Genomic DNA, 144,179 nt, shown 5'->3' on the forward strand with positions numbered 1-144,179 from the left:
ACATAACTCAGACCAAGCAGAGTGCTATACACAATGTGTTATGAAAATGGCAGTAGGTGATGAAAAATATGCTGCCGACAGTAAACTTTGTCCAGTGCCTTTAAGTACAGAAGGAACCGTTCCACCTATGATTAAAATAGAGAAAGGGATGATACACCCATTTTGTATAGCTAAAGGATTAGTAGCTTCACAGAATCTGCCTGCAGCAAGAGTCGGCCCGAGGACTCCACCATCATCTGAAGGACCCTTTGGACTCAGGAACACACCCCTTCCGCAGATGCCATGGAGACAGTCACATGTGCCAGTGGCAACGATACCCTCCAGGGGAGGCAGCCAAGGTCGGCCATATGCAGCAACCGCCCGAGTGCATCCTAGACCCAATTCACTGCTAGGACATGTCCCCAACTTTTCAACCCCCAAGGCAGGAGAGATATTCAGATCAGCCCAGTGCCTCTGGAGGAGGATCAGCAGGGGTGGACCTTAGCCGAACTCACCCACCAGGACAGAGGGGAGCTTTGTACAGGCTGCTAAATGCCCAGAGTGTCCCAACCACTTGCCCGTGCGACATCAACAATACTCCCCCCACACACGAGATGCCTTCCCCCTTGTACGTCCTGTCCCCTGGACTGCACAACCTTAATCTGGTCATGGTCACCCCACTGGACATGGCAATCTTAGCTCGAGAGCTTTGTCTTCCACAAGAGTCTGCTCCAAAAACCTTGGAGCAGCTCCTGCCCCTCACAAATCACATTCCCCATGGGCTATTTGAGGAAATCATGCCACAACTGAGTCAGACAGCTGCATACCTGTTAAGGATACACCGTGACAATGCCAACATCTCTTGTGCTCAGGAGGGCCTCCATACTCAACTGTGTGGTCTTCAGTCTAGTATGGACATGCTAGCCAGCATGATGGAGCATATGGAGAGGGAACACCTAGGGCTGGCCACCACCACCCTGAATGTGGGCAAGAATTCTCTGGGGGCCCTGTACAACCTGGCCAAGCAGCACAAGGAGCTGGAAAGATCCATCAGAGAACTGCGCGACTGTCTGAAAGCCAGAATTCCTGATCCTTCCCCCACTACCCCTGAAAGGCCAACCTCCCCATATTCCCCAACTTCTCCCAAAACTTCAGACGCTGAGTAAATGCTGAGGAGCGCGGACTGACATAATGGCACTGAAAACGGACGATGACCTTGGTTCTTGAGTTTGAATTGCGGACTGGTTTCAGAAATCTGAGTGTAAATAAAAACAAAGAAGGATATATGCTAGTAACGAAGGTCGGGTAAATGTCTGTCCTTACCATCATCTGCGTAACACAGATAAAGCTAAATGCATACACATAGATATCACATTGCAAAGTTATAAAAAGGGGACCCTTACACGGTGTGTTTGGAGATTTAGTAGTAAAGATGCACCATAGGGACCCCTTTTTCTTAAATTATAGCATCCCTCAAGAGACATGCATCGCCTAAATTTGGCGTCTGGCCAAAAAGGGCATTAGAAAACAAGCTGAAAAAGAAGAAAAACAAAGTGGAAAATGTTGAGAAATGGCCTATAATGAAAACCATTATATGATTGATTAAGGCAAATGACTTAAGGACGGACATGAAGGGAAACCATTTATTGTGTTTATCATTTAACTAGATATAGCTGCGCTAACCTTAGAATAGTTTCTTGATTGCTTGACTAAATAGTGGTAACGTAGGGGTTGTTTGATGCATTTAAGTAATAAATGTGTGACGCTTTAACAAAATAATATGTAGAACCAAGTATAATGGGTTGGAGCCTCTGGTTGAGTGAGACAATAGATGCCAGAAGATGATTGGTTGCACTGATGTCAATGTAATGCCTTTACTTTGCCATGATTAAGAGGTTGCAGTAACTTGTTTTATGTGGCCATTTTAAGTGCCTTGAATTACACCAGAACTCAATGTTTGAATGTCACCTTGCGTTGATATAATCCAGCTAATTGATCACCTTGTGCCCTAGTATGTAGATTCACCTGCACTTAAATATATTTACCGTGTGAAGTATCACTTATATTCATATCCGCACCAGAGTTATCAGTAATTCGAGTGATGTGTTTTTCTTTTTTATTGCAATACACAAATGAGGACGTCTTGTCAGTAAACAGCCCAAGAGTATAGTTGATGTAATGGGACTCTTTCGAGTCCCAGAGGAGGGCCTGTAGAAGAATTTGTAGGTCCTTATTTGAACTATGATGAACTATCAAGTGTCCTGATCTGAACTATATGTCCTCTGGCTGAACTAGCAGGTGTTCAACCCAAAAAAGGGCTCTATTAGTCATTCGGTCTGTCAGGGGCTTTCCAAGGCCTTTTAGGTACTTTCCCGCAGGCCAGGTGCAGTGGGCCTCAGGCCAGCTGCACCTGTGGCAGAAGGGTTTTTTTTTTAAAAAATCAGTTGTAAATCCTTCAAGTTTTAATGGGAGCGTTTGTCACATTGAAATAATGGCCTAACACCTGCTTAGGGTTCACTAGAGGACGCTTCCAATAGAAAACCATGTCTTGGGAATAAAATAAATAAAAAAGTCGAAGGAGGAGCGATGCCCGCGGGTCTCCAATAAATAGATGAGCGCGGTCGTCACATATTCAGTCTCTCTAGAGGACTCAGTTTGTATAAGCTCTGTGTCAAAGGCTTAAATAAACTTAAAAACTCTGTGCATTTTATCTTGCTTAAGGCTGAATTATTCCAAAGTGTTGTGTCCTTTTCTAGCTAATCACTTGCAATTAGTTTGTGTTATCTAACGAAGACATCCTGAGACGACCAAAAAGAGGACCACGACAAGCCCAAATAATAATTTTTTTTTTTTTTTTGTGTGTGTATTATTTTTCTTGACGCTTATATGACGGGGCAATATAGTGACTTCAGCTCGTCCGAGCTGCATGGACTCATCCGCAAGAGGAGCCAGAGGTCCCGTCGGAGGAGTCTCAGTGGGGCGAAGAAGAGGCAGCCCAGACCTGTGTCGGGGAAAGCCCCGAGACGAAAAAACCCGTTCTGATGGCCGCCCTCTCTCACGTCCACGCTCCTTTATCCGATCATCTAGACGAATCACCAAAGATATTAGCTCATCTAAATCGTTTGGTTCATCACGGACTACTAGCTCGTCTTTTAATGGATCATTTAAACCATCCACAAACACGCCGCTTAATGCTGCGGCATTCCAACCGGACTGAGCAGAAAACATTCGGAAATCCACAGAATAATCCGCCTCACTCCGCCTCCCCTGCCTGAGATTCAGCAACCGTTGGGCAACGGTATAAGCAAAAACCAGAAAACATTGCATCAAAAACGGAGCACAGGCTTCAACGTTTCCCGCATAAGGCTCCGGACGACAAATAATCAGTTCGGAAGCCGAATCTCTGGGTGACGGAATTATCTGCACCGGTATCGATGGTGCCGCAGCTGGAGCAGCAGGACGCGGAACGGCTTGCGCTGCAAGCTCTATAACGTGGGCATCTGTTTGTTTAATTTGGTTCGCGAGATGCTGTAATTGCTCCCATATTTTCTCCAAGTGTTCTTGAACTCTTTCGGCAAATGGAACCGCTTCTGCCGCTGGGTCCATTTTAGAATGGCCGGGAACTACTGTTATGTGTTGACGCGGGTTGAGGAGCGGACCTGCGTCTGACTGAACCCAGCGCTAAATAACCAGAAAGCGGTTCCAAAAACAAAACATTTATTCCCCTTTCGTGCAATAATTGTGTACAACATAAAAGTGCGTTTATCTGGCGGAGTGAAGGATGGCGCGCTCTTCAGCGCCAAGGGATCGAAGCCCGGCGCTTCTGGACTCACGTTCACTGCCAAACACCCCCCCAGGTGGACATGACAAACCGACTCTGTGAAGGATAGAAAAGGTGAGGTAAGTCAGCAGCTACAACCAATATCCTTCAAAGGCACACACTATCAGCAACACATTCAGGTCTGAATTCAAGCTTTATGTAAATGAGCAGCTTCTCACAACAGGTGGAGGATCATCAGTCCGCACACCACGGCAGTGAGAAGCAAACTGCACAACTCTTATCAATATTCACATATACTGCATAACAAAATACCAAATTACTGTTAACACATATTCAGGCAATTAATCACCTCTGATGTGTGCTGACAGCATGTGTCCCTCACCCGTCCTCCTTCACAGGCACGATGTGTCAAACCCAGGCGCGGTCCTCAGCGTCTCACAAACGAACATCACAAGGTCGAGTTCCCGGCAATTCTGCTTGAATCACACATGGCTTAAATGCAGAACGCCATCTCATTATCTGCTTCAGCTGAAAGTCTTTAAGGTTGCACGTGAGCACCATCCACAGGTGCTGCACATTACGTTGATGAGGGTGAAGGACTCTTCTGCCAGCACCTTCTCCACAGACAATAAATCAGTTTGCATACCACCTGGAGAGCAAAGAAAAGAAAAGAACACCCAAATGTCCAGCCAAACCCCCCAACATCCAACATGTACTTTAGTAATAATGTAATGACAAAATCTATGAAAACAATTCCATATGCCTTCCTATAGGATTCCAAAGAGACCCGGGAAATCCTATAGGCTATCCTATAGGATAGGATTCTATAGAAAGACATGGCAAACTGTATGGGTTGTCCTACAGGATTCTATAGACAGACCTGGAGAATAATATGGTCTGTCCTATAGTATTCTATAGAGGGCCAAATTCTGCTAACATGTAAAACATTCATGTGCAACCATCAATTCACAACTTAATCCCAGTAGAAATGAGAAGGCAGTGGGCACAGGTAAAATGAAACATCAGATTTCATATAAATACATTTTTGCAGGATGTCTCCTGGATATATACAAATATTTGGGTTATGTGCATGTTGGTCAATATTTTCAAGACAGTCAGATGAACAGCCTAGCCTTGCATCAACAAATGATGGTCTTTGTGTAATGCTGAATGGCTTTACTAGTATGATATTTTCTTTATCACACAAACAAAAACCATCATCACTCATGCAGTCTGGTCCCAACAGACTGCATATTTATACACACCATGAGTAATTGCAACATAGCAGTTGCAATGCCGAGCAGATCGAAAATAGTCACTGCTGGCTGGTGGTGAAAAATAAATCTCTTATATACAATGGCGGAAGTTTGCACTTGGTTCCCTGTCAGTCTGCTTGCAGCCAGTAACATTGATGGAGGCAGGATAACTTGCTCTCCTTTGCCAAGAGCATGCAAATTATTTGAAAGCACATTTGTGCATTTTGATTTAGTGTGTCTGCTGGCCAATAAGGTGTACAGGACAGACACATCAGTGTTCTCCTCCATGCAACTAACTGCTAACATTGTCATGTTCAACCAGTCAAAACGGCCATCACTCACCTCTTGAACACCGAAGGTAAACGCCTACTGAAGAAGAAGTGTGATACCACTGATTAAAGCCTTGCCCTAAAGTTAATGTTCAATATTTCATCCAATAAAAAGTTGAATTTTGTCACTTTTTGTGTATTGTTTATCGTGTATTTGTGAAATCAATTTTATACGAGGTCTGTCAATAAAGTAATGGTTTTTTATTTTTTCAAAAACTATATGGATTTCATTCATATGTTTTTACGTCAGACATGCTTGAACCCTCATGCGCATGCGTGAGTTTTTCTACGCCTGTCGGTGACGTCATTCGCCTGTGAGCACGCCTTAGGAAGGAGTGATCCCGCCCCCTCGTCGGATTTTCATTGTCTGGAAATGGCGGAATGAAAAGGACTTTTTTCCATCAGAATTTTTTCAGAAGCTGTTAGAGACTGGCACCTGGCAACCATTCGAAAAATGTATCTGGCTTTCGGTGAAAATTTTAAAGGCTTCACAGAGAATAAGGTCTGTTACTACAGCTTTAAGGACCCCTTTAAGGACGCTTGGCGCGCCGCGCTCCGAGCTGTGTAGACGCGGCACAAGCCACAGGACCATTTCTAAACGGATGGCTCTGTGGATACGAGACCATCGTGTGCTCTTTCTCTGGTTATCACAAGAGCTGGACATCAGCCATTTTCCGGCAGATTTCACTTTTAACAAGAGATTTTGTCATGGAAAGCCGCGCGGAGGCTTCACGCATAAAGACCGATTCGCTTTGGAAGCGAGACAAAGGAACACCTCCGTTTCGGCTTGTCAGAGGACAAGTTTGGACATGTCAAGCTCTCCAAAATTTCACTGACAATTTCACTGATACTTACTGGACTAAGCATTGAAAGCCGAGATAGACATGTCCAAACTTGTCCTCTGACACGCCGAAACAGAGGTGTTCCTTTGTCTCGCTTCCAAAGCGAATCGGTCATGACGCGCGAAGCCTCCGCGCGGCTTTCCAGGACAAAATCTCTTGTTAAAAGTGAAACGTTGTTCTATAGGTTCTATAGTAAAAATCCAACAGGTTATCGTATAAGTATAGATAACCTATGTACTCAGACCCTATAGATTGGCTTATAGCTCTCTATAGGCTATCCTATAGGTTCTACTAGAAAAGCTTTGTTGTCGCCTGTCAGTCCTTACAAAGACCCTATAGGCGTTGTATGGTTATCCTATAGAATCGCTTATGGAATCCTATAGGTGACACGTCCCAAATGCCTATAGTCGCTTATAGGTTTTGTTATGGGAGCCTATAGGTTGCTCTTCTGGCTTGTCTATGGAAATACCATAGACTAGCCTACAGCAATCTATAGGCCATGGCTATAGAATTGCCTGTAGGTTTTTTTGTAAGGGTGTGGTCAGCATAGTTACTCGTAGTTTTGGCACTACTGGCAGGTGCCAACTCCTCCTGGAAAAGTAAATCAGCATCTCTCCATAAAGCTTGTGAGAAGATGGAAATATGAAGTGCTCTAAAATCCCCTGGCAGATGGCAGCATTGAGTTTGGACTTGATAAAACACAGTGGACCAACACCAGCAGATGACATGGCACCTGAAAACCCATCACTGACTGTGGAAACTTCACACTGGACTTAAAGCAACTCGGATTCTATGCATCTCCACTTCTCTGCCAGAATATGGGTGGGACATTGATTTTCAAATTACTAGCAAAATTAATTTTCCATCTGAAAAGAGGACTTTGTACCACTGAGCAATGGTCCAGTTCTTTTTCTCCGTAGCTCAAGTAAGATGCCTCTGACATTGTCTCTGGTTCAGGAGTGGATTGACATGAGGAATGTGATGCTTGTGGCCCATTTCCTGGACACATCTGTGCATGGAGTCTTTAGATGCATTGACTCCAACATCACTCCACTCCTTGTAAAGCTCCCCAACATCTTGATCAGCTTTGCTTGACAGTCTTCTCAAGACTGCAGTCATCCCTGTTGCTTTTTAAGCCCTGGTCCCACCAAATAATGAAGGATGACTAATGAGCCATGCAGCATATTTTTTTTTTTGGTACGAGTCCAGTTATTCAACAATCGTGGGACAATAGTGACTCTGAGAGGCTCTTAGAGGCAGAATATTTGGTTAACGATGCTCATCTCTGAGCGTGGCGCTAATTTCAAGATGTTCAAAATTTAGCAACAACAGCATGGGGCAGTTTATGTACGAGGTACTACGAGGAACTACGAGGACTAACAATGATTTTATATGCATGTTTCTGGTGAGGACGAGGCTGTTAAAAGCCCATTATTCAAGCGCCTGGCATCTATGAGGACTCTTTTGCACAGGTGTAGCCCTCTTGCACACAATTCCACCTGTTTTGTGAGGTGGATGCTGTATATAAAATCATTATTTTGTAGTGAATTAATCATTTTCTGTTAGAGCTTGGATGTTGAAAACACCTCTAATCACTTCTGGAATCACAGAGGACTATTTCATCTGGACCCTTTTTTCACCCTCTCCTGCTCCATGAGGAATGTATTTTGGAACAAGTTAAAGGTAACTATTTATAATGTTTTAAAAGCTTGGTAAAACAGTTGCATGTTCATTCCTAGCTGTAAAGGTATGCTTATGATAGATTTAACATCTTGCTAATGGATCAGATGAGGCGCGCTCTGCCCGCACTGATGCAATGACTCACGCTCAAGAAGAGCATTTACACAAGACACCAGCTCACAAAAGAGTGATTTTGCAGTCAATAACAGATGAACACAATTTTCAAATTTGGATAACGGTGTCAAATGTGTGTTTAAAGCCACGGAAGAAATGAAGCCAGCGAGAAGGAGCACAGAGGGGACTGTCCAGGAATGCAGAACACGCACGCAAAAGAGTGGTTTTGCAGACATAATGGACGAACACAAAGTTAAAAGTTGGATCACGGTGTCAAAGTGGCTGTGTGTTTAAAGCCGCGGAAGAAAAGCCGCAAATGGAAAGGAAGCTAGCGAGAAGGAGCACAGAGCTGTCCAGGAATGCAGAACGAGAGCGCACAAAAGAGCGATTTTGCAGCCATAACACAAAGTTAAAAAGTTGGATCACGGTGACTGTAAGCCATGGAAAAATAATTTTTTTTTTTTTGGAAGTGATCCACAGTTGCGCCACTGGGTATATATAATTAAAGCAGCCACCTCATTGTGCTGTCTTTTTTTTTGGTCACAGAAAGCTGGGTGAACGCACAGAACTGCTGTATTTGACTTTGGAACACAGCAGCTTGGCGCACACCAGCCAGTGTTGTGCAAAAGTAGTTTTTAGAATTTGTATCCCCTGGTGTGGGAGTGTGCACTCACTCAGTGCAGGGTGTTCTTTTGGACTGCGATCAACATCTTGTCAACATCTTGAATGTATGCTGTGAATTGAAAACCCACACTTTAAAGGGACCAAGTGTGGGAGGGCTGGAGGTTTGGACCAAACCTATTCCTAAACATGCACCAACGTCACGTTAACATGGCGCTATATGGATCAAATGATGTGACATATGACGTGGATCATATGCGGTGACACGAGCCACTTGAGGCTGGATGGGGCTCAAATGACAGGTCAGTCATGGCTCACTAGAGGCTAATACCTGGCACGTGCGAGGTACAGAGAGGCACCTTAGTAGCGGATACCTGACGGCTTAAAACATGGATCATTCTTCAAATAATCACTGACACACCCATGCGTGGCTCATTATTCATGGCTTATTATTTGGAGGACCAAGGCTTAACAGTGTTTGAAAACATCCCCAAGAATCACTTCCAGGATGTGGTGCCTGCATGCAAACCACAGGATATCCCTTCCCAGATCCTCCTGAATTCTAATGCAGCTTCCAGTATTGAGACCTGTGTTCGAGGCAGTAGTGTCAAACACGATTCCTTGAATGCGCTCTTCCAGTCCAGCGTGGGATACTGCCTTGAGGACAGCCTCTGCTATGTGATGCCCAGTGCCTTGGAGGATCTTGGCTGCTTCCAAGAGGTAGTCCTTGTCCCCACCTGTGCCATGAATGGTGAGCCTCTCAACATGTTTACTGTAAGTCCCCCAGCAATGTCAGGCAGCTGCTTGGCATCCCAGGGAAGTAGCACAAGTCGTCTCTCTGGGAATTCAATCGTCTCTCCAGTGGCCACTTCCTTTCTGTTATTTCTCTGATGCCAGCAGATGAAGCTCATAGAGAGTTTGATGTTGTCAATGTTCTGACCTACTGCCTTGGCCACAGCTCCTACCACTGCCATCGCAGCTGGATCAGAGACCTTGAAGCGGTCTAGTTTGGTGGTCATCCTTTGACAGGATCATGGCAGACTTCTTTCTGGCTCTTCTCTTGGGGGGACATGGGCACTTGTACTCAACATCACTTCCATCCATTTCCCATCAGAGGATGAAGCTGATCAGGCTACCTGGCATGAAGGTACCACACTTGAGGCAATTTTTTTTTTCCAATTCCACAGCCTGCTTCTGCTTCTCCTTCTTTCTGCTTGTGCTTTTTCTCCAGTCATGAAGGAAGTCGATCCTCTCTTTGGCTGATAAGGAAGGCCCTGTCCTCCTCCTTTGCAAACCTCTCAAGTGCATCTCTGTGCATCACACAAATCATCAAGGACCCCTTGAAAGTAAAGTGCCTTGAGAGAGTGAAAATCCGCTGTGCATGTACGAAGCCGCAGTGGTGTTAGGTCGTCCACCATTCAGAAGATTCAGACGGCTTTCAGTGGCTTTTTAGTTGAGTGAGTATCCGAGAAATTGTGGAGAGCTGGGCATGTCACATGTCCCGTGAGACTTCCAACACTGACTTGCTTTTGTTCTCCACCATTGCGGCTTCGTCCCGACGCGTGAAGGCCTCTGCACGTCTTTCATTACAAAATCTCCTGTAACAGTGTACAAGAGTCAAGACAGAAGTCAGACCACCAGAGCAAGAATTTTAGCTGAGGAAGCTTCTGCGATTTGAAGCGAAACTTCCTCGCGTCAAGCAACCCAGTCCAGTCGACGATTCAAGCTTCTCTACTGTGGAAACCACCTGGACAAATGAGAGTCTACACAGAAACATGAGAAGACGAGTCAATCTGAAAAATATGTTTATAGATTTTCAAACAAATTTCAAAAGCTACAAGCACCCTGCACTTCTTGGAACCAAAGCTGTCTCAGCCAAACAGTGCCTAGTCACCCAAAACAATCCATCTTGTAATCTGCCAAAGTTTAAAATCAGTGTCTGAATTGGTCCTGTCAGACAGTTTGGACAAAACGTACCTGTCACATGCACTGGAATGAATGTGTCATCATCTACACAGTCTGTGAAAAGTCCTCATTCTGTTGGACTTTGGCATGTTTTTTGGTGAACTTGCTGTGATTTTCTTTGTGAGTTAAGAGGATGGAGAGAATTAGGATGAAGATATCAGAAGGACACGCAACGAATATTCAGGCCTCACACAGAGGCACCATAAATATGTAATGAAATTTCATGCCTCGCAATTAGGGACCATAAAAATGTTTCTGTGTAGGCTCTCAGTTGTCCAGGTGGTTCCACAGTAGAGAAGCTTGAATCTTCGACTGGACTGGGTTGCTTGATGTGAGGACGTTTCGCTTCAAATCACAGAAGCTTCCTCAGCTAAAATTCTTACTCTGGTAGTCTGACTTCTGTCTGACCCTTGTCGAGAAGAACAAACAGAAGCCACAAAAGCTGGAGTTTTAAACCTAACCAGACGCCTCCTAACGAGAGGCAGACTGCTATTGGCTAGTGACTAAACAATTGCTTTAATTAGCACCTATTGTGCTCTAGTTAGCACCCTCCAAATGACAGGGTAGCTGTCCCTCCTAATGATGGGACTAATGCCTCTCCTGATGACTCATTACTATGAACAAGACTGAAACCTAGAGGAGCTGCTACTTTCATATCTTCCTAGCTCTCCAGGACTACCAATTCTAGCTTTAATTACAGCTCAGTAACATGTGCTGGTCACTTCTCTGATCTATGGATACATTCACAGCTGCTGGTGGTACGTTTGGTCATTATTATGCAGTACTAGCAGAGTTGCCTGTTCCACGCACGGGTACAAGAGAAGAATTTTAGCCATGTCATTGTATATTTCATGTCACTTTAGTTAAGGTGTAGTAAGTTGGACTGCATGTTTGTTGTCATCATTAATCTACATAGAGCAATTTGTGAGAGAATGATGTTGAGTGAATGATGATAAAAGGTGATCACTGTAATTCTCTGGCATGCTGTACACAGCAGGTACATTTTATTTGAAAAATGCACGTGTTAACATGTTCGCGGTGCACGCTGGCCAGTTTGGATTGTAATTGAAGTGCGCCCTAGCCAGCTGCTACTACGTAGTAAAGTGTGATGCTTACTGCCTGACCTGAGTACCACACGAACTGTGAAAATAAGGGTGTGTGTGTGTGTGTTCATGCATGAATACTTTCAATCTAAGGGCCCCAGTGACCTCCCCCTTGGTGCCTCCAGTCACCATAGCAAGTTTGGTGTTTATTGCTTAATTACTCTGGCTGTGCATAGCAAACACACACACACGCGCGCTCAGGTTTACATATTAGATTGATGTATTTTGACTGTTGAAGGCTACATGTTGCATCTCATCAACACATGCAAGTTTGTATTATAAACCTCATTCTTTCTGTATTTTGTGAAAGTAACATATTTAAATTCTTCACTGTGAAGAGATTTTGATTTCAAATGTTCTTCCCTCTGCACTGATCCAGCACTAAATGGAATTTGTCATCTGCCAAAGGCCTTAATCCACAAGGTGTTCCCGGTGTGTAGTGAGCATCTTGCATGCCCAGCACCCTGACATCAATGGGTGAATGTGAGACATCACTGTAAAGTGCTTTGAGCTTCTGATATAGATGGAAAAGTGCTATTTGAATCCATCCATCCATTTTCTTCCGCTTTATCCGGAGTCGGGACGCGGGGGCAGCAGCTCAAGCAAAGCCACCCAGACCTCCCGATCCACACACACCTCCCCCAGCTCCTCCGGGGAACCCCAAAGCATTCCCAAGCCAGCCGAGAGATGTAGTCCCTCCAGCGTGTCCTGGGTCTTCCCCAGGGCCTCCTCCCAATGGGACGTGCCCGGAACACCTCTCCAGCGAGGCGTCCAGGGGGCATCTGGAAAAGATGCCTGAGCCACCTCAACTGACTCCTTTCGACATGGAGGAGCAGCGGCTCGACTCCAAGCTCCTCCCGAGTGACCGAGCTCCTCACCCTATCTCTAAGGGAGCGCCCAGCCACCCTGCGGAGGAAACTCATCTCGACCGCTTGTACTCGCGATCTCGTTCTTTCGGTCATGAGCCAAATCTCATGACCATAGGTGAGGATCAGAACGTAGATCGATCGGTAAATCGAGAGCTTTGCCCCCCTACTCAGCTCTCTCTTCACCACGACGGTCTGATACAGCGACCGCATCACTGCAGACGCTGCACCGATTCGTCTATCAATCTTACGCTCCATCTGTCCCTCACTCGTGAACAAGATCCCGAGATACTTAAACTCCTCCACTTGAGGCAAGGACACTCCACCGACCTGAAGAGGGCAAAGCACCTTTTTCCGGTCGAGAACCATGGCCTCGGATATGGAGGTGCTGATTTTCATACCGGACGCCTCACACTCGGCTGCAAACCGCCCCAGTGCATGCTGAAGGTCCTGATTTGATGAAGCTATGAGGGCTGTCAATAAAGTAACGGTCCTTTTTATTTTTTTCAAAAACTATAAGGATTTCATTCATATGTTTTTACGTCAGACATGCTTGAACCCTCTTGCGCATGCGTGAGTTTTTCCACGCCTGTCGGTGACGTCATTCACCTGTGAGCACTCCTTGTGGGAGGAGTCGTCCAGCCCCTCGTCGGAATTCCTTTGTCTGAGAAGTTGCTGAGAGACTGGCGCGTTGTTTGATCAAAATTTTTTCTAAACCTGTGAGACACATCGAAGTGGACACGGTTCTAAAAATTAAGCTGGTTTTCAGTGAAAATTTTAACGGCTGATGAGAGATTTTGAGATGATTCTGTCGCTTTAAGGACTTCCCACGGTGCGAGACGTCGCTCAGCACTCTCAGCCGCCGTCGTCAGCCTGTTCAAGCTGAAAACCTCCACATTTCAGGCTCTATTGATCCAGGACGTCGTGAGAGAACAGAGAAGTTTCAGAAGAAGTCGGTTTCAGCATTTTATCCGGATATTCCACTGTTAAAGGAGATTTTTTTAATGAAAGACGTGCGGACGGGTCCGCGTGTCGGCTCGCAGCCGACGCGACGCTCCGCCACAGGAAAAACACCTCTGTTGAAAGCCTTAAGGACAAGTTGGAACATGTCCTGCTGTTAAACAATTTCTCATATACTCACTCCACTGAAAGCCATCAAAAGCCGCCTGGATTTTACAAATGGTTATCAACACGGAGGTGTTTTTCCTGTGCCGCCGCACTGCGTCGGCTGCGTCCCGACGCGCGGACCCGTCCGCACGTCTTTCATTAAAAAAATCTCCTTTAACAGTGGAATATCCGGATAAAATGCTGAAACCGACTTCTTCTGAAACTTCTCTGTTCTCTCATGACGTCCTGGATCAATAGAGCCTGAAATGTGGAGGTTTTCAGCTTGAACAGGCTGACGACGGCGGCTGAGAGCGCTGAGCGATGTCTCGCACCGTGAAAAGTCCTTAAAGCGACAGAATCACCTCAAAATCTCTCATCAGCCGTTAAAATTTTCACTGAAAACCAGCTTAATTTTTAGAACCGTGTCCACTTCGATGTGTCTCACAGGTTTAGAAAAAATTTTGATCAAACAACGCGCCATTCTCTCAGCAACTTCTCAGACAAAGGAATTCCGACGAGGGGCTGGACGACTCCTCCCACAAGGAGTGCTCACAGGCGAATGACGTCACCGACAGGCGTGGAAAAACTCACACATGCGCACGAGGGTTCAAGCATGTCTGACGTAAAAACATATGAATGAAATCCATATAGTTTTTGAAAAAAATAAAAAGGACCGTTGCTTTATTGACAGACCTCGTATTTGAATCCAGTCCATTTATTTCATTCACAGCACATAATTAGTTATTTTCACCTCAGTTTTTCCTCTATAAAGTGGTTTCAGAGAGTTTGTTGTGATTGCTGTAATGTTAAATAAATAAATAATAATCTTTTTTGTTTTCCCTCTTGTTTTGCTTCCTTGCCTCAGTATGATTATTCAATATATATGGAGGAGAATTTAAAGCATGCTGTAAATCACATATTATACTAAGGGAGCAAATAAATAAATTAAATTTTCATCTTGTAAACAGAGTGACAATAAGTATCTTGGTATCAAATAAAGCCATAAAAATATAAAACAGTTTTTACAGTGATGACTGAGGAAAGTGGTTCCATCTCCACTGTTGTGTGAAACCAAACAGTTTCAGGTCAACGGACAGCTCTGGCTCATGTTCATGGTTTTCCTTCAGGTTCAAACACAAACCATCAGTTTGTTTGAAGGCAAGTTTTTTGTTTTGTTTTTTATGAAATTTGGTGTACAGATGTAGCTTCAGTCAGCCAGAGAAGATTTAATTAAATTTTGTTGGTCCAAACTGCCTTCATTGTTTTTGTCTTCTTTTTTTTGTTGTTGTTCTTTGTTTTTTCTTTTATGATATCAAAAAATGAAGAAATGCAACAGTTCTTTTAAAAAATAAAGAATTCATTTTATTTAATTTGGGAAGGTCAGAAACTCATGTGATCTGAGGTTGACTTAATTTGAGTGTCAAACTGTACGGCTAAAGTGGGCTAAAAAAAAAAAACGTTCACAAAGGAGTGAGGGACAGACTGATTTCAAACCGTATATAACACCATCAGCAGATGACACCACAGTGCATTACAAGTGTTGAAGTACTGATATATAGGCACATTCAAAAAATCTTAAAGGGACTGCATTTACATCACACTTTTCCATCTGCATCAGACGCTCAAAGTGCTTTACAATAATGTCTCACATTCACCCCGATGTCAGGGTCCTGCCATATAAGGCGCTCGCTACACACCGGGAGCAATAATGGATTAAAGACCTTGCCCAAGGGCCCTTAGTGATTTTCCAGTCAGGCTGGGATTTGAACCGAATGATCTTCTGGTCTCAAGCCCAACACCTTGACCACTAGACCATCACCCACCCCCCCACTTAAAAAAAACACAATCAACATAAAAACACAAGATGAGGTGTGTATCCACCATGAAGCCCGTCAACACGGTGAGCCAAGCCAGAACGTGTCTGCTTTAGTTGTATTGCTTTTTATGATGCTCTATTTCAAGAAATCCAGAGTTAAAATACTGAACAAAATATCGATCAAATGGTTCGGGACTACGGTGAAGTTAGATGGAGGTCACTGTCACTCAGTCTTGGCAGGAGACCACAGAGCAGTTGTCAGTTACTCTGAAACTCTTTTCCATTAACTTCCATGTGAGATACTCTAGAGACCCCAAATTAATGCAGAATGATTCTGCTGTGTGAGACTAATCACACACACCTCAACTTACTGGGGTTTTGCACCTTCTATTTTATATTAATATTTAAAGAAAATCTCTTGGGTTTCTACAGAAGTCTTATTTTCTTCTGTGTGAAGACAGAGATTACTGAAGTACCTCTGAGTCACGAGGTCAGGCGTATGACCTCTGTGCACCTGCAGCTGACTTTCTGGTGACATATCTTTGTGATTCATGTCATATGAATGTCATTCATGTGATTAGAAGTCTACCCCACCCCACCCCGCCCCCCAAACAAAATGAAACCTGTTTCAGTTGAATTTGCAGAATCTAGTTGTGATTGTGTAGTTCACACTGATGTCCACAAGGGGGAGGCGCTTCACAATAGTTATATTCTGGCAGTTGATCTTTTACATGAACTCAGATTTTACCTGTTGAGTCACACTGACTCGTTTGTAGACAGTGTCCACTGTGGGTCTGCCAAGGTAAAAAAAAAAAAAAAAAACAAACAAACACACACACACACACACACATATATATATATATATATATTCATTCTTGTGGACAGTTGAGGTCAGGGGTCATGGCTTCCAAGGTCATGGTAGAATAGATTTTTTTTTTTTTTAACAGTTACTGGTCCATTTCTGGGGCAGAATGACTGCAAAACATACACCTTTAGTTGACAGCATTATTTAAAGTTTGTGGATTCGTGAACAGCTATGCATCACAGTCTCTAAAATTTGCATAATGACATCTTATAGGTCAATCAATCAATCAATCAATTTTATTTATATAGTGCCAAATCACAATAAACAGTTGCCCCAAGGCACTTTATATTGTAAGGCAAGGCCATACAATAATTACATAAAAACCCCAACGGTCAAAACGACCCCCTGTGAGCAAGCACTTGGTGACAGTGGGAAGGAAAAACTCCCTTTTAACAGGAAGAAACCTCCAGCAGAACCAGGCTCAGGGAGGGGCAGTCTTCTGCTGGGACTGGTTGGGGCTGAGGGAGAGAACCAGGAAAAAGACATGCTGTGGAGGGGAGCAGAGATCAATCACTAATGATTAAATGCAGAGTGGTGCATACAGAGCAAAAAGAGAAAGAAACACACAGTGCATCATGGGAACCCCCCAGCAGTCTAAGTCTATAGCAGCATAACTAAGGGATGGTTCAGGGTCACCTGATCCAGCCCTAACTATAAGCTTTAGCAAAAAGGAAAGTTTTAAGCCTAATCTTAAAAGTAGAGAGGGTGTCTGTCTCCCTGATCTGAATTGGGAGCTGGTTCCACAGGAGAGGAGCCTGAAAGCTGAAGGCTCTGCCTCCCATTCTACTCTTACAAACCCTAGGAACTACAAGTAAGCCTGCAGTCTGAGAGCAAAGCGCTCTATTGGGGTGATATGGTACAATGAGGTCCCTAAGATAAGATGGGACCTGATTATTCAAAACCTTATAAGTAAGAAGAAGAATTTTAAATTCTATTCTAGAATTAACAAGAAGCCAATGAAGAGAGGCCAATATGGGTGAAATATGCTCTCTCCTTCTAGTCCCCATTAGGTCTCTAGCTGCAGCATTTTGAATTAACTGAAGGCTTTTCAGGGAATTTTTAGGACAACCTGATAATAATGAATTACAATAGTCCAGCCTAGAGGAAATAAATGCATGAATTAGTTTTTCAGCATCACTCTGAGACAAGACCTTTCTAATTTTAGAGATATTGCGTAAATGCAAAAAAGCAGTCCTACATATTTGTTTAATATGCGCATTGAATGACATATCCTGATCAAAAATGACTCCAAGATTTCTCATAGTATTACTAGAGGTCAGGGTAATGCCATCCAGAGTAAGGATCTGGTTAGACACCATGTTTCTAAGATTTGTGGGGCCAAGTACAATAACTTCAGTTTTATCTGAGTTTAAAAGCAGGATTCTGGCTTCATCGATAGATAAAGCTGGGTATCATCTGCGTAACAATGAAAATTTAAGCAATGCTGTCTAATAATACTGCCTAAGGGAAGCATGTATAAAGTGAATAAAATTGGTCCTAGCACAGAACCTTGTGGAACTCCATAATTAACCTTAGTCTGTGAAGAAGATTCCCCATTTACATGAACAAATTGTAATCTATTAGATAAATATGATTCAAACCACCGCAGCGCAGTGCCTTTAATACCTATGGCATGCTCTAATCTCTGTAATAAAATTTTATGGTCAACAGTATCAAAAGCAGCACTGAGGTCTAACAGAACAAGCACAGAGATGAGTCCACTGTCTGAGGCCATAAGAAGATCATTTGTAACCTTCACTAATGCTGTTTCTGTACTATGATGAATTCTAAAACCTGACTGAAACTCTTCAAATAGACCATTCCTCTGCAGATGATCAGTTAGCTGTTTTACAACTACCCTTTCAAGAATTTTTGAGAGAAAAGGAAGGTTGGAGATTGGCCTATAATTAGCTAAGATAGCTGGGTCAAGTGATGGCTTTTTAAGTAATGGTTTAATTACTGCCACCTTAAAAGCCCTTGGTACATAGCCAACTAATAAAGATAGATTGATCATATTTAAGATCGAAGCATTAAATAATGGTAGGGCTTCCTTGAGCAGCCTGGTAGGAATGGGATCTAATAGACATGTTGATGGTTTGGATGAAGTAACTAATGAAAATAACTCAGACAGAACAATCTGAGAGAAAGAGTCTAACCAAATACCGGCATCACTGAAAGCAGCCAAAGATAACGATACGTCTTTGGGATGGTTATGAGTAATTTTTTCTCTAATAGTTAAAATTTTATTAGCAAAGAAAGTCATGAAGTCATTACTAGTTAAAGTTAAAGGAATACTCGGCTCAATAGAGCTCTGACTCTTTGTCAGCCTGGCTACAGTGCTGAAAAGAAACCTGGGGTTGTTCTTATTTTCTTCAATTAGTGATGAGTAGTAAGATGTCCTAGCTTTACGGAGGGCTTTTTATAGAGCAACAGACTCTTTTTCCAGGCTAAGTGAAGATCTTCTAAATTAGTGAGACGCCATTTCCTCTCCAACTTACGGGTTATCTGCTTTAAGCTGCGAGTTTGTGACTTATACCACGGCGTCAGGCACTTCTGATTTAAAGCTCTCTTTTTCAGAGGAGCTACAGCATCCAAAGTTGTCTTCAATGAGGATGTAAAACTATTGACGAGATACTCTATCTCACTTAGAGTTTAGGTAGCTACTCTGCACTGTGTTGGTATATGGTATTAGAGAACATAAAGAAGGAATCATATCCTTAAACCTAGTTATAGCACTTTCTGAAAGACTTCTAGTGTAATGAAACTTATTTCCCACTGCTGGGTAGTCCATCAGAGTAAATGTTATTAAGAAATGATCAGACAGAAGGGAGTTTTCAGGGAATACTGTTAAGTCTTCAATTTCCATACCATAAGTCAGAACAAGATCTAAGATATGATTAAAGTGGTGGGTGGACTCATTTACATTTTGAGCAAAGCCAATTGAGTCTAATAATAGATTAAATGCAGTGTTGAGGCTGTCATTCTCAGCATCTGTGTGGATGTTAAAATCGCCCATTATAATTATCTTATCTGAGCTAAGCACTAAGTCAGACAAAAGGTCTGAAAATTCACAGAGAAACTCACAGTAACGACCAGGTGGACGATAGATAATAACAAATAAAACTGTTTTTTGGGACTTCGAATTTGGATGGACAAGACTAAGAGTCAAGCTTTCAAATGAATTAAAGCTCTGTCTGGGTTTTTGATTAATTAATAAGCTGGAATGGAAGATTGCTGCTAATCCTCCGCCTCGGCCCGTGCTACGAGCATTCTGGCAGTTAGTGTGACTCGGGGGTGTTGACTCATTTAAACTAACATATTCATCCTGCTGTAACCAGGTTTCTGTAAGGCAGAATAAATCAATATGTTGATCAATTATTATATCATTTACTAACAGGGACTTAGAAGAGAGAGACCTAATGTTTAATAGACCACATTTAACTGTTTTAGTCTGTGGTGCAGTTGAAGGTGCTATATTATTTTTTCTTTTTGAATTTTTATGCTTAAATAGTTTTTACTGGTTATTGGTGGTCTGGGAGTAGGCACCGTCTCTACGGGGATGGGGTAATGAGGGGATGGCAGGGGGAGAGAAGCTGCAGAGAGGTGTGTAAGACTACAACTCTGCTTCCTGGTCCCAACCCTGGATAGTCACGGTTTGGAGGATTTAAGAAAACTGGCCAGATTTCTAGAAATGAGAGCTGCTCCATCCAAAGTGGGATGGATGCCGTCTCTCCTAACAAGACCAGGTTTTCCCCAGAAGCTTTGCCAATTATCTACGAAGCCCACCTCATTTTTTGGACACCACTCAGACAGCCAGCAATTCAAGGAGAACATGCGGCTAAACATGTCACTCCCGGTCCGATTGGGGAGGGGCCCAGAGAAAACTACAGAGTCCGACATTGTTTTTGCAAAGTTACACACCGATTTAATGTTAATTTTAGTGACCTCCGATTGGCGTAACCGGGTGTCATTACTGCCGACGTGAATTACAATCTTACCAAATTTACGCTTAGCCTTAGCCAGCAGTTTCAAATTTCCTTCAATGTTGCCTGCTCTGGCCCCCGGAAGACAATTGACTATGGTTGCTGGTGTCGCTAACTTCACATTTCTCAAAACAGAGTCGCCAATAACCAGAGTTTGATCCTCGGCGGGTGTGTCGTCGAGTGGGGAAAAACGGTTAGAAATGTGAACGAGTTGGCGGTGCACACGGGGCTTCTGTTTAGAACTACGCTTCCTCCTCACAGTCACCCATTCGGCCTGCTTTCCCGGCTGCTCAGGATCTGCCAGAGGGAAACTAATGGCGGCTAAGCTACCTTGGTCCGCACCGACTACAGGGGCCTGGCTAGCTGTAGAATTTTCCACGGTGCGGAGCCGAGTCTCCAATTCGCCCAGCCTGGCCTCCAAAGCTATGAATAAGCTACACTTATTACAAGTACCATTACTGCTAAAGAAGACCGAGGAATAACAAACATTTCACACCCAGAGCAGAAAAGTGCGGGAGAGACAGGAGAAGCCACCATGCTAAACCAGCTAAGAGCTAGTAGCTGCGCTAAGCTAGCGGATTCCTAAAAACACACAAAGTGAATAATGTGTAAATAATTTAGAGGTGATTCAGCAGAGGGAGTGCTTTAGTTAAGGCACGTGAAGATTACACTGTGAAACAAATCGTTATCTAGGTAACTAGATCAATCTAACTGCGCAGATTAAACAGCTAACAGATACAGCAAAACACTGCTGTGCTCCGGAACAGGAAGTGATACAATACCGCAGTGAGAGCCAACCACCAGTAGAGGCAAGCAAGAGCTGTCAAAATAGGTGATGTATTTGTGAAAAAAGTCAGATGAGGATAGACCAAAAGCTTGGGACACAGATGAGGACGGTCGCATCTCCTCCACTCTCTATCTCTGCTTTAACCTTCAAGTCACTACTTCACACCAGACTGAATTCCTCAAATTGTTTTGGATACTGGTTCTATTGGCCTACTATTGGATTAACCATGGAACTGACCAGCTGGTCTCTGAATGCTATTGACACCATCGTTTCTACAAGAAGGTCAGGACAGGGAGATCCTACCTGCCCAGATGGAACGCATCCTGCGGGCTATGTGCTTGACTCCTGGGGGTCTTGGCGTATTGCATGCTTGGCACCTTGCTCCATTGAGGACGTCGAGGATTTATTCATATTTGGTCTTATGGTAGTAGGGCTGGTTCTTTCTGGCTTATGTGCTGCCCTGATCTATCGGAAAATTGGCAAGACGGCGGCATCAAGAACCACAGCCCCTCGCTTGTCCATCCTGATTAACAAGGTGGGCAAGGCATTGCATTCTCAGACTGTGATGACTCTTGAACTCAGACGCAAACTGGATGACATCTTGGAGCAGATGCGTGCCTTGCAGATGAAGTTGAAGATTTCGGAGGCCAGGGAATATTCTTAATTCATAATTGGGATTTGGTTGTTCAAGTGGAACTGTACAAAGTGTTTTTCACTGCTCAAACCACAACACGGCAGGCTTATCAAGCCAAATTGCCCGACTGTTTTCCTCCAGAGGAATGTCTTCAGGCCTTGGTGATTATTTGTCTCTTTTCTTATCTCAACCCACAAAGACAAACTGTTTTTCATAGGACTGAAGCATGCTCCACTCCCTCTCCCCACCCCCCTCCTAACCTCCATCACACACACCCCACTCCAGCTTCTGCTCACATCACCCCCTTCCCTTCTGCAGGGGCAGTGCGGTTTTAGCTGCTGCTGGTCCCTGTCCCCCCCCAAGCTGACGGTTGTGCAGCTCAGGGTAGCTGCGCGACCTTCACCCACTTGCCTGAATTCGGATAATGGACTTCTTCAAATTTAGTGCACATAAACAGTGTCAAATGTGTATGTGCTGTCCTTAATTCTGATGTGTTTCATTATTACGGTAAACAAGTAATAATTGTGGACTAATTGCTATCTGAGGTAACTGGAGTGTAAACGTAATTTCTCCATTGTGAGATCAATAAAGTAAGAGAGAAAACTGACCCACCTTTCGTCAAAAAAGTGACAGCTGCCAATCAGAATCAATTACGTCACTAAGCCCCGCCCCCTCTATGACGTCACAGCCAATCAGAATCAATGACGTCACTATGTCCCGCCCCTAAACTCCTCCCCTAGTCCCGCCTCCAAGCCCCGCCCCTTATGACGTCGCAGCCAATCATAATCGATGATGTCACTATGCTCCGCCCCTAAGCCCCACCCCTAGTCCCACCTCCGAGCCCCCGCCCCTTATGACGTCACATCCAATCAGAGTCGATAACGTCAGTATGTCCCGTCCCTAAGCCCCGCCCCCAGCTCCTCCCCTATTTCCGCCCCTAGCCCCACCCCCAAGCTCCTCCCCTAACCCCGGCCAAGCACCGCCTCCAAGCCATACCTCCCCTCCCACCCAGGGTCTAAAAATCTGTGCATTTGTTCAGAGCGTATAATTATAAATCTCATGTCGTTTTAACGTGGATAAAGATTTAAATGCGGTTGTTTTGCAGAAGTTCCACTGAAAACACACAGAAGCTGTAATTTTTACAATTCACACGCCGTATCTTTGATAGAAACAGTCGGTGGTCATTTATTGAGAAATCTAACTGGCGGAGGGTTTTACGCTTTAAACGCTTACTTGGTTGTGAAAAGCTCCACAAAAACATACTTTTCGAGCTGATGCTGTTTGCATAAATTTTTGGCTGAGTGGGGAAACGTCTGACATTATATAGCCAATATGTTTTTTTTCTTACTTTACGGACCTTTAAAAACTTTAGTCATATTACTAAATCATTGTTTTCTTTTTTTCTTACCTCATGAAGGCGACTCTCTCTCCGGCTCCCCGTGTCGTCTAATAACCCTCTGGGCTTCATTTGTCTTCTTCTTCTCGTTAAACCAGAATAAACTTTTTATGCATCGCAATTATTCTCTCTCAAAAACATTCATTAATACCAATCCAAAATATCCTCGAACCTCCGGGCATCTTGCAGGAGCGACGGTCACGTCTCGCCACAAACTGAAAGAAAAGATGCGACTTATTAAATATTTAGCCTACACTTAAAAAAAAAAACGTCATGATGTGATTTTTTTCTTCTTACTGTGTAACACGAGTCCGTCCCCGCGGCGCCCTGTTGACGGTTCGACAGACCTCCGTCGGTTATAACACACCAGCTCCGCGTTATTAACCTGTATTTTTAATATAAATGAGATTTCAGAGGGTTTACTATCTCTGCTGCTGTGTCTGGGGGAAAAAACTTGATTAAACAGCGTTAAATAAACTCCTAACAGAATATCCACAAACTGAAAGAAAAGATGCGACTTATTAAATATTTAGCCTACACTTAAAAAAAAAACGTCATGATGTGATTTTTTTCTTCTTACTGTGTAACACGAGTCCGTCCCCGCGGCGCCCTGTTGACGGTTCGACAGACCTCCGTCGGTTATAACACACCAGCTCCGCGTTATTAACCTGTATTTTTAATATAAATGAGATTTCAGAGGGTTTACTATCTCTGCTGCTGTGTCTGGGGAAAAAACTTGATTAAACAGCGTTAAATAAACTCCTAACAGAATATCCACAAACTGTAACACAGACCATACTTATTAATGAAATATTTACACTTTAAAAGTTTTGAGCTGATTTTCTTACGTCATAAAGGAGAGTCTGTCCCTGGTGCGTCGTGTCGTCTAAATGATCCTCTGGGGTTAATTTGTCAGGCCGAATTCTTCTGCTCCATCAGAATAAACTTTTCTCACCGTGGGGCTCTATATCTAACAAAAAACATCATTTAAAAATGTTTACCGCCGAGGATCTTTTTTAAAAAAAAAAAAAACAGAAGCATTTCTATCAAAAGATTACTTAATTCACTTGCCGTGAAAGACTTTCGCACTCTGAAGAAAAAGAAAACTTCATCCCGAGAGAATGAACGTCTGCTCCGGTCAGCGGCTGGAATGAAGGAAAAACACTGCAGCAGGAGGCGGGACAGAAAACTGGACCAGCCTCCAAAACAAGCTCATTACCCACAGGTATCAGGTTTTATGGTGGACCCAAAAAACACACGTAATCATCGATCAGGGGATTTAGCCTGACACCTCGGACCGAGGGACACAGCAGGACCTCATAAAAATATTGCTTCAAACGGGACCTGTGACGCTGGTCCGGTTTGTCAAAAGAGGTGCGACCTTTTGCGCTAAACACCCCAAATACACACACACTTTTAAGACGCAAATATCCCCAGACCCGCGCGTGTTGCCTGCTCTGGCCCCCGGAAGACAATTGACTATGGTTGCTGGTGTCGCTAACTTCACATTTCTCAAAACAGAGTCGCCAATAACCAGAGTTTGATCCTCGGCGGGTGTGTCGTCGAGTGGGGAAAAACGGTTAGAAATGTGAACGAGTTGGCGGTGCACACGGGGCTTCTGTTTAGAACTACGCTTCCTCCTCACAGTCACCCATTCGGCCTGCTTTCCCGGCTGCTCAGGATCTGCCAGAGGGAAACTAATGGCGGCTAAGCTACCTTGGTCCGCACCGACTACAGGGGCCTGGCTAGCTGTAGAATTTTCCACGGTGCGGAGCCGAGTCTCCAATTCGCCCAGCCTGGCCTCCAAAGCTATGAATAAGCTACACTTATTACAAGTACCATTACTGCTAAAGAAGACCGAGGAATAACAAACATTTCACACCCAGAGCAGAAAAGTGCGGGAGAGACAGGAGAAGCCACCATGCTAAACCAGCTAAGAGCTAGTAGCTGCGCTAAGCTAGCGGATTCCTAAAAACACACAAAGTGAATAATGTGTAAATAATTTAGAGGTGATTCAGCAGAGGGAGTGCTTTAGTTAAGGCACGTGAAGATTACACTGTGAAACAAATCGTTATCTAGGTAACTAGATCAATCTAACTGCGCAGATTAAACAGCTAACAGATACAGCAAAACACTGCTGTGCTCCGGAACAGGAAGTGATACAATACCGCAGTGAGAGCCAACCACCAGTAGAGGCAAGCAAGAGCTGTCAAAATAGGTGATGTATTTGTGAAAAAAGTCAGATGAGGATAGACCAAAAGCTTGGGACACAGATGAGGACGGTCGCATCTCCTCCACTCTCTATCTCTGCTTTAACCTTCAAGTCACTACTTCACACCAGACTGAATTCCTCAAATTGTTTTGGATACTGGTTCTATTGGCCTACTATTGGATTAACCATGGAACTGACCAGCTGGTCTCTGAATGCTATTGACACCATCGTTTCTACAAGAAGGTCAGGACAGGGAGATCCTACCTGCCCAGATGGAACGCATCCTGCGGGCTATGTGCTTGACTCCTGGGGGTCTTGGCGTATTGCATGCTTGGCACCTTGCTCCATTGAGGACGTCGAGGATTTATTCATATTTGGTCTTATGGTAGTAGGGCTGGTTCTTTCTGGCTTATGTGCTGCCCTGATCTATCGGAAAATTGGCAAGACGGCGGCATCAAGAACCACAGCCCCTCGCTTGTCCATCCTGATTAACAAGGTGGGCAAGGCATTGCATTCTCAGACTGTGATGACTCTTGAACTCAGACGCAAACTGGATGACATCTTGGAGCAGATGCGTGCCTTGCAGATGAAGTTGAAGATTTCGGAGGCCAGGGAATATTCTTAATTCATAATTGGGATTTGGTTGTTCAAGTGGAACTGTACAAAGTGTTTTTCACTGCTCAAACCACAACACGGCAGGCTTATCAAGCCAAATTGCCCGACTGTTTTCCTCCAGAGGAATGTCTTCAGGCCTTGGTGATTATTTGTCTCTTTTCTTATCTCAACCCACAAAGACAAACTGTTTTTCATAGGACTGAAGCATGCTCCACTCCCTCTCCCCACCCCCCTCCTAACCTCCATCACACACACCCCACTCCAGCTTCTGCTCACATCACCCCCTTCCCTTCTGCAGGGGCAGTGCGGTTTTAGCTGCTGCTGGTCCCTGTCCCCCCCCAAGCTGACGGTTGTGCAGCTCAGGGTAGCTGCGCGACCTTCACCCACTTGCCTGAATTCGGATAATGGACTTCTTCAAATTTAGTGCACATAAACAGTGTCAAATGTGTATGTGCTGTCCTTAATTCTGATGTGTTTCATTATTACGGTAAACAAGTAATAATTGTGGACTAATTGCTATCTGAGGTAACTGGAGTGTAAACGTAATTTCTCCATTGTGAGATCAATAAAGTAAGAGAGAAAACTGACCCACCTTTCGTCAAAAAAGTGACAGCTGCCAATCAGAATCAATTACGTCACTAAGCCCCGCCCCCTCTATGACGTCACAGCCAATCAGAATCAATGACGTCACTATGTCCCGCCCCTAAACTCCTCCCCTAGTCCCGCCTCCAAGCCCCGCCCCTTATGACGTCGCAGCCAATCATAATCGATGATGTCACTATGCTCCGCCCCTAAGCCCCACCCCTAGTCCCACCTCCGAGCCCCCGCCCCTTATGACGTCACATCCAATCAGAGTCGATAACGTCAGTATGTCCCGTCCCTAAGCCCCGCCCCCAGCTCCTCCCCTATTTCCGCCCCTAGCCCCACCCCCAAGCTCCTCCCCTAACCCCGGCCAAGCACCGCCTCCAAGCCATACCTCCCCTCCCACCCAGGGTCTAAAAATCTGTGCATTTGTTCAGAGCGTATAATTATAAATCTCATGTCGTTTTAACGTGGATAAAGATTTAAATGCGGTTGTTTTGCAGAAGTTCCACTGAAAACACACAGAAGCTGTAATTTTTACAATTCACACGCTGTATCTTTGATAGAAACAGTCGGTGGTCATTTATTGAGAAATCTAACTGGCGGAGGGTTTTACGCTTTAAACGCTTACTTGGTTGTGAAAAGCTCCACAAAAACATACTTTTCGAGCTGATGCTGTTTGCATAAATTTTTGGCTGAGTGGGGAAACGTCTGACATTATATAGCCAATATGTTTTTTTTCTTACTTTACGGACCTTTAAAAACTTTAGTCATATTACTAAATCATTGTTTTTCTTTTTTTCTTACCTCATGAAGGCGACTCTCTCTCTCTCCGGCTCCCCGTGTCGTCTAATAACCCTCTGGGCTTCATTTGTCTTCTTCTTCTCGTTAAACCAGAATAAACTTTTTATGCATCGCAATTATTCTCTCTCAAAAACATTCATTAATACCAGTCCAAAATATCCTCGAACCTCCGGGCATCTTGCAGGAGCGACGGTCACGTCTCGCCACAAACTGAAAGAAAAGATGCGACTTATTAAATATTTAGCCTACACTTAAAAAAAAAAACGTCATGATGTGATTTTTTTCTTCTTACTGTGTAACACGAGTCCGTCCCCGCGGCGCCCTGTTGACGGTTCGACAGACCTCCGTCGGTTAGAACACACCAGCTCCGCGTTATTAACCTGTATTTTTAATATAAATGAGATTTCAGAGGGTTTACTATCTCTGCTGCTGTGTCTGGGGAAAAAACTTGATTAAACAGCGTTAAATAAACTCCTAACAGAATATCCACAAACTGTAACACAGACCATACTTATTAATGAAATATTTACACTTTAAAAAGTTTTGAGCTGATTTTCTTACGTCATAAAGGAGAGTCTGTCCCTGGTGCGTCGTGTCGTCTAAATGATCCTCTGGGGTTAATTTGTCAGGCCGAATTCTTCTGCTCCATCAGAATAAACTTTTCTCACCGTGGGGCTCTATATCTAACAAAAAACATCATTTAAAAATGTTTACCGCCGAGGATCTTTTTTAAAAAAAAAAAAAACAGAAGCATTTCTATCAAAAGATTACTTAATTCACTTGCCGTGAAAGACTTTCGCACTCTGAAGAAAAAGAAAACTTCATCCCGAGAGAATGAACGTCTGCTCCTGTCAGCGGCTGGAATGAAGGAAAAACACTGCAGCAGGAGGCGGGACAGAAAACTGGACCAGCCTCCAAAACAAGCTCATTATCCACAGGTATCAGGTTTTATGGTGGACCCAAAAAACACACGTAATCATCGATCAGGGGATTTAGCCTGACACCTCGGACCGAGGGACACAGCAGGACCTCATAAAAATATTGCTTCAAACGGGACCTGTGACGCTGGTCCGGTTTGTCAAAAGAGGTGCGACCTTTTGCGCTAAACACCCCAAATACACACACACTTTTAAGACGCAAATATCCCCAGACCCGCGCGTGTAGTGGTCCCATACTATGAACAAAAGCGGATGGATAGCAAAGTCATGACGGATAATACAGAAATAGTGGACCTTTTAATAGTTGCACTAAAAGAATAAAACGCTACTCACAGGAGAATTAGTTTCCCAGCTTCAGCCTGTCTTATTCCAGACATGTCAGAAACCACATGAACAAAACATCTACATATCTGTAACACCAAAGAGATTTAAATATATTCGTACATACATATGTACATACTCATATTTTTTCCCATTTCTATTTCCATGTTTCCGTTTTGTGAATATTTACAAATAAAATAAAGGTCACTGCGTGTATTAAATATATATCAGCGCCACCGGGGCGTCGTACCAAGATGTGCTGTCTTTATACACAGAAAATACTATCGCAAACGATGATCTGGTTTCTGATTTTGTGAAAAGATATCGTAATTGCCTTAAGAAAAGGGGTAATACCTCCTGTATCCAGCTACAAGGACCTTCGCACACTTTTAAATGCTGTGACAGCTTGTGTTAACCTTTGATCCTAATTTTTTTTTTATGTTTTTTCACGTGAAAATGTAACCCCTGTCTTGGGACAACCTCCCGATCATACCTTTTAAAGTTTTATCACGTTTGCACGCTTTAAAACATTGTTATTAAGTACAGAAAGAAGTGTTAATCTTTGATCCTAAATTTTTTAAATGTTTTTTTTCACCTGAAAATGGGTTGGATGTGTGAGAGCGGCCTTCCGATCATACCTTTAAAGTTTTACCGCGTTTGGATAATTTAAAACGTCGTTATTAAGCGCAGAAAGAAGCGTTGACCTTTGACCTTGAATTTTTTATGCGCGTTTTTTTGTGAAAAAATGCTTCTGGTGTGTTGAGAACGCTCTCCCGATCATACCTTTAAAGTTTTACCGCGTTTGGACGTGTTTAAAAATTGTCACGGCTCGTGTTAATCTTTGATCCTAAAATTTTTTAATGTTTTTGTTGCCTGAAAACGGACCGGATGTGTTGAGAGCGGCCTCCCGATCATACCTTTAAAGTTTTATCGCGTATGCACGCGTTTAAATATTGTCCCTCACATAAAACATGTTCAAGCTAAAATATCTAAAAATATTTCTAGTACCCTCAACAAAGCAAAAATATTTATTGAATTACAAAGCTCTACATATTTTATATCATTCACTTGTTTCGCCATATCTGAATTACTGCGTGGACGTTTGAGGCAACATTTACAAATCCTCACTTCGACCATTACCTTTATGATACCTTGTCAGTATTCATGACAGCCGATTAAGCAGTGTCTTTACTATAACCTTGATTAGCAATTTTAATGCGTATTCTTTATTCTATACAACATATAGCCTATTGAAATGATGTAGTTAACTAAGGTGCAGCAATACAAATTCTATGGAAAAAAAGAGACTTACATGATTAATTATAACATTTATTAAAATAAGGGCTTACTTTCATCAATCAGCAACTCCGTCACTACATAAACGGAAAGTTCACCCCTTAAAAGTCAAAATTCAGCCAAAAGAGGGGCACCTATTCTCGTTTTGAGCTTCTCACAAACCTTCATGCGCTGCGTCTCCTGGAACTCACCGTGGAAGAATATGTAGAGCTATTGTGGAATACTTTCGAGCAAAACTGCTGACAAAGATGTTCAGATGGTTCTCGCAGGATGCTAAGGTGACACTCCATGTGGTCCGGCTGCTGATGGTCTATTTCAGAGAGCCCACGGACCTGTTGGAGTCTGATGGGGAGTGATGGCCACCAAGGTAGATCTTTTTTCTGACCATGGAGACCCCATTGCGACCAGCCTGCAACACTAGTGAGAGTGACAGCGAGCAGAGGCCGTATTTCAATCGCAACTGGGTCGTGGACTTTGTGTAAATGGGGTGTTAACAAATTCCCTCCCACACATAAATGCATGTGCAAACATTGGAAGTACATTCACCGATTCACAGGTGTAGCGTATTTTCAGAAAATAAACCACACCTTTTTATTTGTATTATCTGCTCTTTAATTTTTTTATTTTTTGTAAATTTTGTGCCCTGTACTTTTTGTCATCGGTATTTGTTCTTTCATTATTGGAGTTTTTGTATAGTGCCTCATATAAATAGTTCTTATAATAATTAATATTAGTAATAATAAATGCTTGATTTTTTGGGGGGGCAGCACAGTGGATTAGTGGTTAGCAGAACCTTGCCTCACAGCAAGAAGGTCACAGATTGAGTCCCACCTGTGGAGTGTGTATGTTCTCCCCGTGTTTGCATGGGTTCCCTCTGGGTGATCCGGCTTCCTCCCACATCCAGACATGTAGGTTACGTAGATTGGAAACTTTAAATTGTTCGTAGGTGTTCGTGCGAATGTTAATGTGTGTGTCTGTCTATATATGGCCCTGCGACAGACTGGCGTCCTATCCAGGGTGCCCGCTGCCGCACGCCCTGTTACTGCTGGTATAGGCTCCACCCCCCAACGATCCCATCTTGGAGCCCCTAATTGGAGTAAGCGGTTGAAGACAAGTGAGTGATTTTCTTTTTTTTTTTTTTCCTTTTTTTGGTATACGAGTAAAAGTCGCACTGGAGTATAGGTTGCAGGACCTCCCAAACTAGTTTAAAAAAAAAAAGAGACTTGTAATCTGGAAACTATGGAACAAGTTTGCAAAAAGCGAAGGTGCCCATTTAAATTTACAGGTGTGTGTGTGTGTGTCTGCAAGCAGACACACACACATACACCAATCTTCCGTCAGCTGATAGGAGTCTTTGAAGCCTCCACTTCCACAGCCTCTCCCACTCAAACCCCCACTGGCTTCCGATTGTGTTTCTCTCCTTCTGAAGCTCCAGCCCATTTTTCAGACATCTTGATTTCCTGTTGGCCTTTTGCTGTGATTGCAGTGTGTTGTGTAGGTGAAGTTGTCAGTGATGTGTGGGTGAGGCGGCACTAATGTGCTTGTGATGTGGGTGCGGTGGTTGGGGGGCCCTTGGAACCCTTCCTCAGTTTGGGTTTCTGTGAACCTCTTGCTGTCTAAAGTAAAGCCCAACATTTCCACAGCATTATTTGTATCAGTCCAGTAATAGGTACAATATGTAACACAATGCTGCTGGTCCGAGAAAATAATAATAGGGCTGCAATTAAGTTATGTTCGATGTAAAATCATCTTTTTTTGTAAAATGTATGAATTGCCAAGAAAGCACCAAAAAACATATCATCAGCTGTCACAAAATCAAACCAGTTCAGTTAAAAAATGTTGAATACAGATAAAAGGAAAGTAATTTTTGAGAAAGCATAGCAGTACAAAGTTGACAAATTTTCCTTAATAAATTAGCCACATCATTTTTTTTCTGTTTGTAGACAGTTAATTGCTGAATTGTTCCAGCTCTAAAGTCCATACTGCTTTATTTTCATGTTCTTTTATTTGCACTGCTGTTAAAACTCAGCCTTTCCTTCAGTCGTTTCGGAACAAAGCAATGAAAGTCCTCATCTTAACGTTCTATAAAGATTATTGCTGCATTAGTCTCACAAAGAGGTCGCCCAAAATTCAACCATTTGTTGCACAGACGTACATGAAGCACTAGCTAATAGTCTGACCCCATTGTGACTCACAGCCATGGTAAGGTTTGCTTTAGCCCACCAGGAAATGGTAAAATCCATTGTGCTCCACCTGAAACATGTAAATAATCAAAAGAAATCCTTTTAGGAAAGCAAACAGTTTATACCTACTGAACTGCTGGGAGGCTTAACCTGAAACAGATGGAGTGGTGAGTATGGAGTTTGCATTTACAGCAAAGAACAGCAGCAGCAAATTAGTTATGATTTCAGAGTAACCAGAGAACACACAAATGCATTTTGTTCAGTTTAAGTAGTGCAAAGTGTAGCTACTGAAATTATTTTAATTGTTTTGCAGGACACTTTTGGTTTCAAGCCGCAAAACTCCCATTGGTTATCTTTCCTCTACTAATCCTAATTTCTTCTTAATCCAAAAGGAAATAAAGAATACAAAATTTGCCTGACAGATGGAGGTTTTTCTGCATGTTTGTGTGTGTGCGTGAGTAGTTTAGGGAGTAGATAATGATAATGATGTTCTCTCTCTTTGCGCCACACATATGAACAGAACATAGTCCTCTCTGTTGCAGACCATTTGAAACTGAGAGATGAAACATTTTCTTCAAGTCAAAACTTTAAACAGTCAAATGAGATCATAAACGGAAAAGGGTGAAAGAGAGGGCTAAACCTTTTCTACCCAGGAGAGGAAAGTAAGACACTGTGCTTTTCAGAAAATTCATGTGAAAGTGAGAGATGAAGGGAGGTGGAGGGTGTGAAACTAGTGTATGCTGCGCTAGTTTCACTCTGTGTGTGGAAAGGCAGAGGACAAAGGTTAAAAATGTTGTTTATGCTATATTTTTCTTGTGAAAAAACACTGAATCTCTATCAGCAGATGCTGACTTGGTGTTCTTACCTCACTGACCATGAAGTCAACGAAGTAGTGCACCACATACAAGATCAATTAATTGTTGCTTGTGTATTTGCTCAGCGGGTGGGTAAGGTTTATGTCTTAGTTTGTGGTGTGTTGGAGCAGCCACTACATGTATTATTTTGATGTGGTGCTCTATACATGACTTGAATTGAATTCATTGTCGATGTCAACAGCTTCCCGGAGCTGTATTAGAGGCAACGTTCATTCAGCGATTGCATGATTAAGTCACACATCTTTGCACTGTTCATTGATTCATTTAAATAGTTCCAGTTAGTACACCTTTAAAAGTGCAAAAGTTAAAAGGCGTAATTATCAGCACTAGATAATGTTTCAAACCCCCCCCACACACACACACACATATACACATTTGTCGTCTGATCTGATTAATAATATACTGTTGCAAAGACATACACACACTCCTGTGCCTGCCTTGCAGCCCCATTCAGTTTCTCAGTTGGGCCGTGAAATTTCCCTAACTCTGTAAAAACTGCTGCATATTCAGTTCTGAAATTTTGGGTTCTGATAGATTCAGGCGAGGACCAGTCAACCTCCTATCTTTTACCATGTGGGCATGTTCCTACATGCACAATGACTGTAACATAAAATAAAGACATATAAACTTGACTTGTTGCTAATCGCAAGATCCTGGTGGCCTGGAAGATCACTGTTGATTGTGATATGTCATTTCTTTTTCCTGTGTTGCACAATCCAGTTGTAAACATCTATTAAAACCAAGATACAGTGATTTAACTATGTTGGACAGTTGAATAATATCAACATAAAAATGCAGTTTAAAATCAACACTGTAGTAATGACATCAGACATCAGTCTCTGGCCACATTCGCCAAGTGCCTTGAAGAATTATAGATCATTTATTAAAAAATACCAAGACTTTATTGATGTTCTGTTATAGAGAAATGATTGGCAGACATTTTGGTTTTGTTCCAGTGGAGCTTCTGTGCTGCCTCAGCTGCAACCTTGAAATGGCCAGATCTCAGTGGGTGGGTACACCTTTTCGTTTCTTCACCAACATGGTTAGCATACTGAGCCAGTGGCAGCTGCTGTGGCAGCCCAGTGTCTTCCTTCCAATGGTGTTCGATGTCACACCTGTCAGTGAGCATATTTTGAAGCTGAGGATTACACTCAAGCATTCTCTTTGTGTTATGTTAGTTGTCTCAGTCTGCATTCCGTGATGCCTCAATGAGCGAGACTTTTTATGTGCAGCGCATTGTGTGGCAGCACCCTGACATTGGGGTGAATGTGAGGCATTATTGTAAAGTGCTTTGAGCATCTGATGCAGATGGAAAAGCGCTATATAAATGCAGTCCATTAACCATTTCTCATGGAATAATTCTGGAGACTTCTGCAGAACTGTGGGGTCTACAGAAGTGCCCATTTTGTGAGTTCTAACTACAGATTTTGTGGTTTCCTTGAGGGTTCACTTGAAGTCTTGTAGACTCCTGTGTGCTCAGTGCTCAAGATTAAATATGCCAAGGATTCAAGATTCTCTCTCTCAAATCTACAAGGAATCTGGCTAGACCACTTGCAAACATGGACTGAAATAGGTGATGCCAATGAATTGTGGGAGTTTTTCCTTGTTCAGATAGTGAAAGTTGCTGAGGATTGTACTGCAGTTGCTAGTGTCCACAGGAGAAGGTGTTTCATATCTGAGGGCACTCTGAATGTCACTCTGAGGGGTCATGGAAGCTGTAAAACAGGCTATGATTGCCCTGAGAGTAGATAGGGAGACATTTGTCAGAGGAATCTTAGATCAGGAGACTCATCTGTGGGCTACTGACTCCCCAGTTTGCTTACAGAGGAATCAAAACACTTTATTCCTCCAAACAAACCTGTACCATGTCCAACTGCAGGAGTGGTAGATGGCGGCTTGGCCCTGATAGGTACCGCTTTTGTACTGTCTCATTGGACTGATTACTTGAAGCTTTTCTATAAAGCTGAACCTCCAATTTGAATGTTTATCATTTCAGGTGCCAGAGTTCTTGTGACTGATTCTCCAGTCAACTGTAAACCAACTGGTGTTTGAAATGTACATGCATGCAAGGATTTTCATAACAGGATTCACTTCCAGTTACTTGCCATTCAGCAACCACAGCAGTCTGGTTTCACACCTAAGAAGGCAACCATCGACCACATCCTGCATTAGTTTATTTCATGTTTTGCCCAAAATACTGAGTAATTGAGTGACTAAGTGCAACCCCCTTGTGCACTGTACCCTACTTTGGACTCAGATTTTCGTACTGTGTAAATAGGGTTACAGATTTGGACACTCCCCAAATATGCTGGTATAGTCCATATGCCATCGACAGACATAATAAGGCCCTCTATCTCCAAGGTGCTTAGGCCCAAACTGACCAACCCTAGCATGGTACAAACAAAACTACCTTAGAATATGATGAGCAATGATTTTGTACCTTTCTAAAATTAAATTGTCCACTGTTTTCACCTTAAGGTCCATTATGTACCTAATAGGGTACTTTTTGAAAAATACCTCTTGGGTGCATGAAATTGTACCCCTTTTTTACTGCCTGTAGTCCCAGTAAGAGGACTGATCACTATAGCAACAGTGACCTCATTTAGATGACCTTTTTGTTGAGGTCATGTGGTCCTCCAATGCAGACTTTTACCTGGAGCCTGACGAAGATTTTGCCATTCACAGCTTCTTGTTGAAAATGTTTTACTGTTATGCCTTTTAAACTGTCTTTATAACGTGTGTGTGTGTGTGTGTCTTAATCCAGATAAGTTTGACCAGTTCTGGGCTATGAACAGGAAATTGTATTTGGGGTGTTTAGCGCAAAAGGTCGCACCTCTTTTGACAAACCGGGCCAGCGTCACAGGTCCCGTTTGAAGCAATATTTTTATGAGGTCCTGCTGTGTCCCTCGGTCCGAGGTGTCAGGCTAAATCCCCTGATCGATGATTACGTGTGTTTTTTTGGGTCCACCATAAAACCTGATACCTGTGGATAATGAGCTTGTTTTGGAGGCTGGTCCAGTTTTCTGTCCCGCCTCCTGCTGCAGTGTTTTTCCTTCATTCCAGCCGCTGACCGGAGCAGACGTTCATTCTCTCGGGATGAAGTTTTCTTTTTCTTCAGAGTGCGAAAGTCTTTCACGGCAAGTGAATTAAGTAATCTTTTGATAGAAATGCTTCTGTTTTTTGTTTTTTTTTTTAAAAAAGATCCTCGGCGGTAAACATTTTTAAATGATGTTTTTTGTTAGATATAGAGCCCCACGGTGAGAAAAGTTTATTCTGATGGAGCAGAAGAATTCGGCCTGACAAATTAACCCCAGAGGATCATTTAGACGACACGACGCACCAGGGACAGACTCTCCTTTATGACGTAAGAAAATCAGCTCAAAACTTTTTAAAGTGTAAATATTTCATTAATAAGTATGGTCTGTGTTACAGTTTGTGGATATTCTGTTAGGAGTTTATTTAACGCTGTTTAATCAAGTTTTTTCCCCCAGACACAGCAGCAGAGATAGTAAACCCTCTGAAATCTCATTTATATTAAAAATACAGGTTAATAACGCGGAGCTGGTGTGTTATAACCGACGGAGGTCTGTCGAACCGTCAACAGGGCGCCGCGGGGACGGACTCGTGTTACACAGTAAGAAGAAAAAAATCACATCATGACGTTTTTTTTTTTAAGTGTAGGCTAAATATTTAATAAGTCGCATCTTTTCTTTCAGTTTGTGGCGAGACGTGACCGTCGCTCCTGCAAGATGCCCGGAGGTTCGAGGATATTTTGGACTGGTATTAATGAATGTTTTTGAGAGAGAATAATTGCGATGCATAAAAAGTTTATTCTGGTTTAACGAGAAGAAGAAGACAAATGAAGCCCAGAGGGTTATTAGACGACACGGGGAGCCGGAGAGAGAGTCGCCTTCATGAGGTAAGAAAAAAAGAAAAACAATGATTTAGTAATATGACTAAAGTTTTTAAAGGTCCGTAAAGTAAGAAAAAAAACATATTGGCTATATAATGTCAGACGTTTCCCCACTCAGCCAAAAATTTATGCAAACAGCATCAGCTCGAAAAGTCTAAGTTTTTGTGGAGCTTTTCACAACCAAATAAGCGTTTAAAGCGTAAAACCCTCCGCCAGTTAGATTTCTCAATAAATGACCACCGACTGTTTCTATCAAAGATACGGCGTGTGAATTGTAAAAATTACAGCTTCTGTGTGTTTTCAGTGGAACTTCTGCAAAACAACCGCATTTAAATCTTTATCCACGTTAAAACGACTTGAGATTTATAATTATACGCTCTGAACAAATGCACAGATTCTACATGACACACTTTCCTCTTGTCACACTGACAGCAGTGTGTCGGCTCACAGGCTGTTAATGTTTTTTGACAGAATTGGTCGGAAATGTGCAATTTTCAAGTGCCTGGTGCAGCTTTTTACAAATCATAAAACAGCGGAGTAACAACAGTGAGTTTTAACATTAGAACTCTTACCCTCCTGATGTTGGTCAACTCGTGTATTTCAGATTCATTTTAATAAATGTTCACCTTTCTGTAGCAGTTGTTAGCTAAACTAGTTTGTTCATAATTACAGTTGCTTTTTTCTTCAGGTAACTGGAACAAGTACTTTTTCTTAATGTTTTCCTTCATGTATGTTGTGTTTAATAAACATGAACAATTGCTTTTTTCTCTGTGTGTGACTTTAATGAATGTAATAAAGCACATATTCTAAACCTTATACAGTCTGTGTTCTTTCCTATAATATTGTTGAAAAGGGTAAATTGTTTTTCAAACGAGGTTTTTTGTGAAAAACACTTACTGGCACCTTTTGCTCTAAAAATACCATCTGGCCTGACACCCAGCCACCCTGCCGGGAGCGACGGAGAAGAAACTTTGTTTTTTTCCGCCTTCATCACCTCGGGGCGGCATCTCCGATCAGCGGGTGTCCCGCGCCCCATGATCGATCGGCTAATATCTTAAAAGAAAACATCATCTGGCGTGAGTGATAAGGAGCATTGTTTATTGTTCTTCGGGTTCATCACCTCGGGGCAGCATCTCCGCTCAGCGGGTGTCCCGCCACACACACACACACACACACACACACACACACACACACACACACACACACACACACACACACACACACACACACACAGACACAGCGTCTGCAACAGGTATTACAGCCGTGGGGTCATGTTTCTGCGAGCGGCTCTATGCGTGGGTATTTGACCGTCTTGCTGCAAAGACTTACAGCCGAGAGACGGCTATTTGTTTCCCTTCTTTAATTTACGAATTAAAAAACAGAAAAGGAAACGTAATAATTTAAGAATTAAAAATATTAAAGGGGCATTAAATAATAGACACTGATTTATGTTTAATTATTTCAGAATTAGTTAATTATTTAATAAATTAAAAAGATCTAGGTATTTTTAATCATTCTTTAATTCATGAAATAAAATGACATTAAAATATTAGACCCTGGGTGGGAGGGGAGGTATGGCTTGGAGGCGGTGCTTGGCCGGGGTTAGGGGAGGAGCTTGGGGGTGGGGCTAGGGGAGGAGCCAGGGGCGGAACTAGGGGAGGAGCCGGGGGCGGGGCTTAGGGACGGGACATACTGACGTCATTGACTCTGATTGGCTGTGATGTCATAAGGGGCGGGGCTCAGGAGGTGGGACTGGGGGCGGGGCTTATGGGCGGGGTATAGTGACATCATCGATTATGATTGGCTGTGACGTCATAAGGGGCGGGGCTTGGAGGCGGGATTAGGGGAGGGGTTTAGGGGGCGGGACATAGTGACGTCATCGATTCTGATTGACTGTGACGTCATAGAAGGGGCGGGGCTTAGTGACGTAATCGATTCTGATTGGCAGCTGTCACTTTTTTGACGAAAGGTGGGTCAGTTTTCTCTCTAAAGTATATCTCAAAATACTCAGATTTTCCCCCATTCTTTCAAAGAACTCATTGTTACATCTGCCAAGGACGATAAAATCATCAGCGTTTGACTTTTAGCAGGATTGTGTCAAAACTACTGCACAGATTTTTACAAAGGTTTCTCCACAGATAGACATTAGGCCATGGAACACCATTAAATTTTGGAGGTGATCCAGATGAAGATTTCACTTCATAGATTCTCACCAAATTTGCACCACAGATAGATATTAGGGCATGGAAGACCCCACTGAGTTTTAGGGGTGATCCAGATGTCAGAAGTCTCATTGCTCTCATCTCCAAATAAAGTGACAAAGTTAACTTGTTCCCCCCCCAGAGAGCATGTAAATTATTTTTGTGCCATTAAATGGACATCATTTCATCACACTCAGTGGCTGTCCATGGAAGTATTACAGTATGTTGTGTTCATAACCATTGGAGGTTTGGTGATTCTGACCTCTAGTTCAGGGAAAATGCCTTGAATGACACTGGGCTGAAGTGTTCACTTGAGAAAATTAAAAAAGAAAAATTGAGGAACCCAAAGTGCCAGAGTTAACTTCACAGCCTCAGTGGCCCCCTTTGTGACCGGTGAGACCAGAGTTAGTAATTTTCAAAATGCATCTTTAGAGTCTCACACTGCCTGTCTTTAACTTTCAGACAGGTAGTGACACCTATTGTGTTTGACATCAAGCCCTTTTAAAACAAGCAAATCATTACAGCTCAGGGTTCAGGTTACTCACATGGGACAAGCAGCAAGTTGTGCTTCTGTAAAGTGGCCACAGCTTTGAGCAAACCAGTGAGTGAGTAAACAATATTTCAGCCAAGTCTGGAAACACTCAGCAAAGCTTGTTTATTATTTGACCAAGTCTGAACAGGAGTGCAGATTTGTCAGTTGTGGAGGGCATGCAATGGGGGTTTGGCAGAGGGTTAGAGAGGAGTAGACCATTGTGTAGGACATGCTGAGAGTCTTTTGTGTTCACGTGCAGAGCATCCCTGATACTTTCTGGGCTGAGCTGGAAACAGCTCAGTCAGCAGACTTTATGAGAGCTGTTGTGCAGCACATGAACCCCTTCCAGTCTGGACCCCAGGCTGCAGAGACCACAGATGCTCTTTGGGGAGGTCAGAAGACAAAGCAGCTAGAGGAGGTCGACACCAAGGTCACTGTGGACTGTTGTAGACTGCAGGCTGAACAGCTTCCAGAACTGTCGTGTGAGGCACGCTTGCAGTTTCCCTGGGGCAACCTGATAGACTGCTCCTCATTGGGGTTGACTGTGAGCTTGTTGAGTCTTGTGTTGCACATTGACGCCTTCTGGCACCATGACCAGGTTGTGCTGAGCACACCAGATCCCTCGTGTGGTCTGAAGGCACGTCAGCTGCATGAAGGCTGTTGGGATCCATGTTGTCAATGAAGCTCCTTGATGCAGTGAGACTGTATGACGGTGGTTCACCATCATTAGCAGCATATGCTTGAGAGCTCAGTAATGTCTTCTGGTGTTGAGGAGCACATGCAGAGTATGTTCCAGCTCGATCACATACAGGGCATGCTTGATGCCGTTGAGGCAGCCTATCTCCAGGAACATCAAGGCGAACTGGGCTTTGAGGCTGTGCAGCACATGCTGGATGTTTCCCAGAACCATCACTAAAATGTGTGAGGCACACCAGGCACCTCATGGAGTTGTCATCCTGTGTACGAGGGCTCACCACTGACTGTTTAGTACACACAGAGTGTCCACCAGAGCATGTTTGACACCTCTGAAGGTCTGAAAACAAACCTTTGCTGGCTTGACATGCTGGCAGTTGTACAACACATGTTGAAGGTCTGTCAGAGAGCTCTGAAAAGAATTCATGCTCACTGGAAAGCTCTGCGGGAGGGCTCGACACGATTGCGTCTTCAGCTGTGGTGTAGTGCACGCTGAATGCCCCGCAGAAGCATCATATGCAGAAGAGATTTCATACATTCCAGCATGGTCTGGAGTGAGACCTTCTGGTTGTGGGGCAGCACATGGGAAGTGTCTGTGGGCATCATTGCCAAGCTGTTTGGAGCACACTCATTGCCTCCCTGGGAGCTGTGAAGACAGGTCATCTACTGCAACATCCTCAGTTGAGTCATCTGAAAGTCTTGACAGTGGCAGGCTCCTGGGGTGTTGTGTAGTGCACGCTTGATTCTTAGCATTACCAAAATATTTAGAACACACTTCAGGCCTGGCATCTTCTGCCAGCAGGTGTGACAGTTGAGCAGCACATGTTGGGTGCAGTCTCTGGCCTGGATGGTTGAAATTTGGATCTTTGTGAGGGCTTGATGAATTCACTTGTCTTTTGCTTGCCCCACAGTGGGGCCGTCACTTGTGTCCTCATGCCAACCACAGTCATCCCCATCAAACCAGTCATTGTCAAGACTGGTATTCTGTCCATCCCAATCATCTCTATGGTGGCTCTCCTCAGTTCTGCCCCTATGGTGATGATGATCCCTGCTATGGAGAAGCAGGTCAGTCATTGTCCCTTGGCTGACCCAATCAGTGCTTTGGCTTTCAATTTGTGTCACATTATACAGGTCAAAATTCATCTCCTGTAATTCCCACAGTTCTTTATCCTTCAAAGCCTGCTCAGGACTCTGCCTAGGGTGTGGTCTGACAGCAAGACAAGCAGCAAGCATCATCACAGTGTCACCTTCTGAATCCAAGTACACAAACTCCAAGATAGAATCCTGCAAAACAGATGTTCTCAGCATTCCACACAACAGCTGTGACAAGAATAATCATGTTGTGCACCCTTACCATGTCTGATGTGACAATGACAACAGCATCTTGGGTCTTGTTTTGGATGGTGTCATCTTCATGTAGTGTCCTTATTCTCTTCAGTGTAGTCTGAAGAGGCAGTTTCACTGTGACATTTGTTGTTCCACAAGTAAGCACAGGCAGTGGTTCTGGAATCTTACAGGATGCCAGAGCCGTCACGTTTGCCTTCAGTAGCTGGTTGAAGTAACGCACCTTCAGTGGCTGAACATGAACAGATGTCATATCAAATACAGGAAGACATTTGCAGAACCTTGGACCTGCAGTCACCAACTCTGTGGACAGGATCTTACTCAACTCATGTAAGAGGTTCTAAATTGATCGATTATAGAGCTAGTGGCATTTTACACAGCAGGTCTAAGCATAAACTGCAATTCCTCCTGCTTTCATCAGCAGCAGAATATACACAACCATTGAGATACTTTTACATGTTTTCAGCTACAGCAGTAAAGGCTTAACTAAGACCAGCACTGAAGAGTCAGTACTGGTGATGAAACCTGTTTAGGGAATACAGTGGTCAACCAATTGTGTTTTTGTAATGTTTAAAGAGTTCTTCATTGTGTGCAGCTGTCCAGTCAGTGATGACTCCTGTTGTGTCAGACTGGTTTCAAGTTAAAGACCAGACCAGTCATGTGATCGTTACTTGCTCCAGTGTTAAGTGAAGGCTTAGTCGAGTGTGCCACCGATACAGCAACTCAGAACAGTGTTCTCTGGCCTGGATGGTTGAAATTTGGATCCTTGTGAGGGCTTGATGAATTCACTTGTCTTTTGCTTGGATGACCCACAGTGGGGGCGTCACTTGTGTCCTCATGCCAACCATAGTCATCCCCATCACTGAGTGATGATCACTGTTGAGGCAGAAACAAATTCCATGTGAAACTTTGCAACTGCAGCAGTCCAACTCCTCCCATAATGACAAGTGGCCAGTTCACAATTTATTAATAGCCAAGTGGCCTCTGTGTGTGTGGTACAATCACAGAGAAATTAGGGAGAGCTGGCATTACAGTTTAGCATTCTTATGTACTTCGGGTCAAGGATGAACACCAAAACTGAATGTTGATAAGACTAATTTTTGGAGAAACTACAGATATTAGCAACTAACACTGAACAATGGACATTTACACTTACATTCGAGACATGCCATTCCAACAGTGGGCAGTAACTCTATACATTAAAGCAAAGTGGCATCCATGTGTATGCTGGTTGTGAGATTTTATTTAGCAAGTTCAATATAAGTATATAATATAATTGTAAATACATGGACAAGTGAAAACCCTTATTTCCATCGTGGTTTATTTAAAAGTGAAGTGAATAGAAACACTGATCAACATGATTTTTCAACAGATTTTGGGTAATTTGGGGGCACTGAATCTGAATGTGTTGTTGCCAATCGAAGCAAGAGCTGCAGTCAATCAGGTTTGACAGGCAAGATGGGCTGAACACATATGCAGGACGCAGGTACACAGCTCAGTGGAGTTAAAGTGTTTACGCCGTACACAGTAAGGCAGTCCAAAAAGAACAACTGTGACAAAAATCATCAGGCTTAGGCCTGGTCGAGGTACACAGGCAGGTAGTCAAAAACACAATGAGGCAAATGAAGCAAGGCAAGGAAATAAAAGATACTGAGATGGAAAGCAGCACAAGGCAAATCTGGCGAGGGAGTAAAGCAAAATGAGGATCTTAAATACACCCAGGTGTTAAGGTGCAGACTGAGAGCAGTGGCCAGAGAGACAGAAACACCCACCACCAAGAGCCAGCAGAGACAGATTACAGAAAGGGACAGATAGACCCAAACAGAATAAAACCCCAGCAATAGAATAAACAAAAAGTAACTGGGGAAAAAAAAAGAAAAAAAAAAAGAAAAAAAAGCAGACAAAACTCAAATCCTGACAGTCTCGCACACCTGCAGTGTCATAAGGGATATTACAGCTCTTGTTCACATTTTGCAAACCTGGTTTTAAAAAGAGCTTTTTCCCCACACGTTGTCTTTGTTTTTTTAAGCCATAAAATTACACTGAACAAGGATTGAGAATTTGTATTTACCACCTCCGAGTTGACCTACTTTACTGCTGCGATGGATATGACGTCATGCGAGTAAAAGGTATTGAAGCGAGGATCTGTTTACCAACACAGCAGACACGGACAGCGAAGACATAGTGACTGATAATGTGTTTCCCATATATACATATGCATGTAAACTGAACAGCCTGTTTTTTGTTCAGACTTCTGTTCATTAAAAGTAGATTAGATGTGATACAGTTTGATTATAGATGTTCTGTATGTGTATTTTAGACATGAAAGTCTCCATTTAGCATAAACATTTTTTCTACAATATTATGCCTGTTAAAATTTAACAGATAAAGTAAAATTCTTTTATTTAGAAAATCTTTTACCCATGCCATGTGGGTCTACAGCTTTTCAGATAAAGATTAGCAATCATTTGCTTTGAATAAAATGTGAAGAATTTGCATTCACAAGAAACCAACATAAATGATTAAATATATACAGATCTTTATTTTCAGTGATTTTAGAACAAACTCCTGAGTTCAAGCACGCTCTGCTGCTGAAATAATTTTTCATACACATAAAACACACCACAGTCCAGGTCCAAACTGATCAAAATGCAGGTGGCCCTGTCTATTATCCAGGAATAAATGATGATTTATAAGAAAAGGTGGTAAGTGAACAAACCATTCTGTGTATTGTAAGCAGCTTATATCCTCAACAGCGCCTTCGTTGTTGTTGTCATCCCCAGACACCTCCGCTTCATCCTCGTCTTCTGTTGTGTACGGCTCGAACATATTCGGTTGGAGCCCCTCATTATCTTCACTGTCGCTTCGTTCATCAGAAATCATCTTCAAAAACAATCTATATGTCACTTAAATCTTCTCTGTAATTGCTCACTATGTCTTCGCTGTCTGTGTCTGCCATGTTGGTAAACAGATCCTCGCTTTGATACCTTTACTCACATGTCATATCCATCACAGCAAAAAAGTAGGCCAAGTTCAGAGGCAGTAAATACAAATTCTCCTATGGGACAAGTGAGAAAAGACTGATCCAGTAGCCGATTAACCACACTGACCTGAAACAACTCATTCCAGTCATTATTGGATTGTAACTCTACAGTTTGAGTGACTTCCCATGGTGAAGAATGTTTACCCATAATTCAGTGTAGCAATCAGCATAGGGAAGCTTCAGGAGCCGCCATGACTTGGAGGAGTCAACAGAACAACAACCCCTGGCAAAAATTATGGAATCACCGGCCTGTTTAATTTTGTAGAAAAAAAGCAGATCACAGACATGACACAAAACTAAAGTCATTTCAAATGGCAACTTTCTGGCTTTAAGAAACACTAAGAAATCAGGAAAAAAAAAAATTGTGGCAGTCAGTAACGGTTACTTTTTTAGACCAAGCAAATATGGAATCACTCAATTCTGAGGAAAAAATTATGGAATCATGAAAAACAAAAGACCGCTCCAACACATCACTAGTATTTTGTTGCACCACCTCTGGCTTTTATAACAGCTTGCAGTCTCTGAGGCATGGACTTAATGAGTGACAAACAGTACTCTTCATCAATCTGGCTCCAACTTTCTCTGATTGCTGTTGCCAGACCAGCTTTGCAGGTTGGAGCCTTGTCATGGACCATTTTCTTCAACTTCCAAAGATTTTCAATTGGATTAAGATCCGGACTATTTGCAGGCCATGACATTGACCCTATGTGTCTTTTTGCAAGGAATGTTTTCACAGTTATTGCTCTATGGCAAGATGCATTATCATCTTGAAAAATGATTTTATCATCCCCAAACATCCTTTCAATTGATGGGATAAGAAAAGTGTCCAAAATATCAACGTAAACTTGTGCATTTATTGATGATGTAATGACAGCCATCTCCCCAGTGCCTTTACCTGACATGCAGCCCCATATCATCAATGACTGTGGAAATTTACATGTTCTCTTCAGGCAGTCATCTTTATAAATCTCATTGGAACGGCACCAAACAAAAGTTCCAGCATCATCACCTTGCCCAATGCAGATTCAAGATTCATCACTGAATATGACTTTCATCCAGTCATCCACAGTCCACGATTGCTTTTCCTTAGCCCATTGTAACCTTGTTTTTTTCTGTTTAGGTGTTAATGATGGCTTTCGTTTAGCTTTTCTGTATGTAAATCCCCTTTCCTTTAGGCAGTTTCTTACAGTTCCATCACAGACGTTGACTCCAGTTTCCTCCCATTCGTTCCTCATTTGTTTTGTTGTGCATTTTCGATTTTTGAGACATATTGCTTTAAGTTTTCTGTCTTGACGCTTTGATGTCTTCCTTGGTCTACCAGTGTGTGTTTGCCTTTAACAACCTTCCCATGTTGTTTGTATTTGGTCCAGAGTTTAGACACAGCTGACTGAACAACCAACATCTTTGGTAACGTGTGATGATTTACCCTCTTTTAAGAGTTTGATAATCCTCTCCTTTGTTTCAATTGACATCTCTCATGTTGGAGCCATGATTCATGTCAGTCCACTTGGTGCAACAGCTCTCCAAGGTGTGATCACTCCTTTTTAGATGCAGACTAACGAGCAGATCTGATTTGATGCAGGTGTTAGTTTTGGGGATGAAAATTTACAGGGTGATTCCATAATTTTTTCCTCAGAATTGAGTGAGTCCATATTTTTTTCCCTCTGCTTGGTCTAAAAAAGTAACCGTTACTGACTGCCACAATTATTTTTCCTGATTTCTTATAGTGTTTCTTAAAGCCAGAAAGTTGCCATTTGAAATGACTTTAGTTTTGTGTCATGTCTGTGATCTGCTTTTTTTATACAAAATTCAACAACTGAATGAACATCCTCCGAGGCCGGTGATTCCATAATTATTGCCAGGGGTTGTATTACAGCTATCGGGCTGTGACGTGCCTGTGGAGAGACCAAGAGACTGTTCACATAATGTTCCAGTGACAGATCATGTCAGGTTAAGTATTGACAGTCCTAGTTCAAATTAAGTATAAAGATTCTCATTATAATGATACATGCTTACTTTGAGATTTAAGGACAAATATTCTGTAACATTGAGGAATATCAGTTATGATTGTAGAATGTTCTGTTCATGGTCAGTTCTTACCCTCAAAATGCAGACCAATATGCTGGATGAGGGAGAAGCGAAGCAAGACAGCATCTTTACCACAGCGAACCTGTGGCTGACTAAAGACAGACTCACTGCTGTGGTCAAACACGGAACATATCCTAGTTCACAGCAGAGCTACTTTTCATTTACCTCAGGTATTAACATCAGCATAAATAACTAATTTATACATCAGCATAAATAAAGTAACTAATTTATAGTTTATTTGGACACATACTTAATTTCATTTATATTGGTGCCATTTTTAAAAGTTGAGATTTTAAAAATGCAAAGGTCCAGCCCCCCCTTTCAGTTCTTTCAGTTTCCCCTTTGGGTCACTACAGCAAGTCATGATATGCACACTCTTAAGGCTATGAAATTGGGCTATTAGTAAAAAAAGTAGAAAAGGGGGGTGTTCACAATAATAGTAGTGTGGCATTCAGTCAGTGAGTTCATCAATTTTGTGGAACAAACAGGTGCGAATCAGGTGTCCCCTATGTAAGGATGAAGCCAGCACCTGTTGAACATGCTTTTCTCTTTGAAACCCTGAGGAAAATGGGACGTCCAAGACATAGTTCAGAAGAACAGCGTAGTTTGATTAAAAAGATGATTGGAGAGGGGAAAACATACGCAGGTGCAAAAAATTATAGGCTGTTCATCTACACTGATCTCCAATGCTTTAAAATGGACAAAAAAAAAAAAAAAAAACAGATGCGTGGAAGAAAACGAAAAACAACCATCAAAATGGATAGAGGAATAGACAGAATGGCAAAGGCTCACCCATTGATCAGCTCCAGGATGATCAAAGACAGTCTGGAGTTACCTGTAAGTGCTGTGACAGTTAGAAGACGCCTGTCTGAAGCTAATTTATTTGCAAGAATCCCCCACAAAGTCCCTCTGTTAAATAAAAGACATGCAGAAGAGGTTACAATTTGCCAAAGAACACATCAACTGGCCTAAAGAGAAATGGAGGAATATTTTGTGGACTGATGAGAGTAAAATTGTTCTTTTTGGGTCCAAGGGCCATAGACAGTTTGTGAGACGACCCCAAACTCTGAACTCAAGACACAGTTCACAGTGAAGACAGTGAAGCATGGTGGTGCAAGCATCATGATATGGGCATGTTTCTCCTACTATGGTGTTGGGCCTATATATTGCATACTAGGTATCATGGATCAGTTTGGATATGTCAAAATACTTGAAGAGGTCATGTTGCCTTATGCTGAAGAGGACATGCCCTTGAAATGGGTGTTTCAAAAAGACAATGACCCCAAGCACACTGGTAAACAAGCAAAATCACTTTGTGTGTGATTGGACTCAGCATAATTTGGTTCTGTGTTGCACCTTGCATAATAAATAGTTATTTATTGGATATTCTATTGACCATTCATTTTACGCCCCCCTAACGTGGGTCCATTCATTGACTTTCCTAACAGATTTATTTCATTAATTTAAAGCCTGATTTATGCTTCTGCAACTCTGTCATGACACGGACGTGTGTGAAAGTTTAAAGGTTCTGTTGCTGGATTATGCTTTATTCTGGATTCATTTGACCCTCAAGCTTTTCTTTATACAATCATCTCCAAATAAAAAAAAAAAACACTGGAAAAAACACTGGTCCCACATGCAAGGACATTTTATCTGATGTGAGGAAAAAATCCGTTATATACAGTGTTTATTACATGGAAAGCAAACATTAGGACTTTTGTCCAGTGACTGAATATCTGGTTTGTACGATGATGGTTTAGGAGAGTTTTACTGAAGTCGCTTCCATCCCACACAGCTATTTTCCCAAATTTTTCTTCTGTTTGATCTCATGGGAATCTGTACATATTGAAGCCCTTGTTTTGTCTATTTGTGCCTCCAAATGCACAACAACCTGGCATTTTCAGCAAAGAAATAAATGAAATAGCTGGATTTACATCCAAACAGATCAACAGCTAACGCTTTTTTGGCCCCAAGTTGGCACCACTAGTCACGTGACTTTTGGCTCTTCATGTTGTTCCTCTCTGAAATAACGGGCTCTAGGTTTCAGAGCTGAAGCCGAGCAGTTTCTTCCGCACTGCAGCCGAGGGTTTTAAGCCATGGGTAGTGGCAAATTTCCACCCGGCTCTCTGGTCCAAATTGTCTGTGCTGATCAGCACAGATTATCTGAAAAATTAACTGAATTGTTAAAGAAAAATCAGCTGCTTCAATGTTCCAAGGCTGTGAAATGCTATGAAACAGCAGCTCAAAGTGTAGGAGCAGAACAGAGATTCAGTCCACTGAATCAATCAATCAATCAATTTTTTTTATATAGCACCAAATCACAACAAACAGTTGCCCCAAGGCGCTTTATATTGTAAGGCAAGGCCATACAATAATTATGTAAAACCCCAACGGTCAAAACGACCCCCTGTGAGCAAGCACTTGGCTACAGTGGGAAGGAAAAAACTCCCTTTTAACAGGAAGAAACCTCCAGCAGAACCAGGCTCAGGGAGGGGCAGTCTTCTGCTGGGACTGGTTGGGGCTGAGGGAGAGAACCAGGAAAAATACATGCTGTGGAGGGGAGCAGAGATCGATCACTAATGATTAAATGCAGAGTGGTGCATACAGAGCAAAAAGAGAAAGAAACAGTGCATCATGGGAACCCCCCAGCAGTCTACGTCTATAGCAGCATAACTAAGGGATGGTTCAGGGTCACCTGATCCAGCCCTAACTATAAGCTTTAGCAAAAAAGAAAGTTTTAAGCCTAATCTTAAAAGTAGAGAGGGTGTCCCTGATCTGAATTGGGAGCTGGTTCCACAGGAGAGGAGCCTGAAAGCTGAAGGCTCTGCCTCCCATTCTACTCTTACAAACCCTAGGAACTACAAGTAAGCCTGCAGTCTATTGGGGTGATATGGTACTACGAGGTCCCTAAGATAAGATGGGACCTGATTATTCAAAACCTTATAAGTAAGAAGAAGAAGAATTTTAAATTCTATTCTAGAATTAACAGGAAGCCAATGAAGAGAGGCCAATATGGGTGAGATATGCTCTCTCCTTCTAGTCCCCGTCAGTACTCTAGCTGCAGCATTTTGAATTAACTGAAGGCTTTTTAGGGAACTTTTAGGACAACCTGATAATAATGAATTACAATAGTCCAGCCTAGAGGAAATAAATGCATGAATTAGTTTTTCAGCATCACTCTGAGACAAGACCTTTCTGATTTTAGAGATATTGCGTAAATGCAAAAAAAGCAGTCCTACATATTTGTTTAATATGCGCTTTGAATGACATATCCTGATCAAAAATGACTCCAAGATTTCTCACAGTATTACTAGAGGTCAGGGTAATGCCATCCAGAGTAAGGATCTGGTTAGACACCATGTTTCTAAGATTTGTGGGGCCAAGTACAATAACTTCAGTTTTATCTGAGTTTAAAAGCAGGAAATTAGAGGTCATCCATGTCTTTATGTCTGTAAGACAATCCTGCAGTTTAGCTAATTGGTGTGTGTCCTCTGGCTTCATGGATAGATAAAGCTGGGTATCATCTGCGTAACAATGAAAATTTAAGCAATACCGTCTAATAATACTACCTAAGGGAAGCATGTATAAAGTGAATAAAATTGGTCCTAGCACAGAACCTTGTGGAACTCCATAATTTAGTCTGTGAAGAAGATTCCCCATTTACATGAACAAATTGTAATCTATTAGACAAATATGATTCAAACCACCGCAGCGCAGTGCCTTTAATACCTATGGCATGCTCTAATCTCTGTAATAAAATTTTATGGTCAACAGTATCAAAAGCAGCACTGAGGTCTAACAGAACAAGCACAGAGATGAGTCCACTGTCCGAGGCCATAAGAAGATCATTTGTAACCTTCACTAATGCTGTTTCTGTACTATGATGAATTCTAAAACTTGACTGAAACTCTTCAAATAGACCATTCCTCTGCAGATGATCAGTTAGCTGTTTTACAACTACCCTTTCAAGAATTTTTGAGAGAAAAGGAAGGTTGGAGATTGGCCTATAATTAGCTAAGATAGCTGGGTCAAGTGATGGCTTTTTAAGTAATGGTTTAATTACTGCCACCTTAAAAGCCTGTGGTACATAGCCAACTAACAAAGATAGATTGATCATATTTAAGATCGAAGCATTAAATAATGGTAGGGCTTCCTTGAGCAGCCTGGTAGGAATGGGGTCTAATAAACATGTTGATGGTTTGGATGAAGTAACTAATGAAAATAACTCAGACAGAACAATCGGAGAGAAAGAGTCTAACCAAATACCACCATCACTGAATGCAGCCAAAGATAACGATACGTCTTTGGGATGGTTATGAGTATTTTTTTTCTCTAATAGTTAAAATTTTGTTAGCAAAGAAAGTCATGAAGTCATTACTAGTTAAAGTTAATGGAATACTCAGCTCAATAGAGCTCTGACTCTTTGTCAGCCTGGCTACAGTGCTGAAAAGAAACCTGGGGTTGTTCTTATTTTCTTCAATTAGTGATGAGTAGAAAGATGTCCTAGCTTGAATGGTGAAAAAAAAAAGTCTATCAAAATCCTTCAATATTAATCCAGAGTTCCTTGTGTGAGTATAGCTGGTGATACATTTAGAAATTTATGGTTTATTTCACAGTTGAAAGCTTTGTGTTTCCAAGAAATTTCAAGTTTGCTCAGCAGGAAAACAGTGAGAGACAGAGAGAGGGCAAATGAGAGGAGAAGGAGGGAGAGAGGGCACGGGAGAGATGGAGGGGAATTTTTGCTCCAACCTTGCTTTGACAATGTAAACATGTTTCCCATGTCAATAAAGCTTCATTGAAATTGAGAAAGACACCGAGTGCCCCCCCCCCCCCCCTTTTAAGTCTATAAGTATTTAATTCTTTCACCAAAACATCAAATTTTTGTTTTGGTGAAAAAAAAAAAAAAAAAAAATCTAGGCTTGCATCTTAGATTAATCTTCTGGCAAATTGCAGCTGAACTTTCAGGTCTTTTAGAAAATCCTCCTCTAAACCAGTGGTGGGCAGTGATGCCGGTAATACGTTACTCTAATCTAACCACTTTTTTTAGTAACGGGTAATCTAACGCGTTAATCTTTCCAAATCAGTAATTTGATTGATAAAGTCACTGTGCGTTACTATTATTTTTGCATTGTGGGTCGATAGCAGCATTACATTTGGTCCGTGGGCAGGAGGTTGGGGTTCGACTGAACTGCCCACTTTAAGCGAGCTGTGAGCTTTTCATCCGTGGTTTTCTGCAGCAGCTACGACTTATCCTCACCTCTTAAAGCGCGGTGACAACAGCACACCTGTGCTGAGCTTTACAAAAAACATTTTTATGCTTTTTTTCTCCTTTATTTAGAATTCTGAGCTAAGCTGCTCCGTATCTGCTCGCTAAAACCAGCTGATCCTCCGCAATGCATCAACAACTAACACTATTTTCCACTCAAATGCACCTAAACTCTCTTTCTGAGGACCACATGTTGTGAAAGTGCAATAAAACGTTCTTACCTGTAAATCTGGTCATGTTTTCTGCATAAATAAATGTTATCCATTCTTTGTGCTCAAACGCCAAAGCAGGGGCGAATCCAGATGAAATAGAGGCGTGGGGCAAGGATGTGTCCCACTGCCACAACACCCATCCAGTCCAGTTTTTAAGCCCTAATTTCGACAAGTAAAATGTTTAGAATTTAAATGTTAGAAAGAATTTAATAGTTATATTTATAAACAATGTAGGTTAGATATTGCAAGTTTTACTGTTACAGTGCTGTCAACAGTTAAATATGAGGTCAAGAAAGAGGTCTTTATTTTACTTTTGTTATGTGGGCCGCTGAAGAGGAGGTACTGCTGGCCCACCACCACCAGAGGGCGCCCTGCTTGGAGTGCGGGCTCCAAGCACGAGAGGGCGCCGGACCCTGAAGAAGTGACAGCTGTCATTCATCCCCTGCACCAGCTGTCACTCGTTCATCATCAGCATCACCATCTTAAAAGCCGGATCGGAACTCCACCTCCTCGCCGAGAAATCGACTACCGTGAGGTAATTTTCTCTGCTGACTTTAACACAGTGTTTAGGATTCTGACCTTTTGTTGCAGCCGGTATCCTGTGGTGTTCACCCTTATCTGGAAGTGGCGTGGAGCGTGACGACGACAACCGCGCTACAGATAAGTGGTCACACTAGGAGCTGCACGAGTGTGTGATTCGGAGGTGGAGGTTCTCCTCCTAACTGTGCACAGACTGTAGACCACTGAGTGTAAGGATTTACACTCACTCATCTTTTTCTGCTTTCTGCCAGCAGTACCAGGGTCGACAGCCGAAGACAGAGGTCACCTGGGGATTCGGGACTTGGCGGCTCCGGTGTTCTTCAGACCGTTGGTGGTGGAGGCCGTGTGGGACGCGGTCTCTCTCTCGTCGGGGTCTTCTATCTTCGAGCCTGCCCACACGTCACCTGGTGTTCATTGACTTTGCAATTTCTGTACATTTAGTTGTGTATTGTCACAACAGTAAATTGTTGCCTTTTGGCTTACTCATTGTCCGTTCATTTGCGCCCCCTGTTGTGGGTCCGTGCTACGACACCTTCCCAACAACTTTTTATAAATCAAGTATTTATTTTCATTGAAGTCAAGAAGGGGTGAATATAAAGTGACTTTTGGCAAAACAGGTGTCACTGTCATGTTGAGGTGGCAGAGGGTTGTTGTCAGCAGCTGGGGAAAGTAACTAGTAATCTAACTTGGTTACTTTTACAATTGAGTAATCAGTAAAGTAACTATGTTACTTTTTCAAGGAGTAATCAGTAATTGGATTACTCTTTCAAAGTAACTGTGGCAACACTGGTGGTGGGCACAGTTCAGATAATCCGAGAGCAGAAGATTATCAAAGCTAATGTTCTTGCTATCGGATTAGCTTTTCAGATAAGTTTTAAAACCATCATCGGACCAGTTTTCATCCGATAACATTTTCTTTGCTGGTACAGTTTAACGGTCAAAAATGTTTGTAAACCCTAAAATCAAACATTTTCGTCTGTTTATTGTACATTTCTAGCCACGGAGCAGACCGGCTGCCTGTCGCTTGATGATGACATCATTAAGCACAAAACGTGGTTGGCTGGTCGATGCAGGGAGCATTGTGGGTAGTGTAGTTCAGGTTCACTATGCACATTACAGTGGCTTGTCCACTCGACAGAAAAACAAAACAGACTAATTTTAACATTATTTTATTTCTTTGTGGATGTTATTTAATTGCCAAGACTCGGTGGGGGAGAGAAGCTCTCATGGAGCAGCTGTGTATACAGAGAGAGGAACTTTTCTTCACATTTAGACTGTTTTGGATTTAAAACGTGGATTATTTATTCAGATGAATCCCACCGAAACTAACAGGTAATAATTTATATTTACTACATGTATTTTACTCTGCCAATCAATACATTAATGGATTTATTTTGGTTGTTTAAGTGGCAGGGTTCAAAGAACGCGAAAAAAGCAGCAGCTTTTAGCTCATAAATGACAGTGTATCTAATACCGATATAAACTCTGACTTCTAATACTGTGTGTTACAGCTTTTGAAAGATGATGACAGTGTTTGGGGTTTATTTACTCATTTTTCATGTGTTCTTTGTGTTTGTTATGTTATGTGTCGACGCGGGTTGAGGAGCGGACCTGCGTCTGACGGAACCCAGCGCTAAAATAACCAGAAAGCGGTTCCAATAACAAAACAATTTATTTCTTCCACCCTTTGGTGCATAACAACGTGTACAAACTAAAACAGCATCAGTCTCGTGGAGTGAAGGCTGGCACGCTCTCCAGCGCCCAAAAGGATCGAGGCCCGGCGCTTCTGGACTCACTTTTACCGCCAAACACCCCCCAGGTGGACACGACAAACCGACTTTCTGCGAAGGATAGAAGAGGTGAGGTAAGTCAGCAGTTACAAGCAATATCCTTCAAAAGGCACACACTATCAGCAACACATTCAGGTCTGTATTTAAGCTTTATGTAAATGAGCAGCTTCTCACAACAGGTGGAGGATCAGTTGTCTGCACGCCACAGCAGTGAGAAGCGAGCTGCACAATTTTCATCACAATTCAAATACACTGCATAACAAAATACCAAGTTACTATCAACAATTTGTCAAACAATTATTCACCTCTGATGTGTGCTGACAGCATGTGTCCCTCACCCTTCTTCCTTCACAGGCACGATGTCAAACCCAGGCGCGGTCCTCAGCGTCTCACAAATGAACACCACAAGGTCGAGTTCCCGGCAATTCTGCTTGAATCACACATGGCTTAAATGCAGAACGCCATCTAATTATCTGCTTCAGCTGAAAGTCTTTAAGGTTGCATGTGAGCACCATCCACAGGTGCTGCACATAACGTTGATGAGGGTGAAGGACTCTTCAGCCAGCACCTTCTCCACAGACAAATCAGTTTTCATACCACCTGGAGAGCAAAGAAAAGAAAAGAACACCAAAATGTCCAGCCACACCCCCCCAACACACAACAGTACCCCCCCCCCCCCCCTTTAACGGGAAGCCTCCGGGTGACCGAACAGACCAGGTCCGAGAATAGCACCTCCCTCCAGGGTCCTCGTCAGGAAGCAGACAGCATAACGCTCCCAACATCCACCACAGACAGCAGGACAGGGCACCGCAGCTGGAAGGCCGGCTGGCATCAACAAAAACCCCAAAACAGTCCCTAATACAATCCAACATACAAGAAAAAACATAAAACCCACCCAAAACCTCCCCAGGGGACCGTCCCATCCAACCCCGGGAAGAAAAGAAAAACTCCCAAATGCAAAAACCCAACACAGCCCCACAAACACAATACAAACATAAATGCATAAAAGAAAAATAACAAACAACCCTCCCAGAACGACTTGCAGAGCCCAACACCCCCCAGAAGGCCTTTACCGCCGGTTCCAGGAGGAATAGCCAGAACCGGAATCCCACAAAGGTCCCCAGGTACACATGGAGCAAACGGCGCCCCCCAGAGGACCGTACCATCAAATCCCAGGAGGCACCCTCCCCACAACCCCGGAACCCCAGACCCGGCCACACCTGGCTAGTCGGCCCCACAAATCAATTCCCCCCCAGAGGACCGTCCCATCAACCCTGGAGGTGGAACCCGGAAGGAAACAAAACAAAATCAAAGTCCAACCCCCGGAGGACTACCCTAAACAACCCCGGGGGCAAATAAAACAACCGTTAAACCCTGTTACCTTCCCCGGCACCCCGAAAGACCCCAGGTCCCTCCCAGAGCCCCTCGGCGGCTCAATTTTGGCGAACGGCACAAAACATCAAGCCGGGGAAGGGAACAGGAAAAACTAACCCAGCCCCAACCCCTAGGCGCAGCGGAAAACCGGAAATACGTCCGGTGCCCCAAGTCGACCATACCCCAGCCTCTCGGGAGGGGTGGAACTACCGAAATGGTGAACGGCAACAGATCGGCCCACCCCTCCGACTGAGGTATGTCCCCGCTGCACCACACCCCGGCAACACCAATGACGAACGGTACAAAGGCCCACCGAGGCTGGAGTGGAACCGGGCCCTAACCAAACCAAGAAAAACGCCCCTAACAACCCCCCCTAGGTGCAGAGGTCTTCTGAGAATGCTCAGCGTGACCAACCTGCACCACCCCGCAACCCACAAGACGAACGGTCTTGGGGCAAGTGAGGTTGGGGTTAGGGAAGTAGGGAAATAAAAAACAACAAAACAAAACGACCCCAGACCCAAACAGAAAATACCTAAATACACATAAAAAAACAAGGATCAACTGAGTCCAGATGGGCTTCTAACCGCCTATCGTTCACTCCACCAGACACGCCTCTGACTCCCCAAACAAATTATAACCCCTATTCACAGAAACAAAACATTAACCCATACAAGTTTTGTTTTTTTTTTGTGTGTGTGTATTATTTCGCCTGTCCCAGAACACCTGGAGATACGTCACCAGAGAACATTGCATCAAAAACAAAGCACAGGCTTCAACGTCTCCCGCATAAGGCTCCGGATGACAAATAATCAGTTCAGATGCCGAATCTCTGGGAGACGGAGTTATCTGCACCGGTATCGATGGTGCCGCAGCTGGAGCAGCAGGAAGCGGAATGGCTTGCGCTGCAAGCTCCGTAACATGGGCGTCTGTTGGTTTAATTTGGTTTGCGAGATGCAGTAATTGCTCCCATATTTTCTCCAAGTGTTCTTGAACTCTTTCGGCGAAAGGAACCGCCTCTGCCGCTGGGTCCATTATGGAATGGCCGGGAACTACTGTTATGTGTCGACGCGGGTTGAGGAGCGGACCTGCGTCTGACGGAACCCAGCGCTAAAATAACCAGAAAGCGGTTCCAATAACAAAACAATTTATTTCTTCCACCCTTTGGTGCATAACAACGTGTACAAACTAAAACAGCGTCAGTCTGGTGGAGTGAAGGCTGGCACACTCTCCAGCGCCCAAAAGGATCGAGGCCTGGCGCTTCTGGACTCACTTTTACCGCCAAACACCCCCCAGGTGGACACGACAAACCGACTCTCTGCGAAGGATAGAAGAGGTGAGGTAAGTCAGCAGTTACAAGCAATATCCTTCAAAAGGCACACACTATCAGCAACACATTCAGGTCTGTATTTAAGCTTTATGTAAATGAGCAGCTTCTCACAACAGGTGGAGGATCAGTTGTCCGCACGCCACGGCAGTGAGAAGCGAGCTGCACAATTCTCATCACAATTCAAATATACTGCGTAACAAAATACCAAGTTACTATCAACAATTAGTCAAACAATTATTCACCTCTGATGTGTGCTGACAGCATGTGTCCCTCACCCTTCTTCCTTCACAGGCACGATGTCAAACCCAGGCGCGGCCCTCAGCGTCTCACAAACGAACACCACAAGGTCGAGTTCCCAGCAACTCTGCTTGAATCACACATGGCTTAAATGCAGAACGCCATCTAATTATCCGCTTCAGCTGAAAGTCTTTAAGGTTGCATGTGAGCACAATCCACAGGTGCTGCACATAACGTTGATGAGGGTGAAGGACTCTTCAGCCAGCACCTTCTCCACAGACAAATCAGTTTTCATACCACCTGGAGAGCAAAGAAAAGAAAAGAACACCAAAATGTCCAGCCACACCCCCCCAACACACAACATGTTATCCTTGAATTTACACGGAAGCCCCTGCGGTGCTTAAAGTGAAACTGGTGTATCAAAAGCCGACAGTGTAATCTGATGTGGCCGTGTCCAAATCAATACTAATAGATATTGTTTATCTGTAATAAAGATAAATTTTTTAGCAGTTTATCGGTTTATCGTCAAACGATAACTTTTCAGTTATCTGATTAATGCTTATCGAAGATTACTTATTGGTTAGCTGTGCCCACCACTGCTCTAAACACTTCATGAAACTGCATAACTGGGAATACAAAATATCCTCATAAAAATCAACAACAATATTAAAGCAAACGGAGCTCTGGTATCAGAATATTATCGTATTGGCAGATATTGGACCAGAAGTGAAAAAAAAAATGGATTGGTGGATTTCTAACAGTGGTGGAACTAAAACAGCTTGGGACTCCGACAAGGATGGTTGTATTCATCCCCTCCTTTCTGTTCTCAATCTCTGCTCTGACCTTCAAAGTCCCAGCTTCACAAGAGTGAATTCTTCAAATTAAGATTTGAATTAACCATGGAATTGATCAGCTGGTCTCAACGCTATTGACACCATTTTTTTTTTCGGCAAGGAAATCAGCGCTGGGGATCCCTGTGTGCCCTGATGGAACATACCCAGCGGACCATGCTCTTGACGCCTGAGAGAAATGAAGCGTGGCATGCTTGGCTCCACTCTGTGTGGAAGACGTTGAGGATTCATTTCTATTCGCTTTTATGGTGGGAGGTTTGGTGCTGATTGGTTTGTGCACTGCCTTGCTACCAGAATCTCGTCCCCTCATCTGTTCGTCATGATTAATGAGTTGGGCAATGCCGTGTAATCTCAGACTGCATTAACTCTTGAATTCAAACGCAAAATGGATGCCATCTTGGAGCATGTTGCTGCATTGCAAAGGAATGTGCTGCTGAGGACTGGAGAATATTCTTCATAAATGTGGACTCTAGACGGTCAGAGGTGCAGTAAATGGAATTCTGCATCTCTCCGCCTAACATCAACATGGCAGCCTTATCAGCTCCTAAAGGCCAAATGCCCTGCTCTTCCCCCAGAAGGATCTATGGCCTTGGTGAAGGAATTCAGCTCCCACTTCTCATCTATCTACCCCCCCACCCCGCTGTTGCGTAGTGACATCTAACTTAACTCATCTGCACACGAAACATGTCTCCCTATTACCCCCGGTGTCTCTCCACTCCCTTCACCCTGGCCTCCTCCCTGCCACCTCAAAGGCAGCGCAGTTTTTACTGCTGCAGCCTTCAAGCTGGGCAGCACAGGCCCCTCCTGCTGTAGCCTTCACCCACTTTGCCTCAATTCAGATGACTGACTGCTTCAAGATTTGTGCACATAAACAATGTTAAATGTATGTGTTGTCTTTAATTCTGATGCGGGCCATTATTACATTCAACTAGTAATAATTGTTGATTAATTGCTGTATTTTGTCTGAGGTAATTGGAGTGTAAATGTAATTTGTTGCACTTGTGTAATGACAATAAATCTCATATTAAAAGGACATGTTGCACCAAAATCATAATTTAGATTTATGCCATTAGTGACCATCCAATGATCCAATGGGATTACTTTGAGCACTTCTGTGACCGGATTCAGAGCATATGGCATTTGCAACAAACAAATCCAAAAACAGAGTACTCAGGTGTTTCTGACAAGTGACGTAGCTACTAGAAGGGTCCCAGCGTGCGCTTCAATAGAATATTGCTGCCAACATTAAGAACGGAGGCAAAGATTAATTCCAAAGTTTACATACGTGTGATGTCATGTTATGATATGTTTAAGTGAAAACTGTTCATTCTGATGAATTTGTAGTAAAAGCTCCAGCCAAGAGTCAAACAGCCTGTCAATAACAGTCTCTGCTAATTACGAGTGTTATCAACAAATTCTAAGACAAAAAACCCACATCTGCTGCCGTGGAGAAACTAGTCTCATCAGCTGCACAGCACACAATTCCAGCTCCCAATTCACACTGTCTCAATGTTTAAAAAAAAAAAAAAAAACACACAACAATAAAAATCTGGCCACAAGACACAAAAGGAGTAAAATCCTGAACATGTCAGACTCACCATTGTGTTATGGATTTATTTTCAAATGTAAACGCACCACGATCAAAGAAGCATTCGAGATAGATCGCCGGCTGCAGCTCTGCCTCTCAGGATTGTGGCACGTCGTGCCATCAACTCCTGGAAATGTATTCTGACTTTTCCATTATAACAAATCCATCTCCATGTCCAGGCAGTCTGTTAAAACAGCATCACGCATGTCCACAGCTTCAATAAACCAGCCTCCACACAAACAGCATCTCACCACACTTTAGGTTCCAAAATGTGACTCTTCTTTAAAACCATCATCGGACTAATTATCTTCCCATGAACTGCCGTCCGATAACTTTTAGACCGATAACGTAGTAAACCAAGCTGAACAGTGAAAAACATTTTAAAAACTTAAAAGCAGTTGAGACCTACCTGTTAAAAGTTCCTAATAGATATATTGTTCTACCCTCTGCAAACAGAAGAGAGCTTTTTTCAGAAAAAACCACTCTCTCCTCTGTAAGCAAAGGAGAACTTCATGTCTGAAGTTTTATAAAGTGAAAATATCAGATGTATGTTTTCGTTTTAAAGTAATGTGCTAATTTTTAAGGTTTTGTGAGCACATGCTGTGCCCGGCAGCAATGCATTATGGGTAGCATAGGGTAATCTCAGACGTTCAGGACAGGACAAATGCATTTCAGACACTCTGTTCAGGCTCCACGGACAACAGCATTAAACTCTAGTGCCTAAAACCCTCGTGTATATATTCTCTGGGTTTATAGACGTTATTGTATTTGCGTTTGTTAAATTCCATGCATCTTAAATGTAGTAGACACAGATTATCTGGAATTTTGTTTGGCAGGTTTTCAAGGCCGCTACTGTCATCTACTGGTCAGTAGTGTTCATGGCAGTATTCGTCCCATGTACTAAGCCTCTGGGTACCAGTAGATGGCAGTGTTCTATTTATTTTGACCCGGTTATCAGATGGTGATCAAATCAACTTTTTGGCTTTGCAAATGGCTTTCTTTTTTTTTTTTTTTTTTACAAATTAAGTTTAAAAACAACAACAAAAAAAAACATTACAAGACAGCTCTGCGGTTGGATGCTTGTAGCTCTTCAGCAGCAGGAGGTGGTCGTGAGATGTTAAAGCTCCACTACACGATGCAAGACACGTGATTAACCTGAAACTCGGTCCAAAAAATTATCGCACGAGTGAAAAATCATCTGAAAAATGGCCAAAACACATACAGTGTAAAGCCAACATTTATGTGTCAAGATAAGGCTTTTCAGAACTGACCAATTGTTAACCTTGTCCTTTGTTTTAGCTATGTTTTTATTATTTATTATTGCATTTTAACCTGTGAAGTGCTTTGTGACTTATATCTGTGAAAGGCACTATATAAATAAATTTACTTACTTACATAAAACATCATAAAACGTGCGCACGGCACTAATAAAACGTGCGCACATTCTCTCCACATGCAAAACATTTTGTGATGACACTTCCAGGGCTCTGTAAAAATCCCTGTTTTTACAAATAAAAATGGAATATTTTACAAAAGCACATTTCTCTTTAAACCAACACACGACACACGTCACATTAACGTGTTGGTTTACATAATGAATGACTGAACCAATCAGTGTTTAGCAGAGGCACTTTTACCCAGAATGCTTTGTGGTCTGTGTTTGTCACAAAACCTCAGAATTAGTGCATTATTCAACATTAAAAGATATATATTTTAACTTTGTACAAATGACAGAATTGACATTAATGGAGTTATTCTATCAGTATTCACACCAAACCATAAGTTAGTATGACTTTATTTTTCAAGACCTCCACCTGACCGGAGCATTATGATTAGTAGAGAGCTGATTTTGTGGGTGCTCTCAGGATTCTTCTGTGCAGCTTCCTACAAGGGGCAGCATGGTTAAACATGGAAAATACTGGCTCATTCTTTGGGTCTTTTGTCACTTTTGATGTTTTCAAAAGCTATCGTGCTAAAAGTCACTTTCAGCTTCTTAGTAATTGCAATTGTACCAGAGACAATACTGGAATTTATCGGTTACTGTTTATCTGTAACTTCCCATACATTTTTGGGTGGTTTATCGGTTTATCTTTATCAAAGATAGCTTTTCAGTTATCTGATTATCTGTTATCTAAGTTAATTTTTTGGTTATCTGTGCCCACCACTGGTCATCTCCCATCTGTAATAGTGCAGCAAATAACTGAAATAAATGCTTCAAATGGTGATGCAAGCACCAAATTTGGCACACATACTCCTTAGACATTACTCTTAAAAATGCTGGGTACCCACGTGAACTTTCAATAGGCGGCCAAGAAGGGGTCAATTGAAGTATTACACAGGGGTCAAAATTTAAAAATGCTCCAATCATATTGAAAGGTATTCCATATTATTTGTCTGATCATAAAGATTCCAAAAAGGTATAGTTTGGACTATCTGTGAATGAATGGTCTGGAGTTATGGGGTAAAAACAGTAAGAACACTGAGAAAGGTCAATTTCAGTTTGTACAGGAGTCAAAAGTTAAAGTTGCTCCAATTTTGGTAAAAAGTGGTGCAAATTACTGGTTGAGCTAATAGGATTAATAAATGGAATAGTTTTGACTGTGTTGCATGCTTGGTTTGCAAAGTAAAGGTTAAACAATATCAGCATCCATTGGATTCTATGACATGTGACATATGCTACCCTGTAACATGATAACTAAGCATTATACATGATGCAAACTATTCCTTTTTAAAACTGTATTCACCCAACTAATAATTTGCATCACTTTTTACCAAAATTGGAGCAATTTTAACTTTTGACCCCTGTACAAATTGAAATTGACCATTGTCACTGTTCTTGCTGTTTTTACCCCATAACTCCAGAACATTCACTCACAGATAGTCCAAACTATACCTTTTTGGAATCTTTATGATCAGACAAATAATATGGATACCTTTCAATATGAGTGGAGCATTTTTAAATTTTGACCCCTATGTAATACTCAATTGACCCCTTCTTGGCCGCCTATTGAAAGTTCACGTGGGTACCCGGCATTTTTAAAAGAGTAATGTCTAAGGAGTATGTGTGCCAAATTTGGTGCTTGCGTCACCATTTGAAGGATCCCTCAGTCACACACCGAAAAACACAAAGTGAGACGTCTTCCGGAAATGCACATGGTACCGCTCAGAGTGAGGAAGAAAATACATCAGCAATCACAAATTATTAGCATGTGTGTGCTGAGAAACAATCATGAGTACTTTCATGTTGTCTTGTTACCTGGGATGTTAAAAACTGTAATATGTCCTTTAAAATATGGAAAAGCCATCAAATCTCATGCTTCTGGAAACTTAACAGCACTTGTTCAAACAGTTACACTCCCCTTGTTCACCATCAGAAGAGAAACTCTGCCCTCAAACGGTGAGTGCTGAAGACCTCAGACTGACCTTGAAGGAACTACCACACTGACACCAGGTGTTTTCTTCCTTCAGTCTGGGTACCTGGAGGATCATAGTGCTTGTCTCCTTCAGTGTGGAGCCAAACCAGACTGAACAAAACAATCGAAATCCAGAACATCAAAGAAATCTTCAAGCATTCTGCAGATGTGGACATGATTCACTTCACCCTCCAAAAAAAACCAACAAGCTGCTCAAAGTCTCCACGAGAGGGCTCAAAAAGTCTCCAGGACAAATAGACACACCTGATCAGCACATAATTAGGAGGAAGCTGATGACCACGTGAGTCCAAGGTGAAGGTTGCCATGCTGTGTTTCCAGGTCTCATTATTGGAAGCTTTTACTTTTTTCCCTCCAAACTGTTGGTGGTGATTTGGGCTGATTCATCCATTTGAATGATGATGATAATAATAATAATAATAATAATAATAATAATAATCTTGAGACATAAAGAAGAAGAGGAAAACTGAGCAATTCAGGAAAGGATTAAAATGCTTTTTTGTGAGTTTATTTTTTGACATTTAACACAAAACTCATAAAAAAAAAAACGTCATTCACAGCTGTGCAGTTTTGTAAAATGTGTGTTTGCATTCCAGTGGAAAATAATGTTTTATTTTTTCCCTCATTTCAAACTTTCTGGTGTTACTATGGTAATGATCAAAATATTCATTTCTTTACTTATGTCAATCCATCAAACAGCACTGGTGCCACTTACTGGGCCAATAGCACACCATGGTGTCAATCAAATCTAAAAACATTAAGGAATATTGGTGATCCCAAAGCAAGATTCTCACATACTCACACTCACACAGATGCTTCTTGCTTTATAGATTTTACATTATATCTCAATCAAACATGCCCCAGTTACTCTCATACTTGAAAGTGAGGTGCAGAGTGACACCCACTATATTACCTGACAAAGTGTGGATTGTGGATTTTGTGGACATTTGATATTAATATTTAAAAGCACATTTGATGCATTATATCTCAATCAAAAAGTGCCTTAATGGTTCAGTTGAACCAATAAATGATTAAGACCCAAAATTCTGGGAGTTGAGATGATACAAAATAACAATTTATTGATATGACAAAATGACTGAATATTGCAAACGATGGTGGAGGAGACACCAGAGCAGGGAGACGCCAACTTGACCAGAATGAGCAGTGGATCATGAGCCAGGACCAGGCATCTGCGACGGAGCTGACTGGAGGTAGGAATGCTGGAAGCAAAGAGCAAAAGGTGAGTTGTCAAAACCAGGAAAACACAGAATTATAAAAAAAAAAACAGCAAAGATGCAAAATCCAAAACAGATGAATGGAGGCCAGATACTACTATGCTGAGCTGAGTTTCTGGTAGGAGTGGAGTTTAAATACAGGTGTAGGTGACTGCAGACAGGTGTGATGAATCAGCTCTGTGACACAGCACCTGGAGAAACAGGAAGGGAGGGAGAGCAGAGAAAACACCAAGGCAGCACAGCACTGTCACTCTGATTTTTTCTGTTATGGATTTACCTCCACCACCAAAATTGGATGGACGTTCCAATTTTATGTCTGTCTTACAGTTATTACTCAGAAACCAAGTGCCAAAAAGCAATGACCAGTTGTGCATAGCAGAGATTCTGTGAAAATTACCTGAAAAAGAATTCAGAATCTGAAAAAGTTGCAAAAACAAACAAAAAAAAAAAATCTGACAAATCCACAGAAAAACTTTGATTCCAGTGCATGAACTAAATACATACTCCTGAGATTTGATCACATCTAACTTAGTTTATGAAAAGCCACTTCTAACAGGACTTTGACCTTGAAATTTTTTTCAAGGCAAAAATTTGTGCAGTTGGAAACTAGTGTTGGCCAAGGTTTGTGTTCTACAAGGGCAATTTTGTTTTGTTATGTTTTTATTCAGGTGCACAATTCTGCAGGAATGGAGTGCACAGCACTGAATCTTTTTTTATCTGCTGTGCTCTCTCGGTCTCCCCCCCTCTCCCACTCTGTCTCTTTCTCTCTCTCTCTCTCTGAGTTTGTGTGGTGGGAGTTCCTTGTTGTGTTCACTGTGAGGACGACGCACGATCATTGAGGAAATATGACGACACACTTTCATTGAACATCACCCTCTCCTCAGATCCAGCTCTCCCACAGCGTGCACACATGTCTTTAAACTGGGAAAATCTTTCTGTGAAATGCCGTGCTGTGGAAATTTGACATCATGTGTCCATCAGAGCCAAAACACAGCAGGACAGAGGAGGACGTATCTGTCAATCAATCAATTTTTTTATATAGCGCCAAATCACAACAAACAGTTGCCCCAAGGCGCTTTATATTGTAAGGCAAGGCCATACAATAATTATGTAAAACCCCAACGGTCAAAACAACCCCCTGTGAGCAAGCACTTGGCTACAGTGGGAAGGAAAAACTCCCTTTTAACAGGAAGAAACCTCCAGCAGAACCAGGCTCAGGGAGGGGCAGTCTTCTGCTGGGACTGGTTGGGGCTGAGGGAGAGAACCAGGAAAAAGACATGCTGTGGAGGGGAGCAGAGATCGATCACTAATGATTAAATGCAGAGTGGTGCATACAGAGCAAAAAGAGAAAGAAACAGTGCATCATGGGAACCCCCCAGCAGTCTACGTCTATAGCAGCATAACTAAGGGATGGTTCAGGGTCACCTGATCCAGCCCTAACTATAAGCTTTAGCAAAAAGGAAAGTTTTAAGCCTAATCTTAAAAGTAGAGAGGGTGTCTGTCTCCCTGATCTGAATTGGGAGCTGGTTCCACAGGAGAGGAGCCTGAAAGCTGAAGGCTCTGCCTCCCATTCTACTCTTACAAACCCTAGGAACTACAAGTAAGCCTGCAGTCTGAGAGCGAAGCGCTCTATTGGGGTGATATGGTACTACGAGGTCCCTAAGATAAGATGGGACCTGATTATTCAAAACCTTATAAGTAAGAAGAAGAATTTTAAATTCTATTCTAGAATTAACAGGAAGCCAATGAAGAGAGGCCAATATGGGTGAGATATGCTCTCTCCTTCTAGTCCCCGTCAGTACTCTAGCTGCAGCATTTTGAATTAACTGAAGGCTTTTTAGGGAACTTTTAGGACAACCTGATAATAATGAATTACAATAGTCCAGCCTAGAGGAAATAAATGCATGAATTAGTTTTTCAGCATCACTCTGAGACAAGACCTTTCTGATTTTAGAGATATTGCGTAAATACAAAAAAGCAGTCCTACATATTTGTTTAATATGCGCTTTGAATGACATATCCTGATCAAAAATGACTCCAAGATTTCTCACAGTATTACTAGAGGTCAGGGTAATGCCATCCAGAGTAAGGATCTGGTTAGACACCATGTTTCTAAGATTTGTGGGGCCAAGTACAATAACTTCAGTTTTATCTGAGTTTAAAAGCAGGAAATTAGAGGTCATCCATGTCTTTATGTCTGTAAGACAATCCTGCAGTTTAGCTAATTGGTGTGTGTCCTCTGGCTTCATGGATAGATAAAGCTGGGTATCATCTGCGTAACAATGAAAATTTAAGCAATACCGTCTAATAATACTGCCTAAGGGAAGCATGTATAAAGTGAATAAAATTGGTCCTAGCACAGAACCTTGTGGAACTCCATAATTAACTTTAGTCTGTGAAGAAGATTCCCCATTTACATGAACAAATTGTAATCTATTAGACAAATATGATTCAAACCACCGCAGTGCAGTGCCTTTAATACCTATGGCATGCTCTAATCTCTGTAATAAAATTTTATGGTCAACAGTATCAAAAGCAGCACTGAAGTCTAACAGAACAAGCACAGAGATGAGTCCACTGTCCGAGGCCATAAGAAGATCATTTGTAACCTTCACTAATGCTGTTTCTGTACTATGATGAATTCTAAAACCTGACTGAAACTCTTCAAATAGACCATTCCTCTGCAGATGATCAGTTAGCTGTTTTACAACTACCCTTTCAAGAATTTTTGAGAGAAAAGGAAGGTTGGAGATTGGCCTATAATTGGCTAAGATAGCTGGGTCAAGTGATGGCTTTTTAAGTAATGGTTTAATTACTGCCACCTTAAAAGCCTGTGGTACATAGCCAACTAACAAAGATAGATTGATCATATTTAAGATCGAAGCATTAAATAATGGTAGGGCTTCCTTGAGCAGCCTGGTAGGAATGGGGTCTAATAAACATGTTGATGGTTTGGATGAAGTAACTAATGAAAATAACTCAGACAGAACAATTGGAGAGAAAGAGTCTAACCAAATACCGGCATCACTGAAAGCAGCCAAAGATAACGATACGTCTTTGGGATGGTTATGAGTAATTTTTTCTCTAATAGTTAAAATTTTGTTAGCAAAGAAAGTCATGAAGTCATTACTAGTTAAAGTTAATGGAATACTCAGCTCAATAGAGCTCTGACTCTTTGTCAGCCTGGCTACAGTGCTGAAAAGAAACCTGGGGTTGTTCTTATTTTCTTCAATTAGTGATGAGTAGAAAGATGTCCTAGCTTTACGGAGGGCTTTTTTATAGAGCAACAGACTCTTTTTCCAGGCTAAGTGAAGATCTTCTAAATTAGTGAGATGCCATTTCCTCTCCAACTTACGGGTTATCTGCTTTAAGCTACGAGTTTGTGAGTTATACCACGGAGTCAGACACTTCTGATTTAAAGCTCTCTTTTTCAGAGGAGCTACAGCATCCAAAGTTGTCTTCAATGAGGATGTAAAACTATTGACGAGATACTCTATCTCCCTTACAGAGTTTAGGTAGCTACTCTGCACTGTGTTGGTATATGGCATTAGAGAACATAAAGAAGGAATTATATCCTTAAACCTAGTTACAGCGCTTTCTGAAAGACTTCTAGTGTAATGAAACTTATTCCCCACTGGTGGGTAGTCCATCAGAGTAAATGTAAATGTTATTAAGAAATGATCAGACAGAAGGGAGTTTTCAGGGAATACTGTTAAGTCTTCTATTTCCATACCATAAGTCAGAACAAGATCTAAGATATGATTAAAGTGGTGGGTGGACTCATTTACTTTTTGAGCAAAGCCAATAGAGTCTAATAATAGATTAAATGCAGTGTTGAGGCTGTCATTCTCAGCATCTGTGTGGATGTTAAAATCGCCCACTATAATTATCTTATCTGAGCTAAGCACTGAGTCAGACAAAAGGTCTGAAAATTCACAGAGAAACTCACAGTAACGACCAGGTGGACGATAGATAATAACAAATAAAACTGGTTTTTGGGACTTCCAATTTGGATGGACAAGACTAAGAGACAAGCTTTCAAATGAATTAAAGCTCTGTCTGGGTTTTTGATTAATTAATAAGCTGGAATGGAAGATTGCTGCTAATCCTCCGCCCCGGCCCGTGCTACGAGCATTCTGACAGTTAGTGTGACTCGGGGGTGTTGACTCATTTAAACTAACATATTCATCCTGCTGTAACCAGGTTTCTGTTAGGCAGAATAAATCAATATGTTGATCAATTATTATATAATTTACCAACAGGGACTTAGAAGAGAGAGACCTAATGTTTAATAGACCACATTTAACTGTTTTAGTCTGTGGTGCAGTTGAAGGTGCTATATTATTTTTTCTTTTTGAATTTTTATGCTTAAATAGATTTTTGCTGGTTATTGGTAGTCTGGGAGCAGGCACCGTCTCTACGGGGATGGGGTAATGAGGGGATGGCAGGGGGAGAGAAGCTGCAGAGAGGTGTGTAAGACTACAACTCTGCTTCCTGGTCCCAACCCTGGATAGTCACGGTTTGGAGGATTTAAGAAAATTGGCCAGATTTCTAGAAATGAGAGCTGCTCCATCCAAAGTGGGATGGATGCCGTCTCTCCTAACAAGACCAGGTTTTCCCCAGAAGCTTTGCCAATTATCTATGAAGCCCACCTCATTTTTTGGACACCACTCAGACAGCCAGCAATTCAAGGAGAACATGCGGCTAAACATGTCACTCCCGGTCCGATTGGGGAGGGGCCCAGAGAAAACTACAGAGTCCGACATTGTTTTTGCAAAGTTACACACCGATTTAATGTTAATTTTAGTGACCTCCGATTGGCGTAACCGGGTGTCATTACTGCCGACGTGAATTACAATCTTACCAAATTTACGCTTAGCCTTAGCCAGCAGTTTCAAATTTCCTTCAATGTCGCCTGCTCTGGCCCCCGGAAGACAATTGACTATGGTTGCTGGTGTCGCTAACTTCACATTTCTCAAAACAGAGTCGCCAATAACCAGAGTTTGATCCTCGGCGGGTGTGTCGTCGAGTGGGGAAAAACGGTTAGAGATGTGAACGGGTTGGCGGTGTACACGGGGCTTCTGTTTAGGGCTACGCTTCCTCCTCACAGTCACCCAGTCGGCCTGCTTTCCCGGCTGCTCGGGATCTGCCAGGGGGTAACTAACGGCGGCTAAGCTACCTTGGTCCGCACCGACTACAGGGGCCTGGCTAGCTGTAGAATTTTCCAAGGTGCGGAGCCGAGTCTCCAATTCGCCCAGCCTGGCCTCCAAAGCTACGAATAAGCTACACTTATTACAAGTACCATTACTGCTAAAGGAGGCCGAGGAATAACTAAACATTTCACACCCAGAGCAGAAAAGTGCAGGAGAGACAGGAGAAGCCGCCATGATAAATCGGCTAAGAGCTAGTAGCTACGCTAAGCTAGCGGATTCCTAAAAACACGCAAAGTGAATAATGTGTAAATAATTTAGAGGTGATTCAGCAGAAGGAGTGCTTTCATTAAGGCACGTAAAGATTACACTGGGAAACAAATCGTAATCTAGATAACTAGATCAATCTAACTGCGCAGATTAAACAGCTAACAGATACAGAAAAACACTGCTGTGCTCCGGAACAGGAAGTGATACAATACCGCAGTGAGAGCCAACCACCAGTAGAGGCAATCTCTACATTGATCTGTGCCAAATCAATGTAGAGATCCACCTCAGATCTGCTGTGGAGACCACAAGTGAAAAAAAATGTTATGTGTCGGACGCAGCTCGGAGAACCGACCAGCGTTTGAAGGACCCAGTATGAAATAAGCAGAGCACGGTACAAAGGCTAACTGAATTTAATACATAACAGTGATAATATAATAACAAAAGGTGCGGTCTGGCGTGGTGCGCTCCCAGCAGCGCTAACGGTCCGGAGTCAGAAGCTGTTTCGGACCCAAGGACCCCGCCGACACCCCCCAGGTGGCCGCAACAACCGAGTCTGTGAAAGAAGGAACCATTATGTGAGTCCACACTCTACACACAGAACACTTAAAGGTGTACAAACAGCAAACACTTCCTGGCTTGATTACTGATCAGCTTCCCAACCTGCAGGCATGGAACAATCCGTTCACAAAACTCCACTGCAGTGAAAGCTGATACATGACTAACATACAGCTCAATACAATAAGGTGTGAGGGACACCACATTTACTGACTGTATAACTGTTAGTCACAAAATCTAACGTACCTCAGGAAGTGTGCTGACGAGCGTGAGACCTCACCCCCTCCTCTTTCACAGACTGTGCATCAAACCTGGACGTTCTCAGCATCCGCTGCTGATGAGATGGCTCCCGAGACGACGATCTCACCCGTCTGGTCACAAGGTCGAGTCTCTGGCAAATACACACTGTGCACTCCAGTCTTAAATGCCAACATGTTCCAATCCATCCAGATGCACCACAGCTGTGAGTCCTGACGAGTCGCAGGTGATCAGGGTGAGGTCCTGACAGCCTCAGCAACACAGCCACTCAGTCCCAAACGCACGCCACCTGGGAGGAAAACCAAAAGACAGAAACAAACCGGCAGCCAGGCCCCCCCAGCCATATAACAAAAAAAGGGAACAGCCAAACAGACTTACAGTGTTATTGCTGATCAAATTAAATTAAAGGACGCACACCCCTGAAGAGCTGCTGGATATTGCTGTGTCAGGGAGAAGAGGCTGTTCCAACACGCGAACAATCACAGTGCACAGAACTCAGAACCGAGGACGAAAGGATCATATAAGCGATGGATTATATACTGGACATGGAAGATAGGACAGTAGATCCTACAGGGATGTCATTCTGTAAGTCGGTGAGTGCACTTTATTATCATTATCATTTTGTTTATTACTTAATTTTTTCTTGTCCTTACTTCTTGTGCTGCTGATTTGCACTCTCTCCCTCTGTTTCCCCAGGGCCTGAGCAGCAGAGCTGATTATGTCAGAACACCCGCTACTAATCACCCAGTCGACATTTACACCCTGGTCGTTCTACTCCACACTCACCAGAAGCTTCATTTCCTCTCTATGGTAACCTGGTCCAGTATTTTTCAACTGGGATTCCCTTGTATCTGGTAATTCCACTGTTTGTTTCTGACCCTTTGTTCTCATCTTCCCGCAGTTCCAGTCATCCGTCAGCTCCGTTGCATTCAATGTACCCTTCATATTCCACTCCAACCCATGTCTCCAGCTCCGGTGCCTTCACGACCAGCAATTCAATGGCCATGAGTCCTCAATCAATAAACCTTTGTAATTTTTTTCACCTCGTCCTCACTGCATTCGAGTCCACATCTTTTGACCGTAAAACCTGACATTACTGGGTTCAGTTTGAGGAATTTCCAGTCTGTTCACATGGATAATAGCAGGATATTAAGAGCTGAACACTTTGTGTGCAAACGTGTCATGTTTGAGCTGTAAGTGGCCACTTCAGCGAGTGACATATCAACATTGACATTGTCCCTCGTTCGCATGTTTGGTCACTCATTTGTGTCACCACCTGCTCTCCAACAATCACACCCTGTTAGATAGGACCCTAACTAAAACACTGTCTGAAATGTTCAAAATTATTGACTTATTTATATTTTGGCTGCCCCCAGTCACCTAGGGTCACAACAGCAGTTCACAGATATGCATTGTGTTATGGCACAAGCTTTACACCAAATGTCCTTGACAGCCCAGTTCTACAAGGAGAACAAAACACACATACACAAAAAGCTGCTGTTGTTTCCAAATGATCTTCCAGCCAAGTACTATTCAGTACTGCTCTGCTTCACTTCTGCACCAAAATATACAAAGCTCAGTTATTAAAAAAATAAATAAATAATATATATATATATATATATATATATATATATATATATATATATATATATATATATATATATATATATATATATATATATATATATATATATATATATAACATTAATGGAACATGAAAAAGAAAAACCAAATCAATGTTCAATAATTACATGTTGAATTTGTGCTGTGGTGCTGGAAACAATATAAAAATGCTGTTGCATCTGAAACCATTTAATGTGTTTAGAATAAAGTGTTATTTCACTCACTCACTCACTCACTCACTCACTCACTCACTCACTCACTCACTCACTCACTCACTCACTCACTCACTCACTCACTCACTCACTCACTCACTCACTCACCTTGTCACCTATCCAGTTTGTGATTTTCATGGATTTCAAAGTGATGTCCAATGCATACTGAGCAGGTTTGAGGCTGAGTGATAAGTGACTGGGATGAGGATCAGCACCTCCAAATATGAGACCATGGTCCTCTGCCAGAAAAGGGTGGATTAAGACAACATGGTGACCCTTAACTCACTAAACCAATTGAAGTACAAAAACACAATAAATCAATAACACGAACAACACTGTTAAATGAACATGAACCACAATAATAACATTTAAAACCCCAAAACCCAGAACTCCCATAATGCATTGCAGCACAACAACTTACAGGTTCAGCGACCGGTCTGGCGATCGCTCCAGTTTAATTTTGCTGAGTATCATCATGACATTAAATTATTTTCACGATTACGCATTTCTTAATGAAGTTCAGGTTATATGATTGGTTGATTTTACTGTTCATTCATATGTAATAGCGCAGAGTGCATTTATTTTTTGTTTCCCTTTCTGTGACAACCAATCACAGCTCTTACAGGACCATATCATACCTAGCAACGGTGGTCAACCCCGCCTCCGCACTAAGATAGGAGTTTCTTTTAACTCCTTGCCCAGAGTTGCTCTCAGACACCTCTTGGGTCTCTTTGAGGCTGGGAGTCCTTGCCAAGATAATTTAGGTTAAGTTAGGAGCTCTTTGAGAGAGCTTTGAGATGCACCAAGGATACGGGCCCTTGACAGGGTGAGCAGCTCGACTCCCCGAGAGGGACTCAAACCAGAGCTGCTGCTTCTTCACATCAAAAGGAGCCAGTTGAGATGGTTTGGGCACCTGGTGAGGATGCCCCCTGGTTGCTTCTGTAGGAAGGTCTTCCAGTCATGACCAAGCAGGAGGAGGCTCCAGGGAAGACCTAGGACATGCTGGAGAGTTTCTCTTTCCCAGCTGACTTGGGAAAGCAAACAGAATCAGCCGAGAAGGGTTACAGGAATTGGCCGAGGATAGAGAAGAGTAGGTTGAGCTGCTTACTTTGTGGCCACCTCGACCCAGACCCGAATAAGTGGTTGAAAATGAATGAGTTTGTTATGGACAACCCATGACCAGCACAGAAATCCAGCAACAATACACCATTCAGATTCAGATCAGGGAAGTTAGTCCTCCCCATCACTCTCCTCCAAGTTTCTCCATCATTGCCAATGTGAGCACTGAATTCCTCAGTAGAACTAAGGAGTCTCCAGGAGGGACCTTTTCCAGGATCCCACTAAAGAGTGTCCTAAAAGCCTGGGTAGTCTGAGCTGTTGTTTGGTGCAGATGTAAAAACAACAGTCAGATTCCTCTCTGCATTACAGTCACATTGAGGAAGCCCTCTCGTCCACCCGGGAAAACCCCAAAACAACGGCACGCGAGTATCCTCACACCCACTACTCTCACTGGATAACTACGGAGCCCCTCTCCAGGAGTTTGCTTCCAGAGCCCATGCTATGTGTGAACATATGCCCAACTATTTCTATATGGTATTGGCCTCCCACAAAAGCTCATGCTCCCTCCCCACCAGGGAGGTGACCTTCCAAGCGTCAAGTACTTCCAAGAGTCAAGTACTATAACAGAGTATCAGATTGGGCGAGCTTTTGATTCTGTCCACTGACCAGAGAACAGAGCATCAGACCCTCTACTTTGTCCCACTGGGTGGTAAGCCCAAATGGACATAACACCATGTTGTTATTTTGGGCTGAGCCTGGCCAAGACCCATGGATGTAGACCTGGCTACCAGCCACTCGCCTGCCCTGTTATATGGCATACAGACTACAAATTATTGTTTTCTTACATGCTGAAACCATTCCAACCACAATTATACTGATTAAAAAATCCTAAGTTTGACATATTGACATATTTTTTTATTATATATTAAACAATACCTGTGGAAAAAGGTTGTGCTTTTAGCATAAAAAGGCACAATTATAGTAATATTTCACACATCTGCCCCACTAGTAATGGAAATTCACCTACTGGCATATGTGTTAATATATTATGGTATGGAAAAAAAATTGAAGTTCAGTCAGTTACCATTAATAAAATAGAAATTTGTTTTGCCTGTTTTTTTATGAATATAAAATTTGGTGTATATATATATGGTATATATATATGAGAGCTGAGTTTTCTCCTTAACTATTGAATGCGAACATGTAAAGTGAACCATTGTGGTTCCCTGACTGACATGCCTCCACCTGTTTTCCAGGTTTGTAGAAAGTTTTTTCACCTTAGTGCTCATTTAGCTCATCCACTGAGTTCTGTCAAATCAGAAACACTAAAACAATAACAATGTGACTTTCACAGGAAAAGTGTTTATCATGATCAGTGGTGGGCACAGATAACCAAAAAATTTACTTCAATTAACAGATAATCAGATAACTGAAACGTTATCTTTGATAAAGCTAAAACGACAAACCACACAAATTCTGTCATTTGTGCAAAGTTAAGATATAACATGTCTTTTAATGTTGAATATTGCACTAATTCTGAAGTTTTGTAACAAACACAGACAGATGGCACTCTGGGTAAAATGTGCCTCCACTAACACTTATTGGTTGACTCATTCATTCTATGTAAGCCAACACGTTAATGTGAGGTGTGTTGTGTGTTGGTGTTTACAGATAAATGTGCTTTTGTAAAATATGCCATTTTGTATTTGTAAAAAAAAGGCATAAAAAAAAAGCCAGGTGTCAAAATAAATAAAACACTGCCATGATCTTTGGTGCCAGTGTGAGTTTTGGCCCTTTTTCAGCTGATTTTTCATTCGTGCGGGGATTTTTTGGATCGCACCAAGTTTCAAGTTAGTCGCGCATCTTGTATCATTTTGTATACATGGAGTAACGAGCTGCATTTAACATCTCACAAGCACCTCCTGATCTCCAATCATATGGTCAGATGAAAATCAAACCTGTTTCATATTCTGGTCAGCCATCATGAGGGTATCCCGCTGCTGAAGCGCGACAAGCATCCAACCTCTCGCACTGTGCATGTGCAAACACCGCAGACCTGTTTTGTAATGATTTTTTTTTTGTTTGTTTGTTTTTTAAACTTTGATGTCTTCCATCAAGAGTTTTTGTAAATTAAGTTTGAAAAAAAAAAAGCTTCTGGTGTGCTTTTTGAAAGTGCAATGTGTGTGAGACAATGTGTGTGTCTCAAATACATTTCTTATGTCGTGAACATACTGAGATTACCCTATCCTACCCACAATGTACCTGGACACAGCATGTCCACACTAAAACCTTAAAAATGAGTGCAATACTTTAAAACTAAAACATATTTTTGATATTTTCACTTTATAAAACTTCAGACGTGACATTAATTTAAATAACTTGTCTGAAATTAGTTTGGTTAAAATTTGAACCATAAGTTAAAAATGTATGCCTCTGGATGACTTGGGTGAGATTGCCCGTGTATCAGTATGGGGTTTAAAGAAATGAGGTTTTTTTTGTGACCAGTTCTCCTTTGCAAAGGATAGTGTTGTGGGCTGGGGTGTTTGGCTGGCTTGGTTTTTGTTTTCTGTTTCTCCCACCAGGTGGTATGCATTCAGGACTGAGTGGCTGAGCATTAGGACCTCACCCTGAACACCTGAGGCTTGTTTTCACATGCAGGTCATCAGGACTCACAGCTGTGGTGTATTTTGTCTTAATCAGAGATTGCTGCATTTAAACCTTGAATGCACAGTGTGTGATTGCCAGAGACTCGACCTTGTGAGCAGACGTGTGAGATCGACGTCAGGAGAACAATCTCACCATCACTGACGCAGAGACCGCTCCAGGTTTGACACCACAGACTGTGAAGGAGGATTTGGGTGAGGTCTCACGCTCTTCAGCACACTTCCTGAGGTAATTTGGTTTTGGTGACTTTTATGAAGTAATGACAGTGGATTTGGTGTCCCTCACACCTTGTGTTAGTGAGCTGTCACGTTATGCTAATTGTCTAATCAGCTTCTGCTGCAGTGGAGATTTGAACTGAGTTGTTCCGTGCCTGCAGGGTGAGAAGCTGATGTATAGATTTAAGCCAGGAAGTGTTTGCTGATTGCGTGCACCTTTGAGTTGTGTCTCTCTGTGTGGAGTTGGACTCACCTCATGTTTTCTTTCTTCACAGACTCGGTTTGTCGCGGCCACCTGGGGGGTGTCGGCGGGGTCCCTGGGTCCGAACTACTGTGGCTCCGGACCGTTTGCGCTGTTAAGAGCGCGCAGTGTTTCCACCTCACCAGACCGCGGACTTTTTTTAGTTGTTTAGCACTGCATCTCACTGTTATGTTTATTAAATTCTGTTATCCTTTGAACCGTGCTCTGCTTATTTTATGCTGGGTCCTTTCAAATGCTGGGTTGGTGCTCCGACCACGTCCGAAACATAACAGCTCTCTTCTGTTTGCAGAGGGTAGAACTACACATCTGCTACAAAACATTTAACAGGTAGGTGCTCAACTGATTTTAAATTTTATAAGTATTTGTAGCTGTTAAGCTTTCTTTACCACGTTAACGGTCTAAAAATTATCGGACAATAAATTATCGGAAGATAATTAGTCTGATAATGGTTTTCAAAGTTATCTGAAAAGATAATCTGATAATGAAAACATTATCTTTGATAATTATTGGATTATCGGAACTGTACCCACCACTGATCATGATGAAACACATTTAGCAACATATGTTACCTGAGATGGTATATAATTTTACTGACAGTAGTAACAGAGACAGGCATGTCACAGTTTTTGCTTGACTTCTGTCATTAAATTTACATTTTGATAAAATAGGGCGCACACTGAAAGTGAATGTAAGAGTGACTGACAAGTGACAAATAAGATAAATACAAGAATGGTGATGGAGCAGAGTTTTCCATTGTCTACAGACAACAAACTGCTCCATAAATATTTGGATCTTGACAAAAAAATTAAGTTTAGCCCCTGCACACCAACCACAATGTCGAAATGAAACAATCATATTCTTGCAATGTAGACTTTTGGGTGGGGCTGGGGGGCAGTTTTCAGCCTTCATAATTATAGAGCAGAAGGTTCTTGTTTCAAGACCAAATCAAATCAAATCAAATCAATTTTATTTATATAGCGCCAAATCACAACAACAGTTGCCCCAAGGCACTTTATATTGCAAGGCAAAAGCCATACAATAATTACAGAAAAACCCCAACGGTCAAAACGACCCCCTGTGAGCAAGCACTTGGCAACAGTGGGAAGGAAAAACTCCCAGGAACAGGAAGAAACCTCCAGCAGAACCAGGCTCAGGGAGGGGCAGTCTTCTGCTGGGACTGGTTGGGGCTGAGGGGAGAGAATCAGGAAAAAGACATGCTGTGGAAGACAGCAGAGATCAATCACTAATGATTAAATGCAGAGTGGTGCATACAGAGCAAAAAGAGAAAGAAACACTCAGTGCATCATGGGAACCCCCCAGCAGTCTAAGTCTATAGCAGCATAACTAAGGGATGGTTCAGGGTCACCTGATCCAGCCCTAACTATAAGCTTTAGCAAAAAGGAAAGTTTTAAGCCTAATCTTAAAAGTAGAGAGGGTGTCTGTCTCCCTGATCTGAATTGGGAGCTGGTTCCACAGGAGAGGAGCCTGAAAGCTGAAGGCTCTGCCTCCCATTCTACTCTTAGAAACCCTAGGAACTACAAGTAAGCCTGCAGTCTGAAAGCGAAGCGCTCTATTGGGGTGATATGGTACTATGAGGTCCCTAAGATAAGATGGGACCTGATTATTCAAAACCTTATAAGTAAGAAGAAAAATTTTAAATTCTAGTCTAGAATTAACAGGAAGCCAATGAAGAGAGGCCAATATGGGTGAAATATGCTCTCTCCTTCTGGTCCCCGTCAGTACTCCAGCTGCAGCATTTTGAATTAACTGAAGGCTTTTCAGGGAACTTTTAGGACAACCTGATAATAATGAATTACAATAGTCCAGCCTAGAGGAAATAAATGCATGAATTAGTTTTTCAGCATCACTCTGAGACAAGACCTTTCTAATTTTAGAGATATTGCGCAAATGTAAAAAAGCAGTCCTACATATTTGCTTAATATGCGCATTGAAGGACATATCCTGATCAAAAATGACTCCAAGATTTCTCACAGTATTACTAGAGGTCAGGGTAATGCCATCCAGAGTAAGGATGTGGATAGACACCATGTTTCTAAGATTTGTGGGGCCAAGTACAATAACTTCAGTTTTATCTGAATTTAAAAGCAGGAAATTAGAGGTCATCCATGTCTTTATGTCTGAAAGACATTCCTGCAGTTTAACTAATTGGTGTGTGTCCTCTGGCTTCATGGATAGATAAAGCTGGGTATCATCTGCGTAACAATGAAAATTTAAGCAATGCTTTCTAATAATAGTGCCTAAGGGAAGCATGTATAAAGTGAATAAAATTGGTCCTAGCACAGAACCTTGAGGAACTCCATAATTGACCTTAGTCTGTGAAGAAGACTCCCCATTTACATGAACAAATGTTAATCTATTAGATAAATATGATTCAAACCACCGCAGCGCAGTGCCTTTAATACCTATGGCATGCTCTAATCTCTGTAATAAAATTTTATGGTCAACAGTATCAAAAGCAGCACTGAGGTCTAACAGGACAAGCACAGAGATGAGTCCACTCTCTGAGGCCATAAGAAGATCATTTGTAACCTTCACTAATGCTGTTTCTGTACTATGATTAATTCTGAAACCACCTTAAAAGCCTGTGGTACATAGCCAACTAATAAAGATAGATTGATCATATTTAAGATTGAAGCATTAATTAATGGTAGGTCTTCCTTAAGTCTTCAATTTCCATACCATGAGTCAAAACAAGATCTAAAGTATAATTAAAGTGGTGGGTGGACTCATTTTCATTTTGAGCAAAGCCAATTGAGTATGATAATAGATCAAATGCAGTGTTGAGGCTGTCATTCTCAGCATCTATGTGGATGTTAAAATCGCCCACTATAATTATCTTATCTGAGCTAAGCACTAAGTCAGACAAAAGGTCTGAAAATTCACAGAGAAACTCACAGTAACGACCAGGTGGACGATAGATAACAACAAATAAAACTGGTTTTTGGGACTTCCAATTTGGATGGACAACACTAAGAGTCAAGCTTTCAAATGAATTAAAGCTCTGTCTGGGTTTTTGATTAATTACCACCCCTCCCCATTCTCCATATAATGTGGAGATGCATCAGGGACGCCATGCGGCATAAAGCTTGTGCCAGATCAATAAGCAGATCCACTGGGGATCTGCTGTGGCGATCCTGAGAGAAATATGGGAGAAGCCAAGGGACTTATTATTATTATTATTATTATTATTATAGGGACACTAAAGGAAAGTCAGAAAACAGGGAATCAGAGACAGCAAGAGACATGTAGCAGAGACTTGTTGAAGACACTGAAAACCTCATTCCATGGCAAGTGCCGTTTGTAGACATTTATCTTCAATTCATTGGGATTTAACAAAATGTAAAATATGAATATAAATCTTATACAGAGCCTTCATTTTCAGAGCCCATACGTATGACACTGTATTAGGACCACTGTGGGGCGGGGGAGTTAATATTTCAGTGAAATGTATGAGAAATAAAAAACTCAGATACTATTTGAGATTATGAAGTCACAAATTTGCAAGAAAAAAATAAAACAAATTATTTAAGGTTCGTCACAAAATTACAAGAAAAAAAAATCTCATGTGAACCACAATGTAAAGTACAGTAACATGAGCGAAGGAGTTTGTATGTGTTTGCTTTCAGACAGAAAGAGGGCGGGAGTGTAGTTGTGGGTTGATGTGAGTGGGGAAAACAGCTGTGCATTCACATGAAGAGAGCATGTTAAAAGCCTGTGCCACCTTGTGTTCTGCTGGAGACAGTCTGGTGCAGGCTCTACATATGTCAGGAGCACGGAAAGAATCATTCTGAAATATCAGGGTTTGAGGACACCGTGCTCTCTTGGAGCAAACATGGGAAAAGCTGAGGTAGCTGGGAGTCAACTGAGCTCCCTCCCACAGAGCATGAGTTTTCTCGACCTCTGCTGAGTGGTACTCCTGCTCAGGAGGAATCTGCATGGCTGCAGAGATTAGACAAGGTGTGCTTTGCTGCACTTGCACATCAGGGTCCCCCAGGTGATGCAGGCATGCTGAAGGTGACAGGTGAGATGATGCTACTGTGGTTCCCACTACAGTGCAAGGTGTATTTGACGATTGTCTTTGGAAGGGCTCTGGAGAAAGTTCCAGTAACTACAGGGAAAGATCTGCTAACCACAAGTTGGGATCCTTTCATGGGCATGTAAGACCAACAGGTCAGTGTTACCAGCCTTAAATAGAAAATAAATTTTTATGTTGTTGTTGTTATTGGGTGTTTGTGTTTTGTGGGGGTGGGGGGGTGGGGTGTCTGATGTGTCTTTACGACACTTGTACTTAAGCTACAACCCCCCCCCACCCCTTTATTTCCTTAAGTCTTGCAAAATTTGATACACAATTTTATATTTATGTATTATTTTATGTATATTTTGTGTATTTGTGTCTCATGGTCTGTCTAACACCTGACTGCAAACTATTGGATTCATTTATGTGTTTATTGTGAAGAACATGTAAAAGCTGCTACCACTTTGGACACTGCTTAAAAGTACTGAGTGACTTCCCACAATGTTTTTTTTTTCTTTCCCAGTTATCAGTTCATTTTGACATAATAGGAAAGTTTCACAGCAAAACCAGTTTGATTTACAGACTATCACTTGTTAAGCTGTTTTAAATAGTTTTGTTTCTGTGTTTTAATCCACGTCTCTGTTTACAGTAAGGTGAAGGAGGCTGTGCATGTGTGAAACCTTCCAGCCACAAAGACACAGAGAAGTGAAAAAGTCAAAAATCAAGTGGATGAAATGAAAGAAAATATTTGGTTCCAATATGTACAGAAGTAGAGCGGTGCTGGAGTGGAATATGACTGTTGGAGTGCACTGAAGCTGTGTAAAACACTCAAGCCCCTGTCACACGGCACTAACGAAGGACACCAAAGCCAAAAAGAAACAAGAAATCTGGATTTACTGGATTTTCAAACTGTTGAAAAATGTCAACGAATCCCGACAATAACTTCAATTCGTAAGTATTCCGTTTTGCTTTCTGTCTTGATGGTTCTTCATTGTTTGCGTAGTTCCCGTACCGTCAGCGCTCTGTTTGATTGTCGTCCAACTTCGTCCAACCTCCCAAATCCGACGTCTTGCACGAACATTGGCGATATCTGAACGGAGCAACAACTAAAGATCTGATGAGCTGAACATGACTCGTCCATGTGTGGGACAAAAAGCAACGTTTTCATACAGAAACAATAGTGGCAAGAACGTTTGATCAACTACCTTAACTATTTACGCACGTTCCAGCCATCTCTGGCTCCAACGTGCATGTGCGTGTGCACACATTCAAACCTGTTGTCAAGACAACACAGCTGCAGATGGCTGTGGAGAGCACAGGCTCGCTGCAGACATGATCACAGCATCAAGGTCGCCATTTGCTTCGTTTTTCTTTTGTTGGTTTCGTTTCAGTCTTTTATGCACGTTTTCGGTGATGGGAGACGTGCCAACTCATTCGTCCACTATTTCTCGACAATTTGTGGCTTTGTGACTTTTTTCCTTCGTTCAGCAAACGCCGTGTGCCGTGTGACCCGCCATCACACTTCACTGCAAGCTAATGGAAGGCAGGGTACATGATTGAATCAAGTATTTACAGCAGGTAAAATAAGTATTGGCTACGTCACCATTTTTCTCAGTCAATATATTTCCGAAGGTGCTATTGGGCACTGCAGTCTTGTTTGAGGGCGAGCGCTAATTAAAATATGATGCATATGATGTAATTTCTCAACTTCCGGGGATGGAAATATGGCATTTTCTCTGAGATTTTATGCAAATTACACACAAAAAGTAAAATACAAAGAAAAATTGGCGATGTGGTGGAAAGTGGGCATGTTTGTTTATGACCCGGTGTCGCAGACTGAACGGTCCCTCCCTAAAAATTGGTCTACCCTGCGTTCACTGCGCATACGGCATTTAGCACCACAGTAGCTCATCTGAGACGGACTCTCTACACCCAAGTGATCAAATGGATTAATGGGATAATTAACCATCACAATGACAAAGTAAAACCTCTTAAATAATTCTAAAGTCAATTTTAAGCAGAAAACAAGGTGATAATTGGTGACTTGCTATTGACGCTCTGAAATGATGTAGGCGCTGCAGCAACTGCTGTGCTCTGATCGGCCCCTTGTCTTTTATTATGAAATAATGCTGAATTTACAACCCCTGGCAAAAATTATGGAATCACCGGCCTCGGAGGATGTTCATTCAGTTGTTTAATTTTGTAGAAAAAAAGCAGATCACAGACATGACACAAAACTAAAGTCATTTCAAATGGCAACTTTCTGGCTTTAAGAAACACTATAAGAAATCAAGAAAAAAAGATTGTGGCAGTCAGTAACGGTTACTTTTTTAGACCAAGCAGAGGAAAAAAATATGGAATCACTCAATTCTGAGGAAAAAATTATGGAATCACCCTGTAAATTTTCATCCCCAAAACTAACACCTGCATCATATCAGATCTGCTCGTTAGTCTGCATCTAAAAAGGAGTGATCACACCTTGGAGAGCTGTTGCACCAAGTGGACTGACATGAATCATGGCTCCAACACGAGAGATGTCAATTGAAACAAAGGAGAGGATTATCAAACTCTTAAAAGAGGGTAAATCATCACGCAATGTTGCAAAAGATGTTGGTTGTTCACAGTCAGCTGTGTCTAAACTCTGGACCAAATACAAACAACATGGGAAGGTTGTTAAAGGCAAACATACTGGTAGACCAAGGAAGACATCAAAGTGTCAAGACCGAAAACTTAAAGCAATATGTCTCAAAAATCGAAAAATGCACAACAAAACAAATGAGGAATGAATGGGAGGAAACTGGAGTCAACTTCTGTGACCGAACTGTAAGAAACCGCCTAAAGGAAATGGGATTCACATACAGAAAAGCTAAACAAAAGCCATCATTAACACCTAAACAGAAAAAAACAAGCAAGTTCATAGTCAGATCAGAATCCTTCTGTTTTGGGAGCAAGCACACTAACCACTTGCACTGCCATCTTTGTATTTGAAACAGTTTTTGTATTTGTTCATGATTGATGTAAAGGCCAAGCCAGCCTAGACATGGAAAAGTTTATGGATCCATTCCCTGACTTGTCTAAAGAAAACTGACTGTAAAACTGAGTTTTTGTGTTAACAATAGTCCTCATATTTAATTTTCTCAATAACCTTTGTTTATGGGCTATGAAAGCCCAGCCAGTCTACTCTGTGTACTCCTGATCTTGTCAGACCTCAGAAGTGAAGCAGACTAGGTTAAATATTAATACTACTACTACTACTACTACTACTACTACTACTACTACTACTAATAATAATAATAATAATAATCATAATAATAATGTTTTTGGTATGGGATTTCCTCATGCTCCATGAATTAAAGCTAAAATTCTACACTACAAGCAGATCTTAATGGTTTCATCTCAGCTCCATTGTTTGGTGAACACAGTCAAAATTGCAAAACTACAACTACATACGGACCTGACTGGTGATTAAAATCTTTAAAGAGTGTTATTGTTTCATAGAACCAGTATTCTCTCTGTAAATTCAAGTTATATCAAAGTTCACTTTTTCTTTGTATTTTGTGTGGGACGTGGCCTAAATTATCTGACCTAAACATTAAAGGTTACAGTTCTTAAATCATCCCATAATTGTTCAATCTCATCTCTTGAGATAGATTTTAGCTTCTCATATTCATATCATTCTGTGATCATTTGTTTCTGAGTTACTTCTCCTAAGGGTCCCTTAGGAGCAAAAGAAAAGCTGTAGAAGAATTTTTAGGTCCTTATTTGAACTGTGATGAACTATCAAGTGTCCTGATCTGAACTGTATGTCCTCTGGCTGAACTAGCAGGTGTTCAACCCAAAAAAAAGGGCTCTATTAGTCATTCGGTCTGTCAGGGGCTTTCCAAGGCCTTTTAGGTGCTTTCCCGCAGGCCACGTGCAGGGGGCCTCAGGCCAGCTGCACCTGTGGCCGTGAGCCCGCAGGCCACGTGCAGGGGGCCTCAGGCCAGCTGCACCTGTGGCCGAAGGTCTTTTAAAAAAATCAGTTGTAAATCCTTCACGTTTTAATGGGAGTGTTTGTCACATTGAAATAATGGCCTAACACCTGCTTAGGGTTCACTAGAGGACGCTTCCAATAGAAAACCATGTCTTGGGAATGAAATAAATAAAAAAGTTGAAGGAGGAGCGATGCCCTCGGGTCTCCAATAAATAGATGAGCGCGGTTGTCATATTCAGTCTCTCTAGAGGACTCAGTTTGTATAAGCTCTGTGTCAAAGGCTTAAATAAACTTAAAAACTCTGTGCATTTTATCTTGCTTACGGCTGAATTATTCCAAAGTGATGTGTCCTTTTCTAGCAAATCACTTGCAATTAGTTTGTGTTATCTAAAAGAAGACATCCTGAGACGACCAAAAAGAGGACCACGACAGAACTTGGTGAGCCAGCTTCAGGAGGGTCCAGGGGCATTCCGGCAGCCTGGGACGGTCCAGCTCATCCCTCCAGACCGTAAATAACAGTGATCACGACTAAAAGGTAAGCAGAAACCTTTTATAACTTCTGCACGATCTGGAGGAGTGAGTCGGGATTTCCGCCCAAGTTGACAGGTGATATTTTTAATTGCCTCTTACCCAAAAGAACCTGGACTAAGAAAATTGATAAGAGACTAAAAAAGATAAGATTGAAAATTATCAGGCCTTGTAGATAAAATGCTCAAAAGGTGTGTGTGTTCCCGGGAAAAAGAATGTCTGTGTGAGTGAAAGGTCAGGAATGTTCATGAACTCTGGTGCGGAAAAGAGTGCATGGAGAACTAACCTGGATGCTTGGGGAATAATTGGTGTTGAAATTCGTTACTAACGTGCCGGCCGATAGCATGCGCTGTAGGGGTTAATTTAGGGGAGTATACTGACAAATAGATACAAGGTAATACAAGGTTATTTAAAGAGTTTAACAGAGACTGAAGTGAAATAAGTGAGAAAAAGAATTTAACAGAGAATACGTGCAGAGGAAGCACAAGATAAGCGCCTGAGGGGGCGCAGTAGAAATACCATACGTGATAAAGAGATTTAAAGAGAAAAGTGCAAAGTAGCACAGCTGACAGTAAGTAAAAGAGCTCAATAAAGGACGTCATTTTTTAAGAAAAGAGAAAAACTATAAAAAAAAAAAAATGAATGAAGAGTTAGTGCAGAATACATGAGAATTAATGAAGCAGAAAATAGTGCAGTAAGGCACCAAATACACGCTTGTGGGGCGTGGGAGAAGAATAAGTAATTAAGTACACAGTAATATGAGTTTTTTTATAAGAAAAGAAAAAGAGAGTATTTTCAGTGCAAAGGCACATTAAGCTCACGAGGAGCTCAGTAAGTGAAAAAAGTAGAAGAAAGTGCAGAAAGGCACAGGATACGCACGCGAGGCGCGGTAAGGCGTAGAAATAAATGAAATATTGTATGCTCAGAGAGGAGCTTGTGAAAAATAATATATTAAGCACAGGATACGCACGCGAGGCACGGTAAGGCGTAGAAGTAAATGAAATATTGTACGCTCAAAGAGGGCTTGTTAAAAAATAATATATGAGTTGCTGGCAGCGCCGGAGAAGCTGTCTAACGTGAAGAAGAGATACATACTTAAACAGAACACATTGGTGTTAAGTGAATAAAAAGGTTGTTTAAAGCCGCGGAGTAAAGGGTGGCAGAAGTCTAGATAGAGATATATAGAAAGTTGTTTTTAATAATTTTTGTGTATAAAGCTTTTGAAGATTGGTGTGTGGGAGAGTGGAGAGTAAGCGGGGAGTTGCAGGCAAAGCTGTGAGGGCTTGCAGGCTGGCTGACATACAAGATTAATGTAAAGAGTACGAGGAGGAGGAGACGTTTAGACCCAACAGAAGGACTTGGGAGGTGCATGACAGGCAGAGAGGAAAGTGTGAAACAGAGACAGTGTGTTACACACAACACAGTGAAGAAAAAGACAGGAGAAGAGACTGCTATGTAAATACAGAGAAGGTAGATATTATTTCAAAGAAAGAAAAGTAGAAGGAAAAATAGATAGTCGGGAGCAAAGACATTAGGAAGTGTTAGGGTTGTAAGAGGATTAAATAAATAAAGTTGGTTATAAATCAAAAGAGTTAAAGCTTAGATTATAGTGAAAAAGCTGACAGACTGATCAATGCTTGGGACAGTCTTTGATGGGAGACTTAAGTGATGATGAAATAATACTCCCAGAACATTACTTGACTGACGGAGACATCGAAACCCAGGGAATCAGGACACATTTTTGGCTGGAAAGGACCTATTTTGACAGTGTAGGAGCAGAACATTGGCAGGACGAACAAGAGATCAATCAGAAATTATGGCAGATTACTAAGGTAATCAATCTGAAGCAAAAGAAAGAACAATTCCCTCTAATTAATTGGGAGCTGCTGATAAGACGTCTGTGGCATCAGGGTTTAACCCCGTGGCTGGAGCTGCTTTGTGCTGATCCTAATAAAGAAATTAGCATACCATTAAATCATTTAATAACACTACCAACCGATCCAGGTGAAGAACTGTTTCCTAGGTTGACTCTGACTGTGGTCCCAAGGAAGGTTCGGTGGGAAACAGGTAAATTTTTATATTTAGTTAAAGAAAAAGAAGACGGGCATAACAGTTGGAAATTTAATCCTTTTAAGGGTTTAAAATACAAAACAGGTGTTACAGCCGGCAAGCTATTGGTCTGGATCAGGACAGCCCCTGAGGGACTACCAGAGCACCATAGAAACATCTCACATAGTGTTTGTCAGGGTTACATGGGTAACTCTCAAGGTCAAGGTCGGGAAAGTACCCCGCTAGACTTAGTACTAAGAAAATATCCAGGAAAACGCATTAAGGCCAACCAATGTATGAGAAAGTGGCACAAAAGGTCACATGGGGGCAGGCAATGGCCTTTGGAGGGATCATTTGATCCGGTGATGTGTGAAGCAGTTGCGGTAGAAATACAGAAAAAAGAAATTAAAGATCAGCAGAAGAACGTGAATAACAACAAAAAACGCACTGAAGAAAAAGAAGTTTTGGCCTTGTTCAAGCAGGAAGCGCAGAGGCTACAGCAGAAAAGAGAAAAAATGACAGAGGAAAGATCCAAAGACACTAAAGCCAGTGCACCGAGCTGGGAAGCAGAGCCACCCCCATATAAACGTCATGATATGGGAAGGACAGCTGGACAATTTGTATTAGGAACTCGTGAAGAGGACCAAGGCATGGATGTGGAGGGCAAATTCACACTGACACTAAAAGCTCAAGAGCCACAAGGAGACAGGTCCTTGGCCTGTCAAATGGATCATACAAGGTCTCCAAGTCCGGAAGTAAGTGGTTGCTCACCACGACCAGCAGGGGGGGCCACATATAACGGTGACACTGAGGCAAACGAGGATAGAGAGAGAGACCTGAAGGCCCCACCTGCACATCGAGGTCCACTGAAAACCGTCCCCTCCCACCATAAGTCAACCGACTGGACCTTCTCAGGCTATAGAGGCTCCAAAGAGTGGCACAAGAGCTTCTGTGACACACTGGATCTGGCCAGAAGAGATAATGAAGAACTAGCTGAGCAAATTCGGCTAGCGAAGGAAATAATACAAAGACATAGGGACGCCGAGGAAAGAAGAATATTACAACAATCGACGCCCAATCAAGGGAATCACATTATAGAGCCACCCACCCGAAAGATTTCTGGTGAGATCATCATTGAGAGTGCAAAAGAGGCCCGACTCAGGCAAAGACAACAATGTGTAGCCAAAGACATAGCGGCTTTAGAACAGGATATAACCAACTGGATGGACCACCTGGGACCAGTCAGTTGCACTCGATCTGGAAGACAATATGGAGCCCCCACAGAAGAAGAGGAGGACGAAGACCTCATATGCCCACTGGTGGTCAGGAATGGTCATCATGTGTATACCCCATGGAGCTGGACAGACATGGTGGGGCTGGCCAACAGGCTGCCAGACATCACCCAAGGAGCTGGGAGATGGATAACTGCCTTAGAAGAAGGCACTGCAGGGGTAACCTTGTCTTTAGGTGACATAAAAGCCTTGCTAATGCATGTAATGGGAAAACATGACACTGAAGAATTAGCAGGAAAGGTTGGACTAACACAGATGATGGGCACTAATCAACATGATGAAGTCCCCTTTAATCGCTATAGAAACTCCATGTGGGAAGGACTGAGAAGAAAGTACCCTGAGGTCTTGGATCCCTCTAAATTGGATGATGAGGAGTGGACACCTGAAGAGTGCCCAAAGAAGTTCCTGCACCGATTCCAGAAAAGATGGGCGGAGGAAACAGGAAATGCATGGAACCATTCTCCAGCAACTGAAATCCTGTTTAAAATAACTGTAAAAAAGGCTCTACCAGATGAGGTTCAGAAAGCCCTAGATGGAGTTGTGGGACTATCGAAAATGAATTGGGCTTTATACTCTGAGCATATTTGTCACCATCTTGAAATCTACAAGAAAGAAAAACAAAAAGAAGAAGATGCAGCAAAGAAGAAAGAAAGAAGAAAGAAAAAACAAAGACCCAGGCACCAATGATGACCCCTGTTCCTTCTGAGCCGGCAAGCACGGGCCCTACGGCAAACATTGCTGCCACCATACAGGCACCTGTGGTAACAGCCACACAGAGCCCCCAGGGAGCAGCAGGGAGCACTGCTGCAGGAGAAGTCTCAGCACCAGTGGAGCATCACTATCACTACCATAGCACTGGCACACCCGGGAATGGACCCACCTACAGTCATGGGTGGAGAGGAGAGTCATGGAACTTTCAAGGTCAAAGAGGAGGGTGGCGAAGAGGATCTCGCCAACCTTCATTTGGAAGCAGATTCCAAAACTCAGCTCCCAGGAACAGTCAAGCGGGACCGCCTATGGGACTAACACCCCCAATAGGGGATCAACCCTCTAATGAGTGTTGGAGCTGTGGACAACCTGGACATCGATTGAGAAATTGTCCGGCCCGACCTTGGGTTGGACCCTCTGCCTATTGGCAATAGGGGGGCCTAGAGAAGACAGAGGGGGAAACGGTGGCATTGGCTATTTTGATGATACCTAAGGAAGAGCCAACCGTCACTGTTAATATACAAAACAGAGATTTCCCTTTCATGGTGGATACAGGGGCAACATACTCTTGCATAGGGAAAATGGGCGCTCATCTCCCCCTCTCTGGATCTGTAATTAAGACCATCGGCTTCTCTGGGAAAACTCAAATAATACCTTTTACACGCCCACTTCCTGTAACGATTGCAGGAAAAACAATTGAAGCACCCCTGTTATACTCACAAAATACACCTCTGAATTTGCTGGGAAGAGACATTTTATGTAAGCTACAAACCCAGATAGTGTGTACCCATCAAGGACTGCAAATACACTTTCCTGACGAAGCACTCGCCAACATTATGGTGCTTATGGACATGGAAAACAAGGTCCGACCTGTGCAACCCATGGTATACTGGCTGAAGTTACAACCAGAAAATTCAAATCTTCAACTGGAATGGGAAAAATGGAAGCCCTGGGCAGAACAACACTATGAAGCAGTATATACACCTAGTTTACCTTTACATGTCACCCTGATGTTCGATGCCAAACAAGAACAGACTGACTATGCATGCTGCTGGGATGCATTGATGAATCAACGGCTGTTTCACATAACCACCACAGAAATTTATTTAGGCCCCCAAGGGGCCGCAGCTTCTGTCAAGCTAACTTCAGCTGAACAACAATGGTATCAAGTGCCGAATGCCACACCTCATGTGACCCTTTTAGTCTCAGAAAAGTACGAATCCCATGACCTAGGTCCAATGGTAAAGACAGCCTCAGAAGTTGAAGAATGGCAAAACATGGAAAGTCCACAAGTACATCTGTCAAAAGACCAGCAGTTTGTACGAATTAACTTAAAAGTAAATGATGAGGCTATAGCTCAAAAAGTGGAGCTCAATCCTAGACCAGAGGGACAAATGGTGTTATCGGCCCAACAAGAGAAATTGTTAGAGCAAATACCACCAGTGGTGTGGTCCAAAAGCAAAACAGATGTAGGACTAGTAAAAACAGCCTTACCAGTAAAAATAAAAGTAAAACCGGGAGCAAAACTGCCTCACCAAAGGCAGTATCCATTAAAACCTCAGGCTATTGAAGGCATAAAACCAGTAATTAAGGGACTAATGGCAGCTGGAGTTTTAATAAAAACTGCAAGCCCATGCAATACTCCTATCTACCCTATCCCTAAAAACAATACCAAAGAGTATCGGCTGGTACATGATCTGCGTCCTATCAATGCAATAATAGAAATGGATGCACCTATAGTACCTGATCCGCATACTATACTATCAAGCATCCCTGCTGGAGCAAAATGGTACACAGTAATCGATCTGTGTTCAGCCTATTTCAGTGTGCCTGTGCACCCAGACTCACAACATTTGTTTGCATTCACATTTCTGGGACAACAGCTAACGTATACACGGCTACCTCAGGGACTGAACCTGTCCCCAGCCATCTTTAACAAAGTCCTGGCTGAAGATTTACAACACCTTGACATACCCAGTACATTGGTGCAATATATGGATGATCTCCTTATTGCATCAGAGACTCAAGAACAGTGTGAAAAAGATTCATTAATTGTATTGCATGCATTGGCAGATGGAGGTCATAAAGTAAGTAAGGACAAATTGCAGTTCTGCAAACAACAAGTAGAATACTTGGGAAGACAGTTGTGTGGGACCACGCGATGTATAGCCCCAAGCCAAGTGGAGGCTATAATCAAGGCTCCCAAACCCCAAACAGTGGGACAGATGCTTTCATTCCTTGGGATGGCAGGGTACAGTCGGCCGTGGATTTGTGATTATGCTATAAAAACTGCACCTTTGCGTGCCATGATTAGAGCAGTGGGGCAAACAAGCAATGCAGCTCTCCTTGTCTGGACAGATGAGGCAACGGGAGCTTTTGAAGCCCTAAAAACAGACATGCAATCTGCTCCCGCGTTAGGTAACCCAGATTATGGGGAACCTTTCCATTTGTATGTTACTGAAAAAGCTGGTTATGCTTGTGCTGTACTAATGCAGGAAACAAATGAAGGAAAACAACCATTGGCCTATTATAGTACAAAGCTTGACAACATTGAAACAGGATTGCCACCATGCTATCAGGGTCTAGCAGCAGCTGCCTTTGCATTTCAAAAAGCATCATCCATAATCATGGGACATGCAGTAACGTTGTACACGTCACATCAGTTACATGCCCTGCTAACCAGTCAACGTTTTGTCTTAACACAAGCTAGACGCACTGGATATGAAGTTGTGTTGTCCGCTCCAGAAATAACAATACAACGTTGTCACACGGTGAATCCCGCCACCAAATTGACCACACCGTTAGATGGTACTCCACATAACTGTGTGGCAGAGACAGAGAAATTTTTGAGAGCCACAGAACATTTGTATAATCACGCCATAGATGCAGATCTAACCCTGTTCGTGGACGGCTCATGCTTTCGGGATGCCGATGGATTGCATGCGGGTATGGGGATTGTTAGATTAAACACGGATGGCGAGACCTTTGAATTACTGGAGTCCCAAGGAATTGATCAGCCTTGTTCAGCCCAACTGGCAGAAATCAAAGCCTTAACTATGGCTTGCCAGATAGCTAAAGATCAACGTGTTAATATCTACACAGACTCAGCCTACGCTTATGGCGTATGTCATGTACATGCAAACATTTGGAAACAAAGGGGATTCCTGAGAGCAGATGGCACCCCTGTCACTCATGGAGAAGCGATTTCCCAACTGTTACAAGCTCTCCAATTACCGTCTGAGGTAGCCATCATTAAATGTGCAGGTCATCAAAAGAATAATAACATCATAGCTCAAGGTAACAACCTAGCAGATGACGCAGCTCGCAAAGGAGCACAAGGGGAAAATATGTTTCCCCTGTTAACCATCCAAGATTGTGCCCCACTGGTTTCACTTGACGCACTGATAGTGGCTCAAAGTAGGGCCAGTGGAGAAGAAAAACGAATGTGGGTTAAACGAGGCGCTATTGAGACACGCAGTCAGGGGCCAGCGGACAAGCTGTGGCGCAGTAGTCATGGACATTTTGTGTTACCCACCAATTTATTACGACATGCAATCATTTGGGCCCACGGACCCGATCATTGTTCGCGAGTCCAAATTATGAACAAACTAAAAGCTGTCTGGTGGTCACCATATATGGCAGCTACAGTGGACCGTTTGTTGAATGAGTGTGAGGTATGTGCACAGTACAATGTCCGGAAATCATTCACAGCCCCTTTAGCCCACATTCCGGTCCCTGATGGGCCATTCAGACATCTTATGATGGATTTCATAGACATGGGAGCTGAAAATCGAGTTAAACGAATGAGATATGTTTTGGTAGTGATATGCAGATTCAGCCGATGGATTGAGGCAGTAGCCTCTGCAAATCAAGACCATAAAACGGTAGCCAAATTCTTGTGCCGAGATGTCTTTCCAAGATTTGGCATTCCAGATACTATCTCATCTGACAACGGTAGGGCTTTTGTAGCCAAGGTTACACAAGAAACATTTAAACAATTGGGTATCAAACAGAAGTTTGGGTGTGTTTATCACCCTCAATCAAATGGGGCAGTGGAACGGGCTAATGGCATTTTAAAGAACAAACTAGCAAAAATCATAGCAGACAGCAATGGCAAACTAACCTGGCTGGATGCGTTTCCGCTTGCTTTATTGTCAATGCACTCACAAACTAACCGACTAACCCATTTGACACCATTTGAAGCTCTTACAGGTCGGCCGATGCCTATTCCATACCTGAGAGGACCCTACGAAGGACCATCGCTGGAGCAGCTACAAGACGAATGGCATAATTATCTGAGACAGTTAACCCAAATACACAAAACTATCTTTTTGCAGGTCAAAGGTGCTACAGAAGACAGAGAAGCAGAGATTCCACTCGAAAATCAGAGCATCCAGCCTGGTGATCTGGTTTACGTCAAAATGTTCAAAAAGAAGTGGGACAGGCCCCGCCGAGAAGGTCCTTTTAAAGTTATTCTTGCCTCACGTACAGCAGTCAAAGTAGACGGTAAGGACACTTGGTTTCATTTAAACCACTGCTGTAGGGTTGGTGGCCCAGCACCCCTGCGGCCTCGGCAAGCTCGTCTTGGCAGAGCCGCCGGGCCAAGGGGGGAAGCAAGAGAAGCCAGAGACCCTACAGCAGCACCGAGGGACGGCCACGCCTCCCTGCAGCCAGAAGCAGCACCGAGGGAAGGCCACGCCTCCCTGCAGCCAGGCGAACACCGGCCAAGGCACTCACAGAGACTGATTGAACAAAGACGACGCACAGCTTCAGAGAGTAGTGGATCCCTGCCAGATAGAGCAGCGACAGACTCAGATGCAGACTCAGAAACAACTGGAGACGCAGGCCAACAGACAGACAGAAATACAGACCGACAGATAGACAGGCCACAGGAGACAGACTCGGACAGCAACTCAGTAGATTTACCGACAGAAGAACCACAGGAAGTACAACCCAGACAAAGCACAGATACACCACACATCCCTAGTGACAGCTCATCTAGCGACGGCTCACTCAGTAGCACATCTAGTAGTACATCTCAACAGTCACCAGAACAATGATTAAGGAATTGTTTAAGGGATTGACAATACTACTGGTGGTTAGTATGGGAGAACATAGACGTCCAAAACATACAACGGACTGTGCCGTGGCCATGGCCGCAATAGCAACTAAACAAGGCATTCTAAACACAGGAAAAACATATAATTTGGTATACATTAAATCAAAAGCCTACAAGAACATAGGAATACAGGGAAAGCTGGGGGATTACATATTAGGCGAAGCCATTAGCATCAAATGTGAAGAGGAGGGAACACTCAACATAGAGGTAATTTGTGATAAAAGAGGATGCAGGGAAACCAAGCAAGACATAACTGTTACAGTACATGAAGCCACAAAATGGGTAAAAAATCAAACCAAGGAAAAAGAGGACAATTAGAAGCCTAGAAACAAGCAGTCACTTAGGGAGATGGGATCCCAGTACAGACCTAGCCCGTACACAAGGGTTGAAGACCAATCTATTTTACCAATGGTTGAAATTTTCGGCTAGGCAGATCAGTGAAAAGCCGTGCATAGCCTGTCACCGGAAGGGTGTGATACCTCAGGCTAAACCCCTACCTGATATCAGCAACTGTTATAGGAGCCCCCAACATAACTCAGACCAAGCAGAATGCTATACACAATGTGTTATGAAAATGGCAGAAGGTGATGAAAAATATGCTGCCGACAGTAAACTTTGTCCAGTGCCTCTAAGTACAGAAGGAACCGTTCCACCTATGATTAAAATAGAGAAAGGGATGATACACCCATTCTGTATAGCTAAAGGCTTAGTAGCACAATACATAAGCGATTGGCAGGTAGGGACGACCCAGTCAAAACACCACATACAGTGTATGCAAAAGCAGCAAGAATATAAACCGGCCAAAGCATCATGGAACATTACTGTATGTCACACCCTGCCTGCAGCAGGCATACAGTGTGAACAAATAGTACCGGCCACAGGGGGGTCTGTAATTGGACTGAATCTCACCCATGCTTCATGGGTATCTACTCCAAATTTAGCTAAGGGAACGGTACCCTTAGCTGACATCTTTTGGATATGCGGACAAAAAAGGAAACTCCTGTCATCGCTGTCCCCTAATTGGAAAGGCCTTTGTGCTCCTGTGATGCTCACAGGAGCAATAACAGTAATTGAAATGCCAAATTCAATACAACCCATGCCACAGAAACTTCGTAAGAAAAGAGGAATAATGACGTTTAAAACAGACTACAACATCACAGTAAGAAACGGGATACCAGAAGGGATACCCCGACAATTAGAAGCCATAGACAGTAGCAGAGTTAAAGCAGATGAAGACGGGGATAAATGGGGATGGGCATTGGCTCTGTTCGGGGTTACTCCAAAAGTCCGTTCTAGGTTCCAGGAGGTGCAGTGGATTAATTACTTGTGGTATAATCAACAAAGATATTTGAATTGGACATTGGCAGCTGTAGGAGCCTTAACCGAACAACTGCACGCCACCTCGCTAATGACAATGCAAAATAGATTAGCTATCGAGATGATGATGGCTGATGAACAAGGAGTTTGTATTATGATCAAAGCCACCGAATGTTGCACAGCTATTCCCATGCGTACAGGGGAAGACGGAAATTTGACAGAGCTCTTAATCACACTTGAAGAGATGCAACAGGAACTATTAAGTAACTCCATAGGAGGGAGAAATGAAACTGACGATTCTGGATACATTGTAGGGAATGGAATGAATATTGGCCCACTATTTTCACTGTTTGGGGCTCTAAGGAGAGGGTGGATATCATGGAAAGACTGGTTATATCAGATAGGTGTAATCTTGGCACTAACAGGGGTGGCGGTCTTGCTGGTAATATGTTGTGGTATTCCCTTGATAAAATTTCTGGTCAATAAATTGATTACATCCACAGTAGGACAGCTCCCACTGTTAGCCGTCCGAGCTTTAGAAGAAAGCACAAACGAAATAGACAGAGAACCAGAATATATGGAAATGGATGAAATACCAATTATCCTCCCCGACAGCCCCCAGCTACCTAATATTGTGGCGTATACCCCAGATAGGGAGGACTGGGATGGACCATGCTTGGTGATATTGTAGACGAGGAAGAAGACATGCACGCACATTTACATTCACACACATGCACCCACAACAATGAGGGATAGGATAGACAGTATCTGAAAGAATGACATGGAGCTGTAATAATGAACATATATGTATATTAATAGGACACAGGAGTATGGCTGAAAGACCAGACTCCCCTGATCAGGGACCTATGCCTGATCTGCCTCTATCAAGTCTGATTGGACTCTCAGAACTGTTTGGAGAAGAGGATATACAGGAGGGACGGTCAAGCCATGATTGGTCGCCACAGCCGCCATCCATCCAGCAGCTAAACCAGTTGGCAACAGAAGGATCTTCATCGTTCCAGCACCTGGCGATGACGGCTTCACAGAATCTGCCTGCAGCAAGAGTCGGCCCGAGGACTCCACCATCACCTGAAAGACCCTTTGGACTCAGGAACACACCCCTTCCGCAGATGCCATGGAGACAGTCACATGTGCCAGTGGCAACGATACCCTCCAGGGGAGACAGCCAAGGTCGGCCATATGCAGCAACCGCCCGAGTGCATCCTAGACCCAATTCATTGCTAGGACCTGTCCCCAGCTTTCCACCCCCAAGGCAGGAGAGATATTCCGATCAGCCCAGTACCTCTGGAGGAGGATCAGCAGGGGTGGACCTTAGTCGAACTCACCGACCAGGACAGAGGGGAGCTTTGTACAGGCTGCTAAATGCCCAGAGTGTCCCAGCCACTTGCCCGAGCGACATCAGCAATACTCCCCCCACACACGAAATGCCTTCCCCCTTGTACTTCCTGTCCCCTGGACTGCACAACCTTAATCTGGTCATGGTCACCCCACAGGACATGGCAATCTTGGTTCGAGAGCTTTGTCTTCCACAAGAGTCTGTTCCAAAAACCTTCGAGCAGCTCCTGCCCCTCACAAATCACATTCCCCATGGACTATTTGAGGAACTCATGCCACAACTGAGTCAGACAGCTGCATACCTGTTAAGGATACACCGTGACAATGCCAACATCACTTGTGCTCAGGAGGTCCTCCATACTCAACTGTGTGGTCTTCAGTCTAGTATGGACATGCTAGCCAGCATGATGGAGCATATGGAGAGGGAACACCTAGGGCTGGCCACCACCACCCTGAATGTGGGCAAGAATTCTCTGGGGGCCCTGTACAACCTGGCCAAGCAGCACAAGGAGCTGGAAAGATCCATCAGAGAACTGCGCGACTGTCTGAAAGCCAGAATTCCTGATCCTTCCCCCACTACCCCTGAAAGGCCAACCTCCCCATATTCCCCAACTTCTCCCAAAACTTCAGACGCTGAGTAAATGCTGAGGAGCGCGGACTGACGTAATGGCACTGAAAACGGACGATGACCTTGGTTCTTGAGTTTGAATTGCGGACTGGTTTCAGAAATCTGAGTGTAAATAAAAAAACAAAGAAGGATATATGTTAGTAACGAAGGTCGGGTAAATGTCTGTCCTTACCATCATCTGCGTAACACAGATAAAGCTAAATGCATACACATAGATATCACATTGCAAAGTTATAAAAAGGGGACCCTTACACGGCGTGTTTGGAGATTTAGTAGTAAAGATGCACCATAGGGACCCCTTTTTCTTAAATTATAGCATGCCTCAAGAGACATGCATCGCCTAAATTTGGCGTCTGGCCAAAGAGGGCATTAGAAAACAAGGTGAAAAAGAAGAAAAACAAAATGGAAAATGTTGAGAAATGGCCTATAATGAAAACCATTATATGATTGACTAAGGCAAATGACTTAAGGACGGACATGAAGGGAAACCATTTATTGTGTTTATCATTTAACTAGATATAGCTGCGCTAACCTTAGAATAGTTTCTTGATTGGTTGACTAAATAGTGGTAACGTAGGGGTTATTTGATGCATTTAAAAAAATAAATGTGTGACGCTTTAACAAAATAATATGTAGAACCAAGTATAATGGGTTGGAGCCTCTGGTTGAGTGAGACAATAGATGCCAGAAGATGATTGGTTGCACTAATGTCAATGTAAGGCCTTTACTTTGCCATGATTAAGAGGTTGATGTAACTTGTTTTATGTGGCCATTTTAAGTGCCTTGAATTACACCAAAACTCAATGTTTGAATGTCACCTTGCGTTGATATAATCCAGCTAATTGATCACCTTGTGCTTTAGTATGTAGGTTCACCTGCACTTACACTTAAATATATTTACCGTGTGAAGTATCACTTATATTCATATCCGCACCAGAGTTATCAGTAAGTCGAGTGATGTGTTTTTCTTTTTTTATTATTGCAATGCACAAATGAGGATGTCTTGTCAGTAAACAACCCAAGAGTATAGTTGATGTAATGGGACTCTTTCGAGTCCCAGAGGAGGGACTGTAGAAGAATTTTTAGGTCCTTATTTGAACTGTGATGAACTATCAAGTGTCCTGATCTGAACTGTATGTCCTCTGGCTGAACTAGCAGGTGTTCAACCCCAAAAAAAAGGGCTCTATTAGTCATTCGGTCTGTCAGGGGCTTTCCAAGGCCTTTTAGGTGCTTTCCCGCAGGCCACGTGCAGGGGGCCTCAGGCCAGCTGCACCTGTGGCCGTGAGCCCGCAGGCCACGTGCAGGGGGCCTCAGGCCAGCTGCACCTGTGGCCGAAGGTCTTTTAAAAAAATCAGTTGTAAATCCTTCACGTTTTAATGGGAGCGTTTGTCACATTGAAATAATGGCCTAACACCTGCTTAGGGTTCACTAGAGGACGCTTCCAATAGAAAACCATGTCTTGGGAATGAAATAAATAAAAAGTCGAAGGAGGAGCGATGCCCGCGGGTCTCCAATAAATAGATGAGCGCGGTTGTCATATTCAGTCTCTCTAGAGGACTCAGTTTGTATAAGCTCTGTGTCAAAGGCTTAAATAAACTTAAAAACTCTGTGCATTTTATCTTGCTTAAGGCTGAATTATTCCAAAGTGTTGTGTTCTTTTCTAGCAAATCACTTGCAATTAGTTTGTGTTATCTAAAAGAAGACATCCTGAGATGACCAAAAAGAGGACCACGACAAAGCTAAAATGAGACATTTGCTGAGACACTAGAAAAGAGGGAACTACAGTTGTGTTCAAAGGTTTACATACTCTGGCAGAAGTTTAGGTTTTTGTTTTTGTTTTTTGGCCATTTTCAGAGAATATGAATAATAACACAAAAACTTTTTTCACTCACGGTTAGTGGTTGGGTGAAGCCATTTATTGTCAAACAACTGTGTTTACGCCTTTGAAATCATAATTACAACTGGGACTATTCAACTACCCAAATGAACCTGATCAAAAGTTTACATACCCCTGTTCTGCCCCCTTTCACATCACTGACAGCTTGGAGTCTGTTGTGGTCGTTTGTGGACGAGGCTCTCTGATGGCAAAGCTGCCACTGAATATGTCTTGGACTTTATTTACATTAATTACAAAGAAATACAAACAGTATGGCACTTTATGGTAAATCTGCATGGAGTAGACAGTTCTCAAAAACCGAGTGACTCTGCAAGAAGTAGAAGAGTGAGGAAAGCCACCAAGACACCCAGACAACCCATAAGAAGTTATAGGCTTATGTGGCTGTGATTGGAGAAATTGTGCACAGTGCAAGCTTTGCATTTTGCATCACTACTCTTAGCTTCATAGTGGAGTAGAGCAGAGAAGAATTTTCTTTCACCAAAACAGATCAAATCCAGGCTTGCATCTCAGATGTACCTTCTGGCAATTTGGAGCTAAACTTTCAGGTCTTCTTTTTAAGAAAATCCTCCTCTATACCACTTCATCATGAAGATGGATAACTGGTGATACATTATTTACACTGGTGATAAACTATATATTTCTATAAACTGTATGTATAAAAATATACAATCATGCATATTGTATATCGTGTCATGTATATCTCACTGGACATCAAATTGAGACATATTTGAAAGCAGCACAATATGTCTAATTTTTCTATTAGCTGAGTTCAGGAAAAGAGACAACTGTGAGACAATTTAGAGAACGTACACAGTGATCATCATGAGACTGAACCATGTCTATTTCTCAGGAGAGCCATTTGAGAAGAATGAAAAAAACCACTCTGGCCTTAATTGGTGCTCATTTATATCTAGGAGATGTAAATGTGATTTAAATGAGATCTTATCTTCAATTTTTACTTTGCTACGAGATGGGTCATAATGTAACTTAATACCTTTGAAGTCAGGTCCATTTCTTCATAACCTTTTTTTTTTTAGACTGTAAAGAACATACCAGCTAATTAGAATTACCTAAATTATTTAATGTAATCATTAAATAAAGTTCATAAAGTAATGTAACACCATTCATGTAAGCATCAGGATCAAAGTTTTGATTTTATACTTTGATGTTACTGAGGTAAAAGTACAGAAGCACTCTAAAAAAGGAACTGCTGTCTCAATGAGAAAAACTGATGTAACAATTTGCATGGATTGTTTTTTAAAGTTATTTCAAATTATGTATTTCAACTTTCAACTGAGTTAATGCCACACAACTTCTCTAGTTAAGCTGAAATATCTTTAGTTAAGTTGAAATAACTTTTAAAACCTATGCAAACTGTTACATCACTTTTTCTCAGTGAGGCAGTGGTTCATTTTTTAGAGTGTGTGAAGTTCTATACTGTAAATTTGTCAGAGACATAATCACAATCATAATCATCATAATCACAATTAACAACCACAATGTGAACATCAAATTTCAACTTTCTAAGTTAAAAATTGTAAAAAATAAATTAATTAATTAATTAATTAAATCAGCGATTAAGATGTCTGGAAAATTTAGTTTCATGAGGAAAATATTTGGAAAGGTTTGTTTCACACATCCATAATGTATTAATGTCAGTTTAAGAAATGTTAAAAGTACGTAAAATTCAAGCTTTTACAGTCAGGTCCGCAATTTTTCTTCATAACCTAAATTTTTTTGGGACTGTACAGACCTTTTCTGAGTAGCTCATGTAAACATTAATGTAAACATTTATTTACTGTGGTAATTTATTTATTTATTGTTGGTGGTGGTTGTTTGTAATATTGCTGCTCTAGGCATTTGAATTGCCCCTTGGGGGCAAATAAAGTTTTTTTTAATAGAGTTGTGTTGAATTAAACATTAAAGACCAAAGTTCTTAAATTAAAGGAACTTAACACCTTTAATGTAAACATCAGAACGAAAGTTCTATACTATTAATGTTTCTCAAGATAAAAGTATAGATGTAAAGTACTTTAACACTTAGTTTTCCCCATCTGCCAGACGGATTTCAACAGTCACTGCGTTAACATCAGATTTCAACTTTGTTATATTGAAAACTGTCAAGAAATTACAACAGTGATTAAAATTCCTGGAAAAATTGGTTTCTCAAGCAAGATGTTCAGAAAGGTTTGTTTAACACATATATTATTAATCTGACTTTAGGAAATGTAAAACATTGCCATTACTCAGGCGTTTTGCTTCAGAGATATCTGACAAGGGTTTCAAAGAGCCTACTTTCTTTGGACATGAATTGAATTGAATTAATTTGTTTAAATGTTTTAAAAGCCCCCCTTTGTTTAATGTATGTTTCCTTTCCCACACTTGCCCCTGTTTTCTGTGGTGGTGGTGGTGTGTCTCCAATAAGTTCAGTTCTTTTGCCAGAAGTCTGGAAGTTTGCAAGTACTATCTGGAATGCACTGTTCTGAACAGACATTTCAGATAATACATCAGAAATTTGTTAAAACCACTTTCTCTGTTTGGGGGGGTGCCATATTCCCAACAGCTCCTATTACAACCAGGACCATTGTCTTTTTATGTTCTTCTCTCTATTCTCTGTGATGCTGCCAGAGTTGTGTTGTCCTCCTAAAGCATCTCATCCGATGGAGTGGGGTACAGGCACTGACTAGATCTAGATTCCCTTCCCTTCTGACAGGAGCTTCATTCCAGTGAGATCTGAGCAGTAGCTTCTTTGTCAATCTTGATCTTGATCTTCTAGTCAGCTGCAGCTCCCGCTAGAATCTTTGCAGTGTGCAGTGACACTGAATCAGTTCCATGTTCTAAAATCTGAACAAAGTCATGAACACAGATCTTACTGATTGAGGCAACGTCCAAGACAGTTTGGCTTTAGTTTTATGTCTCCTGACTGCAGATCAGAAGATCTGACTAGAATTTAGGTTTTGTATTTCATCATCCAGCAATGTGCTTGTTCTTGTTCATTGCTGGTTTTTTTGTTGTTTGAAAATGTGCTTCATCATTTACGCGCATGTACGCACACATACTTTTCACTGATGCCAAAGGTCAAGGTTATTATTATTTTTTTTTTTTTAATGAAATGCCCGTTTGTTTGTGAATGCAAGGCAAACTCCATATGGCATGGAGAATGGATAAGGGGGGCCTTGAAACAAGAACCATCCACACTAGAAACAAGTGCACTTAGCTGCTTTGGCACCACCCCTGCCCCAAAAGACTGCCTGAGAAATGCATAAAAAAACACTTATTTGCCACCTTTGGCCTACATTATGCCACACAGAAAATTGTTTAGGAATCAATATGTGAAGTGAAAAAGCATCATACAAACAAACAATCAGAATCAATAAGGGAATCAATATCAATACACTTTTATCAATCCCATCTGTTGGGCCAAATCATACATCTGCCTCCAGCAGGACACAGGATGACGTCCACAGATTTTGAACAGATTTTGGCGCCTAGCAGCTGACTTGAACTGGTGCAGACCAGTGGAATCCGACTGTTTAATTAAAACAAACCATCACCTTGTGTTTATCATCTCTGCCCACAGTTGAGAGCGTGTGGACAGAAGGTTTAATGTTTCAAAATGTGAAAAGAATAATGCAAAGCTTGCACTGTGCATAATTTCTCCAATCACAGCCACGTAAGCCTGTAACTTCTTCTGGGTTGTCTGGGTGTCTTGGTGGCTTTCCTCACTCTTCTGCTTCTTGCTCACTCACTCAGTTTTTGAGAACTGTCTACTCCATGCAGATTTACCACAGAGTGCCATATTGTTTGTATTTCTTTGTAATTGATGTAAATAATGTCTGAAACATATTCAGTGGCAGCTTTACCATCAGAGAGCCTCGTCCAAAAGTACAACAAAAGACTCCAAGCTGTCATTGATGTTAAAGGGGGCAACACACAGTATTAAGAAAAGGGGTATGTAAACTTTTGATCAGGTTAATTTGGGTAGTTTCTATTGTCATTATGATTTGAAAAGAGTAAACATGTCAGGCATGGTGGTGGCTTGGCTCATAACAGGTGGACACAAATGCAAGTTCTCACCAGGGATGGAGAAAGTACAAGGTTTAATCGTCAAACAGAGGACAAAGCGAGGTCAAAAATCCGGCAGGCAAAAAAACAAGGCAAAGGAGTACTTGAAACTATGTTTGTAATATTGCTGCTCTAGGCATTTGAATTGCCCCTTGGGGGCAAATAAAGTTTTTTTTTATTGAATTGTATTGAATAAAACATTAAAGACCAAAGTTCTTAAATGACGTCATAAAGGAACTTAACACCTTTAATGTAAACATCAGAGTCAAAGTTCTATACTATTGATGTTTCTCAAGATAAAAGTATAGATGTAAAGTTCTTTAAAACTTATTTTACCCCATCTGACAGACGGATTTCAACAGTCACTGTGTTAACATCAGATTTAAACTTTGTAATATTGAAAACTGTCAAGAAATTACAACAGTGATTAAAATTCCTAGAAAAAACTGGTTTCTCAAGGAAGATGTTCAGAAAGGTTTGTTTCACACATATATTATTAATTTGACTTTAGGAAATGTAAAATATTGCCATTACTCAGGCGTTTTGCTTCAGAGATATCTGACAAGGATTTCAAAGAGCCTACTTTCTTTGGACATGAATTGAATTGATTTGTTTAAATGTTTTAAAAGCCCCCCTTTTTGTTTAATGTATGTTTCCTTTCTCACACTTGCCCCTGTTTTCTGCGGTGGTGGTGGTGGTGGTGTGTCTCCAATAAGTTCAGTTCTTTTGCCAGAAGTCTGGAAGTTTGCAAGATCTATCTGGAATGCACTGTTCTGAACAGACACCTCAGATAATACACCAGAAATTTATTAAAACCACTTTCTCTGTTTGGGGGGGGGGGGGGGGGGGGGTGCCATAGTCCCAACAGCTCCTATTACAACCAGGACCATTGTCTTTTCTTGTTCTTCTCTCAGCCCCTGGTACTTTCTTGATCCTATAAAACCACCACGACGCGAAGTCTAAAACACCACGACGCTGAGTCTAAAACACCACGACGCGGAGTCTAAAACACCACGACTCCGCGAAGTCCATTCAAACTGTATAATGCATGGCTTCGAGTTGTTTCATCCGTTTATACCATGGTCCCACACAATGAGCTAACACACAAATATTTATTTAACAGAACTTGATAAAAATGTGTGAGTATTTGGGACTATTTTATGTTTTGCCCTCGATGCACTTACCGAGACTGTGGGCTCGCGCCGCAGCGGGCCACTCACACCGCTCCCCTCTCTGCTGTGTGGAGCTGTGGCAAACTGGCAACAGGTCCAGAAACTACGCTCACTGTTTTGATGTGGAGCGCTCAGCAGCTCGCAAGGATAGAACCGTTCTCTTCTTCTTTCCCGTCTTCAATCTTGTCCAGTTCGTCTGATGTTAAATCTTTATGCCGTTGCTTTTGCTGTTCTTCTCGTTTGCTCTCCTCCTCTTTCCATTCCTCAAATGTTTTATTTTGGCCAAAAATATTAAAATTCACTTGGAAATCCATGTTTTATCGCGTTTCTGTCATTCACCTGTCAAAACACAGCTGATCTGCGCCAACTGATTTGCGCGTTGCTATGGTGACGACCAGAGCAGAGTGATTATAACAGTGACTTAACTCGCTGAACTACGTGTGTGTATACACAAAAATAATGCATGCCAGTCAAACATGGAATTCTCACTGGCCATGGTATAAACATTTGTTATTGACACCGTGTCTGTGAAACAGGTATCATTGAGTTTTGTTTTTTGTTGTTCTTTTTTAGACAGGACCTGTGTTTCACTTCTTTTAGCTATCAAATGTCTTTCCAGGCATTATTTTAGCTTCCAGTCTTGTCCTCCACCCTTGTACTGTCTGTGTATTACACTCGATTTTGGACCCCTGGATCTTCAAGATGACTGCTGCAGTGGCTCGTATGACTGCTCTATTCTCTGTGATGCTGCCAGAGTTGTGTTGTCCTCCTAAAGCATCTCATCCGATGGAGTGGGGTACAGGCACTGACTAGATCTAGATTCCCTTCCCTTCCCTTCTGACAGGAGCTTCATTCCAGTGAGATCTGAGCAGTAGCTTCTTTGTCAATCTTGATCTTGGTCTTCTAGTCAGCTGCAGCTCCCATTAGAATCTTTGCGGTGTGCAGTGACACTGAATCAGTTCCATGTTCTAAAATCTGAACAAAGTCATGAACACGGATCTTATTGATTGAGGCAACATCCAAGACAGTTTGGCTGTAGTTTCATGTCTCCTGACTGCAGATCAGAAGATCTGACTAGAATTTAGGTCACATTTAAGTTAGATTGGTATTTCATCATCCAGCAATGTGCTCGTTCTTGTTCATTGCTGGTTTTTTGTGGTTTGAAAATGTGCTTCATCATTTACGCACATGTACACACACATACTTTTCACCGATGCCAAAGGGAAAGGTTATTTTTTTAAATTTTTTTTTAATGAAATGTCCATTTGTTTGTGAATGTAAGGCAACTCCATATGGCAAGGCCACAGGTGGGAAGCAAACCCATGACCTTCAGTGCTAACCACTTAGCCACTGTGTACACAACAAAATAATAAAAATTAATTGTCTTGTTGTTCTGTAACAAATACTGCTTTACTCCAACAGAGAAAAAGACAATTGGAGCCATCTCCTGATGATCTTGGAGGAGAGCCACCTCTGAAACATCACAAGAGGTAATTAACAAGATTTTGTTTTCACGTGTGTGTGTGTGTGTGTGTGTGTGTGTGTGTGTGTGTGTGTGTGTGTGTGTGTGTGTGTGTGTGTGTGTGTGTGTGTGTGTGTGTGTGTATGTGTGTGTGCCTCACTGGCTCTTCAAACCTTTATCCTGGTACTTTGATCCTGACTCGTGACACAGACGAGATTCAGTCCTTCATGTGATCGATTTGTCGGTAGCCAGTCATGAAGTTCACAACCAACTAACAAAGTGTGTTTGTCTTTTATCAGCAGTGACGCTGCCAAAACAGTTGATCCCAAAGAAACAACCAAGAAGACCCACAGTTGTTCGAGCCAACTCTTTGGTTGCAGGAAGGTAGGTTTATCAGAACACTTCAGCTCTCTCCATGAACCAGATCTTCATTCATCTGCACTCAGATTTATGCAACTGGAACATAGTTTTATCCAAAGCAACATAGAATTTAAGAATAATACAGCACAACTTAGACTTCTGCTCCTCAATAAAAAAATAATTAAAAAAAACTTTAGATGCAAAAATCCAGAAAGCTCAAACGGGAGTCCTGATGTGCGTTCCAACTGCAGTCAGGCTGGCAGCACCTCGGCCACTTCCAGAAGCAGCTGTTCCTCTCTGATCATCTCCACAATTGTGGCCTGATTCACCGCAGCTTGAGAGAGTAATTGCGACTGCATTCATGCATTCAGAGGGTCACATGACACCAGTGATGGCTCTGGGTGCACACTGGGAGGAGCCTTGTCGCCTTGGTAACTTTGAGAAGTTCAAATTCCAGGCGCAACCCTTGTGATCCACATTACAGATTTTGTAGTGATTTCAATTTAACATAGAAACCCCCATTTAATGCATATTTCACATTATATCTTAATCAAACGTGCCCCAATCACTCTCATATTTGAATGTGAGGTGCAGACTGGCACTCACTATCAACTGACAAATTTTGATCTGGATCTGATCTGGATTGTGGATTTTGTGGGCATTTGAATTTAATATTGAAAAGCCCATTTGGTGAACATTTTGCATTATATCTCAATCAAAAGTGCCTCAATCACTCTCATTTTTCTGTTATGGATTTACCTACACCACCAAAACTTGGATGGAGGGTCCAATTTTATGCCTGTTTATCTTCAAGTTAATTAGTCAGAAACCAAGTGCAAAAATGAGACAACAAACTGTGTATAGCAGAGATAACCAGTGTTCTAAAAAAAAAGTGATAATGAAAAAGAATTAAGAAACTGAAAAAATTAAAAATGAAATCCTGGCAACACCCCCCAAAAAACTTTGATTCAAGTGCATGAACTAAATACATTCTCCTGACATTTGATCATATCTAATTTATTTTATGAAAAGCCACTTCAAACAGGGCTTTGATCCTGAAAATCTTTTCCAAGGTAAAATTTTGTGGAATTGGAAACTTGTGTTGGTGGAGGTTTGTGCTCTATGAGCGTGGTGCTCCAGTAGACCTGTGTTCAAATCCAGGTTATGCCACCTGTCTGTGTGCTGGGACAAGACACTTAATCTACATTGTCTCAGTCCACCCAGCTGTGAATGGTGGGTAAGTAACCTGTGTCGGACTGGTGTGCCTCCTGTGCGGGAGTCGTAGGCGCTCATCCACTTGACGCTATGGAGTCTGGAGATAACAACTGGCCTCATGTCCGGTATAGGACTTCTGGGAAACTCCAATTTACGTATATAAATTTGTATGAACCATGATTGTCTCTGGAAAGTCAGAGCTTGAAAGTGTAAAAATAAAATGGACAACTGAGACACACAACAAAACACACCCACTCTTCAACTGCTTAGTCTAATTAAGGGTCGCGGGGGGCTGGAGTCTATACCAGCAGTCACAGAGCGCGAGGCAGGATACACTCTGGACAGGACGCCAGTCTGTCGCAGGGCCACATATAGACAAACAAACATATTCACACCAACACGCACACCTACAGACAATTTAAAGTTCCTAATCCACCTAACCCACGTGTCTTTGGATGTGGGAGGAAGCCGGAGCACCCGGAGGGAACCCACACAAACACAGGGAGAACATGCAAACTCCACACAGCAAGGCCACAGGTGGGAAGCAAACCCATGACCTTCAGTGCTAACCACTTATCCACTGTGTACACAACAAAATAATAAAAATTAATTGTCTTGTTGTTCTGTAACAAATACTGTTTTACTCCAACAGAGAAAAAGACAATTGGAGCCATCTCCTGATGATCTTGAAGGAGAGCCACCTCAGAAACGTCACAAGAGGTAATTAACAAGATTATGATTTCACGTGTGTGTGTGTGTGTGTGCCTCACTGGCTCTTCAAACCTTTATCCTGGTACTTTGATCCTGACTCGTGACACAGACGAGATTCAGTCCTTCATGTGATCGATTTGTTGGTAGCCAGTCATGAAGTTCACAACCAACTAACAAAGTGTGTTTGTCTTTTATCAGCAGTGACGATGCCAAAACAGTTGATCCCAAAGAAACAACCAAGAAGACCCAGAGTTGTTCGAGCCAACTCTTTGGTTGCAGGAAGGTAGGTTTATCAGAACACTTCAGCTCTCTCCATGAACCAGATCTTCATTCATCTGCACTCAGATTTATGCAACTGGAACATAGTTTTATCCAAAGCAACATAGAATTTAAGAATAATACAGCACAACTTAGACTTCTGTTCCTCAATAAAAAAAATAATTAAAAAAACTTTAGATGCATAAATCCAGAAAGCTCAAACGGGAGTCCTGATGTGCGTTCCAACTGCAGTCAGGCTGGCAGCACCTCGGCCACTTCCAGAAGCGGCTGTTCCTCTCTGATCATCTCCACAATTGTGGCCTGATTAACCGCAGCTTGAGAGAGTAATTGCGACTGCATTCATGCATTCAGAGGGTCACATGACACCAGTGATGGCTCTGGGTGCACACTGGGAGGAGCCTTGTCGCCTTGGTAACTTTGAGAAGTTCACATTTCAGGCGCAACCCTTGCGATCCACATTACAGATTTTGTAGTGATTTAAATTTAACATAGAAACCCCCATTTAATGTATATTTCACATTATATCTTAATCAAACGTGCCCCAATCACTCTCATATTTGAATGTGAGGTGCAGACTGGCACTCACTATCATCTGACAAATTTTGATCTGGATCTGATCTGGATTGTGGATTTTGTGGGCATTTGAATTTAATATTGAAAAGCCCATTTGGTGAACATTTTGCATTATATCTCAATCAAAAGTGCCTCAATCACTCATTTTTCTGTTATGGATTTACCTACACCACCAAAACTTGGATGGAGGGTCCAATTTTATGCCTGTTTATCTTCAAGTTAATTATCAGTCAGAAACCAAGTGCAAAAATGAGACAACAAACTGTGTATAGCAGAGATAAACAGTGTTCTAAAAAAGTGATAATGAAAAAGAATTCAGAAACTGAAAAAATTAAAAATGAAATCCTGGCAACACCCCCCAAAAAACTTTGATTCAAGTGCATGAACTAAATACATTCTCCTGACATTTGATCATATCTAATTTATTTTATGAAAAGCCACTTCAAACAGGGCTTTGATCCTGAAAATCTTTTCCAAGGTAAAATTTTGTGGAATTGGAAACTTGTGTTGGTGGAGGTTTGTGCTCTATGAGCGTGGTGCTCCAGTAGACCTGTGTTCAAATCCAGGTTATGCCACCTGTCTGTGTGCTGGGACAAGACACTTAATCTACATTGTCTCAGTCCACCCAGCTGTGAATGGTGGGTATGTAACCTGTGTCGGACTGGTGTGCCTCCTGTGCGGGAGTCGTAGACGCTCATCCACTTGACGCTATGGAGTCTGGAGATAACAACTGGCCTCATGTCCGGTATAGGACTTCTGGGAAACTCCAATTTACGTATATAAATTTGTATGAACCATGATTGTCTCTGGAAAGTCAGAGCTTGAAAGTGTAAAAATAAAATGGACAACTGAGACACACAACAAAACACACCCACTCATCTTCAACTGTTTAGTCTAATTAAGGGTCGCGGGGGGCTGGAGTCTATAGCAGCAGTCACAGAGCGCGAGGCAGGATACACTCTGGACAGGACGCCAGTCTGTCGCAGGGCCACATATAGACAAACAAACATATTCACACCAACACGCACACCTACAGACAATTTAAAGTTCCTAATCCACCTAACCCACGTGTCTTTGGATGTGGGAGGAAGCCGGAGCACCCGGAGGGAACCCACACAAACACAGGGAGAACATGCAAACTCCACACAGCAAGGCCACAGGTGGGAAGCAAACCCATGACCTTCAGTGCTAACCACTTAGCCACTGTGTACACAACAAAATAATAAAAATTAATTGTCTTGTTGTTCTGTAACAAATACTGTTTTACTCCAACAGAGAAAAAGACAATTGGAGCCATCTCCTGATGATCTTGGAGGAGAGCCACCTCTGAAACATCACAAGAGGTAATTAACAAGATTTTGTTTTCACGTGTGTGTGTGTGTGTGTGTGTGTGTGTGTGTGTGTGTGTGTGTGTGTGTGTGTGTGTGTGTGTGTGTGTGTGTGTGTGTGTGTGTGTATGTGTGTGTGCCTCACTGGCTCTTCAAACCTTTATCCTGGTACTTTGATCCTGACTCGTGACACAGACGAGATTCAGTCCTTCATGTGATCGATTTGTTGGTAGCCAGTCATGAAGTTCACAACCAACTAACAAAGTGTGTTTGTCTTTTATCAGCAGTGACGATGCCAAAACAGTTGATCCCAAAGAAACAACCAAGAAGACCCAGAGTTGTTCGAGCCAACTCTTTGGTTGCAGGAAGGTAGGTTTATCAGAACACTTCAGCTCTCTCCATGAACCAGATCTTCATTCATCTGCACTCAGATTTATGCAACTGGAACATAGTTTTATCCAAAGCAACATAGAATTTAAGAATAATACAGCACAACTTAGACTTCTGCTCCTCAATAAAAAAATAATTAAAAAAACTTTAGATGCAAAAATCCAGAAAGCTCAAACGGGAGTCCTGATGTGCGTTCCAACTGCAGTCAGGCTGGCAGCACCTCGGCCACTTCCAGAAGCAGCTGTTCCTCTCTGATCATCTCCACAATTGTGGCCTGATTCACCGCAGCTTGAGAGAGTAATTGCGACTGCATTCATGCATTCAGAGGGTCACATGACACCAGTGATGGCTCTGGGTGCACACTGGGAGGAGCCTTGTCGCCTTGGTAACTTTGAGAAGTTCAAATTCCAGTCGCAACCCTTGTGATCCACATTACAGATTTTGTAGTGATTTAAATTTAACATAGAAACCCCCATTTAATGCATATTTCACATTATATCTTAATCAAACGTGCCCCAATCACTCTCATATTTGAATGTGAGGTGCAGACTGGCACTCACTATCAACTGACAAATTTTGATCTGGATCTGATCTGGATTGTGGATTTTGTGGGCATTTGAATTTAATATTGAAAAGCCCATTTGGTGAACATTTTGCATTACATCTCAATCAAAAGTGCCTCAATCACTCTCATTTTTCTGTTATGGATTTACCTACACCACCAAAACTTGGATGGAGGGTCCAATTTTATGCCTGTTTATCTTCAAGTTAATTATCAGTCAGAAACCAAGTGCAAAAATGAGACAACAAACTGTGTATAGCAGAGATAACCAGTGTTCTAAAAAAGTGATAATGAAAAAGAATTAAGAAATTGAAAAAATTAAAAATGAAATCCTGGCAACACCCCCCAAAAAACTTTGATTCAAGTGCATGAACTAAATACATTCTCCTGACATTTGATCATATCTAATTTATTTTATGAAAAGCCACTTCAAACAGGGCTTTGATCCTGAAAATCTTTTCCAAGGTAAAATTTTGTGGAATTGGAAACTTGTGTTGGTGGAGGTTTGTGCTCTATGAGCGTGGTGCTCCAGTAGACCTGTGTTCAAATCCAGGTTATGCCACCTGTCTGTGTGCTGGGACAAGACACTTAATCTACATTGTCTCAGTCCACCCAGCTGTGAATGGTGGGTATGTAACCTGTGTCGGACTGGTGTGCCTCCTGTGCGGGAGTCGTAGACGCTCATCCACTTGACGCTATGGAGTCTGGAGATAACAACTGGCCTCATGTCCGGTATAGGACTTCTGGGAAACTCCAATTTACGTATATAAATTTGTATGAACCATGATTGTCTCTGGAAAGTCAGAGCTTGAAAGTGTAAAAATAAAATGGACAACTGAGACACACAACAAAACACACCCACTCATCTTCAACTGTTTAGTCTAATTAAGGGTCGTGGGGGGCTGGAGTCTATAGCAGCAGTCACAGAGCGCGAGGCAGGATACACTCTGGACAGGACGCCAGTCTGTCGCAGGGCCACATATAGACAAACAAACATATTCACACCAACACGCACACCTACAGACAATTTAAAGTTTGTAATCCACCTAACCCACGTGTCTTTGGATGTGGGAGGAAGCCGGAGCACCCGGAGGGAACCCACACAAACACAGGGAGAACATGCAAACTACACACAGCAAGGCCACAGGTGGGAAGCAAACCCATGACCTTCATTGCTAACCACTTAGCCACTGTGTACACAACAAAATAATAAAAATTAATTGTCTTGTTGTTCTGTAACAAATACTGCTTTACTCCAACAGAGAAAAAGACAATTGGAGCCATCTCCTGATGATCTTGGAGGAGAGCCACCTCGGAAACATCACAAAAGGTAATTAACAAGATTTTGTTATCACGTGTGTGTGTGTGTGTGTGTGTGTGTGTGTGTGTGTGTGTGTGTGTGTGTGTGTGTGTGTGTGTGTGTGTGTGTGTGTGTGTGTGTGTGTGTGTGTGTGTGCCTCACAGCTCTTCAAACCTTTATCCTGGTACTTTGATCCTGACTCGTGACACAGACTTGAGATTCAGTCCTTCATGTTATCGATTTGTCGGTAGCCAGTCATGAAGTTCACAACCAACTAACAAAGTGTGTTTGTCTTTTATCAGCAGTGACGAAGCCAAAACAGTTGATCCTAAAGAAACATCCAAGAAGACCCAGAGTTGTTCAAGCCAACTCTTTGGTTGCAGGAAGGTAGGTTTATCAGAACACTTCAGCTCTCTCCATGAACCAGATCTTCAGATGATAACTCTATATAACTGTGAGGGAGTCTGAACCACTGCTGTTTCTGGAAAGTCACTGTTTGAAAGTTTAAAGATAAAATGGACAAATGAGACACACAACAAAACAATAAAAATTGTGTTGTTCTGTAACAAATTCTGTTTTACTCCAACAGAGAAAAAGACAATTGGAGCCACCTCCTGATGATCTCGGAGGAGAGCCACCTCTGAAACCTCACAAGAGGTAATTAACAAGATTATGTTTTCACCTGTGTGTGTGTGTGTGTGTGTGTGTGTGTGTGTGTGTGTGTGTGTGTGTGTGTGTGTGTGTGTGTGTGTGTGTGTGTGTGTGTGTGTGTGTGTGTGTGTGTGTGTGTGTGTGTGTGCTGAATGGAACATTTCATCATTCACCTCATTAAGTATTCTTACCATTGAACTTAACATTTATTTGTATACTCTTAAACAAATAATGACAGAACAGTAAATAGTAACCAGATTTTTTGCTAATCTACCTTCCCTTCAAATTTTCCATTTGACACAAATACTTTTATTTGTGCTGCAGTTCATGTACTGTATCTGCTGTAAATGTAGGTGGCAAAGGAAAATCTCATCCAGAACTTTCTGTAAAACCTTCATTTGTCAGGTGGTTCAACAAGTTTGTCCACCTTCTGTGTCTTCTGACTGTTGTTTTCTGATGGGGTTCACTCTTGTCTTTCACGTGCACTGACTATATATTTGTTTATTTTCTACAGTGCTAAAAAGGATCGTGAGTCTTCAACCACAAAAACCGCCCGTGCCAAACAATTCTCCAGCTATGGGTGAGTCATCTTCACGCTGTATTCAGTAACACAACATTGTAGTTTGTTTAAGACAACTGAACAGCCGTTATGACAGAGTGGGACCACCTTTGGATGGATCGGGCTCAGATCCTGTTTTTCAGATTGTAGTGACCTAATTTCATGATCTTTTCTCCCGTAATGTAGTGTCAATGTTGACAGCAAAGTTTTAGTAACAGTCTTTACAAACTAGTAACAGTCATTTATTTTAGTCATCTGAAATGTTTTAGTTTTAGTAGATTAAATGTCATAAGAACTGATCTTAAATCCTTATATTTCTTTTATGACCAAATTTACACTGTACTCAAGCAGTTTATACCATGTTTTGAGAAATGATTAGCTGATATATAATCTTAAGATCAACTCTGTACCTCTATTAGATGCTAATATCCTAAAAAATCCTGTTTTTTCTGATAATTATGACATTTCATGATGTCATCATAGTTTGGTAAAAATCTTAACTATTTCCAAGTTATTTTGTTCATGGACAAACATGATTGGTCACAATTCCCTGAGCTAACATCGGTACACAACAAACATAGATGAAAACATTTTAACCCATGGAGCGCAAAGGGTATTTCACCATACCTTAAGTTTTTCCCGCTTTTAAGGTACTTCCTTTTAGTATAATGCCCATGTGTGACACATCAAAATGTTCAAAGCAATCTCACCTTTCTGAATGCAGAGGTGTAGTCACACAAACAACGGATTGAGTAAACTGATTAGTAATAAGTTGAAATTACGTGTCAGGTATGCAATGTATATATAGCTTCATCTGTCAGTGTCCGTTGGATTTGCGACTCTGATGGATGGATAATATCATATTTCCACTGGCAACAGAAAGAGCTGGATTCAACAGAATAATTTTCCCAGTTTCAAGACATATATGCACTCTTGGGGGAGCTGGGTTTGAGTGTCCGAAAGCAAATGTAGCTAGAATCCGGCTAGCTCTGGCATCATGATGTCATACTTACTATGTTCGTGTGCTGACAGTGTCTTCTCCACTGTGGCAGCATTCAGTGCAGCTGCAACAGCGAGGACAACAAACAACCTTCTTTCTCTGCGCTCTGTTGTCCAAATCCACAAACAAACACAGCCGCACTTTTTCTCCAGTTAAGTCTAACCTTGGCTAAACAAATAGCTACGCTTGCATGTTGCTGCATCTGGAACTGTCCTCTCATCCCCGGTAGTGAATTCACACTCCAGTCTGAAGCATCAAACAACCACAGGATATGAAAGCATAAGTATCATAGAAGTAACAAACAAGTACAGGACAACATGGTAAACAAACGTGCAACCACTGAGAAAGCTCTCCGTCTGATGTCCACTCAAAGATTTGTGCATATGCAAAGCTCACCAATGGACTAGCCAGACATCAAGCTGACAAGGAACACATTTAGCGAATGAGAAAAGAACTTGTACAGAACAAAAACGGTCATGAACAGATCTCAAAATTTGGCATACATTACTAATATGTTTGCTCAATCCATCATAGTGTGAGGGACACTTGGGACATTTATTTTTCTAAAACACTGTGAAAGATATTATCTATGAATAGAAATATGACAAAAAGTTAAACAAAATGCAGGAGAGCATCATTCGGGCTAAAAGGGTGAAATAAGCAAAACCACTTTATTGATGTTAGAGTTGTGAAATCAGCTTCAAAATAGCTGATGCAAATTTAAAGATTATGGGTCCTGTTCTCCACCTGCTACAGATCCATGAACTCTACATAAAATCTGTCACTTAATTCTGCTTTCAAAATAGCTGTGCTCTATGGGGTTAAAAGTGTCTCATTAATATTTGTAAATGCACACAGGATGATCTACAAGTAATCACTGATTTGCAAATGTGTTCAGATATCCACAAATGCAAATTTCATATTTGTAACTTGTAAATTGGTCTTTGCAAATAATGTTGTATTTGCAAATATAAAACTTAATTTGTAAAAAAAAAAATTAAATTTGTAAAACTGGAAATTGTATTTGTGAATTGAGTTTCAGCATTTGTGGATCACCAATTACACGCATTCATCGCTTTCCTCTGTGATGTAATTTTGAGGCATTCTTTTCGCAAAATCCACACAGATCCACAAACAAATGCCTACTGATTCGCAAATACACACTCACGCACACTGGATATCCACTAGATGGCACTGTGGTTCCATTCATTGATGTGACATGATGACGGGTGTTTTACCAGAGCCTGATGCTAGCTAGGTGGCACTGGTAAAACACCCGTCATCATTTTATACAACAACACATCATAACTTTAAAAAATAATTGACCTTGCAGACAATATCACCACATACATACCCATCCATCAGACGCCTCCATTATGGTAATGTGAAATGATTTATTCTGAAATGTCAATCTTCTCTCATCCGGAAGCATATAGTTTCAGCTTGCCACATCAATGAATGGAACCACACTGCCATCTAGTGGATATCCAGTGTGCGTGAGTGTGTATTTGTGAATCAGTAGGCATTTGTCTGTGGATCTGTGTGGATTTTGCGAAAAGAATGTCTCAAAATTACATCACAGAGGAAAGCGATGAATGCGTGTAATTGGTGATCCACAAATGCTGAAACTCAATTCACAAATACAATTTCCAGTTTTACAAATTTAATTTTTTTTTTACAAATTAAGTTTTATATTTGCAAATACAACATTATTTGCAAAGACCAATTTACAAGTTACAAATATGAAATTTGCATTTGTGGATATCTGAAAACATTTGCAAATCAATGATTATTTGTAGATCACCCTGCGTGCATTTACAAATATTGAGACAATTTTCAATTTCAATTTATTTTCATTTATATAGCGCCAAATCACAACAGAGTTGCCTCAAAGCGCTTCACACAGGTAATTTTAACCCCATAGTGCTCCTGGCACACTTCTGCTCATAACCCTTTAATGGTCATCTCAACTGTTTGGTAAAGTATATTGATACATTCATATTGGTACATTCTGTTGAAAAATGTGAGGATATTAAAGGGTTATAGGAGATGTCAGAAGACATAAGAGGACAATTCCAACTCTTTGCACATTGCACCCTCCTTTGCACTTGGCAATGGCATTCAAATAGCCGCACATGCCAAATGTACCTACTTCATGCGTCTTTTGACTCTACTGTAGATCATCAAGATAGGGCCCTTTATCATGCTGAGACATTTTGACTTCATGTTTTTCTTTATTTCAGGTTTCAAAATCTGTCGCAGACGTGTTATATGAATGCCGTCCTACAAAGCATCTTCACGATGGAGGACTTTGTTAAAGACATCAGCGATCAGAAACAGCTGTGGTGTGTTTTCACCGAGGCGCATGTGTTCAGGTACAACAACACCTCAAAACAAACACTCATTTACTCCTCATGTTTCCCCATGAAGCTAAAAACCTAATAAAATAACACCAAATCCTTCTTCCCCCAGAAATCTAATGTCACTGAAGGACTGCCACCATTCAAACGACATCAAAAGGAAAATCCATTGCCTGTTTTCCTTCAAGAGGGTGGTTTCCAGTCAGGCTCCACAGTTTGAGGATCATGGACAGAAAGTGAGTCATGTGATTTTATTATAAGTCCACTTCTTGATAGAAGGTATCTGCAGGGTTTCTTCAACTCATTAGATTTTTTGGCACATGCTTTGTGCTGCATTCAGGCAACATAATGTTTCTGCTTTACACACAGCTGCAGTGCTGAATGTTGCTCATCGTTCTAAAGTTTCTGATGGAAGTCAGAACTGAACTAATATGACAAATCGCAGAAATCATTCTGTTCTACTGCATTTTCTACCACTTATCTGGGTCCGGGTCGTTGTGGCAATGCACCTTCTCATCACTGCCTTCAACACAACCGCATTTCAAAGTTCACCTTATCCAACCAATTTGCACTAAATGTGTTTATTCACAATGATAATTGTTTGGAAATAATTTGTGCAAATCAGAAGGGTTTTCACAACCTTGAGATAGTGGATTTTCTAGGTATTCCAGCGGCTGTGCTGCCCTGGAAAAGTATGCGACATGCCTGCATATTGAAATTTCCACATTAATGATCATATTAGGAGACAGGAAAACAAACTTTCATCTAAAGATGTCTCGATCAGGTTTTCTAATTTGCGCCCGATCCCAATCCCAGTCATTTATTATTGATTATCTGCCTATACAAAACCCCAGCCCAATATTTTCCTAGATATCACACTTGTACAGAGCAGAATGCAAGCATGTTAATGTCAGACCATTGATTATAATTGTCACTTTCACAGCTCTGCCATGCATAAAGAAAAAAAAATCACTTTCTGTCCAAATATACTTCTTAATGTTTGTAATCATTTATTTATTGAAAAAAAACAACATTTATTTTTATGTCTTATCAATTCCAATTAGTCCAGACTTGTAGTAGTAAAACTAGGACATTTAGTAAGTGACTGAATAATTTGTTATTATTATTATTATTATTATTGTAAAAAAAACAAAACAAACAAACAAACAAAAGAGCACCGCTCTGCTGGGGGTCGCTATGCACCTGTACTGTCTTCTGAAACGGAACGAGACTGACACACACTGTTGATGAACCTGTGCAAATTAATCAGCCTTATTGTGTATTTAAAGCAAAGCAAGATTCATGTAAGCACAGACAGATTCATGCCTGTACATATACACATCAAATATTGATTGTGGGGGTATAAAAAAATAAATTAATGTAATAACTAATGCAAAAATATAAAAGAAAATGTAATAAATTAATCAATACAAAACTCAATTAACTTTGGTTTTTGATTTCAGTCATAAAAAATGGAATCACGCCATATGATGTGGATAAAGGAAAATAATTCTGGTCCAATGCATTTAGGAGGAAATAATTGAGACTTTTCATAATACCTCCTCCCCAATAAGCAAAAATGTGGGATTCTTAGAACTCACCTTCTCCATCCATGACAAAGCACAACTACTCTAAAATTAGTTGGTGGATCTCAGTGAACATTCACACCATATGGGTTATTCCATGAGACTGTAACATCTGTTTCCACGTTCAATGGTCCTGCTATAATCTAGCTGTCACAAAGACTTCTTATTCTCAATCAGATTAATAAATAATGGTCAAGCCATAATTACCTGGGGCGGCTAGATCACAACAGGACCACTGAAAGTGGAAACGGACATTACATCTCATGGAATTGTCCATATGATGATGTACATGAAAGAAAATAAGACTGAAAGTGATTGTAAAATGATAATATTTAACACATTAAAAGTGGTTTCAAGTCATTTTTAATGCATTTTAAGACCTTGGTTTTGCCTCTGTGTTTTATGAAATCTACATGATTCTGCACATTTGCAGGACGCCCTAGAATTCCTGACCTCAGTCCTGCACCAGATGAGGGCTCTCAGCCCACAGCTGCAGAACGTCGGAGACTATTTGGGCAGAAGCTACACATGTCCTGTGGAGAAACACTTCGTGTTCAAGATGCAAAACACCAGGACATGCAAAAGGTTAAACATGTCAGACATATTTTTCAGACAAACTCCTTAAGTCTGACGTTTAGCTTGTATTTAATATGATTTGATTGGTCAATATGGTCTCCTGTCCCACCATCACTACAATTTATTGTTCAGTGTCTTGCTCATAGACACTTCAACACGCAGACAGAGGTAGCCACAAATGTAGAAAGTGAGCGGAGAATTTTACTCTCCCAGCAGTTACGTTTGCTTGATGCTCCATTTTGGATTAAGGTCTTTGCACTGTCCATCAGACATCATGTCTCTCTGTATCTGAAGAGCATGCATGCTGTTTGGAACATACCCATTATCCAAAACTATCCAACCTTATTTTACAAAGGAACAAAAGGAAGCATGCAAGTTGTTATTTGGTGGGGCGGTGTTAGGAAACGTCTTGTGCATTGTGGGGATTTTTGCTCATCCACAGAGTGGATGACAGTTGTGACAGTTGGACAATAAATATGACATAGAGTGAAAACACTGACACAACTGACCAATTACTACATGAAACTGACACAGCTGACCAATCATTACATGACACTGACACAACTGACCAATCATTACATGACACTGACACAACTAACCAATCACTACATGAGACTGACACAGCTGACCAATCACTACATGAGACTGACACAGCTGACCAATCACTACATGAGACTGACACAAATGATCAATCACCACATGAGATTCTGCTTGATTTTTATGTGTATCTTTCAATGTGCAGGTGTGGAGACATGTCTAAAATGACAGAGGAGTTCAACAACCTGTCCCTGGTCGCTGGAATATCCATAGACCAGATGCTTGAGAACTACCAGATGGTGAGTGCTCCACACTGAATGAAAAGACTGCTGTGAACTGTCACGTGAACGGGAAGACAATGAAAATGTTCCTGCACAATGGGAATGGGAAGGATCACTGCTGTACATTTCCATATTCATTCCAAATTTTGTACTGGATAGCTCATGTTTTCATGCAGTGACAGTTTGTCCCCCCACACAACAAAAAATGAAATATTTCATTAGTTGTGTGTGTGTGTGTGTGTGTGTGTGTGTGTGTGTGTGTGTGTGTGTGTGTGTGTGTGTGTGTGTGTGTGTGTGTGTGTGTGTGTGTGTGTGTGTGTGTGTGTGTGTTGATTTTGTTCTCAGAATCTAACTGAGCTCGTTTTGTTTCTGTGTCCTTCTGCAGGAGACACAACTGGAGTATAAGTGTCACTGTGGGGCAAACACGTCACGTAAAGTTTCATCCTTTTTCAGCCTGCCAAGGTGAGTGATTCATGCAAAAACCAACTAACTGCACTCCACTAACTTAGTGCTTCACTAGCTGAGGGTTGGTCTCTGAGGCACATTGTTAGAATCTTAAGAGTTTTTGTGCCATAAGAATGATAATGTACAATAATCTGACTGACCAAACCTTATTTACATCCATCAAGGTGGTTGTTTCTTTAAATGTTGACATTTCTGATCATAAAGTTCAGCTGTTTTAATCTGTTCTTATGTTTGTTAGTCAAACTCATAATTACAATTTTTTTTCCTTCCACAAAGGGCAATCCGTCCCTCAGTCTGAAAGCAGGATATCTAAAATAAAATAAAAGTCCCTCCATTAGAGCTTTGTGATGTCATTAGGGTTGCAGAATTGGGGGATTTTCAAAGCTGGAAGCTTTCCATAGACATAACCTGGAAATTTGCAAAATTGCAGGTTTGCTTATAACTGAGATGTTAAATGTAGCTGAAAAAATGTTGCATAATCTTGGACAAAACAACCACATTTAATGCAAATTAAGTTTAATTTTTACTCTGCACTGTGCATTCCTTCATATAAAATTCATTTTTTTATCTAACAAGTCATTTGTGCATTCCTTTATACGAGGTCTGTTAGAAAAGTATCCGACCTTTTTATTTTTTTCCACCATTCGGAAGATTCAGACGGCTTTCGGTGGCTTTTCAGTCGTGTGACTATCCAAGAAATTGTGGAAGAGCTGGGCATGTCACAACATGTCCTTTGAGGCTTCAACACGGTGGCGCTTTTGCTGCGCCATCAGCTTCGTGCCGATGAATTTCGCTGCAACTCTCTTCATGGCCAAATCTTCTGTCACAGTGGAATGTGCCAAAAAAAGTGCTGATGTCCACCTCTTCCACAATTTCTCGGATAGTCACACGACGGTCCCACATCACCACAGAGTTCACTTTGGAAATGATCTGGTCATTTCAGCATGTTGATGGCCGCCCGGAGCGCAGCGCGCTCTCCACCGTTGTGTGGACGTCTTTAAACCGGTTGTACCGCTCCTTAATCTGTGTGATGCCCATAGGATCGTCACCGAAAGCCATCTGAATAATCCAAATGGTTTCCACCTGGCTGTCACCCAGTTTCTGGCAAAATTTTATGCAGTCGCACTGCTCCAGTTGTTCCGTCATTTCCTTGCAAAGAAAAAACGACGAGCGACTCCACCCATCCTCACACAAAGGCTGCTTACAAGCAAATGACGCAATTGACAGGCGTGAAAAAACTCACGCATGCGCACGAAGGTTCAAGGTTGGCTCATGCAAGCACACATGATTCAAATCCATCAGGTTTTTGAAAAAAATAAAAAGGTTGGCTACTTTTCTAACAGACCTCGTATATAATACAGTTTGTATAAATTCCCCAAATGTCTAGTTCATTTCTCCAAATTCCTGTTCATTCCCATAAAAGGTTTCCAATTTAGAATATAGCGTATTGTTCATTATAGGGTCAAAATTCCCAGTCATAATTTCTCATGAAATGTCTCTGGGCGTTTTTAGAAATTTTCCACCCCTTTGCAACCCTTGATGTCAAAAAGCAATAATGCAAAGGAATGAAATAACGTGAAAAAAATTTAGTCTTCACTCTTGTAGTTAATTGTTTTCTAAGTTGGTGGTTGACTCTTCTGGTCCTGCCAGTGGTTGCTTCATGTGTTCATGTTAAATCTACAGAGTTCTGATCCTGCACCTGAAAAGGTGCCGCTACACTCCATCCTATCAGATGGTGAAGATAACAGACCCCATCGCTCTGCCCAGGGAGCTGGTGCTGACCTCTGAACAGGTGAATTAAACACTTCAACATTACCTGAGAAGATATTAATACACCAGAGTGCACGGATGCAAAGTAAATCAGTGTGTGTGTGTGTGTGAGAGAGAGAGAGAGAATTTAACTCTGAGCTGTTTGTTCTCAGGGAAACGGCTGCTACAGTCTTTGCAGTGTCATCAGTCATATTGGGTCTTCAGCAAACAATGGTAAGTGTGTCACACACTGAAGACTGTGGAGATGATTATCATAATCATACATGCATGTTTTCTATTCATTCTTGTCATGAATGTTTGTTCATCAGCGATATAGGGATATAGGCCTTCTGTTTGTCTGTCTGAACATTTCCTACTATTGGCTGTAACTTGGTAATCTATAGCACATGGACTAATCTATAGGCTATAGATTAGTCCATGTGCTATAGACTATAGCACATGGACTAATCTACAGCACATGGACTATTCTACAGCACATGGACTAATCTATAGCACATGGACTATTCTACAGCACATGGACTATTCTACAGCACATGGACTAATCTATAGCACATGGACTACTCTACAGCACATGGACTAATCTACAGCACATGGACTAATCTATAGCACATGGACTAATCTACAGCACATGGACTAATATATAGCACATGGACTAATCTACAGCACATGGACTATTCTACAGCACATGGACTAATCTATAGCACATGGACTAATCTATAGCACATGGACTAATCTATAGCACATGGACTAATCTACAGCACATGGACTAATCTACAGCACATGGACTAATCTATAGCACATAGACTAATCTACAGCACATGGACTAATATATAGCACATGGACTAATCTATAGCACATGGACTAATCTACAGCACATGGACTAATCTACAGCACATGGACAATCTATAGCACATGGACAATCTATAGCACATGGACTAGCACAAGTACATTTGGGGGACATGTCCACACCAACATGCTATTTACATAATCATCATCTATTGATTTTGAACCATTTTTACACAAAATACCTTTCCTAAATGAAATTGACATGTCATAGACAATAAGGCCTTGAACCAGGAGCCTTCTGTTTAGGAAGCAAGTGCACTACTCTTTACTTTTAACTGAAGTGAAAAAACAATTAAAAACCCAACATAACAGTTACTGTCATTTAGTGAGTGAAGAGGAGGAATATAGGCACAAGTCACATTCCTGTGTGTACAAGCAGGGTGCGTGCGTGTCGTAAACTCACCTATGTAAGGCGCGTCTCAGTATTGCGACATGTAAATCACAGGGTGCGAGGTAGAACAGTCTCAACTCACCTTTAGACCAGATTCATGGTGGTTTGTACCATGATTATTTTCTGCTGCCTTGCGAAAGCAATGCACCAGAACTGCACCTGTCTTCACCTCATTTTAAGACCAACACAATCATCTGTGCACGGATGAGTGCAAATATATTTCCCATTTAAATAACATAGGTACGTACTGAGCATAAAAATGTCTAATGCGTCAGTTGGAAACTAGCAGTGATTCTTGCACTGCACTGTGCACTGCCACGTGCCAAGGACCAAGACCAAGGCTTTTTTTTTATATCACATGGGTAAACCAAGTGTGTGTGTGTGTGTGTGTGTGTGTGTGTGTGTGTGTGTGTGTGTGTGTGTGTGTGTGTGTGTGTGTGTGTGTGTGTGTGTGTGTGTGTGTGTGTGTGTGTGTGTGTGTGTGTGTGTGTGTGTGTGTTGGGGGGTTGATCACCATGGCAGCCTTGACCTGAGTCAGTGGACACAGGTTGGTGAGTGCACTTTGCCTTTGATTTTTGAGATTGCTAGAGTCTGAAATTAGATTATTATTTCCCTCTCTACTCCTAAAATGCTTTGGCTCAGATCAGTCTGGAGACAGTAACAATCTGGATATTATTACCTCTGTCAACGAAGTTGGATGAGGTTATGTTTTCATGCCTGTTTGTTTGTTTGTCTGTCTGTCTGTCTATTTGTTTATGAACAGCCCGGAGCCCACAATTTTTCACATGTCATTATGAAATTTTTACTAAAGATTCATATCCTAATAGGCAAGAATGTTTTTTTAAGGGCACAGAGCAAAGTCAGGAAAAATCTTGGAAAACTGGAAGAAAAACACCCCTATCTTTAACACTGAACAAATTTTGAAAAATTCATAACTGTTAAAAAAAAAAAGATCTAATTTCTTTCATATTTGAGAGCTTTATGCAGGATAGTATCCTTCATCGACTGACAAACCAGTTAAATTTAACATTGAAAATCCCATTTAATTTATATTTTACATTTATCTTAATCAAACATGCCCCAATCACTCTCATATTTGAAAGTGAGGTGTGGCCTGGCACCCACTATCACCTGACAAAGTTTGATCTGCATCTGATCCATATTACTGATTTAGTGGATATTTGATTTAAACATTGAAAAGTCCTTTTGATCTATATTTTGAATTATATTTTAGCTTATGAAAAACCACTTCTAACAGGACTTTGACCTTGAAAATTTTTTCCAAGGTAAAAATTTGTGGAATTGGAAACTAGTGTTGGCAGAGGTTTGCACTCTACAAGCGCAGTGGTCTAATTTAGGTCATCCAGTGCAGATATTTTTTAACCAAAGCTAAGCAGGGTGCACGTGTCTTCATGGCTTCTTCTTTAGATGTTTTTGAAAACAACTGCTTTTTTATGTTATATATATTTTTAAGGGCTCACTAATTGTTGCATTCTCATGGTAGTCACTGTATTCTCTCCAGTGAGTTTCTGGAATGTGATGTTTTTTTTCCACCAGTGAATGTATTTTTATGTCATCAGCATGTATTGTGAGTTACTTATGTTAAAGTATGTAATAAGAAAGGTTGCATTTTCTTTTAGGACACTACATCTGTGATGGGGTCCATCCAGATAACAGCCCACATGACACAAATGACTGCTGGCTCACCTACGATGATGATATTGTCACTGAAACTACTGGCAAGTCAGTCTGCAAAAAACGTCAAAAAAGTGCCTACATCCTGTTCTACAAGAAATGGGTATGAGTACAAGAGTCCAACATTAACATCACACATTTTTTTTCATATTGCATACAATTTAGAAAAAGATGAATTAATAAAAGTCTACACTGTTCTCAGGATGAAGATTGAAAATGGTGGGTGTTCCTGTCGAGCTCTGTGGATACTGGCCCTGGTTTTGAGTATTGTGATGGAAATGAAGATGGAAAAGTACAACAGAAGCACAGGAAGCTGAACGCAGCTGTCTGCTGCAAGGCTGTCAGCCAGGATCGACAGTGCATCAAGAAGGGCACCAATCACACAAATTGGAAAAAAATATACAACCCCTGGCAAAAATTATGGAATCACCGGCCTTGGAGGATGTTCATTCAGTTGTTTAATTTTGTAGAAAAAAAGCAGATCACAGACATGACACAAAACTAAAGTCATTTCAAATGGCAACTTTCTGGCTTTAAGAAACACTATAAGAAATCAGGAAAAAAAAAAATTGTGACAGTCAGTAACGGTTACTTTTTTAGACCAAGCAGAGGGAAAAAAAAAACTGAATGAACATCCTCCGAGGCCGGTGATTCCATAATTTTTGCCAGGGGTTGTACAATTTAGGTTGCATTCGTACAGGACAGACATTCATATAGCCCTGTATGAATGCTGTTCAAATATCCAGAACGTCGTACGAAGCCGGTGATTCACACAATTTGGAGTGCAGCAGCTCTCAAATCCAGGTCAACTACCCAGAGTGCAGGTTGAATGAACCTTCCCCCATGACAAAATAAAAACAGAATAAAACACAACACAGAACAAAACCCCACAATGTCGGCAGAATGCAGCAGGGATAGACAGAATGTCCCTCCAATGCTGCACGTGCCACCCGAAGTCTGGGTGGAAAGCAAGTGGGGGGGGTGCGAAGAAGCACTGTGGTCCGCTCTTCTGAAGACCTGCCGTGTCACACTGCTGGGTGTCGCGCTTACATCATATTAAAGATATTGAAGACTGCTCTTAAACCCACCTGTGGCATTGAGCAGAGACGCTTGACAGGGGAAGATGATTATTATCAGCTTTAGGGTGCAGGCAGGATTCCTTTGTCCAACGCCTTCCAGCCGAGTTGCAATCATGAGCCAGGCTGATGTGTCAACATGTTCTGCGCCACAGAAGGTTTTCCAAGAAACGGTGAAGAAAGGCAACACCAAGGAGCTGCACTCTTGCTGCAGAACATGACAAACTGCAAATTCAATGTCAACTCCTTTGGTCCAGAAGGACAAATGGTGCTCCACCTGTCCATCATTGACAGAAACCTGGAGTTGGTAAAACTGCTGGTGAAATTTGGCACAGATGGCCAACAGAGAAGGGTGGAGAACAGTCATTTATAGTTACACAGTTGTGCCAGATTTAAGGAAAATAAACAAATAAAAAACTGGGAAAGCATCTCCACCACCATCCACTGCAAAGCATCCAAACGCAGTGCTCTTTGTGCTCTCAAATCCAAAATGTGGCACTTTTTTTAACGCAGCGTTTCTTCATGAAAATTTCAATAAAATTAAATAAAACAGCCACGCTGGCCAATTTCGTTGGTACTGAAGTTTTCCCCTTAAGTGTGTGTTAACACCGATCTTGTGCTCCACTCCAGCAAGCACTGATCCGTGTGTATGTGTGCATCAGCTTGTGTGCATTTGGAGTCCAGAGCGCAGATGACCCCCTTTTCACCCTCAGCAGTCTCCTTTCCCTCAGCCAGGGTGCAGATTCAACCTGTCATCTTTTTTTTGTTTGTTTTTAAAGTTGTTTTATGTCACATGGCACATGGCACCTGATGCTCAGCATCACAGTGACAGCCTTTCAGGTAGCTCTGAGATGCTGCGCACCTCACCTGACTGGGCTGTTACAGATACATGGTCATGCTCTCTCAAGGGTTATGTAATCTATGTGGATTGTGATTATCATTTTAGCTGTAACATCACGGGCAGCTGTGTGGTGCCGTACCCCACGACGAGTCAAACGCTCTGTGTGGTGCGCCACTTATGTCCATAATGTGTATGATATTACAGAGCCATTGTCAGTTCATCTCATCTGTCAGAGGATGTATCTGTAGTCTCATGTTAACATGGCTGTTAGACCATGTTTAGATGGCTGCACTGCGTCAGTGTGTCACGGAGAAGTGCTGACATGCAGCCCATGTGACTGAGCATGATATCACACATCCATTGTCAGTCCACCTCATGTGGTAGAGGATGTATCTGTAATCTCATGTCATCATGGCTGGTAGCTCATGTCATCATGGCTCCAGCTCATCAGGGGCACAATCGGTACCTGCCAACACAATCAGCCTGCTTCAGATGCCAGTTCGAATGCCATACGAGGAAGCAGTCACACAGCAGTACGACCACCGTTACGAATATTCCCCAGTTCGAATGCAGCAAGACAGCAGTGTGCCTGTTTTCTACATGCGTGCCGGCCATGCCAGTTTGGCATATTTCCTAAGTGCCACACAAATGCTGTCTGAGGAATTCAAATGCAGCTTAAATGCAGTTCGACTGCAGGTCAAATTGCACGAATGATGTTCAAATGTCCATTCGTATGGCATTAAAATTACGGTATGACTGCAACTCCACCGCCGTTCATATGATTTCCAGCATGAGCAAAACATGAATGTGCCGACCACTGTAGGAATGCTGTCCGAGGCGTTCAAGTGCAGTTCGAATGCAGCACGAATTGCACGAATATCATTTAAATGTCAATTCATACATCATTCAATTCATGCTGTTCATGCTATAGTGTGAGGGGGGCAGTGGTGGGCACAGATATTCAAAAAATGAACTTCGATAACAGATAATAAGACAACTGAAAAGTTATCTTTGATAAAGATAAACCGATAAACCACCCAAAAATGTATCGGAAGTTACAGATAACCGATAAATTCCAGTATTGTTTCTGGTATATTTGCAACTACTAATAAACTGAATTTGAGTTTTATCACCATGATCGCTTCTGGAAACATCAAAAGCGACAACAGACCCAAACAATGAGCCCACACTTTTATGTTTGAACATCGTGCCCCCTGGTGGAAGCTCTTACTTACTACACAGCTTACAGCACAGAGGAAAACTGCAAACAGCCACAAAGCCCAACTCTCTACCAGTCACAACACTCCGGTCAGGCGGAGGTCTTGGAAAATAAAGTCATACTGACTTATGGTTTGGTGTGTAAATAAAATGAATACTTATAGAATAACTCCATTAATGTCAATTCTGTCATTTGTACAAAGTTAAAATATAACATATATCCTTTATCCTTTGAATAATGCACTAATTCTGAGGTTTTGTAACAAACACAGACAGATCGCAAAGGATTCTGGGTAAAAGTGCCTCTGCTAAACACTGATTGATTCAGTCATTCATTATGTAAACCAACACGTTAATGTGACGTGTCATGTGTTGGTGTTTACAGATAAATGTGCTTTTGTAAAATATTCCATTTTTTATTTGTAAAAACAGGCATTTTTACGGAGCCCTGAAAGTGTCATCGCAACATGTTTTGCATGTGGAGAGAATGTGCGCTCATTTTATTATTTTTATTATTATGTGCGCACGTTTTATGATGTTGTAAAACGTGCACTCAATATTGTCTTGACACATAAATGTTGGCTTTACACTGTGCGAGATTTGGTCCTTTTTCAGTTGATTTTTCATTCGTGCGAGAATTTTTTGGAGTTTCAGGTTAATCATGCGTTCTGCATCGTGTAGTGTACATGGAGTAACAAGCTGCGTTTAACATCTCACGACCACCTCCTGATCACCGATCGTATGGGCGAATGAAAATCAAACCTGTTTGATATTATTCTGGTCGGCCGTCGTGAGGGTGTCCTGCTCCTGAAGAGCTACAAGCATCCAACCGCTCGCACTGTGCATGTGCAAACACCGCAGAGCTGTCTTGTAATGTTTTTTGTTTTTTTTTTGTCGTTTTGTTTTTAATCTTTGATGTCTCCCATTGAGAGTTTTTGTAAGTTAAGTTTGAAAAAACTTAACTTGTGATTAAAAATATCATACAGTGTCTGCTCATCTTCAGGACTAGGGATGGGTATTGATAAGATTTTATCGATATCGATGGCATTATCGATTCTGCTTATCGATCCGATTCCTTATCGTTTCCCTTATCGATATTTGTGAATTTTGTACTTAAAGTAATCTTTACAGGTTTTCAATGTATTTCATTGAGTCTTAAAGTAAATAAATATGAAATTGGTCACTGTATCCTTGATCTCTGGACATAAATAAAAATAAACAAAACAGTGTTTCGCTTTGAAGTTATTAATTCCGACTGGATTTTATCGTTCTAACTTGACTCGGCAGAGAGCCGCGCAGCGTTTGGAGCTGTGTGAACAGAATGGAGGACAATTCTCGTTTCTTTCTCGCAACAAGACAGGAGTCCCAGTTACTGACTTTAATCCACACAAAAGTGACTCACGAAAATGAATTCTAGAAGCTCTGAAATGCAATCTGGGACTATTCCAGACAATAAACTGCAGTGAGTGTAGCATCCATTTTGGTGAGAGAAAAAAACAAAAAAACAACTTTCCTTATTCAAATTCATTCCAGTAGTATTCTGCTCTTACTAGGATGCAGCAGTTTTCCAGCTTGGCAGATAGTTCTGGAGGAAATCACTGAAGAAATTAACACACTGAAAATATGGTTTGACCAAAACAAACTGTCATTAAACTTAAATAAAACAGAAATGAAGTGGAGGTGTAAGAGTCACTAGGTGTTCACAGAAAACAGTTATTTCTGTATGTATGTATTTATTTATTTATGTTCATTGTTAGTTGGTTTTATATTTTTTCTGTTGTGTTTTTATTCATGTTCTTTTTGTCTCTTTCTCCAAAATTGTATATAATAATTAGATTAGTTATTATTACTATTATTGTTGTGCTTGCTATTATTAATAATACATAAACAAAAATCAATTTAAAAAATATTACAATTTGTAATACATTTGACTCTTTTATGACAACAAACGCTTGACAGCTGCAACTGCTTAATGCTAACTTAACATTGAAAATGCCATAGACATGCTAACGTGTTAGCATCGGTCCCGTTTTTAAGTTATAAATTACATCTATCAACTGTTTCAGAAGACCATGACAGGTCGGTTTAACATAAAAAAGGTAAATAATACTCACAGCCATATGCTCTTTACGGTTTTAGCGGGGGAAAGCGAAAGAAAAAAATTAATCAACAAAGCAATGATCGAAGCAGTGTTTCGATCTGTGAATCACTGCTTCGATTGGTTCAAGGTTCAAAGCAAAGCCGCGCTGCAGAAAAGTTGATTACAGACCCGCTGCAGGGTCTGTAATCAATGTAGAGAAATTATAATTTTCCTGACAAACACCCCCAAAAACACCGGCACTCTGAAGGACCGATAAGGGAATCGTTAAGTAAAAAGGTTATTGATGTCGGTGGATCAAACCATTTCTTAACGATACCCGAAAGGAACCGGTTCTCGATACCCATCCCTATTCAGGACAAATACTGCCATGAACTGCCATGAACACTACTGGCTAGTAGATAGCAGTAGAGACCGTGAAAACTTGCCAAAACAAAATTCCAGATAATCCATGTCTGCTACATTTAAGATGCGTGGAATTTAACAAACGCAAATACAATAACGTCTATAAACCCAGAGAATATATTCACGAGAGTTTTAGGCACTAGAGTTTAATGCTGTTGTCCATAGAGCCTGATTAGAGTGTCTGAAATGCATTTGTCCTGTCTTGAACGTACTGAGATTACCCTATCCTACCCATAATGCACTGCTGGGCACAGCATGTCCACACTAAAACCTTAAAAATTAGCACATTACTTTAAAACTAAAACATATATCTGATATTTTCACTTTATAAAACTTTAGACATGACAGTAATTTTAAACAACTTGTCCAAATTTAGTTTGGTTCAAATTTGAACCATAAGTTAAAAATGTGTGCCTCTGGATGAGTTGGGTGATATTGCCAGCGTATCAGTATGGTGACAAAGAAAATGATTTTTTTTTTTTTTTTGGTGATCAGTTCTCTTTTGCCTGCAGAGGATAGGGTTGTTCTTCATAGAAGCAGCTCTCTTCTGTTTACATAGGGTGGAACCATACATCTGTTAGGAAACTTTCATCAGGTAGATGTTCAACTGATTTTAAGTTTTAAAAATGTTTGCTGCTATTCAGCTTTGTTTACTACGTTATCGGTCTAAAAGTTATCAGACAAAAATTTATCGGAAGATAATTAGTCTGATAATGGTTTTTAAAGTTATCTAAAAAGATAATCCGATAATGAAAACATTATCTTCGATAATTATCTGTTATCGAAAGTATTCACACACTTCACTTTTTTCACGTTTTGTTATGTTGCAGCCTTATTCCTTTGTCATTTTTTCCCTACAAAATTCTACACACAATATCCCATAATGACAATATGAAAAATATTTTTTTGAGGTCTTTGCAAATTTACTAAAAATACAAAAATTAAATAAGTATGTAAATAAGTATTCACAACCTTTGAAATTAAGCTAAAAATTGAGCTCAGGTGCATCCTGTTTCCACTGATCATACTTGAGATATTTCCACAGCTTAGATGGAGATAGGATTCAGAGGAAAAAGACTGTTTTCCACAGATGCTCTGAGTACACACTTAAAAAATGACACGGAAGAACCAAAAACCGTCAAGTTGCAAAATGCAGAGATATATTTTTGGCTGCTTATGTTACACTTCTGATGCCCAGCATTAAGAGCATGCTCATACCTATTGTTGATGGTCAAACATACATGAGATTAATAAAGAAGATAAAATACAATATGTAAATATAGCAATAAAATAAATATAAGAAACAAAACTTTCTGTGGCAACTACTAATCAGTTAAGTCCATAGAGACATTCACATCCAGACTTAAGACATATCTATTCTCCCAATCATATGGCTAGCATACTGGCATAATATGGAACTATACTTCCTATCCTATTAATTCATATTACTAGCAGGTCTCAGGCTCACTACATCTAAATGCTGGGTCTGTTAGTGAAGCTTGGGGCTAACTGTCAGCAATCACCTTAACATTCTTTCTGCTTCCCTCTCCATTAACTGTTGGTGAACTCATACCTTAGACGCAGTTATTTTCAGCTGACTGATTCTGCACTTTTTCTCTCTGTCTGAGGCACTGATGAGACCTCCTGATGGCTACGAAACCTGGGGCACAGGAGTGACCACGATATACCCTGATTGAAGCTGACCCAGCGCCCCATGGATCATCTTGCTGAGGGGAACCTCACTGAGCCAATGCAGTCTGATTTTGGAATGCACCATTCCATGACGGCAGCCTTTGCAAAAGTGAAACTGATGAGGCAATGGATGGACGCTGGCCTTACACACCAGGGCACCGTACTGATCTCACAATGCCCTGCCTGTGGTGCAGATGATTGCATGCTCACCTCAATAATGCACCTTTTGATGCTATTCTTTTTTTTTTCTGTTTCCTGCTTCTTCAGCTTGGTAAAGCTTTGTAAAAACCTTGTAACTGCTAGAATGGCCTAAGCAGTCGGTCACCCCTCTGAGTTTGGTCTGCTTGAGGTTTCTTCCTCATTATCAACAAAGGGAGTTTTCCTTACCACTGTTGCCTGTGTGCTTGTTCAGGGACGTTTGGTAAAGTTAGACCTTACTCGTGTGAAGCCCCTTGAGGCAGCATTGTTATGATTTGCTGCTATATAAATAAAATAAAATTGAAATAAACAATATATATTTTAAAGGACTAAACATTGTCATTGTAATTATGTAAAGGGTGTGCAGCTACAGTACCTCCAGAAAGTATTCATAGCACTTCACTTTTTCCACAATCACTCTCATTTTTAGCCGAGGCCAAAATATGGCCATCGGTTATTGCGAAGACTTTGCATCTGTCTGTCTGTCTGTACATCTATCCATCTGTCTGTGTTCAGCATAAGTCCATTCCTATTACTGTCAGGGTCTTCAAATTCACAGGGAACATACTTGGGCACAGACATTGGAGATGTTCAAAAAATGACTAGCCTTGACCTATTTTAAGAAGTCAAAAGGTCACATTCTGTTTCCTATTTATATGCTCATACGGCCAAGGGTATTTTAGCATTGCGTTATATTTCTGTTATGGATTTACCACCAAAATTGGAAGGAGGTTCCAATTTTATGCTTGTTTGTCTATCTTCCAGTCATCAGTTGGAAAGCAAGTTCCAAAAAGCAATGACAAATTGTGCATAGCAGAGATAACCAATGTTCTGTGAAAATCATCTGAAAAAAATTCAGAAACCAAAAACGTTGAGAAAAAAAAACATGGCAAGAACACAGACACATAGACACACACACACACAAAACGTATATTCAAGGATTCAAGGATTCAAAGGATTCAAAAGAATTGTATTGTCATATGCACAATGAAATGTGTCTACTGCATTTAACCCATCCTAATTGCCAGTAGGAGCAGAAGTCGCCATTAGGCGCTCGGGGAACAAGTACATGAACTAAATACATCCTCCTGACATTTGATCACATCTAATTTACCTTATGAAAAGACAGTTCTAACAGGACTGTGACCTTGAAAATTTTTTCCAAGTTAAAATTTTTGGAATCGAAAACTAGTGTTGGTGGAGGTTTACGTTCTACGAGTGCGGTGCTCTAGTTTCACATTGTCATCATGGAATATTGTGTGTAGAATTTTGAGGGAAACAATAAATTTACTACATTTTGGAATGAGGCTGTAACATGAAAAACTGTGGAAAAAGTGAAGTGCTGTGAATACTTTCCAGATGCACTGTAAACTTGAAAGTTAATTTCAACTTGATCTCCCAATATTCTAAGAAAAACAAGTTTAAATATTTTTCAACATTTGGCTTGATTTAAGTTGGTTTAAAATTTTGTCATTAAGGGCCCCTTTACACATAGTACGAATGTGGTCAAATTGCGCATGAATTGCACATGAAGCAGGAATCGTATGCAATACATGTAAAATCGGTGCTGCCTCCAACACTTTGTACACCTGTTGCTACAGCTATTTGGGCACACCAGTGGCTGAAAGACAGAGTGTTCCCTCTGAGAGCCCATCGAACCCTCTCGCAGCAGGTGTCAGCCAAATTTCAGGTGACACACATGAACATCTAACACCACTCACTTGGCACATAGAAAATGTGTGGCCATTCACACTGTTAGCACAACAACAGTCAGCAGATGATCACTGTCGAGCTGGATGTGAAATTTGTCCAAGTACCCCACGAGTGTGGCGTTGCAAAAAGCAACACACGTGGTGTACGTGTCTTGCATGTGTGCGTGTGTGTCCCCCCCCCACCCCCAACACATGTAGCGTGCTGGGGGAGCACACATGCATAAAATGCTTATATGTATGTACAGATCTGATCACATGGGGGTCAGGCAGCGAGGTCTGAGCGCACCACACACAGCAGGGGACAGGCCTGTCAGCTGATTGCAGCACCCTGACAGCTGGATGATGGCTCAGTGTACACATTAAAAGCACAGAAACCACTGCCAGGACAGTTATATAAATAATTACGACAATACCTACATATGGAGTTACATAACAAATAATGAAAATGAATGAATGACCACATAGAGTGACACATTGGTCTAAGCATTGAACGGACAGGGGGGCATGTCCGCCCACAGCCGCTGCTGTTGTGATCTCTGCTCCTGGACGTACCAGCTGGAGAACACGTACCGTGTTTTTAAGGACATGAATTTACAACATTGGTCCGTGAGGCGCGTGTCTCTGCCTGCTGTGCTCATGTGGAAAATACATAAAACACAGCGCACTTCATGCTCACAGCGCACTTCATCCATGTCCTTGTTGATTTCAGGCATTTTTCCGCACCATTTACAGGCCAGCAATGCTAGTGCAGTGGTAAAGTTTCTGGCTGGCAATCAGAGTTTTTGTAAATTGCAGGTTCAAATCCCGTGGGCAGTGGTGGGCATAGATAACCAAAAAATTAACTTCGATAACAGATCATTAGATAACTGAAAAGTTATCTTCGATAAAACTAAAACGATAAACCATCCAAAAATGTATTGGAAGTTACAGTTAACTGATAACTAATAAATTCTGCAACTGTACACTTGCAACTATTAATAAGCTGATTTTGAGTTTCAACACCACGATCGCTTTTGGAAGCATCAAAAGCAACAACAGACCCAAACAATGAGTCAGCACTTCTGTCTTTGTACACCCTGTCCCCTGCTGGAAGCTCCCATTTACTACAGTACATGGCTTCCAGCACAGATGCAAGCAGAGAGGAGCCACACAGCTCAACTTTCTACTCAATCAATTTTATTACAGAGATTAGAGCATGCCATAGGTATTAAAGGCACTGCGCTGCGGTGGTTTGAATCATATTTGTCTAATAGATTACAATTTGTTCATGTAAATGGGGAATCTTCTTCACAGACTAAAGTTAATTATGGAGTTCCACAAGGTTCTGTGCTAGGACCAATTTTATTCACTTTATACATGCTTCCCTTAGGCAGTATTATTAGACGGTATTGCTTAAATTTTCATTGTTACGCAGATGATACCCAGCTTTATCTATCCATGAAGCCAGAGGACACACACCAATTAGCTAAACTGCAGGATTGTCTTACAGACATAAAGACATGGATGACCTCTAATTTCCTGCTTTTAAACTCAGATAAAACTGAAGTTATTGTACTTGGCCCCACAAATCTTAGAAACATGGTGTCTAACCAGATCCTTACTCTGGATGGCATTACCCTGACCTCTAGTAATACTGTGAGAAATCTTGGAGTCATTTTTGATCAGGATATGTCATTCAAAGCGCATATTAAACAAATATGTAGGACTGCTTTTTTGCATTTACGCAATATCTCTAAAATTACAAAGGTCTTGTCTCAGAGTGATGCTGAAAAACTAATTCATGCATTTATTTCCTCTAGGCTGGACTATTGTAATTCATTATTATCAGGTTGTCCTAAAAGTTCCCTAAAAAGCCTTCAGTTAATTCAAAATGCTGCAGCTAGAGTACTAACAGGGACTAGAAGGAGAGAGCATATCTCACCCATATTGGCCTCTCTTCATTGGCTTCCAGTTAATTCTAGAATAGAATTTAAAATTCTTCTTCTTACTTATAAGGTTTTGAATAATCAGGTCCCATCTTATCTTAGGGACCTCGTAGTACCATATCACCCCAATAGAGCACTTCACTCTCAGACTGCAGGCTTACTTGTAGTTCCTAGGGTTTGTAAGAGTAGAATGGGAGGCAGAGCCTTCAGCTTTCAGGCTCCTCTCCTGTGGAACCAGCTCCCAATTCAGATCAGGGAGACAGACACCCTCTCTACTTTTAAGATTAGGCTTAAAACTTTCCTTTTTGCTAAAGCTTATAGTTAGGGCTGGATCAGGTGACCCTGAACCATCCCTTAGTTATGCTGCTATAGACGTAGACTGCTGGGGGGTTCCCAAGATGCACTGTTTCTTTCTCTTTTTGCTCTGTATGCACCACTCTGCATTTAATCATTAGTGATCGATCTCTGCTCCCCTCCACAGCATGTCTTTTTCCTGGTTCTCTCCCTCAGCCCCAACCAGTCCCAGCAGAAGACTGCCCCTCCCTGAGCCTGGTTCTGCTGGAGGTTTCTTCCTGTTAAAAGGGAGTTTTTCCTTCCCACTGTAGCCAAGTGCTTGCTCACAGGGGGTCATTTTGACTGTTGGGGTTTTACATAATTATTGTATGGCCTTGCCTTACAATATAAAGCGCCTTGGGGCAACTGTTTGTTGTGATTTGGCGCTATATAAAAAAAATTGATTGATTGATTGAATCACAATGCTGCCATCAGGCCGAGGTCTTGGAAAATAAAGCAGTGCTGAGTTATGGTTTGGTGTATAAATAAAATGAATACTGATAGAGTAACTCCATTAATGTCAATTCTGTCATTTGTGCAAAGTTAAGATATAACATATATCTTTTAATGTTGAATAATGCACTAATTCTGAAGTTTTGTAAAAACACAGACAGATGGCATTCTGGGTAAAATTTAATGTGAGGTGTGTCGTGTGTTGTGTTTACAGATAAATGTGCTTTTGTAAAATATGCCATTTTTTATTTGTAAAACAAAAAGGCATTTTCAAAAAAAATGGCAAGTTGTAATTAGATAACCGTCTGATATAACCGGTGTCAAAATAAATAGAACACTGCCATGATCTACTGGTGCCAGTGCGAGTTTTGGCCCTTTTTCAGCTGATTTTTCATTTGTGCAAGAATTTTTTGGATCGCACCAAGTTTCAGGTTAATCGCGCATCCTGCATCGTTTTGTATACATGGAGTAACGAGCTGCGTTTAACATCTCACGACCATTGATCGCCGATCGTATGGTCAGATTAAAATTAAACCTGTTTGATATTCTGGTCAGCCGTCGTGAGGGTATCCTGCTGCTGAAGAGCTACAAGCATCCAACCTCTCGCCCTGTCCATATGCAAACACCGCAGGCCTGTTTTTTCTTTTGTTTTGTATAGTTTTTTGTTTTTTTAAAACTTTGATGTCTCCCATAGAGAGTTTTTGGAAATTAAGTTTGAAAAAAAAGCTTCTGTTTACGTTTTGCTTCTGGAAACACGAGTCCGACGTGTGGTTTTTGAACGTACTGTACAATGTGTGTGAGAACATAAATCGGGCACTCTGAACTTTTACACCGGTTCTGTCGTACAGCTGAGCGAGAACCGAGTACAGTGATTGAAAATATCATACAGTGTCTGCTCAACTTCAGTTTGAATACTGCCATGAACACTACTGTCCAGTAGAGGGCAGTAGAGACCTTGAAAACTTGCCAAAACAAAATTCCAGATAATCTAATTTAACAAACACAATAACAACGTCTATAAACTGAGAGAATATATTCACAAGAGTTTTAGGCACTAGAATTTAATGCTGTTGTCCGTGGACCCTGATCAGAGTGTCTCAAATCATTTCTCCTGTCGTGGACATACTAAGATTACCCTATCATCAATAATGGACCTGGACACAGCATGTCCACACTAAAACCTTAAAAATTAGCGCATTACTTTAAAACTAAAACATATATCTGATATTTTCACTTCATAAAACTTCAGATGTGACATTAATTTAAATAACATATCCGAAACAAGTTTGGTTAAAATTTGAACCACAAGTTAAAAATGTATGCCTCTGGATGACTTGGGTGATATTGGCCATGTATCAGTATGGGGTTAAAAGAAAGAAATAAGTTTTTTTGTTTGGTGACCAGTTCCCCTTTGTCTGCAGAGGATAGAGCGGTATCTTCTAGAAGCAGCTCTTCTCTGTTTGCAGAGAGCAGAACTACACATCTGTCCACCTTTGTTTACCATGTTAATGGTCTAAAAATTATCAGACAAAAATTTATCAGAAGATAATTAGTCCGATAATCGTTTTCAGAGTTATCTTAAAAGATAATCCAATAATGAAAACTTTATCTTTGATAATTATCGGTTATTGGAACTGTGCCCACCAACTGCCTGTGGGTGGCATGTATTTTTTTTTTTTTTACAGCAGCTGCCCGATGTGGTTACACATGCTTCCGCTGCTCACACTGTGTTCCCACTGAAATGGTTTCGTGCACAACACCGTCGGGTGCAGGAAACCGTCGCAGTAGGTTCGTTCATGCCTGTCGGTTGGCTCAATGTTTTCGTGGTTCGCTCATACAAGCTGTTCTGCCATGATTCGCCCTGATTTGTATTTATTTGTACTATGTGTGAAGGGCCCTTAAGCAGTGTACTCATACTTGTTCATTGCTAAGTTTGTCATTTTTTTTTTAAATTGCTTCGTCATTTACATACACGTACACATGCATGGATGTATAAATCAAAACCGTAAGTCAAAACTGCTTTATTTTCCAAGACCTCTGCCTCATGGCGGCACTGCTATATGCTGTTAAGGAATAATGACTTCTGCACAAAGACAGAAGTGCTGACTCCTTGTTTGGGTTTGTGATTGCTTTTGATGCTACCAGAAGCGATAGTGGTTTTAAAACTCAAAATAGGCTTGTTAGTAAAATCAGCTTTTTAGTAGTCGCAAGTGTACCAGGGGTGGTGGCCAAGTGGTTAATGCACTTGGTTTCAGTGCAGAAGGTTCCAGGTTCAAATCCCACCCCTGCCACATTTCACTATGTAATGTGGAGTTGATGTGGCGACCCTGAGTGCAAACAAGGGAGCAGCCGAAGGGACTTTTTAGTAGTTGCAAGTGTACTGCAGATAATAACCGAAAGTTAGCAGTTAGCTGTAGCTTCCGATAATTTTTTGGGGTAGTTTATCGGTTTAGCCTCATAAAAGATAACTTTTCAGTTAGCTGATTAGCTGTTATCGAAGCTAACTTTTTGGTTAGCTGTGCCCACCACTGGGATCATCCATCCATCCATCTATTTTCTTCTGCTTTATCCGGAGTCGGGTCGCGGGGGCAGCAGCTCAAGCAAAGCCGCCCAGACCTCCCGATCCACACACACCTCCTCCAGCTCCTCCGGGGGAACCCCAAGGCGTTCCCAAGCCAGCTGAGAGATGTAGTCCCTCCAGCGTGTCCTGGGTCTTCCCCGGGGCCTCCTCCCAGTGGGACGTGCCCGGAACACCTCTCCAGCGAGGCGTCCAGGGGGCATCCGGAAAAGATGCCCGAGCCACCTCAACTGACTCCTTTCGACGTGGAGGAGCTGGGATCATGTTCTCCTCATGTTCACGTGGGTTCCCTTTGGGTGATCAGACTTACACAGCTTCAGGATGAAGTGATATAGAGGAGGATTTTCTTTCACCAAAACATCAGATCTAAGCTTGCATCTCAGATATACCTTCTGGCAAACTGTAGCTGAATTTTCAGGTCTTCTGTTGCTGTAAATCCCATAACTCCTCCATGACACTAACTCTGGGTTACCTCCTTGCTTGAAAATACATTTCCAGTGATTATGTAGTTCCATTCACATTTTGCTGGTTAAATTTTACGCAGCAGTATTCTTCACATCTGGTAGCACAGAAAGAAGAAGTTACATATGAAAGAATGGAATCATTTGTCAGGTTTCCATTATCCTTTAATTTGCCCAAATTGAAGTAATGAATTGGAAAAATGCTTAATGGATTTTTTTCTCTGAATAAAACTCAAATATCATAAAAAAATGTTTTTATGCTAGCATGAGGTGATTTTTCCTGCAATTCAAAAGAATTCTTATTTTAAAAACAACAACAATGGAAACACTTTTTTTTACTTTTACAAGTCACATGACGTACAGAAAGTGTCACATGACATTCTAAAATACACACAGTGGTACATGTGGATGGAGTGAGAGACAGACGGCTTGTTAAATCCATGAAAGATGACATTACAGCATTATTGGATTCTTAAAAACTCTACTAAATGGCAGTATTTAGTGGGACTTACCGTTCCATCACCATGTTTGTTCAATTTACCGTTCTCAGAACAGTCTCGCTAGAATGAAAGAGAACACAGAACCCAACAGTCACATTCTATCAGTCAGTGGAAATGCTGTCATTTTCCTGTTCTGCTTCGTGGAAATTCTGAAAACATCATTAAAAGTTTGCACAATCTGTAATGGAAACCCAGTTATTGTGACAGAAAGTGGCAGCAGGTCCGATGAGGAAATGTTTCACCACCAAAGAGTCAATCTGTCTACTCTTAAAAAGGCCTTGTGCCCATTTCAAAAGGTCTGTGAAAAAAGAAAGAAAGAAAACCCCCATGCTTCTTCACGAAGTAAAACACTCAAATCTCAGCACAGACCAAATCAGAACACAGCTCCATCGCGTCCTCCCACGGGCCAGCAAAGAGCTCGTGGTGTGAATTTGCTATCAGACCGCTGCGCTGTCCCACCTTCATTATGAGGTAGTGATGGATGCTTTGGTCTCTGATGTGCAGATTAGACTCTTTCCAGACAGAGGAGATTAGAAGGATTAGAGTAACTCAGCAGAGGCACACGTTCACTACCTCCACACCAGCTCTGTGATCACTTCCTCCCCAGTGAGGACACCGGACGCACCCACCCGAATAAACACAGACGACGTGCTCACATTCAGCACAACTCAGGGGAAAAGGAGCTGAAAGACAACAGACAGACACCAAACTGGAAAAATCTAAGTGATTTGAAGCCAGATCCTGAAGGAGGAGCTGCACCGTGTGTCTGTGCTGGACACAGACAAGCTATGTTTCTGTCCACAGTATGTGTTGTGGTGTCTGAAAACATCCTGACGTCTTTCCTTTTAGGACATTCAGTGCAGTTTCTCTGATCTACAGAAACAGGCAGACAGGTGACAGGACATATGAACTGATTCTATCAGCTGATAAGATGCTTTATTTCTTGTTTTCTCTTGGTGCAGTCCATATATGAGTATAATAAGTAAAAAACCAGGGGTCGCAGCCAATCCCACACTGAAAAAAGAAAATACTCAAACCAGCTTAACTGAATTGTATCAATTACACTAAAAAATGACTTATGTGCAGGATTTCCATCTAATAAACATATGTAGCACTAACTCAAAAAGCACATTGATGTGAGATAATTTAATTTACTTTAGTTGGGAGTACATATATTTATTAGATTCAATCCAATCATACATATATTTATTAAATCCAATCCAATCAGTCAGATTTTTGAGTGTAGTAATACCTGAATGAATTAAGTTCTTTGAAATTAATATAATACATTATATTAACACGTTAATGTAACCGATTAAATGAATTAAATAACCCCCCCCCCCCACTCACCACCACAATTTATACGCCACAAAATAAAGTATATTTAGCAATTTGTCTAAAATCAGGTCCTCATCTGTCCATGTGCTCGTAGCATTTTTACAACTGTCTACCACAATATTAATTTTATTTCATCCTCCTGAATACCAGTAGTTCAAATTCGTCCTCTGTGGAGGAAATTTGTAAACCTGAATATCTCCCACCCACTGCATTTTTTTTTTGTCCTGGTAGTCAGGAGGCTATTGTAATTTTTTCATATACATTATACAAGTGGTTTATCCATATAAAATACAATCTGTACTAAATTCCAGCAAAAGGAGGTGTATATTATTTGTCCAGGGTAGTAATACCCTTCTAGATTCATTTGGAATTGCTAAGTCCCAAGACATGGATCTTAGGGCCCTGTCCCACTGGCATTTAGGAGGATTTTCGTATGGATTGCGCACAAAATTGGCCCATATTCGCCAAACATCCGCAATATCCATGTAACATGCCTGTATGAGTCGGCCGTCATCTGAACACGCCCGTGATCATCCGCAGAGGCACGCATGTCCACAGCCAGGATTTTTGAACAGTTCAAAAATCTGGATGCGGATGACATCCGCCTTACATACTCCATACATACTCAATTCATACACAATACATACTCACTCTATGCACTGTATATCTGCCGTTAACCGCTGATATTCGCAACTGACGGGGATTTGTGGCTTGGCAGCGGACTGGGACAGTGTGTAAAACAGATATATATCATGTCCATCATGTCCACATCACAAACTAAAATAAGGTGTAGCGAAGACATACAAATTGGCCACCAATAAAGCATTTTTATTACATCTGCTTTGCAGCTGATTTGCGGACAATCTGTGAATGCATAACAAACACGTCACGTAAACCCATAGTGTGGCAGAAAGCGACATACCTGCCAGTCAGTGCCGATCCGGCTGTGTAGATCCACAAAGACGTAGCTGCTGCAATCCAGGACTTTTATTTAACACCAACAAAAGGAAGAGTTGCTGTTTATCCACAACTCAAAAAAAAAAAAAACACTGTCTCACACCCGGAGCGGCCCCTCCCGCTCCCCAAACTCATGAACAGTTAACCCTCGCATGACAACAAAAAAAAAAAATCATACATTGTGATTTCCGGATTTTTTTTTAGATTATGTCTCTCACAGTGGACATGCACCTAACATGAAAATTTCAGACCCCTCCATGATTTCTAAGTGGGAGAACTTGCAAAACCACAGGGTGTTCAAATACTTATTTTCCTCACTGTACATGTCTCCACCTTCAAAAGTGGTGAATGATCTTCTGCAGCTGATGGATTTGGATGCCACCACAGTGATGCTATTAGAGCTTAGTGCTGCATTTGAGACTGTTGATCATCTTATATTATTGGACAGACATGAGAGTTGTTTTGGGATTACTG

The sequence above is a fragment of the Thalassophryne amazonica genome, chromosome 7 (genome assembly GCF_902500255.1).
Source record: "Thalassophryne amazonica chromosome 7, fThaAma1.1, whole genome shotgun sequence".
Lineage (NCBI taxonomy): Eukaryota > Metazoa > Chordata > Actinopteri > Batrachoidiformes > Batrachoididae > Thalassophryne > Thalassophryne amazonica.